The following is a 144179-nucleotide window of genomic DNA, read 5'->3' as shown; positions in this document are numbered from 1 at the left end:
TTTCAGTCTAGTTTCAGAGATGTGGGCTGATCTGGGGATTTTCAACGCTGCTTTGATGGCATTGTTTTGAAGGATCTGGAGTTCATGTATGTTGTAAGCCGAGGTGCCGGTGTAGAGGGCGTTGCAATAGTCTAGCCGGGTTAGGACTAGGGCTCTGGCCAGAGTGATGCAGCTGTCTGGAGAAAGGGTCTGCAGAAGTTGATAAGTTTGCATGTGTAGGAGGTGGCTGAGGTGGTGGCATTCACTTGTTTAGCTAAGCTGAGGGAGGAATCTAAGTAGAATCCCAATGTTTTAACTTGGTTGGAGACTGTGATAGTGTTGCCAACGATGTTAAAGGCTTGAAATGCAGTGCTGAGTTTGGCAAGGCTGTGTTGAGAGCCTATGAGGAGCAGCTCAATCTTGTTGTCGTTGAGGCACAACCCGTGGTGTGCCATCCATGCCTGTATTGTTAGATAAATGGTGTTGAGTGTGAGGTTGTCAGAGGCATCATCTCCTGTGATGGGTATGAGAACCTGGGTGTCATCTGCATAGTTGGTATAGGTGACACCCAGGCCATCAAGACGGTCAAACAGGGGCTTTGTAAATATGTTATACAAAGCGGTACTCCACAGGTGAGAAGAGTGGGTGGTGCTTCTGCCTTAGGTGAGAAGACCCTCATAGTTCTGTTAGAGAGGAATAACTTTATCCATAGGGTGGCCTTGGATGAGGATTGTGCGGCTGTTTTCAAGTGGCTGCATAGGATACTATGGTCCATCAAATCGAAGGCAGCTGGGAGGTCCAGTAGGAGGAGCAGGGCAAACTCTTTATCTTTCATATCGTCCATTTGGACTTTTAGATCTAAAAGGGCCCTTTCTGTCCGTGTCTCGGGTGGAAGCCGGACTTACCTGCAATGCTACCACCAAAGGTTCGAACTTTTGGTGTTCGAACCTTTGGTGGTAGCATTTTTCGGTCGTTTTGTACGGTCGGACCTTTTTTTTCAGTCCAATTGTACAAAACTGTTTCTGAACGAGGCATTTATCAGATTAGTGATGAAAGGGGCAACTTGGGGTGTGCAATCCTTGATGACTGCTGTTGGGCATGGACCGCCTTGGCATTTGGATGGTTTTAATCTTGAGATGATTTGGAGAACATCCGTGTTGGTGACCATCGAGAATTCGAAAGGAGGAGTTTCTGAGTTGTTGATGGGTTTCAGTTGGTGACTGACTGTCGCAGAGGGGTATGCTAGTGTTTTCTTTTTAGCAGATATTATATCCTACAGTTGCGTGATTTTGCCCAAGAGTGTGTTCTGGATGTCCAGGCACCAGCTAGCATTTTTATTGCAGTTTTCAACAGGGGGTATGGGGGTTTCTAACTCTCTAAGGATCGAGAACAATTCCTTGGATTTTGAATTGGCTTTAGGGATTCTGTCGTTGTACAGTGCCCTTTTGGTTTGGTGGACTTGTAGTTTATAATCTCTAGCGGTCTTGAGGAAGGCAGTTTTATTTAGTTGGGTGGGCAATTTCTTCCATTGGGCTTCAACCTTTCTCTTAGTTTTTCTTATGGTGTTTAGTGTGAAGGTGAACCAACCGTTGAGAGACACGGGTTGTTTGGCTTTGCGAAGTGCAAGGGGGCCCAGTTGGTCTATGGCTGCCAGTATGGTGTCATTATATTGTTTGGTCATAATGGAAGGTTCTTGGTTGTACTTGATTTGGGTTGCTATGAATGGTTGCAGTAATGGCAGTAGGTAGTCGGCTATTATGTTTAGTTTATTTCTGGTTGTGGCTGCTGGAGTTAGTTTCGAGTTGAGGGTTCTAATGGTCAGTGTCTCAATTTTAAAAGTTATAAGATGGAGATCTGACCATGGACATGGAGAGTTGGATGAGATGGTGGATTTGCAGTTGATGTCTGCGAGCCAATCAAGTGTGCAGCCTTTCACATGAGTAGGATTATGGATCCTATGTGATAGCCCGAGGGCTGAAATGGTGTTGGCTAGGGCTAGGGCATTTTTGTCCGATGGGTCACGGTAACTTAGGTTAAAATCACCCAATATGATGGTTTGTGATTTAGGTTTGGAGTTTGAGGATAGAATTTGAGTAACATCATTTTTGAATGATAGTACGGGCCCTGGTGGTCTGTAGATGAGATGGAGGTTAAGAGTGGCCGTTGCATTCAGAGGCAATCTTATTGAGAGATGTTCCCCACAGGTAAAGGGGGTAGTTGGTGCCTCTCTCATGTTTAGGGAGGTTTTGGCTGTGATGGTCACTCCTCCACCTTTGGCTGTGGGTCTGTCCTTTCTGCAGATAGAGTAGCTATCTGGAACGACGATAGAGCAGGGCCAGTTGCTGCGTGCAGCCAAGAATCAGTTTTCGCAAGGAAGTCGAGTTTGTGAGAAGTGATGATATCTGCAATGTCTAGTGCGTGTGCTGGTAGGAATCTGGCGTTAATGAGGGCTCCTAGAATGTTATGGGTGGGCGCTGGTTAGTGGGTGTGAGGGTCATTGAGATGGTGGGCAATGAGGCATGCGGTTTTCAGTGTGAGGAGTGAGTTTCTTTTTGGGATGGAAGTGGTGGTGGTAGATGTATTATCTCTAATGACCTTAGTTCTGGATGCAAGGTGTAGTTTCTGAGTGCCATTGGTTGTGGGATATTGGTGCATGGGATGGTGTTCTGAGGGGAGATAGGGAGTACTAAGTAGGGTGGTATGGCGTTGGCTGATCTGAGACCATACATGGTCGAGGACCTGCTGAGAAGATTATGTAATGAGGTGGACATGTTGTGAGGCAAGGGTGAGTGACTCTGTGGGGGTGCTAGTGTAGTTGTGAAGTTACGTCGCGCTCATGGGCAGGAATGTTCAGGTGCACAGGGGCAAAGGAAGGTGCTAAGTAGTTATGAGTTAGACACAAGGCAGTAAAATGGCAAGTTCACACAGGCAAATGATGGCAAGGCACTATGTAAATTATGAGTTAGACACAGGCAGTACAATTAAAAGTGCACACAGGCAAATGAAGGCAAGGCATTATGTAACTATGAGTTAGACACAAGGCAGTACAATGGAAACTGCACACTGGCCAATGAAGGCAGGCACTATGTAATTATGAGTTAGACACAAGGCAGTACAATGAAAAGTTCACACAGGCAAATGAAGGCAAGGCACTATGTAAATTATGAGTTAGACACAAGGCAGTACAATGGCAAGTGCACACGGGCAAATGAAGGCAAGGCACTATATAACTATGAGTTAGACACAAAGCAGTACAATGGCAAGTGCACAAAGGCAAATGAGGGCAAGGCACTATGTAACTTGAGGTTGAGTGTTATGTTTAAGCATGAGCCTCCGTTTTCCAGGATCTGTAGAACATCATACATAACCTGGTTGCTGAGGGATTCTTATGAGCAACTGGATGGTGGCTGTCTTCCTAATCCATTTGCTGAGGAAGGTTAGATGCTTTATGGGGGAGGAAGGGTAGCTGTCCACTTTATGCTGGTCAAGAGTGGGTTTCTTCAGCAGGGATAGGATCTGTCTAGCTTTCAGTGCATCTGGAAATGTGCTTTGCTTGAGGAAATGCATTTATGACATTGGGAAATTGGGTAAGGGCCTCACCTGTAATGATCTTCAAAGTGGAGGAAGGAGCTGTGTTGTCTTTGTAAATGTTCAGTTTGAGAGCTGTGAGGGTGTTAGTCAGGTCTTCTGCAGTAATTTCACTGAATGAAGGGCATCTTGATAGATTGTGGGCTGGCATGGGTGTGACATCTGTGCAGTGTTCGAAGCTGTCTATGTGTTGCCTTATCTTGTTTATGTTGTCTATGAAGAAGTTGTTGAGGGCCTTGCAGTTGTCAGTGGAATGTTGTTTTGCAGGGTGTGGCTGGGGGTTGACGGCATTGTTCTCCTTATCATCCAGTGATCGGCAATTTCCCTGCCCGCAAGAGAGATCATACATACCAACCTATTTGTAACGTTATTTTCATTCCTGAGATGGAAGAGGTAAAAGACTTAGCCCAGACACAGAAGGGTAGAAAAGTCTTCAGCTTCATACACATGTCAAAGCCCCCATTGCCAACAGCAGGAGGAGAGATCTACATTTCCCCTGAGTGTCCATCCACCCATCATAATAACCCACATTTCAGAATTCCTTTGAGTAAGTAGCCCCTTTGAAATCAGTTGGATGGAAGGAAGGTCTCTTCTTTATAGAAAGTAAAGGATTGTTGTACGGATTAGAGAAAAATGTGCAGTGCGATGGAACCACACAGTACCAACTCCTGAACCTCACCCCTTTCCGACAGACAGTGTAAGAAGTGGCATATTCCCATGTAATAGTCACATATCAGGCGATATGCAAAACACAAGAACTTGTCCTGGGTCTGTTCTTTGAGCCATGAATCTTTCAGCAATAGAAGAGTACTGTGAAACTTGTCAGATATGTCAAAAACCCTCTAGGCTGGGTGCGGGAGGATAGCTCAGGGGCAACGCATTTGTTTTGGAAGCAAGACAATGCAGAGCAACACAGGTTGTAATCCCAATCATGTGCTTAGAGACATGTCTCCTCATTAAGCACGTTATAAAAGATGAATTAATTAATTAATTGGGCCATATAGGTGATGTCCCTCTTTAAATTCTCCCAACATTGGATGGACAGTATGGGTCCTTTAGCACTTTAACTTCCAGGAAACCATCATATAATGCCCTTAGTTGATTAGACCACACAGTACCTGGATATCGCTTGTCTCAATAACCATACGATAATAACTAAAGGGAAGCCCCTACTGTTGGAGGCTGGGGAATCTACATATTGCACAGGAAAAGATTGCTTCTAACAGGCTTTCATTTTAATAAAACAACATTTGTTCTTGCTTTTATATCTATTGGCATGTAGATGCAGTATTATTTGGGAGTCTTCGGCCCATGGGCTAACTTCAATTATTTTTGCCTTGTACAAAAAATCCTTCCACTTGTAAATTCTTTTATTCAATATTAATCTTTTGCTTTTTCATCTCACTCATAATTTCATTGCTTTTTATTGTTTCTTGCACCACGATCCCATACACTTCTAGACATAATTAAATATCAAATTCATGTGTCATATACAAAGAGACTAAATTCCTAAATCTACACATAAAACATACATCTTACAAATAAATAACATTAATATATCAGAAAGTAGTGCAAAGTACAATGTAATTAGAATGTACTGTTGAGATGTGTCTTATTGCTTTCTGCCACCTCACATTGGCCGATTCCATTCTACATACATTAAATTGCTTTAGTGCTATTCGAACTTGGGTAAATAAGAGACAAACACATTCAAAATATCTAAGTTGTCACACTTTCTACGCTAGTTTTTACATAATTGCCTTATCTCATAAGGGTCTAACAGCCCCTCGGGCATCTCCACTGACAGTATCCCATGGGTCCTTGGGAGAAATATTGGGAGAAATATTGATCTTGCAAAATTGTTCCCTCTCCCTAAAAAAGGTCTCCAGGGTCCCCTTTGTGGTCAAGAATCATGCAAAGCAGCAAAACCGTAAAGTCATAATTCCTGATCAAGCATCCTTATTCATGTCTCAGTTGATGGGGAAGTTAAGACCCCATTACATATACAGACACTATGAAGTTGTATCTGCCATTCCCACGCAGATGGTCTACTGGAGCAACTCAAACAAACCTTAAAGTACCTTCTGAGGAAGTTGGTAGATAAAAGTGTGAAAGATTAGGATGACCTGATTGCTTGGGCCTTGTTTGCATGCCAGAAGAATCTGCAATCCTCTACAGGGGTCTCCCCACTTGACCTCATGTATGGGAAATAACTTCATGATTGTCTGGATTTGTTGAAAGAAAGCTGGGAAAGCCAATTGGAGGATGTCTTTAGTCTTTGATTTTGTGAACCAACATATGCATCAGATCCAGGACAGGCAGACATGTCTCTATGATCAGCAGACCCAACTAAGAAGGTTCATGGAAAAAAATAAAGTCATCATCCTTCTCCCGATCCCTGAAAAGAAGCTATTAGCTCAATGGCATGGACCCTACCATGTTACAGGGGTATTTGGTAATTTAAAATAGTGTTTAACATATGTTTTCTTCCACTACCTGCATTCTCCCCCAGAGAGCTCCTACGTTTCACTTTATTGAAGCATGGTGACAGATTGTCAAAGATTCTTAAACTACTTGTCATTGAATAGTCCAAAAGCCACTGGTCTATTTGCCGCCCTACCGCATTGAAATCGACTGTCGCACACCTGATTAAGTTGATTGCTGCCCATACTGAACTCAATCTAATGCCCACTCTTGCTATAAATTGATTCCGTCCATTTCTGCTTACATCTAATTGCCACATACACTGTCTGCTTGAATGCCACTCATCTGTGATTCTTATCGCTGTATGCAATGTTTGCCTGCTGCCCTGGTTTGTAATCTAGTTGCAGTCCACCTTTGTCAAAAACGTGTTGCCGCTCACGCCGTTCAAACCTAATTGCTGCCAATAATGTTCAGTTGATTGCCGGCCATCTATGTATGCCACTCAACTGTGATTCCTAACGCGTCTGCGAAGTTTGCCTGCCGCCCTGATTTGTAATATAATTGCAGTCCACATTGTTAAAAACTTGTTGCCACCCACTCCGTTGAAACCTAATTTGCCTCCAATACATCTGAGTTTGATTGCCGCCCATCTATGGATTCAAATTGCTGCAAACCCTGTTTTTGATTCAACTGCCACCCTTGGGATTTCAATTAGGCATCTTTGCACTTCCCTTAATTGGACTTCATATGCCGTTTGCATTGGCGCTTCCCACTTGAACTAAGTTGATTTGCCCACTTGCCAAGTTCATATCTCACTATTTACATGCCTTAACTATTTTTCTGCATACTTCTGCTACACGACTATGTAATTGGCCTGGTCATCCCCCAACATCAAAGTGCGATATCAATCCAGCCCACCAGCACTGCGAAATTTAGGCTCACTATGTTGTTCTCAGCACACACCACTAGTTGTAGTCCGCCATCGCCAGTGAGCACTCCCCCTCCACCTTCCTGCACTCTTGCCCTCAGTTTATCAGCACCATGCCCACATCCACTGTATTAACCCCTAACCCATACCTGAAATCTCCTGCCTTATGGCTGGAACATTTTGCAGCCAAACCTACCCCCAATCAACCCTGCGCTTTACATCTTAGGAACCTCAAACTCGGCTCCAGATTTTCTTGCACAGCCCGTCGATCACACTTTCTCACTACTACTACAAAATCGCTCAATACTCCTGGCAATCAAACACAAAGACCAAAGTTATTAGGTATCAAGAACACCCCTCCTAAAGTCTCTTTGTACATCAACAATAGTAATTCTACCACTGCCAACGACACCTTGATTAAGGGTGCCCTTGTCAATGCCAGGTCCCTCCCTGATCACGCACTGGATACTGCAGATTTCATCGCAGGCCAAGACCTAGATTTCCTTGCCATTACGAAGACTTGGCTACATGCAGCAGCTGGACCAATACCTCCCTGTCCAACCCTAATGGTTATTCCATCATTAGATGTGACCGAAACACTAACCAATCCAAAAGCGCAGGCGTCGCCTTCATTTATAGAAGTTCCCTTGGTCTTAGACTCATCCCTAATCAGCATATTACTTCAGCAGAGTTACTGTCAGTCAAATTGCCTATTTCACCTAACCAAACCAACACCCTGCACCTCATCTATAGGCCTTCAGGATCTGTCTCCACCGTTGCAGATGACATCACACCCTCCTAGCAGCAAGCCCAATTCACAAATCAACTTACTCAGGGATTTCACTCTTGGTTTCCAAGATCCCAACGACCTTAAAGCTCTGGACATTGCCAGTACATTAACTTATATGGGTTTTTCCCCATCGCATCCAGGAACCCACTCACAACAAACAGAGAACCCTTGATTTGCTAGTCGATCTGAACAGCAGCATCAACATAGTGTCAAACACACCCTGCGCCTGGTCAGACCATCACCAATAACCAATGTTCTAAACAGAACATTTCGCCATCCATCAGCACGAGAAACAAAAGAGACATAATAAGGGAGAAACTGCTCCCTATAATCCTACCTATACTAAACAATGCCTCAGTGTCGTGTGCAGATCCCACAGTCCTAGTCGATACCTTAAATCAAACTATATTTAAAGCCATGAATACCATCGCCCCAATTAAACTTCAGAAACCCAAACCACGCGCACACCTCAACACGTGGTTCATACCACACCTGAGAGCACTACGCAAGGAAAAGAGAAACGCTGAGGCCCGCTGGAAAAGCCATCTCTGAGATGCGAATAAGAACAGCCTTATCATAGCATCCCTCAATTACAAAGAGGCGATTTTCCAAGCCAAAAAAGACACTTATAACAACCGTATTCTGCAAGCAGAATCAAACACCAAAGAGCTCTTTAAGATACATAAAGAACTAGAATCACCATCAGCCCCACCTGACACCTGCCTCCAATATACAAAAAGCCCCCCTCGACAAAATCTCCACACTACAAATCAAAACCAATTAAAAAAAAAATAGCAGCTTATTGACTGACTCGCAGTACAGTACTCCCTCTGGTAAAACCGTCCTGCCTCCTCACACCCATAAACCTTTTAGCTCTACGCCACTGTCCATTAGAGAGGTAGAAAATATCATCAGTAAACTTAAGCCATCCAATTGCCAGGGTGACACGTGCCCAGCCCCTTCATTAAAGAGGCTACCCACGAACTAGCACCTTTCATCACTACCCTCATAAACTCGTCATTCACCACAGGCATCGTCCCGGATAACCTTAAGGATGCATGGTTCATACCCTACTCAAAAATCCGTCCTTAGATGCGAGCACCCCCGACCAATTACAGGCCCATCACCACCATTCCCTTCTTACTTAAAATCCTGGACCGAGCTGCTTATCTGCAGATTCAGGAATATCTAGAATCCAATAAACTCCTCGGCCTCAGACAAACTTGTTTCCGACCGAGACACCGAACAGAAACTGCCCTTATCGATCTAAAAACTCAAATCGAAGACCTTAAAGATAACAGTAAGCTGGCCCTCTTACTATTGTTAGACTTATCGGCAGCATTTGATCTGGTTAACCATCAAATTCTCTGCCATCATCTTAAATCTGCAGCCCATTTCTCTGACTGAGCCACTACTTGGATTAGATCCTTTCTGGCAAATAGATCCATGAGGGTCTTCTTCCCTTTGGCCTACGCTGAACCCTCTACAATCCTGTGCGGGGTCCCTCAAGGATCTTGCGTTTCACCTACACTCTATAACATGTTCACAAAGCTGCTCTTTGATATTCTTGACTATTTGGGCGTCCTCTACACTACCTATGCAGATGACACCCTAATACTCATCCCCATCACTGGTGACCACACAGCTGGCATCAAACCCTTAAATAATGTCTATCAGGTCATCCAGGCATGGATGGCACAACAAAGTCTCTGTCTCAACGACGAGAAGACAGAGCTACTCATCCTTGGTTCCCAACACAGACTCAAAAGATTAGATCCAGCATTCAAATCCTTCATCATTGATGGCAACACCATCAAGGTATTCAATGACACGAAAACCCTGGGTATTTATCTTGATTTAACCCTATCTCTTACTAGACAAACCAATGCTGTAATCTCATCATCAGCCTACACATGTAAACTCATTACAGCATGTCGACCATTCCTTACCACGGCCAACTGCACCATCCTTGCCAGGACCCTCATCATGTCGAAACCAACTATTGCAATGCCCTTTATCTATGGACTAGTCAATGGAACCTGAGCAAGTTACAGGTAACCCAGAACAACACTTTCAGGGCAGCACTAAATATTCTGAGGAACCAGCACATCTCTGACACCAGACATAGCCTACACTGGCTCTCGGTCTCCCAAAGAAACTCCTTCAAAACTCTCGCACTCATGCACAAATGCCTTGCCAAATAGGCTCCAGAATACCTGGTGAACCGCCTCACACCCTACAACTCCATCCGCCCACATAGAGCAGCCCGAGCACACTGCCTTTCACTACCGAGGTTCCAGCTTCAGAAAGCAGGAGGGCCAGTTTCCCGGTTCTCGACACTAAATTGTGGAACGCGCTTCCCAATCCTCTCAGATCTGAATCCTCCTTCCATTAATGATATTTAGATAGTTTATTTATATAGCGCCTATACACAATGTGTTTCAAAGCACTTCAAGGCAAGGGAGGGAACAAGGGAAAATACAACGACATTCTTACAGGCCATGAACAGTATGGATGTAAAATTAACTATCATACTCGGCCTGACTACATTTCCGATAGTGCAAGTGCTAAGACATATATAAGGAAGAGAGGAGGGAGTGGGAAGGAAATGGAAACAGACAGGCGACTACCGTACTAGGCCTGACGACATTTCTGGTAGAACTGGAGAAAACAAAAGGTGAGGAAGAGGGGTGCAGAAAGGGAGGGGAGGAACAAAACAAGCGACTATCGTACTAAGCCTGACAAAGTTTCAGATAGTGCTGGGAGGGGGGGACAGTAAGGGTATGGGGGAGCGATAGACGAGGTTGCTATCATGCTAGGTCCAGGGACAATTCTGATGGAGTAAGTGCATAGAAGAAAGTAAGGGGAGGAGGGGAGGAAGGGAGGAGATAGGAAAAGGGAGAGGGAATGGGAGGAGAGAACAGAGAGTAAGTAGTCAAAAAGAGAGGTTATGTTATGTTATGTTATTTGAATTTGTAAGGCGCCAAAGCCCGTGGGCATCCAGGCGCCGAAAGACAGAGGAAGATGCAGATGCTAAAACAGTCTTAGCTAAACAGGATGGTTTTTAGCTGTTTGCGAAAAAGATGATGATCCTCGGTTTTACGTAACCTGATTGGCAAGATATTCCAGGCTTGGGCGCCCTGCAGATGAAACGCCCGCCCTAGTCCACGGGCCCTGTGAGTACGTGGTATTACCAACAGGGAGCCCTCCTTAGATCTTAAGCATCTATTTGGTTGGTGGATTTTAATCCTCTCCTTCAAGTATGCAGGGGCATTGCCAAAGATACATTTTGTGACACATGGTGAGCAGTTTAAATTGAATACGAGCAGCCACCGGGAACCAATGGAGTCTCCTTCTGGCAGTGCGGGTAGGTTCAGAGTTTTTCATCTGAAAGATGATTCGTACCGCTGCATTTTGTATTTTCTGCAACTGCTGAATGTTTGCCTTACTGGTTCCTCCTAGTAGGGCGTTACAGTAGTCGACACGTGGCAGAATCACTGCTCTTACTAGTTTTATACGATTTTCCACCGATATAAGCTGGGCTCCTTGTCTCAATACTTTAAGATGGTAGTTAGTATTAGTGGAGACGGCGGTGACATGTGCCTCACTATCAAGACTTTCCTCCATATAGGTGCCCAAGGTCTTGACTTTCTGTACAATCTTAATTTGATTGCCTTCCATGGAAAAGCTGTTATATTTTTGGTTCAATTTTGATTGTGCATATTTAGAACCAAAGAGCATCAACTGCATTTTAGCGGCATTTAAACAAAGCCAATTCGTTGACATCCATTGTTTAATAACGAGGAATGCTGCAGTCAATGTTTCTTGATCTACTTCGTAGTCCCCTGTTAAGCAAGAGCGAATACAATTGCAGAAGTCAGTAATAACACATAATGTTACAAGCCAGGATACAAGATGAGGATGGGAAAAGCATGATTCAGGGCCACCATGAGTACAAGATGCAGAGGAAGTCCAGCATGAGAGTTTAAAAAGGGTGACGCACCATGAATCAATGAAATCAATAAAAGTAAAATCCAGCATTGGCCACAAGAGGGTGATGGTGAAATCAGAATGTATCAGGACAGACTCCTGTGTGCAGGAAAGGGGGTGGGGCACAAGGGAACAACACGGGGGACCAGAGAGGGTGGGGATGGCCTGTGGGGACAGCGGGTGTAAACACATGTTGGTGCATGCTTACCTGCTGTTTTAGACGGGGGTCGAACCCTGGATCCTCCTGGTCCGAACAGGTCCAAACAAGAATAGCCCTTTTCTTTGACTGCCCTTCACTTTGAAGGCCCGAGCGAGAGATGCCCTTGATCCAAGAATTAAGAGCTGGAAGGAAGAGGCAGGGCTAAGAAGGTGGGTGGTGCTTAGGCCAGTTGACCTAGATCCACTTACACCTGCTCCCCAGCTGCAAAGGAAAAGAGGCTGGAGGGCTCCTTAATTAGGGAAAAGAGCAGCAAGCAGGAAGACACCAGGTGGGCGGGGCTTGCTAAGTGGTGAAAAAGAGCAGCAACCAGGAAGACACCAGGTGGGCGGGGCTTAGGCCAGGTGACCTAGATCCACTTACACCTGCTCCCCAGCTGCAAAGGAAAAGAGGCTGGAGGGCTCCTTAAGTAGGGAAAAGAGCAGCAAGCAGGGAGGCACCAGGTGGGCGGGGCTTGCTAAGTGGTGAAAAAGAGCAGCAACCAGTGGCAACCTTCATTCAAGAGTAAAGCCAAAATGTGGCTCATAGCGCAGGACCCTCAAAGCCCCCACCTGTCACTTTGACCTTAACAACCTACAAAGCTTTACTGCTGCTTTGCTCTGCTAGGCTGTGCCGTTTTGACCATCACCTTATAATTACCTTGTCAATATCTTGTAAGTATTGTGTAATATATTTTTAATTTTTCTATTTATTTTGCATTTTTAAAGCTCTCACACAGCTCGCGGGCATCGAGGTGCTGTTAAAGGAATTGTTTGTTTTTTAGTTGCATAATTGTTTTTTTTGTTTTAGTTGCATATTTATAACGTGCCTAAATACCCAGAGGTTTCTAAGCATGGACCCGATGATCGAACCTGTGTTGGTTCATGTCATCTTTCTTCCAAGGCGAACACGTTGCCACTGAGCTATCCTCCCGGGACAATATGTTATTATATCTGTGCTGCATACTATGTCTTTCAAACCTCAAGAAATGCACCCAGATGCCTTTGGGCCAGGCGGGCTACATAAATAAATAAAATACACATAAAAATACAAATACAAATGGCATCAATGTATGGATGTTGTGACAGGATTAGGGAGTGGGAGGCTTACCATGGCCTTAACCAGAGCCTGACCTGTCTGTGGGAGTTGGGAGGGCCCCAGGCTGTGTCCCTTCTTCTTATGCATTCATATCCGAACTAAGTACCACCTTATCTTGCCCCATACCAGTGGAAGAAATCCCAGGCCACTCTTTTTCCACAGAACTACATCTCTCAGAGTACGTTGTGATGGAGGAAGCGGTGGGAGGCCCGACAGCGAGAGAGCCAGCAAAGAACTACGTAAACCTTGGAGCAATAAGGACAGGTAGACATTTTTTCTTTAATTAAAATAAACACCCTTGAAATGTTAATCTCTAGTCCAACTACTTCTTCTGGTTCACCACACAATCCAATCAATAACCATACCCAAGCACAGAGAAAGGATTTGCTTTTGGAACAAGCACATAAGAAGTAAGCCTTCGAAGGTGAGATACAAACTTTGAAGACCCCATTTCATCAACAGGATGGGGCTCCTGTACCAAGTGGAAGTAAATCCAAGAGGGAAAGGTACCAACCATTGCTAACTGCTAATCCCAAAACAATTCCAGAAGGTGTTAATGGAGTTAGCTCATTCCATTAGGGTCGGGCAACTGGGCCAAGAGAAGATGCTGCAAACCATCCTCAAAGATACTACTGGCCTAGTGTGTATTCCGAGGCCAAACCATTCTGACCGACTTGCGCCATTTACCAGAAAACCTTGCTGCATGAGATACCCAAGGCCGCGCTCCTACCACTGGCAATCATTGATATCCCATTCTACAAGATCAACATGGACATTGGAAAGCTGCTGGAGTATTCCAGGACAGGAAACAAGTACATCCTTGTGATTCTGGATTGCGCTACCAGATAGCTAGATGCCTTTCCCTTGAGGAGCAACAACGCCAAAGCTATTCCTCAAGGTTCTCATAGCATTCTTCAGCTGAGTTAGCTTCTCCTATGAAATACCTACTGAAGAATGCAGCAGTTTCATGTCTAAGCTGTTGGGTGAGATGAAAGACCTCATGAAAATGAAGACCTTTCAGGCATCAGTGTACCACCCCCATACCAACAGTATGGTGTAGAGATTTAACCAGACTCTGAAGTGCATCCAGTGAGGTTGATCACTGAAGGTGGGAAGAACCTGGACTACTCAGTACTGTAGGCACGTTTTGCTCTGAGGCACATTCCCCAGTCCTCCACAGGGTTCTCTTCTTTTGAGCTGGTGCATGGCAAAACTGCAGAGATGTGTTGAATATTATGCCAAAGAGTGGGAAGAGCCTGGGAGTCAACAGACCAGCAAACACCTGGTGGTACAGAACAGCAGAGAATACATGTACAAAGTACAAAGCCTGGTCAAGGCTCAGCATCAAGCAGCCCTGGTTCACCAAGGGAAAAGAAACAATAAAGACACTAAGATATGCACCTTTCGAGTGAGGGGTAATGTTATGATCCTACACCCCACGAACCAGAGAAAGCTATTGGCCATGCGGTATGGGGCATGTGTCATCATAGAAGTTGTAGCTCACCTCACCTACAAAGTACAGCAGGCAGAGTGAAGGAAGCCATCACAGCTGTACATATGCTGAAAGTGTAGAGAGAGAACAGCAATTTACAGCTGCTAGTTCATTACCCGACACGCTCCCTTACCAACTCAAGTTCATGGTGTCACCGTGCTTTAGGCCCTACCCACATACATCCATCAAGAATTGGCAGAGTTGCTCAATAGATAGCTGGATGTGTTCTCACCGAAGACATGAGGAGTGCAAGGGGTAGTACACAAGATCTAAACACCACCTGGAAGAGTCATTACAATAAATCCATACTGACGGCCACATGCCAGAAAGACATTTTGTAATGAAGAGCCGAAGAAGAAGCTGGACCTAGTTGTAATTGGAAGGTCCTACATTGAGTGGTTCTCCCAATCATCCAAGTCCCCAAGCCTGACAACACCTGGAGATTTTGTATCAGAAGTTAAAAGAGATACAGAAGTTTGGCGCATACCCCATGCCAAGATAGATGAATTGGTGTAAGCCCAGTTCATCTCAATGCTGGACCTTAGCTAAGGGTACTGGCATATATCCCTGGATGAAGAAGACAAATGGAAGACCGCCTTTTCTACTGATGAAGGACTCTTTCAATTCACCATACTCCCATTTGTTCTCCATGGGGCACCTGCTACATTCCAACAATTGATGGACCTCATCTAGACCACCTGTCAAAGCTTCACCATGGCCTATCTTGATGGCATTTTCTTGTATAGAATGACATGAGACAATCACTTGAGAAATCTTACAGTAGTTTTATTTTCATGTGATACTTTTTAGAGTTTGTAGAATACTGCTGGAGGTTCATTCCTAGCATTCATTTTCTGTTTCTTATTCATTCCAACCTAGAATTGGCTGCCCCTTTGACTGACAAACTGACCAAGATACATCTCTACCCCATACAGTGGGAATGCAATGCCCAAATGGTGTTTGAGGACCAAAACAACACCTTCCATAACAGTCAAGCAAGATATCTCAAAGCAATATGTGCTTCAGGCCGATGCCTCCTCAGCAGGGCTGGGAGCAGTCTTGTCAAAGATCCATGATGGGGAAGAGAAGCCAGTCTGATATATCAGCAGAAAACTCTTCTCTAGAGAGAAAGACTGCCCTGTGGTGGAGTTAGAATGCCAGGCAATAAAGTGGCCCATACATAGTTTGATAAAGTATCTAACAGGCTGTCAATTTAAACTTGTTGCAGAACATGCCCCATTGCTGGGAATAGCTTGGTCCTTCAGCTATATTCATTCAAAGTCAAACTCCAATCAGTTCAATGTAGATTGTCTTTCCCATTGTCTTTCCCTGTACCCCAAGGTAGTTAGCTGCCCAGGGAAGGAAGAGCATTTGGGAGAAAGGGTGGAGTTGAGGGTGTGAGACTGTGAAAGAAATCTGACTCTGTCTTGAGGGGATGTGGACCTCTCTCAACCTGGGGAGGAAGCTTATGAGGGACTTTACCAGTCCTGCTTCAAAGTTGGGGTGTGTGAGTTGAGCGGGCCCCAGTCTCTGTCCAATCTACCTGTGCCTACATGTCTTAACTAAGTGCCACCTTTTGTTGCCCCATAACTGTTGAGCACATTGCTGGCCATTCATTTTCTGTTTCTTATACAGAACCACACTTCCTGGAGGACCTGTCAATGGAGGAAGAGGTGAGCTGAGAGAAAGCTGGAAAAGAACTACAAAACTGCTTAAAATTCCACACATCAGACAAACCGCCCAAAAGATTTATGCAAAATGAATTGTAAACTTAGGCAACATATCAAACCACCAAACCCAATACTCTGAATAACCTTGACACAACTGTTTCTTGCACAAACCACTACCATTCAAAACCGGTGAACAAACAAACTGTAAAATGAACCAGGCCCGAATCCCCAAGTGCCTGTGGACTCACACACAAGAAAAGGGCTTGGTCTAAAGCCTATCATATGCGCTTGGATATCTGTAACCAAGCCCTGGGGAGAAAGAAGTCAGTGGTTGGCCTGGGGAACCAGCAGAGGCTGAGAGCCAATGGACAGGGTAGAAAAGGATAAAAAGAGGCATAGGAACCAGGGATGTGCGTGTTGTTTGAAAGAAGTCAAGGAAGCAGAAGGAAGACCAAAAGCCGAGCGTGGAGAAGGATTGCTGAAAGAGTGTGCAAGGTGAGGTATTGCTTGGTGGAAGAAACTGGTGCTTGGGTATGAAAGTGCATGCTAGGTGTGGAAGTATGTAAATAGGGTGTGTGTAGGGGGTGTATGAAAGTGACTCAGAAGGTGAGTGAGAGATAGTGAAAAGCAAGTGGCTGAGAGAGAAGGTGGTAGTTGCAGTGGAGTGAAGAGTTGTGTGGAGATGGGAGAGTAGTCATGAGCTGAGGGGAGAGTAGTAGTGTGTAGAAGTGGACATTAGTGTGGAAAGGCAGAGAGTAGTAGTGGGGAGAGTGGGAAACATAATAGTATGGAGAGAAGAGAGTAGTAGAGGATAGTGAAGCTGGTGAGTAGTCGTGCATAGTATGGTGGTGAAGCTCCTGAGTCACAGCAGAGTCCCATAAGGTTTCATTCTTTATTTGTTCCAGATAGAAAACTAACACCAGACACAAATGTAAGGTGGGAAGGAGAGGTTAGTTTCTCTCCTCTTCTGCTGCACTAGGTAATATGGAATTGAATATGGCATCTGCTTTCAGGTTTTTGATGCCTAAAATGTGTGTGATGGCAAAGTCAAAATGGAAGAAGAAGAACACCCATCTGGCTTTCCAGCTTTCATTGTGTGTAGGTACTACAAAATAGGGTGATTTTTACATACTTGTACTAGATATGAACCCTCTTGGAGGTGATTTCTCCATTCCTAAAGGGCCTCTTTGATGGTCAGGTGTTCCTTTCCTATGATCACATAGATCTTTTCTTGAACTGTACACTATTGTATGTTCCAAGCCTAAACCTTTGGTGAATTGTAGTAGAACTGCTCCATTGGCAATATCTGATGTGTCAGACTCAGCAATAAATGGTTGAGTACCATCTGGACGCTATAGAATAGGTGCTACCATAAATTCCGCCTTGAGGGCCTGAAATGCTCTTTGTGCCAAATAATCCCAGCAGAATCTGTTTTTAAGAGATGGTATACCTCAGCTGGCAAAAGGGTAAAGTTGGTGAGGAATTGCCAGCAATAAATTCAGAGTCCAATTAGTGCTGTGTGTATTTCAAGACATATGGACTGGTCCACTAGAGTATGGCTTGCACCTTTCATGGATCCATGTGAATTCCTTTGCTGATGACCACATATCACAGGAACTCTTGTTGTGGTTTATGGGAACACATGTTCCTGCTAAGGCATACAAATGTAGACTGGAAAGGCGGGAAAACACTTCAGACACATGTTGTATATGTTCATGGATGTATGGCAAAAATGCAAGGTAGTATGGCGAAAGTGACAGGAATTGCCATACAGAAAAATCCAAGTCTCGATTAGCACAGGGAGATCATTATTGACCACCTCTCAGCCAATCAGAATGTTCAGAAAGCAGTAAATAACTACTGGCATTGAGTGCATTCTGAACATTCTCACTTCCCAAAGCAGACAGTGAAACAACAATGTAAATTTGGGTCAAGTTACTTTTCAAAGGTTCAGTCCCTCTATGGGAAGATATTTATTCCACTGGAATGTTCAAGTTAACACACCAAAGAGAAAGCCAGAACATGAACATTTACGTTACTCCTAATGCATGCTCACGTTAACCCGTTTACCAGTTAAACCACGTTTTCAATTAAAAGGCTTAAATTATGAAGACAACATGCTCACATATACCAAGAAGCCACTTAAACATGGTAAGATGATTCAAGCTATAGATAAACTTGTTTCAGAAAGAGACCTGATCATCCATTAGAGGAAAATACGTGGTCATTTGAAAACACCAGGTGAGGATAAAGAAGGAAATGACAAGGCAGATCAATTAGCCAACATTGGAGCTGTAATGGGGGAGCTATTTCCTATTGAACACCTACTTGGTGAAATATGGGTGGATGCGATTACATGCTCCAAAACTCAGAAAGCAGTTGAACAGCCCATGGCACAGTGGAGTGTTGATACTCCTGATCAAGATTTGATTAAGGCATAAAAGAAGGATCTTATTTTAGGCCCATTTTACAATGATTTGCTAGGTGCAGAACAAAATCCTCTGAATGAAGAGGACTACAAAGGAAAAGAGGAATTGAGGGTGTTATTAAAAAACAAAAGGAGAATTAGGTTGCAGGATGGACTGATGATTAGGGAATCCGTAATAGGCCAAATCTAATGGGTAGTGCCTTTGTCATTTCTGGGATTTATGTTACATCATGCCCACAATGCCATAATTGCAGGCCACAGAGATTCCCAGAAAATCTTGTACATTTGAAAAAATTAAGCCTATTGGCCACACATGTCCCAGGATGTTGAACTCTGCACCAGAGGGTGTTTAGTGTGTGTGCAGTTTCAGCCTATGTCACTGGCTCACAGAGCACCATTAATGAAAAGGGGTTTGACACTCCCATCGTCTGATCTAGAAGTTGATTTTGTAGTGCCTGTGCGAAGATCGGCAAGGGGAAACAGATACATGTTAACAGTCATTTGTTTAATGTCTAAATGGATGAGTCCATTCTAGCTCCAGACTGCAGTGTGCAAACAGCAGTCATGTTACTTGTGAATCATATCTTTTCAAGAATAGAATCAGACAGTGGAAGTCGTTTCACAAGTGCAGTAATGACAAACATGTGGCAAATCTTGGGTGTGAAGAGGAAGCTACATATTTCTTACCATCCCTCCTCTTCAGGGGGACTGAAACGGTGTAACAGATCAATAGTTGAAATATTAAAGAAGTTTGTACTTAAAGAAAGATCTAGCTGGAATCTGCGACTTCCTTTGGTACTAATGGCTCTCAGGTCGACGCCATCTAGATCGACAAATATCAGCCCCCACACAATTTTGACAGGTAGGGAAATGGTTTTGCCACAACACCTATGGTTTTGCCACAACACTTAGTTTACAGGACAAATAAACAGGATCTTGTAAATGCATCCACAATCCATGAATATGTGGACGAATTGAGAAAGCACTTGCAAAATGCTTTCACATCTGTGCAGCAAAATTTGGAAAAAGCTGCTTGTAGTGCAAAGTCCTATTACAATAGGAAGACATCTGTGAGAGAATATGAGGTAGGCGACTAGGTCTATAAGTTTAATTTTGGGAAAGGTAACATAAAAACTCCAAACTGATTGGACCATATAGAATTGTAGATAAAGTTCTGCTTGTGGTCTATAGAATTGATAAAAATTAGGGAGAATTAACAGTGGAACAATTTGTCCATGTTAATCAGGCTAAGCCCATTCACCAAAACCGTGGGGTGAAAAGGATAAAGCAAATTGAGCAGGGAGTGAAACATGTGATGGTGTTCTGAAAATAAAGCACATACATATTAAATAGACTTACCATAGCAAGTAAATAGGTGTAAATATTTAGAAAAATGTCAAATTGGGTTAATGGGGTGAGAAGGGAGAGATATGTCAGGTGAGTACATGAATGAAAATATGAGCCCAATGTGTTCACGAAGTAAGCAAATATATAAATAAATAATTAAGAGAAGGGGTATTGTAAATAGGTACATGCTTAGATAAGTAGCATTATTTTTTCATTAGATGCTGGGTTGAGATTGGTTGTCTTTGAAATATATGCGTGGAAGAGTGCTGTGTTATGTTTGCATGCTTAATTTATGATATTTTCAGATCGTCCTGAAGAGATGTCCTTGCTACATTATATTGTATTTTGTGCATAATGTGCATTTGTGTGTATAATACATTTCTGATTTTAGATATCCAAATGACAAGGGAAAGTGAATAGTTTGATGTACTTGGTTCTAATTATTTCGTTTTTTCTCTTTGTCTTAGAAATTAACTGATTATCCTGCTAGCGCTCTGGGAGTTGGAGTGCGCCAAATTCCTGGAAACCCCGGATCCATGGAGTCCCCTGGAAAACCCCTGGACCGAAAAATAGGATGGAGATGATGACCCCCAGATGGAAACCCTGATTACAGAGGAAATATGGACTGGCTGTGTTTCCTGTATGGCAGAACAAAAGAGCACATTGTTTGGCCCTTTTTGGTGTTAGTAATTGTGAACACTGCATGTGCCGTTTTTGTGGAAGGACAAGTTCTGATAGAACCGGGACCGGTCTCAGGAATTGCAGTAGAAGAAGCACAGGGTTTTATATTAGGGAATAGGAGGTTGTTGTACCAGAATATGTACATTAGCCTAAATCCTGATTTGGTTATTTTAAGATTTCTTATTGGATCAAAAATAAAAGCAGAGCAAGTGGAGGAATGGGTGTGGTCCTGTGAAGAGGAAGCTCGGAGGGCAACCAAGGAAATAATGTCGCAGTTAGAAAATACCTTTATGAGTTCATCTAGCATCAAGAAAAGGATGGGAAAAGGGTGGCTGGTCTTTTGGTGGCGACAATAGTGAGGAATATAATTGGAGCTTTGATGTACACGATAATATCTATATCCAATGAAGTATCTGTAAATACATTGGGCAACATGGCGCATGAATTGAGTTATGATTTGAAAGAATGTCAACAAACTTTAGATGGACTCAGGGGTGGACAGAGGGAAGTGGTCCATTATGTGAATCAAACAATTTTGGCTCTTAATGAACAAGCCACAATTTTAGAGCATAGTACCAATATCATTGTCAAACATGATAAATTGCTGCATGACATTTTCAATATTGTAACTCCATTAGAAAGCATTATGACAAAGTATTTACGAAAAATTCAAAATGCAGTATCTCAATTAATTCAAGGCCATATACCTCTGCATTTTGTATCATCTAATGTCATTTGTCAAATGATGGAACGGATTACACAAAGAAAGGTGGAGATAATCCAAACAAAAATTCATATTAAAAAAATGGAAATAGGTTTTTTTACTGTGAATTCCTTTTGTCACTCCAGAATTGATTTATCAAACTAAGCTGGTACATTATGTAGGCTTTTGGCAAGATGACAAATATTTCCAGATTGTGACTCCGGAGATGGTAGCATTTGAAGCATGGAAACCTGAGTTGTATCTGATCTCAACATTAGATACCTGTGTAAAATACAAGGATCAGAAATATATATGTCAAGGCAAGTCATTTATACCTGATGCAACAGGTACTATTTGTGGGTTGAGGGCAGACCATAGGGTCTCTGAAGGATGTAAGGTAGTTATAAGTAATACAAAGATTGAGGAGTTGGCCCATTCTACATTGATTGAGCACAGGTGGTTAGTGAGTACTTCATGACAAATTACACAATTACTCACCTTAATCACGGTTCTTTTATTGTCAAGCAATTGCAGCATAGCGTGTTCTACATATCTATCCCTAAAGATAGAGTAGTGTCGGTGGGCAGATTGAATCTGTTTCATGTGGATTGGGATTTGTGGGAAGGGAAAGTGGAGAATATTGATTATTTCAGAAAAATAAGTTTCCCATTGATCCAGATATTCAATTCTTACTAAAACATAAAAGCAAATACGCGATTAGAATTAATCTGAAGAAAGATAACATTACTGTGGGCCTCATCACGACTTTGGCGGTAACCCTTAAATCCGGCGGTCGCGCTATTACCGCCGGATTTAAGGGTCCGCCAAATCTGGACTTCAGCGGATTTCACCCCAGCTCTTGGCTGGGGGGAAATCCGCCGAAAATTCATGCTATTACCGCCGGCGGGAAGGGAAAGTGGAGAATATTGATTATTTTAGAAAAATAAGTTTCCCATTGATCCAGATATTCAATTCTTACTAAAACATAAAAGCAAATACGCGATTAGAATGAATCTGAAGAAAGATAACATTACTGTGGGCCTCATCACGACTTTGGCGGTAACCCTTGAATCCGGCGGTCGCGCTATTACCGCCAGATTTAAGGGTCCGCCAAATCTGGACATCGGTGGATTTCACCCCAGCTCTTGGCTGGGGGGAAATCCACCGACATTTCGCACTATTACCGCCAGCATGAAATCCGCCAGTGGTAAGAGTGTGAATTTTCCCCATTGAGCCCAACGGGGAATGGTGCATTCCCGAATGGGCTCAATGGGGAATGGGGAATTACATTACCACCAAGCTCGTGATCCAGCGCTATTAGCGCCGGGGAGTTCGGCGGTAGGGCTAATACCGCTGGCGGTAATACCGCCGGCGTTACCGCCGAAGTCGTGATCAGGCCCTGTGAGTAGTTTAGGTCTGACAGAGATAGATAGGTTCACTTGGGGGACCTGGATGGAAAGAGGTTTAGTGATTTCAGCGATTCCAATGATGATTATGTTGATATGGTTGATTGTACTTACAATTAAGATAAAGATGATGATGTTTGTTTTAATGGCAATGGGAAAAGAAAAGATCCAATTGGGAGAAGCACATGTATTTTAGAACATATATTTTTTCCTGCAGTGATTCTTGGGTTTAGCTAGCAGAAAAAATGGAGGGTGTGCAGGGAGATGTAGGCTGAATTTCAACTAGGACCCTGCATTTTAACAGGAGTAAACATTTGGCCCCAGTTCGAGTGAGCATGAGTGTGATAGTCATGTGTGAGACTGAGGCTGAAACTAGTAGATGTCAATATTGGGAATGCACAGAACACATGCTAAAAAAATAAGGTTTTAAATTGGGCATTGCACAACAAGGTGTTATCACTTTGCACCATGACACCACAGTTTTGGCCTGAGTTGCATTAAAATAAAAACATAAGACAAACATATACGAATTTACCTTATCCACCTAACATATAACATATTCCATACTAACAATCAGTGCAAATCAGTACATGCATTTTAAGCTTGGTGCAGATTGATAAATCCAGTGTGCAGTGCGTTTGGGCTATGCAGGGTTAGCTTGGAAATGCAATTAAAAACAAATATGTGCATAATTAAGGCTGTGCTGTGTTTCAATGAAGACGTGCCAAACCAGAAGTGTGGAAAGTGAGATGTGTTCTGCAAAAGACAATTTATTGTTTAAAAGACTTTCAGAGCAGGAAAATAGTGCTGAGATGTAGCTATTTGCTTCCATTCCTACCATTGTAAGCAATCAGGATGAACACTGTGAGGGCTTTCGAGAGGGCTTGCTGATTAACAAAAAGGGAGGTGGTTTTCAATGGCACATGAGGTCACAGAAAGGGGCAGGCATTTCTACAGTTTATGTAGGTAGGATCTATATTCCTGGTAGATCTCATAAAAAGGCTTAAAATGGCTGATCAGGAAAGGGCTGGGACTTCAACTGTCTCTCACTGGCTCGCGAGCTGGCAGCTGTCTCAGGAGAGGTTGCAGGCCCAGGCACTATTATCCTGTGGCAGAAAGGCTGACAAAGGATTGGTTGCAGGGAAAAAGGGATTGGACCAGATAAAGGGCCTCATTATAAGGCTGGCGCTCCCGTAATGAAGGAGGCCGGTACGGGGCTGTCCCCCTTCATTCCGGGAGCGCCGATTACGAGCTTCCCATCGCAGGATCCGGATCGCACGCCTGGTAAACCAGGCGTGCTTTCCGGGTCCCGCAAGAGGAAGAGGGAGGCAATAACGGGCCAGATGTAATCTGCCCGTTATTACCTCCCTCCCATTCCCATTGAGCCCTATGGGGGCTCAAATGGGAATGGGGATGGGTTCCTGCAAGGAGTAATTACCGGGTCCTCCTATGTCGGAGTAACCTGGTAAGTCCCCATTGTAGGAACCCAGTAATGGAGCCCGAAACGGAGGCAGCCATGGAGCTAATAGCTCCATGGCTACCTCCATTCTCGTAATGAGGCCCAAAGAGTTCTTCTGTCCGACAACTAAACTGGGGTCGCGAGTAGTGCAGGACACACACACGGTTAAAGATTATTATCATGCCAATGAGTAAATGCTTAATATTAGATAGTGTACAGTGGGTAAATCATTTCATTTTTAGGTACATTTTTTAACATGCATACATGTGTTCATGTTTCTCCATTAATGCAATACAACTCAGATGTGACAGAAGCCTGTGCTTTGCCAAGTTTTGTTGCGAAGTTCAAGGCCAATGTTGCCAGAACACTGGGCATTATCACAAATAGAATGTTTTGAAACCAATTGCACAAAAGGCTTAGTTTATATTTTAAATACAAGGTGGATGTTGTGTATTGTACATGTAATTCTGTGTCACTTACATATTTCTAACTTCTGGTAAAGAATAACAATTTGAAAAAGGTGATTTTGCCCCAGTGTACTTATTCTGTGCTTAGTTCTCTTGGGTTGGCATACAGACAGATGCAGAACATGTGGTAAAATGTAAATCAAAGTCAGTCACTGTAAATTGTGGTCTTCTGAGAGGCTCTGAATGAATGTTCATGTTTCATTTACATGGTAAATTTATTCTGAGATGCAAGCCAAAAGGGCATAGTGTGGTTTTGTAAATAAGATACCACAAAGGGGATATGTTCATTGTTTTGCATGTACTAAGTCCAGTATTTGCATACTGCTAGTGATCCCGGCATTAGAACAATTATCAGGCGGTACTCTAAAGTTAGGCTCACCACTATACCATGAAATACCAAAAACACCACCAACCAAGAATGATGCCCAAAAATATTCCTTACAGAGGTGTGGGATGTTTTACCCATGCATCCAAGCCCTATCATAAAACTGTACATTACTGGCATTGAAAACATCATGATGGCCAGAACCCCCCAGAGAGTGCACAGGGAAAACATGAAGAATAGGCTGCCACCCATTTTTGCCTATGTTGTGAGCACAGGAGGGCACTGCCTAAAACCACCATTGGGCTACACACACAGTAGCCTGAAACCATTGGGAATGGCAATTCTGATTGCCAACACAACCCAGAACTGTAGGGAATTAATTTTATTAATGTCAAAAGGGATGCAATACTGGTGCTCACCACCATCAGAAAGCCGGCGTTTTAAAACCACCAGAATTTTGTGTAAACCTGAACAAATGAACCCAAGCCAGGCCAAGGAAAGACTTGCTAAGAGGTGGATACAATGTAAAACTATATTCTGAAATGACTTGAAGGAAGTAATTATTTAATGTATATAAAAAAATAGCTGGGGATGGCAGCAGTTTAAGTGAATTTGGGGGTAAAGCCACTAAAATCGAAATGTTTAGAATAAAAGAGTGACCTACTTGTGAGTGTCACATAGGTTGCAATTGTTTAAATGTCATAGTTTTGAACTTAGAATCAGTGTTCTAGCTGCATGTGTACAAATTGTAAGTTTGGGTTGAATGCAGAAAAATGGGAACTAAAGTGACATTTAGCTGAAGCCTGGCTTAAAGAGATTAAACTCTGACCACCAGCTACCCCCGACAGGAGTTGAGACTTGCACAACTGCATTCCCAGGCCTGGCTGCCTCCTGCTGCCCCTGCCAAAAGGAGATCACATGGCCCTGTTGATTGAAAGGGGAGTGGCACCTGGGGACTGCAGGGAACTGAACAATGGGCCTTCTTTGGCTCAGGCAATTGTTAAATTAGGGGGGTCGTAAAATGGCTTCCTCTTGGAAGGAAATGGGAGGGGCAGTGCCTCTGCTAGCAAGCTGAGCTTAGGGGAAGTGGACAAACCAGAAACTCCACCATGTGCTTGGGGGAACCCACACCCCTTTGGGCCAGAGCAACATTTTAAAAAAAGATGGATAATTCATATTACAGACTTGTCAGAATTATATAAGTAATATCATTATTCTTGTGATTTTTCTGTGCACGTTTTAAGAGGTGTTAGGACCCTGTGGTGTATTCTGGGGGGTTGCTAGCAGAAAATAGGGTTTTACTCCAAATGTCTGCATGTTAAAAGTCTGACACTTCATCAATTAATGTCCATACTCCTTGCGCACATTTGTGTAATTTTTGGTAAATGTCCGATATTGGTAAACCAACCAAAAATTGCAAAATGTTGTCATTTCTGAATCCCAGCTCGCAGGAACATGGGGCTTGAACAGAGACCTGTCTTAATTCATCTGTAATATGTACATGTAATGTCAACCACTTGTGTATCTGGGAAATATGTATTTGAATCAAATATAGATTTGTGGGCAAATTGACCAGGGGAGGATCCTGTCAGGAATTGGAGGCTGTGGAAGCGCTGGAAGCTTTGATCACGCTCCAGTCCTCACCCAAGATGGCCGCCGATCGATCACTCTCCAGTCCTCACCCAAGATGGCCGCCGATCTCACCCAAGATGGCCGCCGATCGATCACGCTCCAGTCCTCACCCAAGATGGCCGCCGACCCTTTATAGGCTGACTCCTCCCACAAACCGACGCGTTGTATCTGTTTACCAGCGCTCGGTTCGTGTGGAGATTCTCTCGTGAAATTCATCCGTTCCGGCTTCCTATTTTCGCCTACTGAGTGATTCCCTTCTGTATTCCTCAGCCCAAATTCTACTGCACTATACGCGGTATCGGCTTGCTTTGGGCCGTGCCGTGCTTACTTACTCTTGCCTTTATTCTTTGAGCACTTTTGATCTTTTCATTTCTTGTAGGTACCGGGGGTATATTGCTACCGGTGCCGTCACTCTGTTTTTGTGAGCTAGCCTTGCTCACTGGGACCTTAAGGAGCATTTCTAAACTGGTGAGTGGGTTTCTTTCTATACTTCTTCCTTCTTCCTAATGGTTCGTCTTCGCGGTCTGCTTTGTATGGGTTCTTTCATTCTTTACCTACTTATCCTTTCTAATACTTTTCTCTGTCATTCTGTTTAGTCTTAACCACTGGTTCTAGTAGCTTCTTATATCTCCTGTTCTATTATTCCACTTCTCCTGGATACACTGAGCATTCATCAGCGGGGGAGTTTGTTCTCAAGTCTAACGGACTTCCTTGCCTGCTGCAAATGGAACTTTCATAATTGGAAGAGAGGAGTTCTAATTGCCACCCAGCAGAACCCAATTGGGAACAGGGTTTTTTCTGCCTTAGTGCTTTTTCCCTGAATCTAGGACTGGCCCCCTGGGGATCCCTGCGGTCAGGGATTATCTCTGCCAAGGTGGCCTCCGGAGGGGACAGACCCTATCTGTACGATAAAAAGGCCCGAGCACCAAAGGACAAGACTCCCACAAGGAAGAGGGATCAGAAGAGATCAGAGGCTACTCTTACAGAACCCATTCCGGAAGAAACAGGTGAGGAGTTGGGGGAGGAAGCCTCGGTATCTGACAGAATACAACGCCCAAGATCCTTCATGGCGTCACTCGAGCAGTATCAGGAGTTGGTGGCTGCTCTGCAGAACCTTACTATGGAGGTGCAGGCCCTGCGAACAGAGAACGTAGCCCTCCGACAGCAAGTGGTGTTACATCGGGATGATCGCGGGGACCTGCCTACGATGCCCTTTTCCTTTGGCAAATACAACGGACATCCAGGAGATCTGAAGGAATTCCTTGACGCTTGCAGGGTGTATTTCGCCTTCCGACCTCACGCCTTTGAGACAGCCAGATCAAAGGTTGGGTTCATTATAGCCAATCTTACCGGAAATGCTCTTTCATGGGCTACACCCATTGTCACCCGAAACGATCCCCTTCTGAGTGATTATGACCGTTTTACGGAACTTTTCAGTGAAAGGTTTGATAGGCCAGAAATATTCTATTCATCCTTGGAAGCAATCCTAGACATCAAACAAGGAAATACAGACGTCCAAACCTATCTAACTCGCTTCCAGAGGCTAGCAGCCAAGGCAGATTGGCCTGATTCCGCCCAGCAAACCATCTACAGAAGAGGTCTCCAGGACGAGATCAAAGATGAACTAGCCAGAGTAGCCCGTCCTGCATCTTTTCAGGAGCTAGTGACATTGTCCCTTCAGATTGAATCTCGTCTGCAAGAAAGAAGATCTGAGAGAAGAAGAAACCAAAGCTTCTCACAACCTAACCCTACTCCTCCACCTAGAGCCAACCCTGCTACAGATGAGCCTATGCAGATTGGAGCTGCCCGTGGTCCTCTGACGCCAGAAGAAAGAAGAAGGAGGAGAGAGGCAGGTCTATGCATGTACTGTGGCTCTTCGACACATTTGTTGAGAGAATGCACTGAAGTCCCTCCTCGTCGACAGGGAAACTTCCGCCCCCGATCTATAGCAAGGGAAGTCTCGGGGGAGGTAACAAGCACCCTTGCAGCTACACAAGAGCAGTGAATACCCCGGAAGATAACAGTTTAATGGTGTTCAGAGTGGACCTATGGTTAACAGAAGAAGCTCCCACAGAGGTGTTCGCCATGTTGGATTGTGGAGCAGCGGGAAACTTCATCGACTCCAAGTGGGCTACAGAGCACTTGGTACCCGCCAAAACCAAGATCACCCCGATTCCGGTAGAAGGGGTTGATGGTAGACCCTTGTCTTCCGGACCCATCACATTGGAAACTGTTCCATTAAGGGTGAGGTTAGGTCAACATGAAGAGTTCCTGGTGTTTGATCAGATCCGAGCTGCTCATTTTCCATTGGTATTAGGGATTCCTTGGTTAAGAAGACACAACCCTCACATAGATTGGACTGCAAACCGAGTTTCTTTCAATTCTAAGTTCTGTGAAAAACACTGTATGACCTTGTGTAACGCTCCCCACACCATAGACCGCAGGAGAAGTATCCAGAAGCCAGTCACAGTGGCCTCAGTACCCTTACATTACCAGGACTTTTCAGAGGTATTCATGGACATAATTCCTAGACAACTACCACCCCATAGAACAGAGGATTGGTGTATCGATCTAATACCGGAAGCAGTAGTACCGTTCGGAAGAATGTACCCTTTGTCACTACCGGAAAGGAAGGCGTTAAGAGAGTATCTAGATGCAAATTTGCAGAACGGACTCATTCAAGAATCCAAATCTTCATGTGGGGCCTCCCTTTTCTTCATTCCAAAAAAGGACTCGACAGAACTTCGTCCTTGTATAGACTACAGGGGTCTCAACAAGGTCACTGTCCGGGATAGATATCCCATGCCCTTGATTCGGGACGTCTTGGAGGCTGTACAAGGGGCTGAGTACTTCACGAAGCTTGACCTGAGAGGCGCCTATCACCTCTTGCGAATCAGACAAGGAGACGAGTGGAAGACGGCTTTTCGCACCCCATTCGGGCTCTATGAATATTGTGTGATGCCCTTTGGCCTAGTAAACGCACCAGCCGTCTTCCAAAGGTACATGGACAAGGTTTTCGCTGACATGCTGTTTGTGTCGGTAGTGGTGTACCTGGACGACATCCTGATCTACTCCAAGTCCTTGTCTGAGCACAGATCATTGGTCCGACTAGTTTTACAACGTTTGCAGTCTCACTATCTGCTAGTAAAACCAGAGAAGTGTTCATTTGAATCCAAGAGGGTGTCCTACTTGGGTTTCGTATTGTCCAAGGAAGGCGTTGAAATGGATGCTAATAAGGTAAAGGCCATAAGAAACTGGAAAGATCCTACCAACATCAAGGAACTGCAAGGGTTTCTAGGATTGGCAAATTTTTATAGGAGGTTCATTCCCAATTATTCCAAAAAAGTACTCCCTCTGACCTCCTTGTTGAAGAAGGGTGTTAGATTTGCTTTTGACGGTGAACCTCGAAAAGCATTCGACTTTTTAAAGGATTGCTTTTCTACAGCACCCATCTTGGTTCAACCAGATCAGACTAAGCCCTTTATTCTGGAAACTGATGCTTCTACGGGGGCAGTAGGGGCAGTATTACTTCAAGAGGCAGAAGACAGCTATGAACATCCGATCGCATACTATTCCAAGACTTTAACTAGTAGTGAGCGAAACTACTCGGTTATCGAAAAGGAACTTTTGGCAATAAAGCTGGCCTGCCAAGAATGGAGACACCTCCTGCAAGGAGCCACACATCCTTTCACTATTCGAACTGACCACCGCAACCTACGGGTCTTACAACAATTGGAATGTTCCAACGCCAGACATGCCAGATGGGCGTATTTTTTCCTACAATACGACTTCATGATGACTTACATACCAGGCACAGAAAACAAGAAGGCAGACGCCTTATCTAGAAGCCTAGGAGATCCATCCGGATCCTATATAGGACATGAACTGGTTTTACCACATCTCACTGTGTTGGCTTCTACGGTTTCGTTTCTTCAAGATCTAATCCCTCATTATCAGACGTGTGCGGAATTTCCGCTATCTACTAAACAGGAAAAGGACGGGTTGTTTTATCATGAAGGAGCCCTCTATATCCCCACAAAGAAGCTGCAAGAACAGATACTTTCTTGGTGTCATGACACCCCCCTGACAGGGCATTCTGGTATTAGGAAGACTTTTGATTTGGTCCGGAGAGGATTCTGGTGGCCTACCCTACGAAGGGACGTAGGTCAGTATGTCTCTACTTGTTCAATATGTGCTTCCAACAAACATCAAACAGGAAAACCTCTGGGGTTATTACACCAACACTCCTTACCGGATCGCCCATGGGAACACTTATCCACTGACTTTATTGTGGATCTGCCTCCTTCATACGGAATGACCACGATCATGGTGACGGTCGATTCCTTTAGCAAGCTGGCACATTTCTCCGCCTTCAAGCAAGTGCCTTCGGCCTCAGAGATGGCTGCAACATTTCTCCAAGACATAGTCCGTCTACATGGTCTACCTAAGACCATAGTTTCGGACAGAGGACCACAATTTACCTCAAAATTTTGGTCTTCCCTCTGCCAGGTTCTCGGGATTCATAAGGCTCTTTCCTCAGGATACCATCCTCAAAGCAACGGCCAAACTGAGAGACTCAATGCCAATCTAGAGCAGTATCTCAGGTGTTTTTGTAGTCCCCAGCAGGAAGAATGGTATCGCTTTCTCCCGCAAGCGGAATTCGCCTACAACAACTCACTTCACACCTCGATCCAGATGAGTCCTTTCTATTGTACCTATGGCTACCATCCTCAACACCTGCCCGGGCTCAGTCCGCCTTCAACCAAGATTCCAACTCTGGATACGATTCTACAGGACTTGCAAGAAGCTCACAAACTCGCTAAGGAGGCACACCAAGCAAGTCAACTTTCACAAAAGAGATGGGCCGACAAAGGTCGGAGAGCCCATCCCAGCTGGAAGGTGGGACAATTAGTCTGGTTATCCACCAGATTCCTACCCAAGTGGGTTCATAGGGGGAAGTTCTCCTCTCGTTTCCTTGGGCCATTTTCCATCCTACAACAAATCAATCCAGTTGCTTATAAACTCAGGATGCCAGAATACCTCAGAAGGATACATCCTGTCTTTCATGTCTCCCTTCTCAAAGAACATAAGGAGGATCCTTTCAAGAGACCTGTAATCCGTACACGAGCCCGAGTGAAACCAACACCTGAAGAATACGAGGTGTCTCATCTGGTGGATTCTAAGTACCGCAAAGGGCGGTTGTACTATCTGGTCCATTGGAAGAACTATCCAGTAGCAGAGAGGACGTGGGAACCTGTAGGTCATTTACACGCCCCGCGTCTGGTGCAGAAGTTCCATCAACTCCATCCGGGCAAACCCGGGGGCGCCCCGAGAAAGAGGGGGTATACTGTCAGGAATTGGAGGCTGTGGAAGCGCTGGAAGCTTTGATCACGCTCCAGTCCTCACCCAAGATGGCCGCCGATCGATCACTCTCCAGTCCTCACCCAAGATGGCCGCCGATCTCACCCAAGATGGCCGCCGATCGATCACGCTCCAGTCCTCACCCAAGATGGCCGCCGACCCTTTATAGGCTGACTCCTCCCACAAACCGACGCGTTGTATCTGTTTACCAGCGCTCGGTTCGTGTGGAGATTCTCTCGTGAAATTCATCCGTTCCGGCTTCCTATTTTCGCCTACTGAGTGATTCCCTTCTGTATTCCTCAGCCCAAATTCTACTGCACTATACGCGGTATCGGCTTGCTTTGGGCCGTGCCGTGCTTACTTACTCTTGCCTTTATTCTTTGAGCACTTTTGGTCTTTTCATTTCTTGTAGGTACCGGGGGTATATTGCTACCGGTGCCGTCACTCTGTTTTTGTGAGCTAGCCCTGCTCACTGGGACCTTAAGGAGCATTTCTAAACTGGTGAGTGGGTTTCTTTCTATACTTCTTCCTTCTTCCTAATGGTTCGTCTTCGCGGTCTGCTTTGTATGGGTTCTTTCATTCTTTACCTACTTATCCTTTCTAATACTTTTCTCTGTCATTCTGTTTAGTCTTAACCACTGGTTCTAGTAGCTTCTTATATCTCCTGTTCTATTATTCCACTTCTCCTGGATACACTGAGCATTCATCAGCGGGGGAGTTTGTTCTCAAGTCTAACGGACTTCCTTGCCTGCTGCAAATGGAACTTTCATAATTGGAAGAGAGGAGTTCTAATTGCCACCCAGCAGAACCCAATTGGGAACAGGGTTTTTTCTGCCTTAGTGCTTTTTCCCTGAATCTAGGACTGGCCCCCTGGGGATCCCCGCGGTCAGGGATTATCTCTGCCAAGGTGGCCTCCGGAGGGGACAGACCCTATCTGTACGATAAAAAGGCCCGAGCACCAAAGGACAAGACTCCCACAAGGAAGAGGGATCAGAAGAGATCAGAGGCTACTCTTACAGAACCCATTCCGGAAGAAACAGGTGAGGAGTTGGGGGAGGAAGCCTCGGTATCTGACAGATCCTCTGACCATAAAACCTACAACATCACTCTGACACTCCATTTCTTTCCCCCAATCAAGGGAGAGAGGAAAGCTTGGCCAATGATGAGTGAGAGGGGCAGGCTTAGCTAGGCCCAGGCACACACCCATTTTCAAAACACATAAAAGGAACATTGAAACCCAGGTAGAGACATTCACTTTCCACTTTCTTGCGGGACGCTTTGCCGGGAGACTTCAGACTTCACATCCAGAGATCCAGATTTCAAATCCATCAATCTCTAGAACCTGTAGCAGAAATTAACTCCAGAATTTGTAGCAGAGAGGCCTGAATCCACAAGCTGAATCCTCTTCAGCAGGCCTCAAAACCACCCCAACTATTCAACAGCCGGGCGAGCTCTTTGAATTTTTTGCCAAGAACTTTTGCAAGAACCTGTAGCAGTATACAGAAAGGAGTGCTGTATCCGGAACCAGAGAGAACCACAAACCAGACCGCTGTGAGCAGAACCAGTGCTTGACAGACCCAGAGAGCAGAGCTGACCCAGATAGCCGGGACTTCAGAACCACCCCCTGGAAGTCCCGTCCAACCTGACCAGACCTTGACGGCTTATTTCAAAAATATAGTGTGAGTACTCACTGTGCAAAACCAATCTCTTAGTTTAAAATAATCTAATCCAAACTATTTTAGCCTATTAGAACTGCCTCCTAGAATCGTGTCATTCTGTCATCTTTAAAACTGAAAACTGTCATCTGTCATTCTGAGCTTTAAAATTTCAAATCCGAAAAACTACCTTTATTAAATAGGCCGTATCTCCGGAACCGTTTGTTTTAACTGTCATCTTAAAGCTAAGATCCTAAGCTTTCCAGCGAGCCTAGAACCGACTTCCTACTCCTTATGGTGCCTCCGTAATCCCGCTCGACGCACGCGACTAAATTTGCCACGATTTGACATTTTGCACAATTTCAGCCACGTGTAAAAATCAGCAGCTCCTTGCTTTCCTTTGCTAAAATTCGTTTTAACCTGCTAGTTACTCATAGAGCATTGCTAAAGTGAGCCTGAACTAATATAAACTAGATATCACCCACCCTGAACCCCCTATAGAGAATTAAAAGCCTTTTTAGCATATTTTTCACTTAATTGCAACCACATCAAGTATCTTGCCTGTGTTAAAACTCATACCTGTTTTCCTCTAAGCTTGCTAGGGGGGAACTGAATTATATTTGATTGCATTCCTGAGAACTGTTTGTTTTCCTTCCATCGCTTTACCTTGCATAAGGGGGGGGGGTGAATTGTCAAAGAAAAGTGATTACATTGTCTTTTGTTGAAGTCACATCAAGTTTATTTTCTGTACTGCATTTTATTCATCATTCCATTGTCCTTGAAGCCATAAAAGCATTCTCAGCTACTTCATCCTCTCTATATCACTTCTAAGCCATCAAAAAGAGTGTACCACTGTAACATTATCCATTGTTGATCACTATCATCCTCACAAGTGTGCTATCAAATATTAATTTACTATAAAAGTGTGATAGATATATATTGTTTAATTTTCAAATAAACCTTTTAAATTTGCAAAACAAACCTACTTCTTGGCTCAGTGGGGTCGGGGGGATTCAGAGAGAGGAGTGTGATATAAGGGTTGTCATCCAGAGTACAAGAACTGGACATAAAATATATCAATAAGGGTTTCCATCAGCATCCCAGACTAGGCATTGACTTAGCTGTAGTGTTGAATTGAATCCGCTTACAGGGGGTAGCCTTCAACCCCTGGGTCTAGCCATTTTATACCTAGCATGGTATGAAGAAACTTGTGTGTTCGCTGGTGTGAACCCCTTCCGACAAGATCAAGATCAAGAAATGGAAGCGGTACATAGACAACATTATTTTTATTTGGCAAGGTGACCAGAACAGTTTAGAAGAATTCCGCACCTGCTCAATGGTAGGACAATGCACATACAGTTCACCACCACGTGTAGCAGTTCATCGCCCATCACATTTCTGGACTTACCCATGGTGAACAATGAGGGCAGTCTATACTGCATTCTATACAAAAAGGGCACTGATGGAAACATGCTACTGCATTTTTAAAGCTACCATCCCACAAATTTGAAAGAAAATCTTCCATACAGACAGTACTTAAGCATTCGCATAAACTGCACTCAAATGACTGACTACCAGCACCATGCTGAAGACTTAGAGAGAAGACTGTGATCTAGTGGCTACCGCAAAACACGTTTGAAGAACTCCACGAAAAGAACCAGATTTACGGGCAGAGAAAACGTACACAAAACCCCCAAAAGAAATATATCAGGAGTACAGACCCAAATGAAAATATGGGTCACAATTAGACTTTATTTGTAAAGGTCATACTATAGACTGAAGGACCAAACACATGCCAATGGTTACAGAAATGTATATGCAATGAACAATTGTTAGTGTATGTCTATTTATTTATTTATTTATGTATTGTACTTGTGTATATATTTTGAGATATAACACTGTTTTGTACAATATATCCAAATGTCTCACCATGTTTCTATACACACAGTGTAGCTCAGTACTTTTCTCTATATGCCACCACTTATGAACTCTCAAGCATATGATTGTTTACAGGAATGAGAGTTAGTTGATGCTCTTGTTATGTTCATTGTTGTCTTTTGTCATAGTACGTTGAAAGACTTTGAGAAAAATAATTATTATTAACCTTGAAAAATAGAGAATAAAAGAAAAGAACAGAGGTGGAGAAGCTATAGACCCACGACAAAAATGATTACATTAGTTCAAGGTGTTTTTTGTAAATTTGTTGCTGTGGGAAATGTTGGGAAGCACTAGACAATCATTGTCATTTTTGGTTGATAAATGAATGCACATACTTGTGCATAAGGAATTGAACTATTAGGATGCCCCATCTTATATAGTACTGGTTCAGTTGGCACCTTTTTCTTTCAACGTCTGACAAGGGTGCTATACTATCCCAACTGCCTTTGCCAGGGAAAGGTATCAATGTCCATCGGTTATGCAGGAGTGGGAGGTACTTGACAAGGTTGATGGCTTTGTTCCCGCCTTCTGCATTTGCCACGTCTTTCAGAAAGATGTCGGTTAATACGCACCACCTGGTCCATGAGTGCCTAAACAGGCTTCACCTCTGGAACATGTACCCACGTGTACTAGTAAAGGAGCAAGCTGTCATAGGTCTGCCTACAGGAAGTCAGCTGCCAACTGGCGAAAATAAATAATGTAGCACATCAAATCCCATTGTCCTTGTTTAATACCTATGAATTGGTTCTGGGCACTGGGTGCTTAGTTTTACAACTGGAACACCTTCAAATAATGCCTTCACAAATTCTCTGAAGGTATCCAAAAGCAGGCTTCTGGCTCAAACTTATGGAGGTGCCCATGCCAAGGTGTTTCTGATTCAGCTTATTTTACTAAGTACCCTATTTTAGCATTATCCCTCAGAAAGTGAAGGGCTGAAACAGGAATTGTATCTTAAAATGATTGCAACTTTCTAGGATCCACATCATGTTTAACTGAACTGAAATGGGGCAATGTGGTCTCCACCAGGGTTGAAGCTACATCGCAGATGAGTGTTTTCTTGTTGTGTTTTCTTGCTTCACGGCTGCCAAGCCTAGGCAAGCAGCTGTGAAGATCCTCCAGTAACCCTTATAGGGAGCCATCTCAGTGTATGAACTAGGTGAGAGAAGTTTCAAGCTGTTAAATTGTGCTTCACAGTGGTGCTAGTTACCTGTACTCTTGTGGTTGGTCTGTTCTATTGTATCCACATTTGTAGTTGATTCAGACTATCCTGTAGAAGAGATGGAGTGCAGAACCCACTCCAACATGACCCAGTGAGGAAACTCAGCGGTCTAGGTAGGGGCAACCCTCTTCACCACGAGACAACCACTCCCTATTGACATAGTATTTGGACGCTGCGAACACAGACTGATGGTTGTGATGGTATTGTAGGACTAGACTGATAAAAAACGGCCTCGAAACAAGTGAAATGAGAAGAATAGTAAAGAAGGCATGACATGACTTTGAAAACTCAAACAGGAACAGGCAGTCAGTGATAGCAGGGAGGAAACCTGGGGGATGGCAACGAAAAGGAAGGAATCCCAGAGGGCAAAGAAGGACACGGCATGAAGAGGAGGCAGGAAGCAGAGCACGTTCCAAGGGAACTAGCATCAGTGCTTATGACAACTTTGAAACACACTAGGCCTTATTACGAGGCGGGTGGTAAGGGATTACCGGCACCGGTAAGGGCACCGGTGCCGGTAATCCCTTACCGCCCTACTACGAGTTCCCTTTGCGGGTCCTCCCTTAACGCCTGGTTTTTCCAGGCATTAAGGACGGGACCCGCAAAGGGACTCTGGAGCTAATAACGGTACCACAATTTGCGGTACCGTTATTAGCGCCTTCCCCATTCCCGTTGAGCCCTATGGGGGTGTCAAATTGGAATGGGGAAGGGCCCTGGTGAATGGGGAATTACCGGTCCCGCCAACCTTGGAATGGACCGGTAATTGCTCCATTCACCAGGGCGGAGTCGTTAGGGTTTTGGAGGCAGCCATGGAGCTAATAGCTCCATGGCTCCCTCCAACCTCGTAATGAGGCCCACTGAGTCAGAGTTCTGCATCATAATACATACTCTCGGTGATCTCTGGGTTACATTGAATGTACAGAACTTTGTGCATAACTGGACAGAAGACAAAGACCTATCGTGCTTTTACAATGTGGACACGATGGATTTGCCCATTGTCGCTGGGAGGCGACTTACCTGCCATTCATAGATCACGGGCGATGCCGCTGACCCAGGTGCCCACTTGAATACTTCTACCAGGGCCCTGACTAGAGGAAGCACAGATGCCATTATCTCCATGATGGATAAAGCTGAGTAAAAGCTCCAAATTAACCACCATCTACTTGCACTGCCACGAGTTCCAGATTCTCACATTGTCTACCAGTGTGCATCAAATCTGTCAGGCCATAGATGGCTTCATACACCAGGCCAATTTATTGCTTATAATCTACTGTTTTTTTCTCCAGGAATTGTGTGGGGCAAAATTGGAACCAGTGATACAGTGGATATGGGTAAACGAATGTAATGACTAAAGGGCGACATAGGAAGACATATGCTAATTGAGAGGGCCCAGAAGGAGTAGGCATCATCTGATGTACTTCAATGAAACTATTTCAAGATGTGGCAGCCTGCAAGACAGACATTCATTCTGTGGTACCTCTGGGCCTCCATATTTGCTAAGCATGTGATACATCGGAGTCTACTCCAAGACTTGCTCGCAATAGATGACAATGTGATGCCTTGCCTTAGTACCTGAAGCTTATACATGGCAATGTGAAACCACACTCCATTTTGATGGCTAGCGCTGTCAATGGTGAATCACGTTTATCTATGATGGCAGTGCATGTGACCCAATCCTACCATGCCCCTTTACGTTTTAGTCTTATGACTGTGCCCCTTCTTCGTGTGCCCTTCTCTACTGTACTCTGCTCCCTCTCATACCCTTTCTTTCCATTTCAGATGTTGCCTTCCACTCTGCCACTTCTTTCTGTTTCATCACACACTTTAGAAATAACTCTTTCAATAATGGAAGGTGCAATCAGTCAATATATGTTTCCCTATAGAAAAAAATTCAACGTTCCCTGTTGTATAATAATAGTAATAATAATAATAATACAAATAATAAAAATAATAATAATAATAATAATAATAATAATAATAATAATAATGTAGAAGCTTGGTTGCGCCTTTCGCTCTGTGCCATTCTCCATGATTTCTTTGCTCTGGTGCCTCCCCTTTTGTTCTCTCCTCTTCTCTCTGTGATCCACACCGCATTCTCCTTCTCTCCCATGCCCCTTGTTTACTATCCCCCTTCTCTCTTGTTTTCCTCCTTCTCTGGCCTTACCTGTGATACTCCAACACTGTACACCCTCCCCCCACCCCCAACACTACTCCTATACTGTTGTTTCCCATTCCACTCCTTTTCCTCGTACCCCATTAAAGAAAACATAATCACTGTTAAAAAGTGTTGATTTTGTCAATGCTTGTTTGTCGTTTTATCGCTGCCCCAAAACAGGCTAAAAGGTTCCTCGTCGCTTTACTTTTGCTTTTGGTTTGTGTACCCGAGTGGACCTTCTGAAAAGCCGCCCAGCTGAAGCAGACAGAGCTGGAAAGGTGCAGTGGAGTGCATCGAAAGGACTGCCTCGCTGGAGTCAACCTCCTTGATTGTGTCTCTCCCTCTCTATCACATTCAGATGCTGGCGCTCGTGAGATTCCAATATATGTAAGATTTACAGATCCAAGAGGTTAATTTCGTCTAGCCTGGTAGTCTTAGTCACAGCCCATATGTTTCGGGTTTGAGTCTGTAATGAGCTCACTCTGCAAAAAGCAAAAAAGTCCTTCTGTCTTTCATTCCCGAGACATTTCGCTTTAATCAGTGTAACTGGGTTATTACGGTGGCCTGGGCTCTAGTAATTCTTCATTCCCGCTACCATCACACTGTGACAACCCTACTCCACTGAACTATGCAAACAGCCCTATGATTGCCTACACATATGACATGTATGCTCAAACTGCTGACACGCTGTTACGTAATTTAGGAGATGACTTTGTTAAAGAACATTGATAAATAGAACTCACGCAGCTTGCGTGTGATCTGAAACGCAGGCCTGGCAAAAGATGTGCACTGGGGCGCCATGTGTTCTGTAGTCGCTTAAATAGTTGCCAATGGACACGCTGTGCCCACTTCATAAAGCGTGACTGGCTTGATCCACGCAGTTCCTATGCCATCTGCATGAAGGCACGTTGGGGATTTCATCGCACCTCTATTGCAACCTTCAGCTCTCCAGATGTTTTGAACTATGACTCCCATGATCCCTCACCATTGACTGTGCTGGAAGGATCCATGTGATTTGCAGTCCAAAACATCTGTACAACCAAAGGATGCAAACCCCTGCTCTACTGTATACCCCACTTTGGTGGTGATCTACAGATCCAACATACCCACAGAGTCACTGCTGCCCTGGACTGGACTCTGCCATTAATTAATGTTTTATTTCATGCATTATATCTATTTTATTTCTTCAGGTACACATTACCCAATACGGACACCAGCCTGCTCAGCAAAAGGCCTCATAACGAGTTGGGCGGTGACGCCGGCGGTATTACGGTATTAGCCCTACTGCCAAACCCCCGGCACTATTAGCGCCGGATCACGGGTTTGGCGGTAATGGAATTCCTCATTCCCCTCTGAGCCCATTTGGGAATGACCCATTCCCCATTGGTCTCAATGGGGAATTTTCGCGCTGTTACCGCCGGCAGATTTCCCGCCGGCGGTAATAACGCTAATTTTCGGCGGATTTCCCCCCAGCTCAGAGCTCAGAAGCCCTGGTTTGGCGGACCCTTAAATAAGGCGGTAATAGCGCGACCGCCGGATTTAAGGGTTACCGCCAACTCGTGATGAGGCCCAAAAACACTTGAATATACATCAGCACATTGCACAGGGTGGCCAGTAACATGGATGGGGAAAGCAGGACATGGTGGCGCCTTGGAGCAGGGAGATGTGCTGGCAAAATATTACATTTAAGAGGTAATAAGTTCTCACTTTTTACTCAGAAGTCAATAGAAGTGCCCTTCGGCTATTAATTGGCTGTCTAAGTATCCAGCAGAAAGGCCAGATCTAGACTGGGTATGGCCATTATTTATTTATTTATTTTGGATGGTAGGTAGGGTATTTTATTTCACTTTGGGGGTCCAAAAGAGGATGGCTTTGAAGCCTATGAAATTCAGTTTCAATAGAGCTCCAGCTGGAGCAAGTTCCACTCCTTTGGAACATGCACTTGTGGAATGCATTTGCACGCATTTGCAAGAGCCCAGTATCAGCCTGACCGCTGCACTGCTCCCCTCTCAGAGTGGCATACATAAAGTAGGCAGGCTGCGTGAGTAAGTCATTCCAATAGTAAATGTACGGCAACTTGCACCCAGTCCCTGGGAATGTGTTTTTGTTACGCCCTGCTGGTTGACAGTGCACTATCCAGCAGGATCAATGAAGCCCTCGTTTCTCACTCCAAGGTAACATGGGACATATGTCTGCCCAATGCCCAAGCTCCCACTTTGAGACAGTTAGTTAGGTCACCAAACACCTCTATCTATTATTCAGATCTCTGGGTAACCTTAAGGTCCCAGGTTCAAGATCTGTTGGGTCCATTCAGCCTTCAAATCATCCAGGGGTCGACTGAACGAATACCATTGAGTTGGGCAATGGTAGCAGCTACCATAAGCGCCTACAGGCAAGTCAAATTGTAAAGTATGCTATATAGGTATGGTTATTTGCATTGGATGGCATTACTTTCAAGGTGTTTCAGCTCATCCAAAATGTTATGTTATTGAAGCATGACTTGCAATTTACAGGAGCGGACTGGGACGTACAACGGCCAGAGTGCCCTAAAAACGAGGCACACATTAGTGAATAGATATACTGCACACCTAATGACCCTGGAGGATGGCACAAGCTTAAGATGGGTTGCACATGTAAAGAATACACTATCTGCCCTGGATGAAGATGAAAACTGGGCTAACACTAGATGGCAAAGCTCTTACTAAGATTTAAAAAAAAAAAGGGCATTATCCGATCCAATGACATGCTGGTAGAGAAGGCAACTCGATTGAAACTAGGTCCAGAATACCTCTGTTATAAAATGTGATCTGGTTTTGACACATACCTTTCAGGGGTGTGCGGGAAGTTTCACATGCGAATTCAGCAATTCAGCAGGGTACGTGTATTTCAGGGGTGCGTGGGAAGTTCCACACGCGATTGTCCTGGGCACGTGTATTTCAGGGGTGCGCGTGAAGTATCACACGCAAATTCAGCAGGGTACGTGTCTTTCAGGGGTGCTCGGGAAGTTCCACACGCGATCGTCCTGGGTACGTGTATTCCAGGGGTGTGCGGGAAGTTTCACACACAAATTCAGCAGGGTACGTGTATTTCAAGGGTGCGCGGGAAGTTTCACACGCAAATTCAGCAGGGTACGTGTATTTCAGGGGTGCGCAGGAAGTTCCACACGCGATTGTCCTGGGTACGTGTATTCCAGGGGTGCGCGGGAAGTATCACACGCAAATTCAGCAGGGTACGTGTATTTCAGGGGTGCGCAGGAAGTTTCACATGCGATTCCATCAGGGCACGTGTATTTCAGCGGTGCGCGTGAAGTTTCACATGCAAATTCAGCAGGGTACGTATCTTTCAGGGGTGCGCGGGAAGTTTCACACGCGATCGTCCTGGGTACATGTATTCCAGGGGTGCGCGGGAAGTATCACACGCAAATCCAGCAGGGTACGTGTATTTCAGGGGTGCGCGGGGAGTACTACATGTGAATTGGCCGTGTGGGTCCTCTCAGGTGTTCCCTCTACACCCTCCATGACCCCTGCAGGCAGCCCACACCACAGGGGACTACCCTGCACCCCTGCTCATGTCCCGCAGGCAGCCCTTCCACCATGGGCATGCCCCCATCCCAGCCACATGTCACCTTGCACTACTGATCAACAACGCATGTCTCCCAGCACCCTCACCCCCCAGCACTGTGGGGCACCTGCCAGCAGGCCCTCACTCATGTCCAACTCATGTCCCCCTGCACCCCCCCAGCATCCAGGGGCACCCTCCACCATGCCCCCACTCATGTCTCCCAGCATCCCCACCCCCCCAGCAGTGCAGGGGCACACACCACCAGGCCCCCACTCATGTCCAACTCATGTCCCCCTGCACCCCCGCCCCCCAGCATCCAGGGGCACCCTCCACCAGGCCCTCACTCATGTCTCCCAGCACCCCAACCCCCCTGCAGTGCAGGGCACCCTCCACCATGCCCCCACTCATGTCTTTCAGCACCCCACCCCCCAGCACTGTGGGGCACCTGCCAGCAGGCCCCCACTCATGTCCAACTCATGTCCCTCTGCACCCCCACCCCCCAGCATCCAGGGGCACCCTTCACCAGGCCCCCACTCATGTCCAACTCATGTCCCCCTGCACCCCCCCAGCATCCAGGGGCACCCTCCACCAGGCCCCCACTCATGTCTCCCAGCACCCTCACCCCCCAGCACTGTGGGGCACCTGCCAGCAGGCCTCCACTCATGTCCAAATCATGTCCCCCTGCACCCCCCAGCATCCAGGGGCACCCTCCAACATTCCCCCTCTCATGTCTCCCAGCACCCCCACCCCCCAGCACTGTGGGGCACCTGCCAGCAGGCCCCCACTCATGTCCAACTCATGTCCCCCTGCACCCCCCCCAGCATCCAGGGGCACCCTACACCATGCCCCCACTCATGTCTCCCAGCACCCCCACCCCCCAGCAGTGCAGGGGCACACTCCACCAGGCCCCCACTCATGTCCAACTCATGTCCCCCTGCACCCCCACCCCCAGCATCCAGGGGCACCCTCCACCAGGCCCCCACTCATGTCTCCCAGCACCCCCACCCCACAGCAGTGCAGGGCACCCTCCACCATGCCCCCACTCATGTCTCCCAGCACCCCCACCCCCCAGCAGTGCAGGGGCACACTCCACCAGGCCCCCACTCATGTCCAACTCATGTCCCCCTGCACCCCCACCCCCCAGCATCCAGGGGCACACTCCACCAGGCCCCCACTCATGTCCAACTCATGTCCCCCTGCACCCCCCAGCATCCAGGGGTACCCTCCACCAGGCCCCCACTCAGGTCCAACTCATGTCCCCCTGCACCCCCCCCAGCATCCAGGGGCACCCTCCACCAGGCCCCCATTCATGTCCAACTCATGTGCCCCTGCACCCCCCCCAGCATCCAGGGGCACCCTCCACCAGGCCCCGACTCATGTCCCCCAGCCAACACATCATCAGAATCTAGATCCCTGGCCCTTATGAGCTGCCTCCACATGCCAAACACCCACCCAAGTATTGCATCCACCCACTTCGAAATGCCAATTACATGATACAACCCCAATGGCAAGTATGTAAATGAACACATGTCCCTCACATACACACAATGGGTGTCAGTGAATGTCAAAACCCATATCATGACATGCATGGAACCAATGAGATGCTATTACACATTGAAGTTTGATGAAGAAAATGTATTAAAAGCAACATAAATGGAATCAAAAATAAACAAACGACAATGGGAATTAAAAACAAAAAGCAGCATGTTCGTAAATTAATGTAAAACCACAAATCATAATCCAAAGGAAAGTTGTCCAAAGTCACAGTTCAAAAAAGTAAATCCAATGGAAAATCAAAACCGAAAACCATTGCTCCATGGGTAAATTAAAAAAAAAAAAAAATCCAACAGTCAACTATATACAGCTTCACCAATCCAGGGTCCATGATCCCAACAGAAGAAATTAAACCTATCTAATAATACTACCTAATAAAAAAAATATATACAAAAATGTGGTCCATTTTCCAAAAGGTCCAAAAAAAAAACAAAAAAACAAAGGAAACCTAACACTAACTACATAACTATTTACAAGGGCAGCGGGCTAGTCCAACGGCTCACTTCGGGATGTTCCGGGCCAGGGCATCATCGAACTCCTGCTCAATGTTCCGGAGGCGGTCCTCCTCCATGGCCCCGAGGGTCCGCAGGGCCGACGACATGTTCTCCTCCAACACCCTGCGGATTGTCTCGAGGCACTTGGCCCGCCTCAGGGCCCTCTGCATGGAGTTCTCCGCCCTGACCATCGTGAGCCGTGGCTCTTCCGCCCGCTGCCGCTCCGCATCTATGGCGTGGCCCAACCGCTGCCACACGGAAGACACTTCCCGTCCTGGGTCCTCCTGCCCTCTGGCCGATGCCTGCCCCTCCGATGTCGAATGCCCCGAGCCATCATGGCTCCCACCTCGTTGCTGCTGCTGCTGTGCCTGTGCCCGTGCCCTGGCTCCTGCTGCCTGCACATCCTCCACCGGCTGGGGTGCAGTCGTTGATGTGGCCACCCCTGCTGGACGTCCGACTCCCAACTGTGGCAGGGATGTGTCCTCCACCAGCCTGGCCGCACCGTCAGAGGCAGCTCCATAGGGCACCCAGGTGACAAATGGGTGGAAAGATGGCACATAGGACGACTGGCGCATAGGGTGTTCAGTTGAGGAGGGGGTTGGAACAAGCTCCAGCAAACGGAGGAATCCGGCCTGGGTGACCTGTCCCAGTAGGCCGACGCGGTCAACGAGCCATTCGAGATGACGTGCAGTCTCCTCATGAAAAGACTGCAGGTCACCTCGCATGGCCCGTTGACGCAACGCCACACCAGTCAGGACAGGCTCAACCCGTACCTGGATAGCCACGTCCGCAGGCAGAGGAAGGCCAGTTGTTGTAAGCTCATCCCATGCCTGAAAACGGGTCTGGACGTAGGCATCCCTGCTGGTGCAAGATGATGCAGTGACAGGATCAGGGACAGGATTGCACACAGGCACCTCCACGGCGGCCTGTGTTGCCTCCTGTCCCTGGTCCTGCACTGCACCACTAGCACCAGTGGAATCCCCACCTCCAGACCTCGTCTCTGTCGCTTGCACGGCCTCCTCCTCCACCAAACCCCCCACCAACCTGGATGACTCTGTGCCATCTTCCCCCGTTGGGCCCTGTGGGGTCTCAGCTGCCCCTTCTGCTGCCGAGGAGTCCAACTCCGACCTCCACCTCTTGGACCTCCCCCCGGCAGCTGCGGCCTGGGATGCGGCACCGGACTCCTCACTCCCCGACGAGATGACAACCTGGGAGGGGAGCCGGGCCTTGCGTCTCCGGCTAGCGGTGCGATCCCCGCCGCTGTGCTCCACAGCACCTTCTCCGCCCTCTTCATCAGTTGACACTGCAGACAGGGAGAAATAAAACACAGGCATCAGGGCACTGTACAATGGACACATACACACATGACAGTTGTACATGAGTGGCATTGGCAAACCTCAGACATGGCATCACAATCGCCAACACACATGTCATTTCAACTCGCACACGTGAGCCATACCACAGCCATATCGCAACAGCCAGCACCATCCATACACATACAACAGCATGAGCAGGCAGGGGTGAGCCAGACATCACATGCAACACAGGGAGTGCACTACACATGCACACACACCACCATACTTGCATGCATGTGTACACCTCTGTCAACTGTCGCAGTGTTCAGATTGGCATCCATGTCACATCTGCCAATCAGGCTTCCACATCCTGCTGTCACATGCATCTATGCTGCATCAATGTTGCACCCTTGTCAAATACACACACATGCACATGTACACAGTGCTGATACATGCAGCTGAAACCAACATCCATGTGTGACATCACGAACATGCCTACTTACATACACATTCATCCAAACATGTGGGCCCACACAACTGCATTTGGCATGCAAGCCTACACACACAAGCACCATCCATGTCTCACACATGAGAGCCCTCGCATGTGTTAGCCTCACGGCCCTGTACACCCCACCCCATGTTTGGCCCCATAAAAACACATGTGCAACCTGCACACTACTGGCACATCACCACACGCACAGCTTACAATCATGATGCATGAACACTTACCGCTCGAATCCAGACGGGTCTGCCTCTCAAGGACCTGGACGTGGAGCGCTGGGGATATGCGTTCCAGGACCCTCACCTGATCGTCCGACAAGTGGCCCCGGGCCTTGTTGAGGGCCCTGGACCTGAAGTCCTCCCAGCGCTTCTTGACATGATGGAATAGTCAGACTGCCACCCCCTCCGCGTTGATGGCAGTCACGATGTCCGTCCAGATCCGAGTCCGTCCTTCCTTGTCGGCGCGCAAACTTCCGAAGAGGGCATCATACTGCCCCAGGACTTGCTCCACCAGGACACCAACTTCGGTAGCAGTGAAGCTGGTGCCCCTCTGCCTCTCTGGCCGGGGGTTGCCAGTGGTGCTAGATGTTGCAGTGCCTGACATGACAACCCCAGAGGCAGGAGTGGGTGGAAAACTGGGTCCTGGGGCTGGTCTGTGGAGCGATGGAATCCCAGTCAGGAGTCTTCGGTTCCAGCAGGGGTGGTTACAGCAACAGCACCCCTGGCTGATGTGCAGGCAGCAAATGGCAGGGCACGTAGGCAGCAGGCAATCAGGCAGCAGCAGATGGCAGGTGGGAGCGTGCTCGGGGCTCTGGGGGGCAGCAATTCGGCCTTCTGGGCAGGAGCGTGGTCTTCCGTGTGCTTACGCGTGTCCAGCTTGATACGGAATGATTTGGCACGTGAAAATCAAGCACGTCAGCATGTAATTCGAGGAAAGGGTCTTAGCGCGTAAGCGCATCAGCACACGTACGTGAATTCATTGGCCCAAAGGCCCCCAGCGTGTAGGCACGTCTATGACGTTACACGCACGTGCGTTTTCCATGGCGCGTAGAAAAAATAAGCACGTCATAGTGTCATAGCGTGCAATTGGTGGAAAGGGCCTCAGCGCGTATGTGCATCTGTGACGTGCGTGCGCGGGCGTTTCCCTATGACTGCACGTCAGAGTGTCAGCTCATGTAATTGGAGGATAGGGCCTTAGCGCGTACACGCGGAAGTGACGCTGGACGTGTGGGCATGTTTAAAAGGTACGTGTAGAACGCCATTTCCTTGTACGTGCTTTTCGTGGAGAGCGAGTGGGTGAAATCTGTACTTCTTGTCGGTTCACACGCGATTTACTTCACAGCGTTCCAAGTTCGTACTCCCTGTTACCTCTGACAGCTTTTTCTCTTTTTGTCTTTTTCCTGGGCCTGTTTCCTCAAACAGCGTTCACTTCTTCTGTTGTCCTGTCTCCTCAGACATCGTACAATTCTTCTTTTGGTGGGGGTGTTGCCAACGCGCATTTTTCACACGATTTTTCCTGGCAGACGGTGAGTCGCGCACGTATTTAACATCTGTGCTTACCCCGTGTGTTGCGGACCCCTTCAGAGGTCAGTCTAGGCTGCGTGTGACACGCATACGTTCATTTTTGTGTTTCTGGGTGCCACAGCGTAGTGCAGGTTTATTTTTCCACACACGTGGTCTAGGAGGGTTTGCGTGCACATTATCTCCCTTGTTTGGGGTGCCTGTGCGTTGCGTGACCCGTCATCCTCCCCCATGGGTCACATACAGCCTTGCTAGAGCACTAGGGTACGAATTCCATCTAGTACACTACCCCTTTCACGCCCAATTGCCCAGGGCAATAGTTTACTGCAACTCCCATACGCACAACAACATCAGTGCCATGGTTGGGAGGCGAGCACGTGGTAAGGGTGGCAAAGGCGGCCGGGCCTCAAGAGGTGGCCGTGGTGGATACGGTAGGGGACGAGGCCAGGACTTGCAGGGTGTCCCTAGCCCCCCATGTGTGGGTGACCAGTCAGGGACACCCATGCCCCCCCCCCTGGTTGAGGGTAACATGACTAACACCATCCTTGCTCAGCCCTTGTTGGACCAGCCCATTGTGGCACCAGACCTGGCACAGGATGACTCCATGGCTGACTTCCAGGTCAGCAGGTCTAGGCCATGTGTGGCGGTGCACATTGGTGTCACCAGGCCACGTGGATCAGGGGCAGCTATGTCATCTGCTGCCCCAAGTAGGCAGGGTGGGGAGGCTGCAGGGGCAGCTGCGGCTCCATCCACCCCAGCTCTGAGTCTCCCAGCCAGGACAGTGTCGGTCCCAGTCCATCCTGCTGACGTTCCCCCTGACTACATCACACTTCAGCTAATGCCTGCACCAAGTCCTATGTGTATTGGACATGCCAGTCACAGGCCAATGTGTGATGGCACTGCTAGCCAGCATGCAGCAAATGTGTTGGTCTTCCATCTTGGTGTCATCAATGGGTGCCATTTGCCTCCCCTTCATACGCAGTGACGGTGCATGCATGGGAGGGTTATAGTCATGTGGGACATGTGTCAATGAAGTACTGTTTGTTGCTTCTCAGCCCTAATTGTGTGCCATGGTGCTAATGCCTGTTCCCATTTCTTTTCTTTCATGTCTTTGCAGGGGATGACGCACTTGATACTGCTGGGGTTGTGGAGATGAGGGATGTGGTGTGGTGGTGGGTGAGAACCCACACTTGCTGCAGACCATTATCTCAAGGGGTGTCTCTAGTTGCACCTCCCCCGAGCTCTATTCAGGTGTCGATTCGGATGATGAGACCTATGTGCGGTCGCAGGTAAGTGTTTCTGGGAGGGATTCTGTACTGTCCAACCCACCTGCACCAGGGGTAGAACCCTCAATGGGGATGTCAGTGTTGGTAGTTCTGCCTTTCGTGGTTACGGATGCAGGGTCACACTCCGCAACATCTGATCCTGTTCCTGGGTCAGCAGATCAGAGGGGGAATGCAGTCCTGCAGCCTCAGGCAGTGCCGGCACAGCAAGGCGCAGTTCGCCTTGCCCCAGACAGGTGTGGTGCCCGCCGATGCGGTGGCCGTACGCCACCTGGCAATACCGCATGGGAGCAAACCATATACGGTATGGCAAACCAACAGGCAGCATCATCTGAGATGATGGCTCAGGCCATGGATAGGGTGGCCACTTCCATTGTCCCCCAAGAAAGGCTGATGGAACAACTACAGCAGGCAACAGACTCCATTTGCCAGTCACACAGGGAGGACATGTTGGCGTCCAACAGGGACAGGCGGGCGGCACTGGAGACTCTGCGGGAAGCCATTTCTATTGAGTCCCAGGGCCACAGGGAAGCCCTGAGGGTGGAACTCCGTCAGCTCAGGGTGACTCTTGTTGAGCTTGAGGCTTCAACTAACACGAGGACAGAACAGCAGCTGGACCGGCTCACACGCATGCTCTCAGCTGAGATGCAGGCAACTAGGGAGGAGGTCCGGGCATCCCGTGAGTTGTTGCATGGGGACCTCCGCACGATTATCCTCCAGAACCAGACCTTACACACTTGCATGCTTGCTGCCATGGAGGACCAGACTAGGGCTTTGCGTGGGCTGCCTCCCATAGTGCCACCACCTCCTGATGCAGCTGCAGAGGGTGAGGAGAGCGACAGCAGCAAATCTCTCACAATAGGGTAGCCGTGCAGGCCATGAGCCCATGGAGGTGTTTTTTTTCCGCAAGATCCACACAGGTGGGTTTTGGTGTGCACCCTGTCCTCGGACCTCCTGGGTGCCCCCCCCACCCCCCCTCGCCCATTAATGGCCATTTTTGATTTGTGATTTTTGATTTTTGATTTTTTATTTTTTGGACAGTGTGTTGCCTTGTGTGGCTCCCATGGGCATACGCTGTATTGTGGCTGGGCACATGCAGGCTTATCCTGAATTTGGGTTAGATGCTTGGGTTTGTGTGACACACACCCCTCCTGCTTCCTGTTTCCATGGGCTTGCAAAGGGTGTGCCCAAGTGACATTGACTTACACAGTGACGTTGGACTCCCATTTGATGTGTGGGTAGTCTGTAGTCAATACTGTGTTACATTCCTAGTGCATATTGTTGTTGTATTGTACACTGCATGGTGTATTGATATGTGCCTCTGCATCCATCTCATCCTCCTAATTTGCAGGTCCATTTCTCATGCCTTCACAAGGCGGTCTACATTGGAAATGGAGTCCATGTCGTAAGCAGTGCACCTACATTTTTGCGTGGCGCTAACACTGTACAGTTGGAAGTGTTCGAAGTGCTGGCATTATCAGGTAGTGAGACTACCAATTTTTGAAATCCGTACTGTCATGTTTATGGTAGGTTGGAGGTTGTGTAGGTGATTAGTATTATTGGTAAATATTTGGTAATGTGTGTTGTTGGTCCTGCATTACTGTGAGCATTTCATGTGTGGCCAGTTTCCATTAGGGACACTGTAGTTTGTGACACTTGGGTCATGTTGTGGGGATTCATTTGTTTGCTCTCACATAGCATGACATGCCATGGTGTGTTGTGTGGCGGTGCCGGGGAGGGGTTGGGTGACATGGCACTGTTCTCATGTTGTATTTAGCAATGGGTATTCATTTTTGCTGCATAGAAGTGTGTCTTTTGATGACACTGCATTGGTGGTGTTTGTGTAGGTAGGGATGCACACATTGTGACACTTCCAGGTGAAAAATCTCAGGCTGCTATGTTTCTGACAGTTGATTGTCCCTTAATTCATCAGAATTGTCAGATTGAGTCATCATTGATTGTCAGATGGTATGTGCCAGGGCTGTGTGCACTCCACAGGGGTGTGATTTCTATGTGAAGTAATTAGCCACCAGCTGCGTTCGGGCTGCCTCACCCCGTGCCCTTTCCCCTCCAATGCGCAGCGGGCGTGCATGTGGTTGGGGATGTGGGGGCACCACCATGTCCACAGCCAGGCCCCGACGTGTTGCAACATTGTGCAGGACACATGCTGCCACTATGATCTTGCACACTACTGGGGGAGCGTATAACAGCTGCCCGCCAGAACGGTCAAGGGAGCGAAAGCGTGACTTGAGCACTCCGAATGTGCGCTCCACTATGCCCCGGGTTGCAATATGGGCTGCGTTGTATCTTACCTCAGGAGGCATGATGGGGTTCCGAATTAGCGTCATCATGTGGGTGCTCAGAGGTTAGACACTGTCCCCTGGGGAGGTGGTGATGGGGATCATTAGTGGGGTAGTGAAATTACTCTGTATCTGTCATGCATGCGTGTGCTGTGGCATTTATACTCACCAAGCAGCCATGCATCGCCATGCCGCCCAGCTTCCATGTCCCGGTTTAGGGTTGACATCCTGTAAATGAAGCTGTCGTGGGTGGACCCTAGATAGTTGGCATATACTGAGGTGATGATTCCCTTGGCATCACATACTACCTGGACGTTGATGGAATGCCAGTGCTTGCGGTTTCGATAGATGTGCTCAGATGCCTTGTGGGGACGTAGAGCCACATGGGTGCAATCAATGGCACCTAGCACTTTGGGGAATTGGGCCACCCTGTAGAAATCCTGGCTGACAGCCTGCCGTTCTGCAGGTGTTCTGGCAGGTATATGTGCCTGCAGACTGATGGCCATGCAGTGATGATGGCCAACACCTGGTGTAGGCACTGTGACTGCGTGGCCTGTGACACCCCCCCACTATGGCACTTGTCCGCTGAAATGATCCGGTAGCCAAGAAGTGCAGTACATTGAGGACCTTCTCCAGGGGGCTCAGTGCTTGGGAGCACAGGGTGGGTGATGTGAGGTAATCCTCCCACTCACTGACCAGGTTGAGTATTATGTGAGGTGGAAACCTGTACCTCCCATACACCTGGTCATCAGGCATACCAAAAAGGATGGTTCTGGGTGTCTTAAGATTCTGGCGCTGACTATCCTCCTCCTCCTCCTGCGGTATCCCACGGCCACGGCTGCTAGGAACGGTATATTCATCCTGGCGTCTGAGCTTGTTTGTTGTTTGCACACACTTTTATGCTGCGCGGGACGTGCGCCTGGTCATGCTGGCGTACGTGTTTCCGGATTGGTCCTTTTTTTTTGGCGCGTTGTAGGCGACTGTGTAAATCTTCCCGCCCACCCCAGGAATACACGTAACACGCTCTCCCAGGCCCAGTCGCGAGTGAATACTCCCGCCCACCCCAGGAATACACGTAACACGCTCTCCCAGGCCCAGTCGCGTGTGGAATTTCACGCGAACCCGTATTACACGTACCCTGCTGATATCGCGTGTGGAAGTTAACGCGAACCCCGTAATACAGGTACCCCGCTGATATCACGTGTGGAAGTTCACGCGGACCCATAATACACGTACCCTGATGAAATCGCGTGTAAGACTACCCACGCACCCCTGAAATACACGTACCCAGGCGAATCGCACTGCTGGGGGCTGGGGGTGCAGGGAGACATGAGTGGGGGCCTTGTGGACGGTGCCCCTGACTGCTGGGGTGTGGGGGTGCAGGGGGACATGAGTTGGACATGAGTGGGGCCTGGTGGTGGGTGCCCCTGGATGCTGGGGGGTGGGGGTGCAGGGAGACATGAGTGGGGGCCTGGTGGAGGGTGCCCCTGACTGCTGGGGGGTGGGGTGCTGGGAGACATGAGTGGGGGCCTGGTGGAGGGTGCCCCTGGATGCTGGGGGGATGGGGTGCTGGGAGACATGAGTGGGGGCCTGGTGGAGGGTGCCCCTGGATGCTGGGGGTGGGGGTGCCGGGAGACATGAGTGGGGGCCTGGTGGAGGGTGCCCCTGGATGCTGGGGGGATGGGGTGCTGGGAGACATGAGTGGGGGCCTGGTGGAGGGTGCCCCTGGATGCTGGGGGGTAGGAGTGCTGGGAGACATAAGTGTGGGCCTGGTGGAAGGTGCCCCTGGATGCTGGGGGGTGGGGGTGCTGGGAGACATGAGTGGGGGACTGGTGGAGGGTGCCCCTGAATGCTGGGGGGTGGGGGTGCTGGGAGACATGAGTTGGACATGAGTGGGGCCTGGTGGAGGGTGCCCCTGGATGCTGGTGGGTGGGGGTGCAGGGGGACATGAGTTGGACATGAGTGGGGCCTGGTGGAGGGTGCCCCTGGATGCTGGGGTGTGGGGGTGCTGGGAGACATGGGTGGGGGCCTGGTGGAGGGTGCCCCTGGATGCTGGGGGGTAGGAGTGCTGGGAGACATAAGTGTGGGCCTGGTGGAAGGTGCCCCTGGATGCTGGGGGGTGTGGGTGCTGGGAGACATGAGTGGGGGACTGGTGGAGGGTGCCCCTGAATGCTGGGGGGTGGGGGTGCTGGGAGACATGAGTTGGACATGAGTGGGGCCTGGTGGAGGGTGCCCCTGGATGCTGGTGGGTGGGGGTGCAGGGGGACATGAGTTGGACATGAGTGGGGCCTCGTGGAGGGTGTCCCTGGATGCTGGGGGGTGGGGGTGCAGAGAGACATGAGTGGGGGCCTGGTGGAGGGTGCCCCTGACTGCTGGGGGGTGGGGGTGCTGGGAGACATGAGTGGGGGCCTGGTGGAGGGTGCCCCTGACTGCTGGGGGGTGGGGGTGCTGGGAGACATGAGTGGGAGCCTGGTGGAGGGTGCCCCTGGATGCTGGGGGTTGGGGGTGCTGGGAGACATGAGTGGGGGCCTGGTGGAGGGTGCCCCTGGATTCTGGGGGGTGGGGGTGCAGGGGGAAATGAGTTGGACATGAGTGGGGCCTGGTGGAGGGTACCCCTGACTGCTGGAGGGTGGGGGTGCTGGGAGACATGAGTGGTGGCCTGGTGGAGGGTGCCCCTGGATGCTGGGGGGTGGAGGGGGACATGAGTTGGACATGAGTGGGGCCTGGTGGAGGGTGCCCCTGGATGCTGGGGGGTGGGGGTGCTGGGAGACATGAGTGGGGGCCTGGTGGAGGGTGCCCCTGGATGCTGGGAGGTGGGGGTGCTGGGAGACATGAGTGGGGGCCTGGTGGAGGGTGCCCCTGGATGCTGGGGGGTGGGGGTGCTGGGAGACATGAGTTGGACATGAGTGGGGCCTGGTGGAGGGTGCCCCTGGATGCTGGTGGGTGGAGGTGCAGGGGGACATGAGTTGGACATGAGTGGGACCTGGTGGAGGGTGCCCCTGGATGCTGGGGGGTGGGGGTGCAGGGAGACATGAGTGGGGGCCTGGTGGAGGGTGCCCCTGGATGCTGGGGGGTGGGGGTGCTGCGAGACATGAGTGGGGGCCTGGTGGAGGGTGCCCCTGGATGCTGGGGGGTGGGGGTGCTGGGAGACATGACTGGGGGCCCGGTGGAGGGTGCCCCTGGATGCTGGGGGGTGGGGGTGCTGGGAGACATGAGTGGGGGCCTGGTGGAGGGTGCCCCTGGATGCTGGGGGGTGGGGGTGCTGGGAGACATGAGTTGGACATGAGTAGGGCCTGGTGGAGGGTGCCCCTGGATGCTGGGGGGTGGGGGTGCAGGGGGACATGAGTTGGACATGAGTGGGGCCTGGTGGAGGGTGCCCCTGGATGCTGGGGGGTGGGGGTGCAGGGGGACATGAGTTGGACATGAGTGGGGCCTGGTGGAGGGTGCCCCTGGATGCTGGGGGGTAGGGGTGCTGGGAGACATGAGTGGGGGCCTGGTGGAGGGTGCCCCTGGATGCTGGGAGGTGGGGGTGCTGGGAGACATGAGTGGGAGCCAGGTGGAGGGCGCCCCTGGATGCTGGGGAGTGGGGGTGCAGGGAGACATGAGTGGGGGCCTGGTGGAGGGTACCCCTGGATGCTGCGGGGTGGGGGTGCTGGGAGACATGAGTGGGGGCCTGGTGGAGGGTGCCCCTGACTGCTGGGGGGTGGGGTGCTGGGAGACATGAGTGGGGGCCTGGTGGAGGGTGCCCCTGACTGCTGGGGGGTGGGGGGGAGACATGAGTGGGGGCCTGGTGGAGGGTGCCCCTGACTGCTGGGGGGTGTGGGTGCTGGGAGACATGAGTGAGGGCCTGGTGGAGGTTGCCCCTGGATGCTGGGGGGTGGTGGTGCAGGGAGACATGAGTGGGGGCCTGGTGGAGGGTGCCCCTGGATGCTGGGGGGTGGGGGTGGTGGGAGACATGAGTGGGGGCCTGGTGGAGGGTGCCCCTGACTGCTGGGGGGTGGGGGTGCAGGGGGATATGAGTTGGACATGAGTGAGGCCTGGTGTAGGGTGCCCCTGGATGCTGGGGGGTGGGGGTGCAGGGAGACATGAGTGGGGGACTGGTGGAGTGTGCCCCTGGATGCTGGGGGGTGGGGGTGCAGGGAGACATGAGTGGGGGCCTGGTGGACGGTGCCCCTGACTGCTGGGGGGTGGGGGTGCTGGGAGACATGAGTTGGACATGAGTGGGGCCTGGTGGAGGGTGCCCCTGGATGCTGGTGGGTGGGGGTGCAGGGGGACATGAGTTGGACATGAGTGGGGCCTGGTGGAGGGTGCCCCTGGATGCTGGGGTGTGGGGGTGCTGGGAGACATGGGTGGGGGCCTGGTGGAGGGTGCCCCTGGATGCTGGGGGGTAGGAGTGCTGGGAGACATAAGTGTGGGCCTGGTGGAAGGTGCCCCTGGATGCTGGGGGGTGTGGGTGCTGGGAGACATGAGTGGGGGACTGGTGGAGGGTGCCCCTGAATGCTGGGGGGTGGGGGTGCTGGGAGACATGAGTTGGACATGAGTGGGGCCTGGTGGAGGGTGCCCCTGGATGCTGGTGGGTGGGGGTGCAGGGGGACATGAGTTGGACATGAGTGGGGCCTCGTGGAGGGTGTCCCTGGATGCTGGGGGGTGGGGGTGCAGAGAGACATGAGTGGGGGCCTGGTGGAGGGTGCCCCTGACTGCTGGGGGGTGGGGGTGCTGGGAGACATGAGTGGGGGCCTGGTGGAGGGTGCCCCTGACTGCTGGGGGGTGGGGGTGCTGGGAGACATGAGTGGGAGCCTGGTGGAGGGTGCCCCTGGATGCTGGGGGTTGGGGGTGCTGGGAGACATGAGTGGGGGCCTGGTGGAGGGTGCCCCTGGATTCTGGGGGGTGGGGGTGCAGGGGGAAATGAGTTGGACATGAGTGGGGCCTGGTGGAGGGTACCCCTGACTGCTGGAGGGTGGGGGTGCTGGGAGACATGAGTGGTGGCCTGGTGGAGGGTGCCCCTGGATGCTGGGGGGTGGGGGTGGAGGGGGACATGAGTTGGACATGAGTGGGGCCTGGTGGAGGGTGCCCCTGGATGCTGGGGGGTGGGGGTGCTGGGAGACATGAGTGGGGGCCTGGTGGAGGGTGCCCCTGGATGCTGGGAGGTGGGGGTGCTGGGAGACATGAGTGGGGGCCTGGTGGAGGGTGCCCCTGGATGCTGGGGGGTGGGGGTGCTGGGAGACATGAGTTGGACATGAGTGGGGCCTGGTGGAGGGTGCCCCTGGATGCTGGTGGGTGGAGGTGCAGGGGGACATGAGTTGGACATGAGTGGGACCTGGTGGAGGGTGCCCCTGGATGCTGGGGGGTGGGGGTGCAGGGAGACATGAGTGGGGGCCTGGTGGAGGGTGCCCCTGGATGCTGGGGGGTGGGGGTGCTGCGAGACATGAGTGGGGGCCTGGTGGAGGGTGCCCCTGGATGCTGGGGGGTGGGGGTGCTGGGAGACATGACTGGGGGCCTGGTGGAGGGTGCCCCTGGATGCTGGGGGGTGGGGGTGCTGGGAGACATGAGTGGGGGCCTGGTGGAGGGTGCCCCTGGATGCTGGGGGGTGGGGGTGCTGGGAGACATGAGTTGGACATGAGTAGGGCCTGGTGGAGGGTGCCCCTGGATGCTGGGGGGTGGGGGTGCAGGGGGACATGAGTTGGACATGAGTGGGGCCTGGTGGAGGGTGCCCCTGGATGCTGGGGGGTGGGGGTGCAGGGGGACATGAGTTGGACATGAGTGGGGCCTGGTGGAGGGTGCCCCTGGATGCTGGGGGGTAGGGGTGCTGGGAGACATGAGTGGGGGCCTGGTGGAGGGTGCCCCTGGATGCTGGGAGGTGGGGGTGCTGGGAGACATGAGTGGGAGCCAGGTGGAGGGCGCCCCTGGATGCTGGGGAGTGGGGGTGCAGGGAGACATGAGTGGGGGCCTGGTGGAGGGTACCCCTGGATGCTGCGGGGTGGGGGTGCTGGGAGACATGAGTGGGGGCCTGGTGGAGGGTGCCCCTGACTGCTGGGGGGTGGGGTGCTGGGAGACATGAGTGGGGGCCTGGTGGAGGGTGCCCCTGACTGCTGGGGGGTGGGGGGGAGACATGAGTGGGGGCCTGGTGGAGGGTGCCCCTGACTGCTGGGGGGTGTGGGTGCTGGGAGACATGAGTGAGGGCCTGGTGGAGGTTGCCCCTGGATGCTGGGGGGTGGTGGTGCAGGGAGACATGAGTGGGGGCCTGGTGGAGGGTGCCCCTGGATGCTGGGGGGTGGGGGTGGTGGGAGACATGAGTGGGGGCCTGGTGGAGGGTGCCCCTGACTGCTGGGGGGTGGGGGTGCAGGGGGATATGAGTTGGACATGAGTGAGGCCTGGTGTAGGGTGCCCCTGGATGCTGGGGGGTGGGGGTGCAGGGAGACATGAGTGGGGGACTGGTGGAGTGTGCCCCTGGATGCTGGGGGGTGGGGGTGCAGGGAGACATGAGTGGGGGCCTGGTGGACGGTGCCCCTGACTGCTGGCGGGTGGGGGTGGTGGGAGACATGAGTGGGGGCCTGGTGGAGGGTGCCCCTGACTGCTGGGGGGTGGGGGTGCAGGGGGATATGAGTTGGACATGAGTGGGGCCTAGTGGAAAGGGTGCCCCTGGATGCTGGGGGGTGGGGGTGCTTGGAGACATGTGTGGGGGCATGGTGGAGGGTGCCCTGCACTGCTGGGGGGTGGGGTTGCTGGGAGACATGAGTGGGGGCCTGGTGGACGGTGCCCCTGACTGCTGGGGTGTGGGTGTGCAGGGGGACATGAGTTGGACATGAGTGGGGCCTGGCGGAGGGTGCCCCTGACTGCTGGGGGTGGAGGTGCTGGGAGACATGAGTGGGGGCCTGGTGGAGGGTGCCCCTGGATGCTGGGGGGTGGGGGTGCTGGGAGACATGCGTTGCTGGGCAGTAGTGCAAGGTGACCTGTGGGTTGGCTGGGGGGCATGGCCAAGGTGGATGGGCTGCCTGCGGGACATGTGCAGGCGTGCAGGGTAGTCCCCTGTGGTGTGGGCCGCCTGCAGGGACTGTGGAGGGTGTAGAGGGAACAGCTGGGAGGACCTACATGGCCAATTCACGTGTAGGACCCCCCACAGCCCCTGAAATTCACGTAGGCTGCTGGATTCGCATGTGGAATTTCCCGTGCACCCGGAGTACAGGTACCCTGCTGGAATCGTGTGTGGAACTTCACGGGCACACCGAAATACACGTTCCCTGCAAATTCACGTGTGAAACTTCCCGCGCCCCTTGGAATACACGTACCTTGCTGAAATCGCATGTGAAACTTCACACGCACCCCGAAATACACGTACCACGGACAATCACGTGTGGAACTTCCCGCGCACCCCGAAATACACGTACCCAGGCCAATCGCGTGTGGAACTTCCCGCGCACCCTGAAATACACGCACACGCTATTTTTCACACAGCGGGTGTCCGTGTTTGTCGGTACCCCTTTGCACCTCATTTGTCCTAGAGGGCCACAATATGGATCATTCATCATAGCTGTATATAGGTGCTTTTTGTAAGCGCACATTTTGGCACACATTTATTTCAGGCGCAGGGATGCTACCGCCTGCTTTCTTGTGGTGGACTTGTTTGGCCATGTGCGCGTCTTTGACCGTGCGCTGGTTTGCCCTATTCGATTCCATGAATACGAGTTGTAAGCGAGCTTGTGGGTGTTCTGCGCACTTGCCTCCTGTACTTCCCCTGTGACGCCCATATTTTCACGCGTTGTTCCCCATTCTGAGTGTTACGCCCCGTGTTCTGCCTACTTTTGTTATGTGCGCCACGCTATGTGCGATTTCGCTGTGGCGATGGCGGACGCCGTTGGATGACCTGTGCGCCGGCGTGCAATGCACACTTTTTCAGCGCACATCCAATATTTTTCTCGTGCACGGACTTCCATGAATCGATGGTGGCTGGTTTCCCTGCGATTTTCGCACTTGCACTGCGATTCGCACGTTTTGGCACCTCTGCGTCGGAATTTTCAGCGCACATTAATTCCATGAATCGGCCTGTGTGTCTATATCATATGCCTAATCGAATAGGATTTGAAAACTGGAACCTCCCCCAGGGACATTATTGGCAAAGTGCAGTGGCAAAGTGCACTTTGAAACGCACTGTGTGGGTACCAATGGTAAAAAATGAATAGGGTTCAAGAACAATTATATGGCGGGGTTGTGGGATCTGGCAAAGGAATGTTTAGGCAAGGTTGATGAATGGCGCTTCCTCTGAGGAATGGTGTCTGTTATATGTAGAGGCGAGATTTAGAATCCCCAGAACCTCCTGGTGTTGCAGATGGTGGGGTGAAACGATGGGATCTATTGCTGGCCTTTTATTGGTATGCCCCTCAGGGCCTAGATCCGGTTAATCCAACGCTTTTTCAGGGATCAAAGCATCCAAAGATCTGTAAAAGCTCTTTTATATTAACTGATTGTCTCTCGAATTTGGTTTGCTCCAATTTGGCTACATTTACCCACCAATTCAGGACTATGTTGAGTAGCTTTTTTGTGGAGTGCCGGAAGCGACCTATATGGGTTGAAGGGTCTGTTCAAGCGGCATACTGCACTAGTTACTCTTTTGCTATTATATGGAATGGGTTTATTGTTTGTAATGCTTGATTGTATGTGAAATATAAGTGTATTTCCTTTCTTGCATTATTATATGAAACTCTTTTTAATATGAAATATTATTGTACTTGTTCTTATTTTCATTCGTAAGTATATTTGATTTATATTTCAAATTATATTGGGGTAGTAACATTTGTCTAAAGTTAAAGGGATGTAAAGAAAATTAATCAGTCGAAGTGTGTTTGCTCGCTGAGTATTTATTTTAAAAAGTTTCTAGCAAAGTCTAAATTTTAATTTAAAGCACAGTGGGCCATTAAAATGAGCCAGCTATAGTGGAATTTGGACAAATTGCTCAGAGTTTAAAATAGCTTTACAGGGATATTATCTAGTTCATGCTTTAATTATGTCGTTTTTGAAAAAAATGAGAAATCAGGCATTTAGAAGCACATTTCTCATACGAACATTAATGATATTTGCATGGGACTACATTGGGAACAGAAATTTGATAGTAACATGTTTCCAATCGGTAAACTTGAAAGCCAGCTCCATTCAGAGGTAACCAGTGCTAGTCACTTCTCATAGATCTGACAGTCTCACACTGGTCAATCAACGCCAGTAACTTAGTGACCCCAAATGTCATGATATCTCCCCGATGTTGTGTAGGCATAACATAGACCCAGCCATGTAAATTCATAGCAAATAAGAGCGACCATGCAGAATCATGATATCCTCACATCAGGAAACTACTGCCCATTCTACACACTGTTCCTTAACATGCATTATCAATTTTATAATGTCATAGGTTACATGCATTTCTCATTTCCCCAAAGTTGTGGCAATGCCATATGTCCCCAGTATGCAGAATGCCGAAGTAATGCATATGTTTGCATATAGTTCACAATGTTGCAGCATGCGCATGTCTGCAGGAGTGCACCATGCCACACAGTGCTGCTGCGTGCACATATGTTGCCCAATCGGGAGATGCTCCAATAATGCACATAATGGGCAAGAATCTCAAAAATAAAGTGGGTAAATCTGAGATGCACCACCAATGTGCCATAAATAGATGCTCCACTTTTACAGAAGTGGGTATCTCAAAGATGCACCACTTTTGAAATAAAGTGCAAAATGTGGGCAAAAGATGCACAAAGTGGGAGGAAAGCATGTAAATACATCTGTAGAGGAGGAGCCAAATGCCTTTACAGGAAGTTCCGCCCCTATTTTGCCTATATGTTAGAAGCTGGAAATTGCGACATGCACAACGCTAATAACGTTACCTATCCCACAAAGAATCCTCCAGATCAGGTATCCATTGAGAAAGCCCTACATGATGTATCCTTTGAGAAATGACAGTCTTTTAAAGAAGGTTCCTGAAGAAGTGTGAAATGACAAACACAAGAGACTGGTGATGTAACATAAAGCAGAGATGACGCACCAAGAAGAGATGCCAAGGAAGAAAGTATGTGGACCTTGTAGAATCTGAGGATAAAGTGAAGAATCGAATAACATTTCATGTGCAGAATGAAGAGTGCATGTGCAAAGAGCACTAACGAGAATGCAAATTGCTTTATAAATGTACAGATGCAGTAACGCAAGTAGACTAAGTAATCATGAACGCTGGCTATATGTAGTGAATAGACTGCACGCGGTGCCGCCAATATGTATGTGTATAGAATCTGGATATTCCACATCATATTTTAGCAAACTAGGACCCCGTGAGCAAAAAGGGCTGAAAGTGTGGTGCAGCAAAGAAAGAGGGCTGACGATGGAGAAAGAATAAAGAGGGCTTGTCTGGCCCAGTGTCAAGGGTTGAGGCAGCCAAGAAACTGGTGATCTATTTGAGAAGATACAATGAATGTGAGAAGAGAGGAAAGCTCCTGTTGAGGTGCGATGCAAAAACACTATGAGTGCCAAGTTTTATTCATTTAATAGCATTAAATGCGAGGAAGGAGCTAAAACACAGTCTCCTGTCACATGGTGTAGCTGAAAATAGACTTTGGGCAAGTTACATCGAGAATAAAGATAAGACTGTGCTCACGCTCTCTTTCATTCTCAGGCACAGTGATACTTTGCAAGGTCGAGTTGAAAGACAATTTGAATGGCAGACAGCAGGAGTGATAATGGATGATGGGCTACTTGGGTGGGAAGGCATGGTCAAGTCCACCCACAAGCACCTGTGGTACCAGCTTGCATGCTGCTAGCAAGTAAAGCGCTATATAAACCCAATAAACATAAACAATAAACATAAGTGGAATGTTCCAGAAGGGTACAAGCATGGCAACAAATTATAGAGAGCCACGTAGCAAAGAGTCCTTTAGTTTGAGAGCCAATGAAACGTTGTTTATTTGATGACAGCGAAGATGGCTTGCACTAGGAGTGAGCATAGTTGTCCACCTGACTCTAGAGAGCCAATCACAAACCTATCCCCCATTGAAAGTATACCTAGATGTTCCCCGTAGACCAACCACAATCCAACTTACGTTTTCTTATTTTGCCATGTAGTATGACGTCAATGATGATGAGTTTTTGCTATAAATGTTTTTTTCATCTGAAACTTTGAGACACTTGAGCGAACGTCCATTGATGTCCGTTGTGCTCCCTGTTTTAGATAATTGCAAATAAAACAGCTAAGTTTTGCCAACTTCAAGAGTCGATCTTATTATTGGCGTAAGAGTAAATTCTGCATCCCCATCCATCCATTATAACGCTACCTCGCTTAAATGGCCTACGGGGTCACGTGGTAGCAGAGGATGGTCAAAGTACCAATCGACCAGTAGGTTTCCAATGTTTCAGATGATCGGACACCCTCTGCCATCTAGCTGGAAGATGGCAAAGTTTCCTGTGGCGAGCGGCTGATATAGAAAACTTGCAAGAAGATCAAAATAGGTGGGACGGGTCCCTCTTTGACGAAATCCCTCCTGGTTTCCACATTCGTTGAGCGGACGGAAGGCTACGGTGGTCAATTGAAGGAGGGGAGATGATACTGAAGGCCTTGAGCTGAAAAGCGAATGGTAAGTAGATTGAGGGGAATGGCAAAATAAGGGGATGGGATTGTGGTAAAAGTAACGGGGGGTTGTTTATAGACAATGAGGAGCATTCATAGAAAAAGAGAAGTGCTTTGAGAGCCCAGTTTCCTACTTCAAGGTAGGTCTAAAAGGAGTCATTTCAAACCCAATCGTAGTATAAATAGGCAGCACACAAACGGGTTTATGATAGGGAATGTCTCAAACACCAATCAGAGTATTTTAGGGTCTAGGAGAAAAGGAGTACCCTGGTTTATATGTGAAATGTCGATTAATCAGTCTGTCTGTATGTAATGTATTTTGTAAATGAAAAAAGGTGTCAAAGACCGACAAGAGTAAGCTGTGTAAAGTTGAAGTAGAAATAAAAAGTTATTTACCTATTTTTAGTTATTGTCAGCGCCAACCGAAAAGTAGGTTGAGATAATTGAGAAATAGAGACCTTGAGCGCCGAAGGTTGGAGCACGGTCATATTTGTTGTTTTTCTGAAACATATCTCCATAATCGACGGTAAGTATTGACAGTCAATTGAGACTTGTCACCATGGGAGATATTACTCCACTGATGCACCTGTGTAAGACGCTGGCAGAACACACTCCTAAGCTCAAACAGTGTAGTGCGGATTGGGTAAAAGGCACAGCAGATCAAATGTTCATGCCATAGCCACAAGGGGGTTCACTGTCGAAGGCAGTATTGCAACACATGACCACAAATTGACAAGGGGGGTCCTGGGAGCCCCAGGGCAGGACAAAGACTGATATGTTTGGGATATTTCTTCTCTGTGAAAGATAGAGAGCTAAAGACTCTGGGTAAGGCTCTTGTAACCAAGACTCATGTCTGGCAGAGAGTCTCACAGGACCCCCCTTGTTATTTCCATATTTCAAGTAACTTTTGGTCTCACCCTAAGTTACTAGGGGAATCCAGACGTGGACCCCTTGCTCACTATTCTTAGGGAGGCACAGCTACACCCTACTGATGAGGTTCAACCAGACCGAAACAAGTGTCTGAAGTTGCTGTTGGTACTCTTGTTCAGAGGAGAATTGCCTAGCATTTCGGTGCTGCGCTGCCCCAGGGCAGGACAAAGACTGATATGTTTGGGATATTTCTTCTCTATGAAAGATAGTGAGCTAAAGACTCTGGGTAAGGCTCTTGTAACCAGGACTCATGTCTGGCAGGGAGTCTCCCAGGACCCCCCTTGTTATTTCCATATTTCAAGTAACTTTTGGTCTCACCCTAAGTTACTAGGGGAATCCAGATGTGGACACCTTGCTCACTATTCTTAGAGAGGCACAGCTACACCCTACTGATGAGGTTCAACCAGACCGAAACGCGTGTCTGGGGTTGTTGTTGGTACTCTTGTTCAGAGGAGAATTGCCTAGCATTTCGGTGCTGGACTGCCCCAGGGCAGGACAAAGACTGATATGTTTGGGATATTTCTTCTCTGTGAAAGATAGTGAGCTAAAGACTCTGGGTAAGGCTCTTGTAACCAGGACTCATGTCTGGCAGAGAGTCTCCGAGGACCCCCCTTGTTATTTCCATATTTCAAGTAACTTTTGGTCTCACCCTAAGTTACTAGGGGAATCCAGACGTGGACACCTTGCTCACTGTTCTTAGAGAGGCACAGCTACACCCTACTGATGAGGTTCAACCAGACCGAAACACGTGTCTGGGGTTGCTGTTGGTACTCTTGTTCAGTGGAGAATTGCCGACCATTTTGGTGCTGGACTGCCCCAGGGCAGGACAAAGACTGATATGTTTGGGATATTTCTTCTCTGTGAAAGATAGTGAGCTAAAGACTCTGGGTAAGGCTCTTGTAACCAGGACTCATGTCTGGCAGAGAGTCTCCCAGGACCCCCCCTTGTTATTTCCATATTTCAAGTAACTTTTGGTCTCACCCTAAGTTACTAGGGGAATCCAGACGTGGACACCTTGCTCACTATTCTTAGAGAGGCACAGCTACACCCTACTGATGAGGTTCAACCAGACCGAAACACGTGTCTGGGGTTGCTGTTGGTACTCTTGTTCAGTGGAGAATTGCCGACCATTTTAGTGCTGGACTGCCCCAGGGCAGGACAAAGACTGATATGTTTGGGATATTTCTTCTCTGTGAAAGATAGTGAGCTAAAGACTCTGGGTAAGGCTCTTGTAACCAGGACTCATGTCTGGCAGAGAGTCTCTCAGGACCCCCCTTGTTATTTCCATATTTCAAGTAACTTTTGGTCTCACCCTAAGTTACTAGGGGAATCCAGATGTGGACCCCTTGCTCACTATTCTTAGAGAGGCACAGCTACACCCTACTGATGAGGTTCAACCAGACCGAAACACGTGTCTGGGGTTGCTGTTGGTACTCTTGTTCAGTGGAGAATTGCCTAGCATTTTGGTACTGGACTGCCCCAGGGCAGGACAAAGACTGATATGTTTAGGATATTTCTTCTCTGTGAAAGATAGTGAGCTAAAGACTCTGGGTAAGGCTCTTGTAACCAGGACTCATGTCTGGCAGAGAGTCTCCCAGGGCCCCCCCTTGTTATTTCCATATTTCAAGTAACTTTTGGTCTCACCCTAAGTTACTAGGGGAATCCAGACGTGGACACCTTGCTCACTATTCTTAGAGAGGCACAGCTACACCCTACTGATGAGGTTCAACCAGACCGAAACACGTGTCTGGGGTTGCTGTTGGTACTCTTGTTCAGTGGAGAATTGCCTACCATTTTGGTGCTGGACTGCCCCAGGGCAGGACAAAGACTGATATGTTTGGAATATTTCTTCTCTGTGAAAGATAGTGAGCTAAAGACTCTGGGTAAGGCTCTTGTAACCAGGACTCATGTCTGGCAGAGAGTCTCTCAGGACCCCCCTTGTTATTTCCATATTTCAAGTAACTTTTGGTCTCACCCTAAGTTACTAGGGGAATCCAGATGTGGACCCCTTGCTCACTATTCTTAGAGAGGCACAGCTACACCCTACTGATGAGGTTCAACCAGACCGAAACACGTGTCTGGGGTTGCTGTTGGTACTCTTGTGCAGAGGAGAATTGCCTAGCATTTCGGTGCTGGACTGCCCCAGGGCAGGACAAAGACTGATATGTTTGGGATATTTCTTCTCTGTGAAAGATAGTGAGCTAAAGACTATGGGTAAGGCTCTTGTAACCGGGACTCATGTCTGGCAGAGAGTCTCCCAGGACCCCCCTTGTTATTTCCATATTTCAAGTAACTTTTGGTCTCACCATAAGTTACTAGGGGAATCCAGACGTGGACCCCTTGCTCACTATTCTTAGAGAGGCACAGCTACACCCTACTGATGAGGTTCAACCAGACCGAAACACGTGTCTGGGGTTGCTGTTGGTACTCTTGTTCAGAGGAGAATTGCCTAGCATTTCGGTGCTGGACTGCCCAAGGGCAGGACAAAGACTGATATGTTTGGGATATTTCTTCTCTGTGAAAGATAGTGAGCTAAAGACTCTGGGTAAGGCTCTTGTAACCAGGACTCATGTCTGGCAGAGAGTCTCCCAGGACCCCCCTTGTTATTTCCATATTTCAAGTAACTTTTGGTCTCACCCTAAGTTACTAGGGGAATCCAGATGTGGACCCCTTGCTCACTATTCTTAGAGAGACACAGCTACACCCTACTGATGAGGTTCAACCAGACCGAAACACGTGTCTGGGGTTGCTGTTGGTACTCTTGTTCAGAGGAGAATTGCCTAGCATTTCGGTGCTGGACTGCCCCAGGGCAGGACAAAGACTGATATGTTTGGGATATTTCTTCTCTGTGAAAGATAGTGAGCTAAAGACTCTGGGTAAGGCTCTTGTAACCAGGACTCATGTCTGGCAGAGGGTCTCCCAGGACCCCCCTTGTTATTTCCATATTTCAAGTAACTTTTGGTCTCACCCTAAATTACTAGGGGAATCCAGACGTGGACACCTTGCTCACTATTCTTAGAGAGGCACAGCTACACCCTACTGATGAGGTTCAACCAGATCAAAACGCGTGTCTGGGGTTGTTGTTGGTACTCTTGTTCAGAGGAGAATTGCCTAGCATTTCGGTGCTGGACTGCCCCAGGGCAGGACAAAGACTGATATGTTTGGGATATTTCTTCTCTGTGAAAGATAGTGAGCTAAAGACTCTTGGTAAGGCTCTTGTAACCAGGACTCATGTCTGGCAGAGAGTCTCCCAGGACCCCCCTTGTTATTTCCATATTTCAAGTAACTTTTGGTCTCACCCTAAGTTACTAGGGGAATCCAGATGTGGACCCCTTGCTCACTATTCTTAGAGAGGCACAGCTACACCCTACTGATGAGGTTCAACCAGACCGAAACACGTGTCTGGGGTTGCTGTTGGTACTCTTGTTCAGAGGAGAATTGCCTAGCATTTCGGTGCTGGACTGCCCCAGGGCAGGACAAAGACTGATATGTTTGGGATATTTCTTCTCTGTGAAAGATAGTGAGCTAAAGACTCTTGGTAAGGCTCTTGTAACCGGGACTCATGTCTGGCAGAGAGTCTCCCAGGACCCCCCTTGTTATTTCCATATTTCAAGTAACTTTTGGTCTCACCCTAAGTTACTAGGGGAATCCAGACGTGGACCCCTTGCTCACTATTCTTAGAGATACACAGCTACACCCTACTGATGAGGTTCAACCAGACCGAAACACGTGTCTGGGGTTGCTGTTGGTACTCTTGTTCAGAGGAGAATTGCCTAGCATTTCGGTGCTGGACTGCCCAAGGGCAGGACAAAGACTGATATGTTTGGGATATTTCTTCTCTGTGAAAGATAGTGAGCTAAAGACTCTGGGTAAGGCTCTTGTAACCAGGACTCATGTCTGGCAGAGAGTCTCCCAGGACCCCCCTTGTTATTTCCATATTTCAAGTAACTTTTGGTCTCACCCTAAGTTACTAGGGGAATCCAGATGTGGACCCCTTGCTCACTATTCTTAGAGAGACACAGCTACACCCTACTGATGAGGTTCAACCAGACTGAAACACGTGTCTGGGGTTGCTGTTGGTACTCTTGTTCAGAGGAGAATTGCCTAGCATTTCGGTGCTGGACTGCCCCAGGGCAGGACAAAGACTGATATGTTTGGGATATTTCTTCTCTGTGAAAGATAGTGAGCTAAAGACTCTGGGTAAGGCTTTTGTAACCAGGACTCATGTCTGGCAGAGAGTCTCCCAGGACCCCTCTTGTTATTTCCATATTTCAAGTAACTTTTGGTCTCACCCTAAGTTACTAGGGGAATCCAGACGTGGACCTCTTGCTCACTATTCTTAGAGAGACACAGCTACACCCTACTGATGAGGTTCAACCAGACCAAAACACGTGTCTGGGGTTGCTGTTGGTACTCTTGTTCAGAGGAGAATTGCCTAGCATTTCGGTGCTGGACTGCCCCAGGGCAGGACAAAGACTGATATGTTTGGGATATTTCTTCTCTGTGAAAGATAGTGAGCTAAAGACTCTGTGTAAGGTTCTTGTAACCAGGACTCATGTCTGGCCGAGAGTCTCCCAGGACCCCCCTTGTTATTTCCATATTTCAAGTAACTTTTGGTCTCACCCTAAGTTAGTAGGGGAATCCAGACGTGGACCCCTTGCTCACTATTCTTAGAGTTGCACAGCTACACCCTACTGATGAGGTTCAACCAGACCGAAACACGTGTCTGGGGTTGTTGTTGGTACTCTTGTTCAGAGGAGAATCGCCTAGCATTTCGGTGCTGGACTGCCCCAGGGCAGGACAAAGACTGATATGTTTGGGATATTTCTTCTCTGTGAAAGATAGTGAGCTAAAGACTCTGTGTAAGGTTCTTGTAACCAGGACTCATGTCTGGCAGAGAGTCTCCCAGGACCCCCCCTTGTTATTTCCATATTTCAAGTAACTTTTGGTCTCACCCTAAGTTACTAGGGGAATCCAGACGTGGACCCCTTGCTCACTATTCTTAGAGTTGCACAGCTACACCCTACTGATGAGGTTCAACCAGACTGAAACACGTGTCTGAGGTTGCTTTTGGTACTCTTGTTCAGAGGAGAATTGCCTAGCATTTCGGTGCTGGACTGCCCCAGGGCAGGACAAAGACTGATATGTTTGGGATATTTCTTCTCTGTGAAAGATAGTGAGCTAAAGACTCTGGGTAAGGCTCTTGTAACCAGGACTCATGTCTGGCAGAGAGTCTCCCAGGGCCCCCTTGTTATTTCCATATTTCAAGTAACTTTTGGTCTCACCCTAACTTACTAGGGGAATCCAGACGTGGACCCCTTGCTCACTATTCTTAGAGAGGCACAGCTACACCCTACTGATGATGTTCAACCAGACCGAAACACGTGTCTGGAGTTTCTGTTGGTACTCTTGTTCAGAGGTGAATTGCCTAGCATTTCGGTGCTGGACTGCCCCAGGGCAGGACAAAGACTGATATGTTTAGGATATTTCTTCTCTGTGAAAGATAGTGAGCTAAAGACTCTGGGTAAGGCTCTTGTAACCAGGACTCATGTCTGACAGAGAGTCTCCCAGGACCCCCCCTTGTTATTTCCATATTTCAAGTAACTTTTGGTCTCACCCTAAGTTACTAGGGGAATCCAGACGTGGACCCCTTGCTCACTATTCTTAGAGGGGCAAAGCTACACCCTTCTGATGAGGTTCAACCAGACCGAAACACGTGTCTGGGGTTGCTTTTGGTACTCTTGTTCAGAGGTGAATTGCCTAGCATTTCGGTGCTGGACTGCCCCAGGGCAGGACAAAGACTGATATGTTTGGAATATTTCTTCGCTGTGAAAGATAGTGAGCTAAAGACTCTGGGTAAGGCTCTTGTAACCAGGACTCACGTCTGGCAGAGAGTCTCCCAGGACCCCCCTTGTTATTTCCATATTTCAAGTAACTTTTGGCCTCACCCTAAATTACTAGGGGAATCCAGACGTGGACACCTTGCTCACTATTCTTAGAGAGGCACAGCTACACCCTACTGATGAGGTTCAACCAGATCAAAACGCGTGTCTGGGGTTGTTGTTGGTACTCTTGTTCAGAGGAGAATTGCCTAGCATTTCGGTGCTGGACTGCCCCAGGGCAGGACAAAGACTGATATGTTTGGGATATTTCTTCTCTGTGAAAGATAGTGAGCTAAAGACTCTTGGTAAGGCTCTTGTAACCAGGACTCATGTCTGGCAGAGAGTCTCCCAGGACCCCCCTTGTTATTTCCATATTTCAAGTAACTTTTGGTCTCACCCTAAGTTACTAGGGGAATCCAGATGTGGACCCCTTGCTCACTATTCTTAGAGAGGCACAGCTACACCCTACTGATGAGGTTCAACCAGACCGAAACACGTGTCTGGGGTTGCTGTTGGTACTCTTGTTCAGAGGAGAATTGCCTAGCATTTCGGTGCTGGACTGCCCCAGGGCAGGACAAAGACTGATATGTTTGGGATATTTCTTCTCTGTGAAAGATAGTGAGCTAAAGACTCTTGGTAAGGCTCTTGTAACCGGGACTCATGTCTGGCAGAGAGTCTCCCAGGACCCCCCTTGTTATTTCCATATTTCAAGTAACTTTTGGTCTCACCCTAAGTTACTAGGGGAATCCAGACGTGGACCCCTTGCTCACTATTCTTAGAGAGACACAGCTACACCCTACTGATGAGGTTCAACCAGACCGAAACACGTGTCTGGGGTTGCTGTTGGTACTCTTGTTCAGAGGAGAATTGCCTAGCATTTCGGTGCTGGACTGCCCAAGGGCAGGACAAAGACTGATATGTTTGGGATATTTCTTCTCTGTGAAAGATAGTGAGCTAAAGACTCTGGGTAAGGCTCTTGTAACCAGGACTCATGTCTGGCAGAGAGTCTCCCAGGACCCCCCTTGTTATTTCCATATTTCAAGTAACTTTTGGTCTCACCCTAAGTTACTAGGGGAATCCAGATGTGGACCCCTTGCTCACTATTCTTAGAGAGACACAGCTACACCCTACTGATGAGGTTCAACCAGACTGAAACACGTGTCTGGGGTTGCTGTTGGTACTCTTGTTCAGAGGAGAATTGCCTAGCATTTCGGTGCTGGACTGCCCCAGGGCAGGACAAAGACTGATATGTTTGGGATATTTCTTCTCTGTGAAAGATAGTGAGCTAAAGACTCTGGGTAAGGCTTTTGTAACCAGGACTCATGTCTGGCAGAGAGTCTCCCAGGACCCCTCTTGTTATTTCCATATTTCAAGTAACTTTTGGTCTCACCCTAAGTTACTAGGGGAATCCAGACGTGGACCTCTTGCTCACTATTCTTAGAGAGACACAGCTACACCCTACTGATGAGGTTCAACCAGACCAAAACACGTGTCTGGGGTTGCTGTTGGTACTCTTGTTCAGAGGAGAATTGCCTAGCATTTCGGTGCTGGACTGCCCCAGGGCAGGACAAAGACTGATATGTTTGGGATATTTCTTCTCTGTGAAAGATAGTGAGCTAAAGACTCTGTGTAAGGTTCTTGTAACCAGGACTCATGTCTGGCCGAGAGTCTCCCAGGACCCCCCTTGTTATTTCCATATTTCAAGTAACTTTTGGTCTCACCCTAAGTTAGTAGGGGAATCCAGACGTGGACCCCTTGCTCACTATTCTTAGAGTTGCACAGCTACACCCTACTGATGAGGTTCAACCAGACCGAAACACGTGTCTGGGGTTGTTGTTGGTACTCTTGTTCAGAGGAGAATCGCCTAGCATTTCGGTGCTGGACTGCCCCAGGGCAGGACAAAGACTGATATGTTTGGGATATTTCTTCTCTGTGAAAGATAGTGAGCTAAAGACTCTGTGTAAGGTTCTTGTAACCAGGACTCATGTCTGGCAGAGAGTCTCCCAGGACCCCCCCTTGTTATTTCCATATTTCAAGTAACTTTTGGTCTCACCCTAAGTTACTAGGGGAATCCAGACGTGGACCCCTTGCTCACTATTCTTAGAGTTGCACAGCTACACCCTACTGATGAGGTTCAACCAGACTGAAACACGTGTCTGAGGTTGCTTTTGGTACTCTTGTTCAGAGGAGAATTGCCTAGCATTTCGGTGCTGGACTGCCCCAGGGCAGGACAAAGACTGATATGTTTGGGATATTTCTTCTCTGTGAAAGATAGTGAGCTAAAGACTCTGGGTAAGGCTCTTGTAACCAGGACTCATGTCTGGCAGAGAGTCTCCCAGGGCCCCCTTGTTATTTCCATATTTCAAGTAACTTTTGGTCTCACCCTAACTTACTAGGGGAATCCAGACGTGGACCCCTTGCTCACTATTCTTAGAGAGGCACAGCTACACCCTACTGATGATGTTCAACCAGACCGAAACACGTGTCTGGAGTTTCTGTTGGTACTCTTGTTCAGAGGTGAATTGCCTAGCATTTCGGTGCTGGACTGCCCCAGGGCAGGACAAAGACTGATATGTTTAGGATATTTCTTCTCTGTGAAAGATAGTGAGCTAAAGACTCTGGGTAAGGCTCTTGTAACCAGGACTCATGTCTGACAGAGAGTCTCCCAGGACCCCCCCTTGTTATTTCCATATTTCAAGTAACTTTTGGTCTCACCCTAAGTTACTAGGGGAATCCAGACGTGGACCCCTTGCTCACTATTCTTAGAGGGGCAAAGCTACACCCTTCTGATGAGGTTCAACCAGACCGAAACACGTGTCTGGGGTTGCTTTTGGTACTCTTGTTCAGAGGTGAATTGCCTAGCATTTCGGTGCTGGACTGCCCCAGGGCAGGACAAAGACTGATATGTTTGGAATATTTCTTCGCTGTGAAAGATAGTGAGCTAAAGACTCTGGGTAAGGCTCTTGTAACCAGGACTCACGTCTGGCAGAGAGTCTCCCAGGACCCCCCTTGTTATTTCCATATTTCAAGTAACTTTTGGCCTCACCCTAAATTACTAGGTGAATCCAGACGTGGACCCCTTGCTCACTATTCTTAGAGAAGCACAGCTACACCCTACTGATGAGGTTCAACCAGACCGAAACACGTGTTTGGGGTTGCTGTTGGTAGTCTTGTTCAGAGTAGAATTGCCTAGCATTTCGGTGCTGGACTGCCCCAGGGCAGGACAAAGACTGATATGTTTGGGATATTTCTTCTCTGTGAAATATAGTGAGCTAAAGACTCTGGGTAAGGCTCTTGTAACCAGGACTCATGTCTGGCAGAGAGTCTCCCAGGACCCCCTTGTTATTTCCATATTTCAAGTAACTTTTGGTCTCACCCTAAGTTACTAGGGGAATCCAGACGTTGACCCCTTGCTCACTATTCTTAGAGAGGCACAGCTACACCCTACTGATGAGGTTCAACCAGACTGAAACACGTGTCTGGGGTTGCTGTTGGTACTCTTGTTCAGAGGAGAATTGCCTAGCATTTCGGTGCTGGACTGCCCCAGGGCAGGACAAAGACTGATATGTTTGGGATATTTCTTCTCTGTGAAAGATAGTGAGCTAAAGACTGTGGGTAAGGCTCTTGTAACCAGGACTCATGTCTGGCAGAGAGTCTCCCAGGACCCCCCTTGTTATTTCCATATTTCAAGTAACTTTTGGTCTCACCCTAAGTTACTAGGGGAATCCAGACGTGGACCCCTTGCTCACTATTCTTAGAGAGGCACAGCTACACCCTACTGATGAGTTTCAACCAGACCGAAACACGTGTCTAGGATTGCTGTTGGTACTCTTGTTCAGAGGAGAATTGCCCAGCATTTCGGTGCTGGACTGCCCCAGGGCAGGACAAAGACTGATATGTTTGGGATATTTCTTCTCTGTGATAGATCGTGAGTTAAAGACTCTGGGTAAGGCTCTTGTAGCCAGGACTCATGTCTGGCAGAGAGTCTCCCAGGACCCCCCTTGTTATTAACACATGACCACATACTTGCACGCTGCATACATAGGGAAGAAATTGCAAAAGAGGTTAGCTTTTTTAGAGCTCTGGAAGATGTATCAGAAGAGAGAGAGGATCCACCACCTGAGGTTTGGATGCTTAATCAGTGTAAGGAGGAAGGTGTTGAGCCTTCTGCTCCCCTTGCCTCGCTTGAAGTAAAAAGCATTAATATACAAAGCACAGGATTGTATCTGTTAAAGGAACTGAAAGTGGCGACAGGGTATAGCAGGGTATCCCGATATATGAACCACCTGCGGTAGTAGTGACGATAGTCCAGAAGAGGCTAGAAGAAAGGAGGAGATTTTTAAGATCTTACAGGCCAAGGAGGAGAAGAAAGAAGGATCGAATGTAACCACAGACATAGAACGAGATATTAAGAGATGGAAAGGAGAAAAGGATAACACTGAAAATGCTCATACACAACAAATGGATGGGAGGACAGATATTGCTCAAGCTTGACGGGAAAAGTATCAAGGAAGTTAGGCAAAGGGAAGATCAAGACGAGCAGGACAGAAAAGACAAGGAATGAGACAAGCAATTGAAAGAGGATGAACATCAGAGAAATAGTAAACAGAGAAGAGAAGAGATGTATCAGGAAGAACAGCAAAAGAAAGAAGAAAGGACAGAGGATCAAAGGAAATATAACAACAGACAGAGAGCAATCAAAGAACGAGACAGGAAAGAAAGGAAGAAAAAAGAGGAGGAAGCACTGAAATTAAGGGATAAAAGAATGCAAAGACGAAGGGAAGACGAAGAACGTAGAGCGAATGAAAGAAGGGAAGAGAAAAGACAAGAAGAGGAAAGAGTTAGATGGGAAGTGAGAAAGCGAAGAGAGTTAGGTGAAAATATTGAGCAAAACGTAGACAAATGGAGCACGATATTGACCACATTCAGAAAGAGTTAATGGAACCTAGTCCAGTAATATCATGGGGCAATACAGAGGAGCTCTTCCCATCAAAGGGAGCAACATCAGGGTCGTCTAGGGCAACCCTAGAGGAGAATTTTGACATAGGGAGCATCGGAGATAGGATCGATAAAGCCTATTAAGACTTGAGAGAAGGAAGCAAATCGGGAAGCCGAGGGAAGGAAGAACAGTCCCTGGTCTTCCAATCATGAAGCGAAGAAAGAGACCTGTTCGGTCTCGAGCCTAGACCCTTGTTCTTAGACAGGCTGACTTTAGATAAGGGTGAAAGAGAAGAGAGCCATACTAGATGGGGGCTAGATATGTCAGACGAAGAACGAGAAACCATCTGTGGGGAAGAGAGAGGAGGTGCATGCTGTCCCAAGGGATGTCTGCAGACAGACAAGGAAGTGAGATGGTCTGATCTAGATCAGTCAAAGGATAAGATTCCAGATCCTATTGTGTATCCAGAGTGACCTAAAGTGCGATCGAATAGCGAGAAGGAAGAGTCACCAACATATGTGAGCAGGCTGAGGTTGTTGCCAGGTAGAAGGCGATCAGGAACCATTGTCCCCACTATAGATAGGCAGATGATGGGAGCCAATTGTGGCTTTGGGTTCACACAGTTCCCTTTATTGGAGAACCGAGGAGCCAGACCATAGAATATTCCTTGGCCACAAACAGATAAGGATATTTTAAGGTGTAAACATCCCAGTTTAATGGCGGGTGTAGGAAAATGGATCTATGAGTTAGAGAAAATAACAGGGGGAAATATGTTAGCAATAGGGGACATTAAGGGTCTCCTAACAGCCATTCTTGGGGAAAGGGCTGATGACATTTGGACGAGAGCAGGATACTCAAGTGTCACAGCACAGAACACAGCACACGATGAAGCACCATTTAATAATTGCAGAGCAGATGTTTGGAGAGCGCTCAGGGTACAGTATCCTGATACGTCAGATATGGGTGCAATTATGGCACGTAAGATGAAAGAAGATGAAATCTGCTTGCTTACATTCAAAGTATTCAGGAACAGTGGACTTGTGAAATGCGGGAACCGTGGGGAAAATCAGTGGCAGTATTTTACCACATTTTATGTCAGGGATTGCCAGTACAGATGCAAAGGCAACTCAAGAAATGAGTGGGAATGGAAGCGAAGCCATGGCAGAATTATAGTTGATTATAGTGCATCACTGTCGACTGTTGCAAGATTAAAATAGGAAGACGGAAGATACTAGAAAACATGAGGAAGCCAAGTTAGTTCAAAAGAAATTGTCAAAGTGCGCCATATAAGGGGCGGTATTGACAAGCAGAGAAGGATTGTCAATACCGGATTGGGAATGCAACAGGATTTAATCAAGGGGAACAAATTAGAAGAGTTCCTTCTATATGTTGGACATGCGGGATGACAGGGCACATTGCACACACATATGGAAGCCAAGGGTATGTACAGAATTGGCAATTCTCAAGAGGGGGGACAGCTTATCCTCCAGCATGTAGCTCGCAAGCTAGGGATGGGTTTGCCCAAGATCAGACAGTGTATCAAGCAAAAGTGCCACAAATACAACAGGCATTGCAGCCACAGCAAGCAGCATTAAATCCCCAACAAGGGCAGTCACAGCACCCATCCATGCAGATACAGCAGAATGCAAACACAGAACACCTAGAATAGGGGGTGTCACTGTGTTAGGAGGATGTCTGTTCACAGGTACAGGGATAGGTATGTATCCACAATAGGACAGCTCACAGGGCGACTTGATGTTTTCAGTACTATCAATGACACCAAACCCCCAAGAGGAACCAAGGGTTGATGTGACGATAGGAGGTAAATCTTTTTCTTTTTTGTAGACACTGGGCCTACTTGTTCATTTATACTGGAGGAAAAATACCCAATGTCCGGAAATACCATGAATGACCAAGGATTCTCTGGAGCTACAAGTCGAGTTCCTTTTAGTGATGAATTATCAGTCTATGTAGGAGAGAGTGATGTGTCTGTTCCATTATTGTATTCAAGACAGACATTGGTTAACATTCTAGGACAAGGTTTAATGACAAAGTTTAATATGATGATTTCTTTTCCTGATGAAAGCTTAGTGTGTTCTACTCCAGGGATACATTATATGAATTTGGGTGAATTTATACGAGCATTTACAGGACAAATGTCTGTGAGGAATGCCATTCGAGCCAGAAGGCTTTCTTTATTGGGTACGCATTTTGTTGACATGGCTACCCGGCTTAGAGGGAAAGATTATGAGAATACCTGAATAGTTTTTGTTCATACCACAGATACCAATGGACAAAGAGTTAAATGCAGCCATAGTGTGAGGGAAGATGGCCATACTTGAAGGAACCAATGACGAGGGCTGGCCATGGAGAACAATGATTGCCATTGGGGAAGGGTATCGATTGACTGACATCACTGACACGGATATACCCACTGCAAATGGCGATAGTACGGAAGTGCCCAGCATTTTTTTATGAAGATTTGGAAAAAGTGCCAAACTCTTTATGGACTACAGGCCCTTATGACTTAGGCCCATTGAAGGTGTTAGGGGAGGTTAAGATTAATCTGAAGCCAGGAGCAATTTTACCTTGAGCAAGACTGTGCCCAATGTCTCGAGAGGCGGATGAGGGTATTTTTAAGACTGCTTTAGCCGTGATGGAACAATGTATTTTAGTGACGTCAGTCACTGTGTAATACCGCTGTGTATCCAATAAAGAAATCAAAGGGAGGGTCGTGGAGAATCACACAAGACATGGAACCAATTAACCAGATTGTAGAGGCAGAGTTTCATTTAGTTCAGAATCCAGCAACAATTTTGTGTAGTATCTAAGCAGAACCACAATATTCTACAGTGATTTACTTGAAAAAAGCATTTTTCTCAATCCCATTGCATAAGGACTCCCAAGATCTTGCATCATTTATGTTTTGCAAACTAAACTGAAAAGCACTTGTTTGCCCTAAGGGTATTGGAGGTCATTACGACCCATTACGACCCAGGTGGTAAGTACACCAACTTTACCACCATGGTGTAAACTACGTTTACACCATGGTGGATGGCGGATTTACCGCCCCATTCCAAGGTGAGTGGGGCGGTAAATCCCCATTTCCCATTTACCCTTCCCCATTCCCATTTTTGCCCCATAGGGCATAATGGGAGTGGGGAAGGCGCTAATTACGGCACCGTAAATTACGGTGCCGTAATTAACACCAAGGCGGTTTAGCGCCATGGATTTTTACGCCTGCTAAAAGCAGCCTTTAAAATTGGAATCGGGCGTTAAGGGTTAACGACGGCGTTAACCCTTAACGCCTGGGTCGTAATGACCTCCATTGTGAGTCGCCATCGATCTTTAATAAGCTCCTTCAGATAGACCTAAGCAATATTGATTTGAAAAGCGTTGTGATGCAGTACGTAGAAGATATCTTGGTTTACAGCACAACAGAACATGTGTAGACAATACTCAATTCAGTTAATGACTATCCTGGCAGACAAGGGGTATAAGGTAGATAAAGAGAAGTTGCAGTATTGTTAGGAAGAAGTGTTGTATATATGCCAGTTGATCTCACATGAGGGAAAAAGTGTTACGCTAGAAAGAGGTGAGGCGATCATGAAAACAGCAAATCCACACACAGTAAAACACATTTTTGGGATTATGCAATTATGTTAGACCGTGGGTGTTTGATTATAGTTCATATACAAGACCCCTTTTGCAGGCTCTGAAGAAAGCACAAGCACAAGTGAATAAGGAAAAAATAGAATGGACTGAGGAAATGGAGGAAGGGTTTGAAGAACTGAAGAAAGCAATTTGTACAGCTGCAGTTTTAGGAATTCCCAACTATGACGAGGAGTTCTTTTTATTTTTCCAAACGAATTGGACAGTCATGACAACAGTGCTTACAGAGAGAACTACATTAGGGTATAAACCTCCGGCATATTTTAGTGGGATTCTGGATCCATTTATGAAATGGCACTTTCCTTATGAACAGTCGCTGGCAGCAGCTGCATGCACAATAGAGAAGTCGACCAGTATTGTGATGGGGTCCTACATGATACTTTTTGTAGAGCATGCTTTGTTTGCCATTTTGGATAAACCTAAGGGTACACTGACATCTCAGAGAGCTTCCGCATATGAGGTAGTTATATCAAATCCAGCAATCAAAATAGTCAGGTGTAAAATAGTGAACCTTGCCACGTTTGTAGCTGAGCCTGTTGCAGAGGGTGAGCATGTGCATGATTGCGCTATGTGGAATTCTATGATGACATCCCGCACGTAAAGGAAAATGCGCTAGCAAGGGGGGAGGTTCTTCGGAAATGGATCAAACTAGTGGGGGAAGGCATTCAGGTGCAGCTGTGGTAAGACACAGAGCCAATGGTGAATTCGAAGTGGTAGCAAGTGCAAGCAGCAGAATTGGTGGCGCTTATTGTCAGGCTCGAGAAACATGCAGGGCAGGAAGTAACGGTGTACAGTGACTCCGCCTATGTGACATCAACTGTGAATGCAGGGCTAGCACATTGGAAAAGGAGGGGCTACCACCAAGCGGATGGCACTCTAGTGCAAAACGCAGCATTATTGGACAGGCTTATTAAGCCACTACACCTCCCAGTAGCTATTATAATAGTTAAATGTGCAGCACATACTAAGCAGACTGACTTTATCTCTCATGGGAATTAAGCTGCAGACGAAGAGGCCAAGAGGGTTGCATTTTCTCCAGATATTTCAACTTTTGATACTAGATATAAAGGAGAAAGTAGTCATGATTATGACAGTAAATGAAGGGTTTAATCATGTGTCAAGAACACAGTTGATGGAAGTTCAAGTTCAAGGCAGTGTGTCACAGGAAGAGTAGGAATTGTGGAAACGGAGGGGGTATTCTTTGTTCCCCTCTTAAGCATTATGGTGACAGGACAGCACTGGAAAGCCGGTGATGCCAGCAGCATTGTTAAAGGTAGTACATGTATGACCGCTAGTATCTCTGTCATTTCAGATCAACTCAAGCATAAGGGGGATCAGTCTCAGCACACAGATAAAGACCATTCAGCAACCAGAATTCAAGAACTACTTCCTGTACCTAGACTTTTTATTGGAGATCCAGTTCTAGTGCATAACTTCACCCGGAAGTGGCACGAGCCACGCTTTAGTGTTCCTTATAATGTAAAAATGTTAATCCATCAGCGGTAAAAGTCCAAGGGAGATGTGCCTGGATCAACTTGAATGAAGTAAAGCCATATGCTGGTGAGACTGACGCACCCCCAATGATCGATTCAGAAGCAAGCAAGAAGAAGATGTTCAGCATGTGCAGACCCGATCGAAGGAGAGGAAGAAGGACGCTAAGGTTGCTGATAAAATAAATCCAAGTGTGCATTTGGATTGTGGCTTACCCCAGACACTCTTTATAGATGTTATAGCAGGAGTGGAAACTCAGTTCTTGAGTGACAGGAATCTTTTGAATTGGACTTTAGAAAGTGTTGACGTACTAAATATGCCAAACCTGTTGGAATTTGATGACTGGAAATGTGAGGAGTTTCTAGACTCGTTCCTTACTGAGTTTCTGTTTGGTTAATCCAATGGTCCTAACAGATGCAATGCCCATAGGCTACTTCTCGCTGTTTTTGTTTACATACTTCAAGATTATCATGCTCTTGTTGGGCGTAGCACTAATATACGTGTTTTTATGCAATATCCTAAAAATGGCCCTGCAATCAGGAGGCTGCTTATGGCGATAATTGAACAAATCCTACAGTTACCTGACCATTTAACATGGTTGCTGATTAACAAGGTTTTTTTCTTTCCTTAAAAGCAGTACACGGGCACAATGAGGAATGTTGAGAATAGTACAATTTTGGAAAGTGAGCAAACTCAACAACGTGTGGATAATCGTAAATGGTGGGGATTGATCTATTGGTGCATGATATATACGTGCTCAGCATTTATCATTGTTTTCCTGACTTTGTTGACCCACACCATTTATTTTATTGGCCCAAGCAAGGTAGAGGTCAATTTGAGTGTGCCTACTCCAGTGGCTCTCACAGGGTTGTCTGTTACTGAAAGACTAAGACCATTTGTGATTGTCCCCACACTAGTGGCTCATGTAAGGTTGCCTATTGCCAAAGCAAATGTACAGATGATCTCCCCTGTAGGAAGAACCCTTACTGATATACTTCTTGAAGGATTATGCAAGTACTCACCTTGCGAGTGGAAGACACAAGAGAAGCACAAGGGAAGACGATTATGAATTAAATAATTATCTGGATAGCACAGCACACTTGGGTTATAACATATGGTATCAGCACATGAAAAAGGTGAGATAGAGAACATCCAAAGAGAGTTGCTATGTTTGTGCTCTCATACCTTATGCCATGGGAATTATAAGATATTTATAGCTATAGAACTAGCAGTCCAGAAAGCTCACTGCCTGACGCACCTTGCACTCTGCCATATGAAAGGTCAGTTCCATGGTCGAACAGCATCCTTGGTATGGGTGGCTGAAAAGACAGCTCAAGAAGAAGATGACTATGTGCAAGATTTAAAGACAAGAGAGAGACCTCATAGCAGAGATCACGTGATAAGATATGAACAGCCTGGAATAAATGGAGCAGGAATCAGATAGAAAGTAAACAAAACGCTCAATCGATGATAAAGGAGGACCTTTGCAGATACTACCTCTAGTGAATGCATCCTTGTGTTTCAGAAACAATGGCACGAGAACATTTGGAAAGAATCGGCAGTCACATCTTCGATGTACCAGGCATGAAGGATGGAACAGTAGTGATAATGGACCACTACTGTGCCTGTGGATCCAGAGCAAATACAAAGCTGCCCATGGAATGGGGAGGGCCGTGTTCCATAGTTCTCATTCATGTTCCAGCATTGGTGATTCCGAAGAGTGACCTGAACATTGAAGAGTTCCCAAAAGCAGACGGTCACGTGAAGAAGAGGAGATCAGTTGGATTTCTTAATCGTACTAAAAACGGGAGAACTATTATTCGTGAAGTCCATGGAAGCCTTTGATTCAAATCCGTATGAACACAGGTTGTTCAGTCAAACTGATTAGTAGGTGGGAACTTCTACAGACGATCACCACTACCATAAAGGGTTTCAATGCTATCAAAGAAGAATTGAGAGCAATAAGACTGATGACTCTCCAGAACATATATGTCCTGGACATAATTACAGCTATAGATGGAGGTGTTTGTGCCAAATTCAGAGAAGCATGTTGCGCATTCATACCTTCTCACGATGATGAGAATGGGAACTTGACAGAGGCCATAACAATGCTGGTGAACTTGCACATCAAGATGGAAGATAAGACTGAATATATTGCAGATGAAAACTGGTTTGCATCAATCTTCTCATGTGTTCCACATGGATGACTAATATCTTCAAGTTCCTCTGAGCACTATTGATGATGAACATGTTTGGATTCTGTGTGATCAGAATAATAATCACACAGTGCAAGAAGACAGCTAAGAAAGCTGTAGGAATGAAAATCATGATCAATGTCAAGTCTGGGACTGGACCCAAAGAGCTGACAGATGAAGAAATCAGAAAATATATAGAAGCAATTATTCTAGCACCTGAGGGAATGAAGTTCCTGTATCCAAGAAACCACAAGAAGTATGTGGGAAGATGGATCTACTGCAGTCCGAATGGACAATGAAGTCACATGACCTGGTGTGTTGATGAACATGTAAAATCTGCAGGATCTCTCAAAGGGTTAATGAAGATATGGACTTCAAAGCTTTTTTCAGACAAGGATGTCTAGACGTGAAGACTGATGGAAGAGTGGTGAATGAATCAACCAGAGGGGGGAGTGTAGAGGAAGAGCCAAATGCCTCTACCGGGCCTCCCGCCCTTATTTTGCGGATTTGTTGGAAGCAGGAAATTGCAACATGCACAACATCAATAATGGTACGTATACCCACAAAGAATCCTTGAGATCTGGTATTCATTGAGAAAGCTCTACATGATGTATCTACGGAGATATGACAGTCTTTTAAAGGAGGTTCCTGAAGAAGTTTGAAGTGACAAACGCAAGAGACTGGTGACGTCACATAAAGCAGAGATATGATATGATAGGTTATTTATAACACGCTTAATACCCAGAGGTTTCTAAGTGCAGACCCGGGGATCAAACCTGTGCGGCTCTGTGCCTTCTTGCTTCCAAGGCAGGCACGTTGCCGCTGAGCTATCTTCCTGAGACTCCCGAGATGACGCACCAATAAGAGATGCCAAGGAAGAAAGTATATGGACCTTATATATTTTGAAGACTAAGTGAAGAGTCCAGTAACATTTCATGTGCTGAATGAAGAGTGCACGTGCGAAGAGCACTGAAGAGAATGCAAATTGCTTTATAACTGTACATATGCTGTAACAAAAGTAATCATGAAGGCTGGCTATACGTAGTGAATAGCCTCAGGTGGTGCCGCTAATATATATATGTGTGTAGAATCTGGATTTTCTATGTCATATTTTAGAAAACTAGGACCCTGTGAGCAAAAAGGGCTGAAAGTGTGGTGCAGCAAAGAAAGAGGGCTGGCGATGGAGAAAGAATAGAGATGGCTTGACTGGCCAAGTGCCAAGGGTTGAGCCAGCCAAGAAACTGGTTATCTATTCGAGAAGATACAATGAACGTGAGAAGCGAGGTGAGCTCCTGTTGAGGTGTGATGGGGAAACACTATGAGGGCCTAGTTTTATTAATTTAATAGTATTAAATGTGAGGAAGGATCTAAAACGCGATCTCCTGTCACATGGTGTAGATGAAAATAGACTTTGGACAAGTTACATTGAGACTAAAGATAAGACTGTGCTCACACTCCCTTTTATTTTCAGGCACAGCAATACCTTGCAAGGCCGTGTTCAAAGACAATCGAATAGCAGACTTCAGGAGTTAAGATGGATTATGGGCTAATTGGGTGGGAAGGCATGGTCAAGTCCACCCACAAGCACCTGGGGTACCAGCGTGCATGCTGCTAGCGAGTGGAGTGTTCCAGAAGGGTACAAGCATGCTAACCAATTATAGAGGGCCACGTAGCAAAGAGCCCTATAGTTTGAGAGCCAATGAAACATTGTGTATTTGATGACAGCGAAGAACACCTGCACTGGGAGTGGGCATAGTTGTTCACCTGACACTAGAGATCCAGTCACAATCTTATCGCCCATAGAAAGTATAACTAGATGTTCCCCGTTGACCAACCACAATCCAACTTAGGTTTTCTTTATTTGCCACGTAGTATGACATCAATGATGATGAGTTTTTGATGTAAATGTGTATTTCTTCATGTGAAACATTGAGATACTCGAGCAAACGTCTGTTGGTGTCCCTGTTTTAGATAATTGCAAATAAAACATCTAATTTTTGCCAACTTCCTGAGTCGGTCTTATTGTTAATGTAAGAGTAAATTCTGCATCCCCACACATCCATTATAGTGCTACGTCGCGTAAAGGGCGTACATGGTTCACATCAAATTAAGCATGTAAAGGAGGAGTGACCACAGAAAGTGTACAAAGATTCACCAAAATCCTGATTCACAAAACCAGACCACAGGAGTTGCTCCAAAAATGCCCTTCAACATTTGCTTCATTTAAAGGCAGAGCAAGTGGCCCAGAAAAGAGTTAAAGTGACCTATCTAAAGAACAACCACACAGTGCACCCCAATCTTAATCACCAACACAGTATGAAAGAAAAGCAAAGAGAGATAGGTTAACATTCCCAAAATAGCCAATACAGAAGGCATCATGCTGCTGCACCCACTGATGAGGCGGAAAGTAATATATGGGAGGGTCCCATATTTCAACTGGCTGATGAAGAGTTCACCCAGAGGCTCTGCCTCCCACCACATCTCATACTGGAGAAGGTGAGTCAGTGAAAGGGGGCCATTACTGAACTAATGGTAGCCCATGCCAGGCCAACAATAATCAATACACTGTCAGAACAGTGTTTCTTTTCAAAAGGCTTCTTCCAGATAACCATTGGGATTATGGTGGTGTTTTCATAATCCTCACAGTTACAGCCCCTACCCAAGGTCTTCAAAATGATCCTTATATATGCCAGGGCATATATAGGCATACCTCAGGGCAGGATTAGTAAGGCCATTTTAAGACATAGGTGGGTATTGTGCATTTATGCTGCCATTGATTCCACTCATGTGGCCCTCTTAGCCCCTTCTGCTGCCACAGTATACTTGTACATTGAGGCCATTAGGAAGTAGAATACTTTCCATGTGGCTGTATAGTAATCACTCTGCCCGTTTTTACACAATTGTATTAATTAAATTCATAATTGTACTCTACATCAACATAATGGTAGATATCACTCTACGACGTTCCTGAATGACATGGCAAAACTACACCCTGAGACAGTTAATCAGTATTATTTACTCCCATGGTAAGTGATCCACTTAACAAAATAAACTCACCACAAAGATGAAGTTAACAAATATGCATTATCTTATTCTCAGAACTATTATGCACATAAGAAGAAAATACAGAATGGACATTAAACACATATTCGAAAATTCTTTTTAGGGCAGATGGTTTCTTTTGGGGCATCCAATCAGATGCATACATTAGCATGAAGTGATGCTCATGTCAGAATTTCCACATAAACAAAATGGCCATCTGACAGATGCACCAAAAACATAAGCATCTCATCAGCTGCACCATTACATGCCCAATTATTTGCACCTCTTTTGAGACACAATTTGCACACCTTTGCACACTGGGCATTTTCTGGGTGTTGAAGGCAAGTCCCTGCACCAGAGAAAATACAACCCGCTATGGAAGAAAGGCCCAAGTCAATCTTGTAAGAATAACAACTTTTAATCTCACACAAAGATGAGAGCAATATCAAAGAACTCTTCTGCCAAGAACATTCTGCTCGAAAAGGGTAAAAGCAGAGATTAAAAGGAGATACATTGGCATCATGAAATAATACTATACAGTAAAAACCAGCACGACTGCTTGATGTGCGCCTTTGCAGGGTCTGCCTGCTCCATAAGGGATGCCAGTTCATTAGTTCCATTCCAGTCGATCCTTCTTCCATCATGTGGGTGCCACTGAGATCACCTTCTTCTCATCGATGAAGGTCAAAGAACAAATTAACTTCACTCCTAACACAATGCTGTTTCATAATTAAACTGTGCATCTGGCAGGCTTAAAGACTGGCGCAAAGGAGGTTCTGGGGCACTCTGACCTCCAAATACACATGTCACTCACTCCCCTTCGTGCAATCCAGCTCCAAGTTCACCACCCACGTTTTAACTATTATGTATCCCTCCAAGAACCTCGCAATACAAATCACATGATTGCAGCTCACAGACGTGCAATGTTCGTTCTCTTTGGCGATAAGGAACGTCATTGCGCCCTATCATAAGAACGCTAAGTATCATGTCTGGGAGCACTTAGAGCTCTTTGAGCAGATGATGGAAACTTTCCATTTGAAGGACAGCCAAAGCTGTATTCAATATGTGAAATGGACCTTCTCACCGAAATACTCCAGCTTCTTAGCAGGGCTGGAGGACCAAAATCCTTCTAGGTGGTCCACTTATAGGGCGGCCATCTTGAAGCATTTTTCTGTGCATAGAAATCCCCAGGAGGCTCGCAAAGCAGCCTACAACTTGCAATGTGGGGAGGATCAGGCCCCACAAGAATTTGTGCAGGAATTAAAGCATGCCTTTGCGCAGACCACCAGAAGCTTGCGCACGGACAGCAAATAATTTGTAAATACTTTATTCCACGCTCTACCAAAGTACATCATGACCCAGCTAGTGAGAGATTTTCATGAGAAAAGATCACTAGACAGGGACATTGAACAGGCCACCCGAATTTATGAGGTGCAAAAGCCCATAGAAAACAAGAATAATGCTAGAAGCCCCAAAACAACCAACACCCCTGCTGCTGCTAAGGTGGCAGAGGTGAAGGTTGCCCCCATTTTAGATTTGGAGATAGGGGGCCTAAAAACCCGCCTGCACAAAATCAGAGCAATCCCAAGGCCAGAAGGCTCTCGACCAGTTACAGACAGGGAGCCAAGGAGGTCCTCCCACAAATGGGATCCCTCACTCCCCTGACTACATAAATCCAAGATACAAGGAGAACAGACCAATCCTGGGTTATGTGCGGACTCCTCCAGCCCAAGGGGTGGGGGGGATCCAACCAAGCACCAGCTAACCAGGGGACTTCCCTCCTCACTTCCCCCAGGAGGGCAGAAATTCCCCGAATCCTGGACAGAACTTTTTTCCCAGGTGCCCACAAAACTTTCAACCCCAGAACAATCCATCCTTCTTTCCCCACTTTCCTGAGCCCAGACAACCCAATCCAGGAGAGGGGAGAGCAAGGGCGGAGGGGCACCCAAATTTTCCAAACCCGGGGTATATTCAAAGAAGGTATAGCTACCCTTCCCGGGATCAGCCCAGGGGAGACAACAGAACCCCATACCAGCCTGAGCGGGTGTCACAGCTAGAGCGCCAGGTCCAAAACATGCCACAGGATCTGGGTCGCATGCTGAGGGCTCAACAGAACCCTCAGATAAGCAGGCTGGCGCAGAGTGCCTCAAACTCTGGACCTGGTGCTCCAGAGCAATGACGGGGGCAGAACCCCGACAACCCACTGGTTCCTAGGGAGGAGGCACAAGGGGAAGGGGGGTGTAAAGCCTTGGAGGAAGTTTCCTTCCCCACTTGTAAAAAGCCCCTGGAAACCCAGGAACTGGAACCAAAATCGCCTGCCCCTGAAAGTCTGCCACCCAAGGAGCAGAGGGAGGGGGTAGGAGAAACAAAGAACCCAAACAGGCCCATTTTTAGGAGGAGGTACAAATCTTCCAATTTAAAGGAGAGGGATCCACAGAGGATTTTGGGAAAAGGACCTTCTCCTTCATGGATGGGGGAACTCCTCCCAAAGAGAAATGGGTCCCAAAGCTTTCAAATCCAGACTGGGTTGATGTGGGGACTGAGCTAGCACCGCCCATCAACCAATCCAAGAAACAACAACATGAAAATCCCTTGGTTCAAGCCCATCCTGGGGACTGCCTCCAAAAAGGGGAGGTGTGGGGGGGGACAGCCCAGCACCAGAACCAGGGGAACCCAAAACTTCTCTCATATCTAGTTGTAACCTTTTCTTTTCAGATTCCCTAGACTCCAAACAGAATTCTGCCCAAATCTCTTCTCTATCAGTGTCCAAAACTAGAAAACTAACCCGCCAGTTGTCCAAAAATGTACATTATCTGTGCCCCCTTGCGGAGAAGGAGGGAGGATTCTATGCCCTGGTCCAGAAACGGGGGCAGAGTACAATTTTGGCACTGGTCGACACTGGATCCCAAGCTACCCTTCTGTCCAAAAAGGCCTTTGATAAACTGAATTCAGGAAGGGGGGAGAATTACCAAATCCTCTCACCCTTCTTCCTAGACAACTTCAGAACTTTGACCGGAAGGAAATTCCCGTCGAGGGGACTGCGGATTTGGATATTAAAATCAGGCGACACAAGGTGAAGCACCCTGTCATAGTTGTAACTCCAGAGGGCACCCCTTGTTTACTAGGGAATTACCATGTGCGAAGGTTGTCACCCCTAATAGATTGCGTAAACAAGGTCATCTGGACCCCGACTAGCTGACCAATAAAATTAAACAGAGTGTCAACCATGTTAGTTTAAACGGCACCTGCCACATGGTTAAAAATAAATCCGACCAAGTAGAATTTCACTTCCAGAACAACCAAATCCCAGACGTGACAGTAATAGAGTAAGGACAACAAACTGGTGAGGGGGGTCCTCTCTATTTCTGAAAATCAACCTTCCTTCCAGTGTAAGGTGGCACTCCACACTTGAAGGAAACACTCTGAAATGATTTACCAATCCACAATCAGACATTCCCACTCCTATAGTCCAGAAAGATGAGAAATCAGCTCAGAGCCTGGCTGATATTCAGCAAAATGGAGAGCAGTTGTTCATCCCTGTTCAGTTAAATGAAGGGAAGGACTCTGTTCTCACCCGAGTGTGTGTGAACAAAGGTAAGAGCTTCATCAGCGAAGCCATGTTCTGCAAACTCCCAAAAGATCCAGCCATTCCCACATTTAAACTGATAGACAAATGGGAAATGGATCTGGAAACACCCGATTCCAAACATCTCCTGCCAAGCAGATGTATGCTCAAAATCTCCATAGGCAACAAGAGCATAGTCCATAATTGTTGGGTCGTGCGAGACATCACTGCCGCCTTTTACTTAGGCAGTGACATTCTCAATCGCTTTGCCATTAGTTTGGACCTAATAAACTTCAAAGCTTGGTCCCGATTAGCGGATAATCCCATGGGCTTTGATGAGCCAGAGAAAGTATTTAGGTCAGCTCAACTGCTGCCTTATGCAGTTGAAATTCATATTGGAGAGGAAGTCACCATCCCAGAAAGGACCTGACAATTCTCCCTGGAAGTGAAAGTTAAAAGAGGGCGGAAATTGAAAAACCCTGATGCCTATATTCATCTAAATGCTTCTCTCCAACAGCAAGGGTTGGGGGTAAACCCAACACCACTAGTCAACATAGAACATGACACCATTCCGATAGAGGTGGATAACAGCGACTTAAAGAGTATCACTCTAGCCGCAGGCACCATTATTGGAATGGCGTTGGATGACTGACATTTTTCCATAGATTTAGGCAATGAACTGTTAGGACCAATCCCCAAGGACTGTTTTGACAGTGACAGTGATGATAACACAACACCAGACAGGATCTTTACCCGGCATGGGGGGAACTTCCTGGTGTACACTTCCTGCCCTTATGGTAAGGAAGATGAGACGTGTGACTTCAGGAGGGATGAGGTGATTGTCCAAGTCTGCAAGGACTGTCTTCCCCACCTGAAGCCACCAGTCCAAATCAGCACTTTCACCAGGGACTTCTCCGCCCAACAGGTAGAGGCCGCTGTGATAGCAAAATCAGAAGTCTTTCCAGGCTTCAGGCAGATGGTTGAAGAGAGCGTCAACCTAGTTGATGCCTGTGAGACTCTGGAGCAGAAGAAAAAATTGAAACAAGTTTTGTTGGATTTTCAAGATCTCTTTGCGGTGGATTCATATGACTGTGGTTGCACTGACATCCACACAACAATTCCCACGGAACCTGTTATGACGTGTTTGTGAAGCAATATTGCTTGCCTCTCGCATCAATGGAGTCCCTTACTGAAATAATAAAGAACCTTGAGTCCCGTGGGATAATCCGTCCAGCCCACAGCACCTTCAATAATCCGGTGCTGGGGATATTGAAGCCAAATGGCCAGTGGAGACTCTGCACCGACCTTAGGGAGCTCAACAAATGGGTCCATACTTCCCGATGGCCTCTTCCCTACATTGACCAAGGGCTGGCCCAGATCCAAGGGTCACAGGTATTCACTGCAATAGACCTGACCAATAAGTACTGGACTGTACCTGTCAGTAGGGAGGACCAGTACAAGCTGGCCTTCACCTTTGGGGGGCAGCAGTACACGTGGACCCAGACTCCCTTTTACATCAACTCCAGCAATGAATTCAACATTTTTCTACACAAGGCCATGCCCGAACTGGGTGAGAGGGGTAACCTGGCCTAGGTAGATGATGTTCTCATCAAAAACTCAACTGTGGAGGAACACATAGGGGAGATCAGTTATGTTCTGACACAGTTGAGGGCTGCCGGAGCAAAACTTTCCTTTCAAAATGCACAGTGGTGTAGAACCCGTGTAAATTTCTTGGGGCATGAGATTACTCCTCAGGGTCTCTGTCACCAGGAAAAGAAAGTGGAAGCACTCCAGAAATTGAAAGACCCCACAACTCTGCGGGAACTAAGGAGCCTACTTGGACTGACTAATTCCAGCAGAAAGTTCATTGAGGACTACGCAGAGATCACAAGTCCCCTGATCCATCTTTTGAAGGGGGGGTCGAGTGGGAGTGGTGTCCAGAACAAACCAAGACAGTAAGACAACTCAAAAGAAGCCTCTCACAAGCGCCTTGCCTAGCTTACCCTGCCAAAAACAAGGAGTTCTTCTTGGAGACAGGGTTCTCTAATACATGCTTGACTGCAGTATTTTACCAAAAGCATGACAAGGTCAATAAAGTAATCTTCTATGCGAGTAAATCTGTATCTTCTGTGGAGGAGCAATTCAACGATTGTGAGAAGGCACTCCTGGCAACGGTGTGGGCATTGAAGAATTACCACCCGTTTATCCAGGGGGAACACACCATAGGGGAGACTCCACACCAGCCTCTGCAATATCTCCAAAGTGACAGAATCTGGGCCAGAAATGTGAGTAATTCCCAAATTACTTCCTGGATTCTGTCAATGCAAGGCTTTCCTGTGGAGGTCAGATATGGCCTAAACAAGAAGAGTCCCCTCGCGCAAGGTCTGGCTGACTTGCATGATTGTGACAGAGAAAACTGTCTCAAGGACGAGAGTCTAAAAATCAAGGACAACATGGAGGCATACCTCAATTCCCCACACAAAGTCTTTGAAGAAGACAAGTGTGAGGGAATGCCCACTGTCTATGTGGATGGATGCTCCTATCATGTTGACAACAACGGGGAACAAGAACTTGTGGCCGGCGTAGGGAATGCATGGGTGAATGAGACCCCAGAACCCTCCGCTGGGTACAAGATTGGTCCCCGAAGTAGTCAAGTGGCAGAGTTGATGGCTGTGCATCAAGCCACCCTCACTGCTGTCCAACATCAACTCCACAAACTAGTCATTGTTAAGATGGATTTCTTAACTCTGTCCTGGAGGGGCAGAGGTTCAGAAGGCCAGCCTAGTTTTTTGGAACAGAGTAACCTCTGGACAAGCCAGACCAATCAGGGTAGCGATGGCGGCGGTCAAGACTAGGTCTCAAGAGGGGTGAGGGTGACTGAAAGCCCGCAATGAGCACACAAAGCAAGGACACTTACAAATTACTCCAAGCAGGTGTTATATTAAAAATATAGACACATTTATTACAAGGCCTTTGTAACATTGACCATAGTAAAGAATCACGGTAAAACTCAAGTAAACCAACACACCACAATCAAATACAATATACATACAATTACCGAAGGGTCTAAAGAGTTAGAAGCACGAAATATGCAGACCACCTAGATCAGGAGGAAAACAGGCAGTGCAAGTAATCGTTAGACCCAGTTCCCCTTCAGAGGACACCTAACTAGAAGGAAGTCCGAGCCCTACGAAGAGTGGAGCCTTGTGCTCAAAAGTACCTGCACACGCTGGTGCCAACGGGCCAAGGGGAGTCTCTTCAAGGAAATCAGGCAGTTCAGAGCGGTGAACAAATGAGGACGAACAGATCTCCGCTACTCAAGCGCGGCCTCCACTTGTGGGCAGAAGCAGAGCGCGAGTGCGAAAAAGGCATGCTGTTTACCACAGCGAGGAAAAGCTACAGGCTACTGCAGGAGGGCGACCAGTTCCTAGCGCTGCAACTCACCGGTCCCCGATGCAGGCAGACCCAGGCTTCTCCGCGTCAGTTTCCGTGCTCGCAGGTTTAGATATGAGCAGGGGATGTCTCGGCGTCGTGTAGATTCCGCGGCAGAAGAAATTAGAGTTGAGGATGTCATAAACGCAGTGAACCCACACAGATTGTTACCACAGCAGGGCAATGCAGCGGCCGTGTGTATTTCAGCCTAATGCACACTTCTCACTTCAGACCTGGGAATGCAAGTATACGAATTGTGTGAGAGTGCCGAGGACTCGGAATACAACAGCAACCTGATGGCGGTGAAAGAGCAAGGCTCCTGGGTAGGCTGGTCAGTCCACTGGATGGCCCAGGGACGCTTCCGAAGGCTTACGTGCAGGAGATGATGAAGATGCCGAGAATACTTGCTCCGAATATTCCAAAAGGGTGGAAGTACCAGTACAGGCCTTCTCGTTCGATCAGAGGTAGAATGGTCTCACAGGGCAACAGCAGTGCAGAGGAGCAGTCCTTCAGCGGGTCATAAGCAATTCCCCGGTTCAGCCTCTTAGTTGCAGGATACTTGGCTCCTTTATCCATCGTTCGTGAGAACTCAGGAGATCGACATGGTAGTGGTGTTTCCAGCCTCTTCTTATCCAGAGTTCCCTTCACGCCAAAACGGAGAGGACTCAATGGGAGATCTGCTAACAAAATTCTCACACCATATGTGGACCTATCATGGACCACGGTGGTCCCAGGCATTCAAGACACACTAGACTCTCTGGCACCCAGGATGTGTATTGGGACCAGACATCCCAGCCCACATCCTGGAGGCACACACAAGGCATGCAGAAGCCCGCGAAAGCATCTGTGTTTCGCGGGAAAGTACATGCCCAAATAAGGATGGCCCCGGGTCGGCTCGACCTGGGGAAGGTGAAGGGGCAAGATGGTCAGCGGACAGGACAAAGAACCGCATGGCATGGCCATTTTGGAAGCCAGGCCACCCATTTCGGCCAAACGCGAGAAGCACGGTTAACAGGGCAAAAGCTAGTTCAAAACACAAAGAAACGATCGCTGCCACCAGTCCCGTCCGTGACATACTTGCACAGTTCATTATAAATCCATCGAGAGTTTCTAGGGCCTGTAGAATGACTAGAGACCCAAGACCGGGGTAATGTAAGTTACGGTGCACTTTTGTGCCATGTTGCGCGAAAGCTGCAACATGAGAAAAGAACTACGGAAAACAACGTTTCCCGGTACTGACTGTCTTAAGGGCATGTCAGTTTCCCCATAAGAATGGAGTGAAAGCCCAGAGGAGTGCGGCAGAAGGCTGCGCTTCTGTGGCAAAATCTAGATCACGGTGTAAAACAACAGCAAAAAGTTTGGGGTTGCCACATGGAAGGAAAATTACCTACAATATGAAATCTTTCCTAACAGTCATAATCACGTATTCAGATTATGTACGGAACGGGTTCGTGGAGCACCTGGTTAACTGGAAAACCAGAGGCATGCTATGCGCTAACAACAAACCATTGAAACATGGAAAATTAATTCAGATCTGGTCACCTCGAATGGGATGACCATCTACTGGAAAAAGATCAAGGGTCATTCCAAAGTAGAGGGACCAGACAAAACTGTAAATGACCTAGCTGATCAGCTGGCCAAAACCAGAGCCATCCAAGGGGATCTACTTGAGATCGAGTCCCTGTTGGGGGAAATCCAGGTCGCTTGCTTCACTAGGTCCCAGACAAATGCTCACAATGAACTCTCAACTGCACAATGGAGTAAGGAGACCCCAGACGCTGATTTGATTATGGCTCAAAAAGGTGATCCAATAATTGGTAAGTTTTATCAACACATTGAGGACCCTGAGAACTTTCCCCTGACGGATACCGATTACATAGGGAAAGAGGACGTCAGAGTGTTGATGAAATGTCCAGAAATGTTCAGAATCCAAGACGGTTTGTTGGTAAGGAGATCCCTAGTGGGCCATGATCAGTGGGTGGTCCCTACCTCTTTCCGAAGCCTGATGTTAAGTCACGCCCATGATGCGGCCACAGCCGGTCATAGGGGGTTTCATACAACACATGAAATCTTAACAGAGGTTACATACTGGCCACACATGGGGCAGGACCTCGACCAATATTTGAAGGGGTGTCTTGTGTGTACACAATTTCAGCCAACATCTGTCACACACCGTGCGCCTCTCCAAAAGAGGGGGATGACACTGCCTTGCTCAGATTTACAAGTCGACTATATCGGGCCCTTGATTCGCTCCTCTAAGGGGAACAAGTACATGTTGACCTTAACATGCTTGTTTACTAAATGGGTGGACGGTCTCCCGGCCCCAAACTGCAAGGCAGAAACAACAGCTGCCCTGATGATCAACCACATCTTTTCGCAGTTTGCACTACCCCAAAGGATCGAGTCAGACCGAGGTAGCCACTTCACTAGCAAAGTAATGACAAAGATGTTGGAGATACTTGGGGTCAAAAGGAAGCTACACATTGCTTACCTGCTAGCCTCTAGTGGTGCAATAGAGCGATATAACATAACAATTGTGAGCATATTAAAAAAGTTTGTGGCAGATTCTGGGCCAAGTTGGTATATTCGATTACCTCTTGTCCTAATGGCCATCAGATCTACCCCTTCATCTGCAACTAAAATGTCACTGTTTGATCTGATGACTGGACGCAGGATGGTGCTTCCCCAGCATCTGCTCTGCAGAACCCAAGAGCAGACATTGATCAATGCCTCCACAACTCATGAGTATGATGAAAATCTAAGAAAACACCTTCAACATGCTTTTGCCTATGCTCATCGAAATCTAGAAAGATCTGCCGACAGCATGAAGACCCACTATGACTTAAAGACTACTAGAAAAGAATACAATGTAGAAGACTGGGTCTACTTATACAATTTGCAAAGGAACCAGGCCAAACAGTGCAAATGTTTGCCTAGCTGGAGTGGTCCTTTTGAAATTGTGGACAAAATCTCACCAGTCGCCTACAAAATCTGCATCCCCAATGGCAGTTTGGCAGAGGGGGAAGATAAGTGGGTCCATATTAACCAACTAAAGTGTTGCCATCCTAGGCACACTCTGCAGCAACTGGAGGAGTCTTCTGGAACCCCAGAAGGGGGTCACTCCAGTTCCCTGGAATTCCAACTATAAAATGTTCCATATGTAGTCCATAAATTACAATAGAAAAATGTGTCCTGATTTGTCAAAATGCATGTGTCCGCCCCACTACATTAGTGGTGGGGAAATGTCTACAAATATGTTTTCGCTTCGTCATCCTAGAATTGGAAACCATAGTTTTAATTGGAAACCCTGGAGACTAAGACCAACGAGGACCACCCAGGGACCGGGAGAAAAGATCCGAGGGGCCCGCAGTATCGCTCCATACTCACATCAGGACTGGGTGAGGAGAACTGGTCGATCCACCCCTGATGGAGGAAAAGATGATGAACTTTGCCATTTTTGGAACCAAAAGAAAATAGACTAACCATCCCAATCTTGCGACTTCCCATTGATGGACGATCAATGCCAAATCGCAAGGGGGGGGGCTTGTGGGATGTTCTGACCCACTGGCTCTGCCCTGCAACATCACTGTGCGCTGCTTTCATCAAAAACAACAGAAAAGCCTTATGCGTGCTAGAAATTGCTGAGAAGTGTGCAGGGAAACCTGAAAAATAGGCCGCCAATCCATTTTGCCTGGAAAAAATAGGTTGTTATAAAACAGGAGACCACACTGCCAAAACATATCATTGGGCTTCCCACAGAGTAAAATAAAACTGCTTGAAAAGGCAGTGCTACATTCCAAGGAAAACCCAGAAGTGTTTTAAAATCCGTTTTTCCTTGGCTCTTGAAAGTGCAAAATCATGGCTTCCAAACAGAAGAGACGATCCAACATCCTTGTGGGGTGTTCACCATCACCTTATTTAAGGAATCCCCATAAGTACAATGTCAGGAGAAACACCTTTCATCATAAAAAATCCACATTCAAAAGGTGCTTGCCTTTGAAAAATATGTCAGATATGGGCGCAGTACTGCCGCTTGCCTGTTTCAGAATCTCTCATTACTTATACTGTCAGTTTAAAACTTGTGTCTTAAAATCAAATTGTAGAAAAGAAGAGACATGCCATCAATAGCAATATGGCTTGCTACAATTCAATTTCTATGTTTTAAAAAGACTGGAATGAAGAGATTTATGTGTATATTTGTGGAAAATATAAATTTTATTTTAGAAAGGACCATTTGAAACTGTGTTTTAAAAGTGGACTAATGTCAGCTACAAAGGAGTTCAAAGACATTCCACAGATTCTCCCCAAACAAAGGAATCTTCCTCCTGCTCTCTGCTCAGGAACCAGCATTGAGATGTTAATGGAAGTTGGAGGAGATTTTGGCCTGTTGCTCTGAGTGGAGACAAAAGACTCCCTTGACTGAAAGGAAATGCAAATTCGGTCATCAACAGAAACCAACTGCTAAGGAAGAGAGGCTCAGGTTGCTCTTGGCCCAGCCAAACCTTGGAGGCGGAAATAGACTGATATGGTTATCTGAAATTTCAAGGAAATATCTTTTTGGAAAAAGACTCATAGAAGACTGTGTAAAATTTGGAATAATCTGTGTTTTATAGGTTGTTAATATAAAAATGCTGCTCACAGTTTGAAACTACTCTGAACCCTGTGCGATATTCAGAGACCGGACTACTAAAATGTTGATATTGTAGCAATTGTGATCATGCTAGGAATATGAAAATTTACAGGATTATGCCCAGATGTCATGCGCATGTATGTGGAAAAATGTGTACAGATCTGACACTGGGTAACCAACAAAAAGCGCGTAAAATTTTCAGTTTTGAACCAAAACTCTCAAGAAGATGGGACTCAATCCGATACGTGCTTTATTAAATATGTGATGTGAATATGTATTATTAGCAAATTTGTGATATTGTAAATATGCTGTATATGAAAAATAGGTTTTCTAGGTAGAAACAAAGGGGAGGTTTTTTGGTGGATTGTAAATTGCAGCCTCACTATGACACTTGATTTCCTTCTCAAATCAGGAGAGGGAAAACACTCTGACCAATCGGATTCCTAGAGGGTAGGCTTAGTATAATCAGCCTATCCACCCCTTTGGGAAATAGATAAATAGCGACTGTTTAGAACCTAGACAGACACACTCTTTCACCCATCAACTGATTTACTGGTGAAGCGCTCTGCAGGAGGAACTCATACCCAAGACTCCAGAACTCTGACAGCGGAAGGCCCAATTCCAAAGCTGAACCCTTCTCAGCTTGGCCTTTAAAATCTTGCAACCTGATTTTAACCCGAGACTTCCAAGGGGCACATCAAAAAAAACTAACAGCCTGGCTGTGCTGTTTTCTGCTTCTTGCCAAGAACTCTTGCTAGAACCCAGAGATCCAAACCAGTAGAGCAGAGCTGAAACCAGATAGCTGTAAACTCCAGAACCAACCCATCAGATCCAGTCCAGAGTGCTGTGCAGAGACCAGAGTGCCGTGCTGAGTGCAGAACCGGGTGCCTGAATCCTGTCTGGTGGACTAGCCGAATTCTAGTCCGAAACCTTTGACCAGATCCTGACGGGCCTATTCCAAAACCATAGTTGTGAGTATCTACAGCATAGAATTGCCCATAGCCAATCTCTTATCCTTAAGTAATCCCCTCCAACCCATTCCAACATATCCAGACTGCATTGTAGAATCTCTTTTGTCTGTTCTGAATCTTTCCCTCATCCATATAGTCCTTTGTTAATTGTAGTGATGATATCATCTTTGTGCTAATATATTTACTGAAGAAAGACAAGTGTCTCGGCGGGCAAAAGTCAGAGAGGAGGCGCCCTGTTCTGGTGGCTGTACTGTTGGGTATCTTACAACTTCATAGCCTCCATTAGTGCCAAGAAAATTATTGTTTGTAATATTCCAAAGCACATCTTTCATTTGAAAACCTTGACTCTTTCTGAAAAAAATCAACCTCTACTAAAACCTCTGTTACTTTTGAACCGTACATGCTAGAAATGATTTTAATTGTCAAATTGAAGCTAACACCCTCAGCTTTCAAACAAATCTAAAACCGCATTCCAACTCCTTGTAGTTTTTCTGTAATCGCGTTTCTCGCGCGCTGAAAAGTTTGCCGCAAATCTGCATTTGGCTCAATTCCATCACATGTAAAATAGCTATTTCTTGCACTCATCTTCTGAATTCCGTTTCCTATCTACCAGTCTTTCAATCCTCATTGCTAGTGTTTACCTGGAACCATCCAAAGCGGCTCCCGCTAGTTGTGAATCCCATTTAGAGAATTAAATCAATTTTTAGCATTTTTCCCATTCATTTAAAATCACATTCAAAAGCAATTGACCTGTTTTGAAATCATTCCTGTTTCTCTCTTAGCTTGCTGGGGGAATTGGGATTGAAACTGCATGTGTAGAGTGTTTAATCCTGGAACCTGTTTTCTCTCCTTCCATCTCTATATTGCATATTTGGGGGGATTGAGTAGTATCAGGGGGAAAGAGTGATTACATTGCATTTGATTGAACACACACAAGGATTATTTCTGTGCTGCATTAATTTCCTATCATTGCATTTCATTGAACCCACACAGTTATTCTATGCTCCATTATTCTTCTCATCCGTACTCCTACTGATTAAAGAGATTGTTGATTGTAATACCATCCAACGCTGATCATTGTATAAATATTAATAGTGTGATATCTATATATTGTTCAAATTCATAAAAGTGTGATATATATCTTGTTCAAATCCATCAAATACATCTTTTTATCTTTGCAAAACAACGTACTTCTTGGTTCAATGAGACCGGGGCGGATTCAAAGAGAGGGGCGTGATATAAGGGTACATAACTTTAGACATAAAAATATATAATTAAGGGTTCCAGCTCGGCATCTCGCGCTAGGCATTGACTTAGGTGGAGTCCTGGGTTCAAACCACTTACAAAGCGTTGTAACTGGCTGAAGGCAGCAGGAGGTTGAGAGCAAGGACCTTGGTAGTCAAGGGAGGGGGGCAGCAGACAGGGAACAAAGGTAGAATGTAGGCAGTGAACAAAGTCCAGGCGCAGGGGGTCGGGAGCAGGTCTAGGAGGAGGAGGAGGTGAGCAAGGTCCAGGAGCAGGAGGTGAATGAGGTCCAGGCAGCAGGGGGCAGAGGGCAATGCCCTGGGCAGTCGAGGGAGGGGGGGCAGCGGCCTACAGGGATGGAGAACAAAAGTGGTAAGTAGGCAGAGAGCAAGGACCAAGGCAGTCAATGGAGGGGGCAACAGCAGAGACGATTGAGGCACAAACGTAGAATGTAAGCAGTGAGCAGGAACCAGGAGCATGAGGTCCAGGAGGAAGAGGCGAGCAATGTCCAGGATTAGGAGGTGAGCAAGGACCAGGCAGCAGGAGGCAGAGTAGGTAGGCAGTGAGCAGGGCCCAGGAGCAGGAGGTCCAGGAGCAGGTCCAGAAGCAAGAGGTGAGCAAGGACCAGGAGTAGGGGGAGAACAAGGACCAGGCAGCAGGAGGACCTGGACAGTCAATGGAGGGGGGCAGCAGCAGGCATGGACGGAGCACAATAAGGTTGACAGTCCAGCTGGTGGAGGCGCCGTAGTAGACTGAAGGCAGCAGAATGCAGAGAGAGGCTTCCTGTCCGCAGGGTAGAGTCTAACAGAAGGAGGGGCGGCTGTAGAAAATAATGGCACCCAGACCCTCAGATCCGTAGGAGGAGTCACCGTAGTAGGCAGATGGCTGGGGCAGTCAGGAGTATAGTGTACCGCTGAAACTGGTCAACTTTTCTCATATAAACATTAAGGATATTCCCAAGGTCTAAGGGGAAATCCTGGTTCACTAATAGTTACAGAAAAAGATGGTTTAATTATCTGAATGGTTTTAGTTTTTTTACCGTTCCCAGATGAGGGGAAGAAATAAAAGCAATTAACTTCCCACATTGGGAAATCTTGCAGGTTATGCATGATTTTTTAAACAAATGTATAAAAGCAGTTTGTGACTGTGGTTGGATGAACAAGCAATACCTGAATAATACTTCCAAAGAAATTATCCTACCTCAGAGATATGGATGAGGGACATATTTGGGCATACTATAGATGACTCAAGTATTTGCAGTATTAGGGATAGCCCTTCTTTTCTATCCCCTGTTTAGATAGGCGGACCACCATCGCTTTCTAGGGACATAGGGTAAAGGTTGGGCAATTTAGCCTTTCATGAGGGAAATGTAGCCATTAATAGGAATTAGGCATTTGAAGAATAAAATGGTTGAGTTAAAAACATTATGTGGGTCATACCACTCGGTAGTGCTTACAGTACAGTAATGACTTGCTCAACCTCTGCTGAATTTTTTTTATAAACTTCATAATAGGGTAACCAAGGTACCTAGACTCTTCCTAGGGCATCAAACGGGGAAGGGGTGAAACTCAGTGGTGCCAAAGAGCTGGGAACAAAGCAAGGAGCCAGTGGGAGAGGGGAAGGTGGTGTGCATGGGTAGGCATTTGTGAGGAAGAGGTGGGGTGCTTTGGTGGGGTGGGCGATTGGTGGGGGTGGGCGAGGATAAGGTGGGGATCCTGTGTGGTAGTTATTGAGAAAAAGGCAGATGTTTTATTGGGATCATGTAAAGAGAAGACAGTTGTGCATGCTTGGGGGCAAATCAGAAAAAGACAGGAGAGTTTCTCCTGGGTAGGTATGGGTGAGGAGAATGTGGGGGTCAAGGTGTGTGCTGGTGACATGGTATCATGACTGGTACAGTAACTGCTCCAAAGTCACTTTCCTGATGTTTTTCACCTCATCAAATTTAAGTTCAAAGGTAGGACTTGGCAACTTACTTTCCACAAGCATGCCCAAAGTGTGACTGATCAGTGCAGTTTTTGGGCGAGATGAGGAAAAAGACCCCTGTGATCTGACAGTTTGGTGAACATCTGCCATTTACTGAATTCTGAATCTTGGTGCGATGGATGCAAAGACGTGGCTATGGTCCACTCAGTGGTGCTGCCTCCTCTGGCAATTCCTGGCTGACTATTTCTTGGCTTTCTGAAAGACTGTGACCATCCTAGTCTGGAAAGTGCCCATGCTCATATGGTGCAGTCTAGGGCCTCCTTCTATCATTTGAGGTCAACCAACTCTGGGGATTCTGTAAAGTGCAATTATATAAGTATAACAATATGTAACCATGAGAGCGAGAGCGAGATACATACAAAGAGAAAGAAAGACACCTCTCTTTCCCCCAGAAGCTAACTGTCTCAGAGTTCTGGTCCTCTCTAGGCTGGACTATTTCAACAACCTCTTTCTAAATCTTCCTGCCACTACTCTTCGGCCTTCACAACATATCCAGAACAGGACCGCAAGACTTGTCCTTATCTCAAGCCCAGGGATCATATCGCTCCTGCTCTGAAATTTCTTCACTGGCTCCCCATGGCTGCACGGATCAAGTTCTCGACCCTCTGCATCGTCCACAAGAATTTCTGGGGACCTGGGATTGCTCTACCTCCAGATTTCTCTTCCAAAAAATCTTCCTTCTCGGGCTCTACCCTCATCCACCTCCATTCTCTGAGGGTCAGCCGCTTCTCCAAGCGGAAAGTTGGGGGAAGATCTCCTTGGCTGGGCCTCCCTCTGGAACAGCCTCCCTGCCTCTCTCAAACTTGAGCAGAACCACCTCTGGTTCCGGAATCAATGCAAGACCTTCCTTTTCAATTCTGCTTTCTTTCTTCCTCTCCCCTACTAATGCACCTGACTGATCCACGCACTGGTCACGTGGTGACCCTCTGAACTCGGCCCCAGGCTCTTGCATGTTCAGTTGCCCTTGCACTGCCTCCGGGCTCCCAAGCACGTAAGGGTCTGTGTCTGCAACCCTACAGTCCCTTCTCTCTGCCCTTATGAGCCACCCGCTGGCTGTACTTGTGAGTTAACTGCACACACAAGTACAAGCTCCCCAGCAAGAAAAAGAGCTATGGATAAAGAAAGGGTGCTCTTTGTCCCCCACTGATGTAATATGGGGGCAGAACATCTCAGGGAAACCAGTTAAGCCCCAAGCACTACTTATGTTTGCCCTCGAACAGTTGCACTTCCCTACACACACATCCAAACAATGCATTGTAGCAGATTTACAGGAAGAGTGGTTCATTCCAAGCCTCGAAGACAAATTCATATCAAACTGCATCATATGCAAAATATACACCACTGGTCACACACTGAGGATCCTGAACGTGACATTGCCCTACCCCTCGGGACCTTTTCAACATTTGCACATGGATTACATGAACATGGTTAACAGGTGCAGTAACATCTGTTATCTAATTGTTTCTGTGTGCCCATTCTCCAGATGGCTTGAAGCAGGTCCCTGTGTTCACCCTGATGATAAATCGGCCGGCAGCAACATTTCTAGTATATGAATTATTCCCTCAGTGGGGAATATGTGATGTCCTGAGATCAGATAATGTGACTCACTTTTTCAATTAGTTTTTTAAAGAAATATCCTCTTTATTGGGCATAAAGCACAAACTCTGCTCAATTTACCACGCTAGCCCAACAGGATTGTGTAGCGCCTCAGTGGTTTATTAAAAAAAAAACTGGCAAAGCTTTGTGATGCCTTGAAAAAGAGCTGGCTGCATTGTCTGCCATTCATTATGTTTGCGCACAGAAATCAACCAGGCTCGGATCATCACCTTACAAGCATGTGATTGTCTCTGGCTGGTGGCTGCATACAGCCCTCACACCCGCATGCACAGCCTCCGATGAGCTGGTGTGAATTTCCCAGTCTGCCATTGAAGTAAGTTGAGCAGGGGCTTGCCATTAACTTTCTTGCATTTACTGGCCATCCAGCCATCTTCATTTGTAATTTGCACACCTCTACGGTGTTTCAACCTTCCCAGCCACCCCTTCCTGTTTATCCACCAGCCCACCTCCCTTCCCGCCCAGCGCCTCTCTGATTGGGCCTCTCGACCCATGGTATCCGCACATTAGGTGCAGAACTTGCCGGCACTTCTGAATGTGCTTTTCCCAGCAGCCTGTCATTGGGGTGAGTTGAGCAGGGGCTATCCCTTAACTTTATTGCATTTACTGGCCCTCCGGCCATCTTAATTTGTAATTTGCGCACCTCAGCACCATTTAAACCTTCCCAGCCACCCCTTCCTGTTTCTCCACCAGCCTGCTTCCCTTCCCACCCACCGCTTCTCTGATTGGGACTCACGACCTGTGGTATCCATATGTTAGGTGCAAACCTCGCTGGCACTGCTGTGTGTGCTTTTCCCAGCAGCCTGCCATTGGGGTAAGTTGAGCAGGGCCTAGCCCTTACCTTTCTTGAATTTACTGGCCAGCCAACTATCTTTATTTGTAATTTGCACACCCCAGCACCATTTAAACCTTCCCAGCCACCCCTTCCTGATTATCCAAAAGTCTGCCTCCTTTTGCACCCACTGTTTCTCTGATTGGGCATCTTGACCCATGGTATCCGTACGATACCTCCATCGCGTGGGTACAGGTAGCAGTGGTGTTTCCAGGCATCACCCTTAGCCACCCGTGGTGTAGCCTGTGGTTTTTGTGTTTCTTTTTGCTTTTTGGGCCCTGACTGCACTCAGAGCACTCCTGTGGTTGCAGAAACATAATCCCACCCCACAGGCTCTGATTGGCCCAGAAGCCCTATATCACTGACCGTGCTAGAGCAGCCCCATGCCCATTGCAGCCCCTGCAGCGAAGGACCCTGAGGCAAGGGACAGCTCATGCCAAAGCAGCTCCAGACCGTGTCTTCAGGTGTCAGCAGGAGGAGCAGGAACCAGGCGGCCGTCAACCTGCACCAACTAACAAGGTGGGCACTGTGCAAACAGTGAAAACATCTGTCTCAGTTCATCCCTAAATCCACCCTAACACTCACACTCGCCAAAAAATACTATCTCCTTCTCATCGTGAGAACCCTAGACATCTTTCAGGGAAATATTCTCGATCTATCTTCATTTCATTGACTGCTGTGCTGTGAGACCTAGGCCGTTTTGCCACTATACAGGAGACCCAAATCTAGGTGTGTTCATTGACTACTACACCATGAAACCTAGGCCTTTTTCCCACTATCCAGGAAACTCAAATCTAGGTGTGTTTCATTGACTGCTATACTGTGAAACCTAGGCCTTTTTCTCAATATCCAGGAAACTCAAATCTAGGTGTGCTTCATTGACTGCTATACTGTGAAACCTAAACCTTTCTCTCACTGTCCAGGAAATTCAAATCTAGGTGTGCTTCATTGACTGCCACACCGTGAAACCTAGGACTTTTTCACACTATACATGAAACTCAAATCTGGGTGTGCTTCATTGACTGCTGTGCTGGGAAACGTGGGCCCTTGACCCACTATCAGGACATCTCAAATCTAGGTGTGCTCATTGGCTGCTACGTTGTGAAACGTAGGCATTTCCCACCACCGAGGAAACTCAAATCTAAGTGTGGTCCTTCAGTTGCTGTTACTTCTCCCTTATACCCACCTTACACAGGAAAGATGAACACCAAAAACTCTAACCTGCTACATGGGAAGCTCCCTTGACAACCCCCAGTTGTTTTCTAATTCTTCCTGGAGCCTGTGAGCCCCATGCTCCCCACGGGCTCCAACTGAAACAAGATCAGCTGTTTTCTCATTCTTCTTGCGGCCTGTGAGCCTGCGCTCCTCGCGGTCTCCAACTGAAACAAGATCAGCTGTTTTCTCATTCTTCCTACGGCCTGTGAGCCTCGCACTCCACATCCGCTCCAACTGAAACCAAGATCAGCTGTTTGCTAATGAAGCCTCATACAACATTCCTACATGGGCACCTGTTCTACTTAGGTAAGCCTTTGTGGCCATCACTGTCCGGCATGGGCCCTCCTAATTTTTGGTTGTATTTAAAGAGACAATAACAGGAAAAAGGGATCATTTTTGTGGCTTAAATTTAAAAAAAAAACCAAAAAAAGAAAATTTGGTGTGAAATCGTGTTTTTTGCACGTGTAAATTGCAGCTGCCTGTTTTTGAAAACCACATGGAGAAGCATGTGTTTTCCGCCCACATCTAGCTGTACTCTTGTTTTTTTACCCAACTTGTAAGTTTCTGTCCACAATGCTGAGTATCCTGAATCAATTTCCAAGATGGGTGACTGATTCTGCTTCCGCCTGTGTGGCCTGCCATAGCCTCTTGTCCATTGGCTACCTCTCCTTGATCCACCTATAACAGTGTCTGGGAGGTGGGAGCCAGCCTGTTGTTCAAAGGCCCACTTCTAAGGCCCCTGGCTGCTCCCTGTCCGCTACCAGGATGCTACATGATCCTACTACCACATACGGACCCTCCCTGGGGCTGCCAACTTCCATTACTCCCTTTGTGGGTAAGTTCCAGGAAAAGTTGGCCTTCTCTCAGCTTAATCTTCATCTCGATTCTGTTGGCTCTCTCCATGACCACCAATCTGGCTTCAGAGCTGCCAGAAGCATGGAAACTGCTATCCTGAACATCTGTGAAGACCTGCTCTCCAACCTTGACTTTAACATTCCCTCTGTCCTCATCCTACTTGATCTCTCCTCTGCTTTCGACACAGTCAACATTTCCACCCTACTCAATCATCTCTGTGACAACCTGGGTATCAGAAATCGGTCTCTGGCCTGGCTGACCTCTTTCCTCTCTGATCATCCCTCCCAGGTACAACTTGGGTCCTTCCTATCTTCTATCTCCCTCTCTACCTGTGGTGTTCCCAAGGGGTCTAACCTCTCGCCTTGGCTTTTCAACCAATACCTGGCAACACCCGCCTACTGCATTTCCATTTTCTGCTCAAATTTCCAGTGCTATGCTGATGACACCCAACTCATTTTCAGGCTTCCTTCAGCCACCTCCTCTCCTTCCCTCATCTCTGATTGCCTAATAGCCATTCAAAATTGGTGTGCCGCAAACCATCTTTGTATAATGCCAACAAGACTGTGATCCTCCTCATTGGTACACCTTCACCATCCTTTCCCCTCACTCTCTGGCCGGCCTCCCTTGGCCCTCCTATGACCCCTACCTGTGAGGCTAAGAACCTCAGGGTCATCTTTGACTCCACACTTTCCTTCTCCGCACACATCTCTGACGTCTCTAAAAAGTCAAACTTCGTACTGCCTCTACTTAGAGGTACTCAGCCTTTCCTTTCCTTCCCCCAGAAGCTCACTGTGTCTCAAGCTCTGGTTCTCTCTAGGTTGGACTACTGTAACAGCCTCTTTCTAAATCTACCTGCCTCCACTCTCTGCCTGTTACAACTAATCCAGAACAGAACTGCGAGACTTGTCCTTGGCCTCAAGCCCTGGGATTGTTCTCTCCAGCTCTGAAATCCCTTCATTGGCTCGCAGTGGATGCAAGGATTACATTTAAAATCCTCTGTATCTTTCTGGGGCAAGGAGTCCAAAATACCTTCAACTATCCCTCCGTAAATACCTCCCCTTTCGAGCCCTTCACTCCTCTTCTTCTAACTCCCTCAGGGTCAGTCGTTTTTCAAAGAAACAAGCTTGGGGTAGATATCTGTCTTCAGCTGGGGCCTCCCTTTGGAACAGCCTCCCTGCAACCTTGAAACTTGAGGAGAACCATCTCCGGTTTGAAAAGTAGCTCAAGACCTTCCACTTCGCTTCTCCCTTTGCCCCTATTCTCCCCTGTTGATCTGCTTTCTCTCTCAGCACTGTGCACCTGGCCACCCTTTGTTCTTCGGGCCCAGGTACTTGCTCACCCTGCCTCCTCCTGCACTGCCTCCGGGCCACCCCTTGCACTGGGGTCTTTATATGTACCCATGCAGTCCCCCACCCACTTTTTTTCTGCACTTATCAGATACACTGTATCTGACAAACCTAGCACTTTGCCACTTGCTGGCTGCACTATCACTGTTTAACGCCTTTATCTATTTATTTATTTTACTTAATTTTCTTTATTCTGTTCTCTCTTCTGTTCCGCACTTTCCACTTCTCCCCACTTCCATGCACTTTCCCCCTTTTCCCTTTCCCATGAACTTGCATGCTCTTAATGTCACTGGGCCTAGTAAGATTGTTGTTTTTGTTCTCCCCTGTTCACCCTCTCTTTGCCTGGTCACGCTCTGAAACAGTTGTATATGAGCGCGATATAAATATAATATAATTTCATTTCATTTTGATTTCAAATAATACACCCCTTTTGAAAAATGCTCAAAGCCAGACAGAACAATGGACGCGCTAGGATAAACGTTGTATGGTTAGGATAGAGCACCCAATCTGTGCCCCAGGAACATTGTCCAAGGGCCCTAATGACCCCGATAATTATTTTGAATGTTATGGTGACTCTGCTGGGGGTGGGACTGTTTTTCTAACATGTACTCCAGAAGAAGATACCGGAGATCGCAAACACATTTTTAAAGTGTGGGCACCAAAAATTCCTTTTGACAAAATAAAAGTGCGACCAGATGTAGTTAATAAATTAACTAGAAGAGGGGAATGTTCTATGTGAGTTCAATGTCCAAAACATAAAGGAAAATATAAGTTAAGGGAATATGAAGAACGTGAAGGTTTTCACCATTTTAATGGTCGTAGTGGCGCCATGGTGTTTTAAAAACTCTGCCACTTTCAATTCTGCACCAGGCCTCATTTCTCAGCTTCTGACATTTCATTTATTTAGCCTTTATTTCTGCTTTTTTTCCAGAAAGTTTTATGATTGCCATGCTTCACAGCGGAAGGGTGCAGAGCAAACATGAGTCATCATTGCAAGACATATATGTCTGCTATCCTTTCTCATGTAGATTTTCCCAGAGCATGTGAGCACAGTGAATAATATAATTTTATGTTCTTAGCGTTAGGACGAACTTAATACAATAGTTACAGAAGCCATGTTTTGGTGTGAACCAGGCCTCGGGTTGAGACATTGCCAAAGTGTTGAATTGGGCTATGACTATATTGCTTTCTAAAGGATTCTAGGATTACTGAGGTCATGCTTCAAGAATAGAGCCTCTGCCACATCTTCTAAGAGGCCATGCAAACAAACAGGGACAGTTCTTGGCTCAGCTAGAAGGACGAGTAATGGGGATGGCAACATGATTCAATATGGTAGTTGCAAAATATATGGTTCAAACATGAGGAAGCTGCAAGGTCTGAGCATCGTTTGGGTTACCAGAGTTCCGTGGGACCGGATCTCACTGTGTCTAGTTCTGTTGCCATGGGGTGTTGACATCAATCTTCTCACTGACAACACACATAGTTAGGCCATCTTCAGGGAGTTGCCCTCACAACATCACTAGAACTGTATTAACCAATAAAGTAGGATGGCATATTTTGTTCTTTAGATTCTTATATAGGTAGGAGCCAACAGACAGGAAATTCAGCAACGGCCTTAAAACCGTATTAGAATACATTACAAAATGTCAGGCGTATGTTAATACCCTAAGGCACAAGGGAATTATCATACACCTGACATCTTGTAATCTATTATAATGTATTAAAAGTTTGAGGTTTTTAAATATTGTAAACCATGTGGGTGGGTTGAGAGTTTTTCAGCTTTGGGCCTCCTGAGACTTGAACCTTGTGGCCGTTAATTGAATGCATTAACACTGTTTTAATTACAATTGGTGCCTCTCATTATTGTTTCCTGGATTGATTTTTGGGTCTACTTTTACACTTCCTTTTTCCTAATTTGGCAAATACGCCACTATCTATGGTGAATTTCGCTATCCATTTTGCAGTTCGGGGAAAACGTTTAGCGCTGCGTTAGTCCAGTTTTAAAATCACAGAAAATCCAGGCTTTGATATGTTTTATTGGACTAACTGAAAATATTATGCAGAAAAAGCTGCGAACACGTTTGTGTTATTCCCTGCTTCCAACATTGTATTTTGCTTTAAATAAGACAGGCATTGCAGACCTTCAGTCCATGGATAATATTCCTTCACCCAGTGGAGACTAAACTGCAAATGCTCTTTTTTGCTTTGAGAGTGAACTGACGATTAGGGGGTCCTTTTCCAAACGTTTTACTTTGCACCATATTAAGAAGTCTATGCGATGTTGTATCCTAATTCATTGTTCTATCTCTGCATGGTATTTCCAGTTAGATCAATAAAAGATTGCAAATCCTGCATTTTGTGGGATTTTACAACTGGACCAACATGGCACCAGACCTTTTTTTGTACAATATAATGTTTAATAATGTTAATTTGGTGACCCTATTACTATACATTTTTGATGACAGGCATACAATGTCCCACCATTATTGATAATGTTGCTATGATCTTTTACTGATCTAAGGGCATGCCAGCAATCTATGTCAAGGTTGACGTGATACCAGATAGAAATACGAGAGATAGGCTGAATGTATCAAAAAGCATACAAAAGACCACAGTCACAACTAATCATGTCAACAAGTGGAGCAAGTTATACTTGACATTCAGCAATGGCCTTAAAACCGTAATTTCAAGATCCCAAACAACAAGACCTACTTACCCAACATTAAAATAGTGTTCTATAAGATGTTGCAATGTCCCAACCAGCCTATTGTGACAGCTGCATCTGAGCACTCCCATGAAAAAAGAACTAAAAGACTTCAATTGCAAAATCTAAGTGGCAAACTGATCATTTGAATGAAATGAAAAGATCAAGTAACACCAATAGTATGTTTGCTAAAATTGCTTCCCTTTAAAAGGAAGGTGCAGTTTACGTTCTCTGTGTCAGACACAGACATCCATGAAAGCTGGTCTGTATATTTTCAATAAACACCTAAAAAATGTGATCAAGCAAGAAAGTTATGTTCAACCTTTACAATATTTCTACGTGAGCAAAGATGTTCTTCAGCGTGTTAAACTTTAATGTATTCTTTCACCATTTGTGTTTTACTACCGAGGCCTTAAAAACAGAGAAAGGCACCAACATTCTGAAAAAAGGTCAAGCATGGATTGTTCACCCACGCCTCTCCAATGGTTTAACAGACCATTAATACACATTCTAAATTGCTCTATCATGAGATCATTGATGCCCAGCAAGCTAAATGTGCAGAGTCAAAGTGGGCGAAGGACGGGGATACCATTTAGGGGTCTCCAGGGGTAGCAACTGCGACCCCTGAGGTCTCCCTTGCTACCCCTGTGGTCTCTCTTGCGACCCCTAACAAAAGATTATTATTATTATTTTTAATTTGAAGTTCCTGGGGCTGTGGCCAGCGTCATGTACTCTTTGTTTCTGGAGTGGCCGGATTTCTTGTTCAGGCCTCTAAAAAAAATCAGGTCTTTCCACACCTGAGCCGTGACCCTGAATACGATAGAATAGGAATACAACATAATTTGTCTTTCTGGAATTACAATAATTGCTAGAATCTTTAAAGGTTTAATCCTAGGCACACTTCCGGGGGTGAGTCACTGATTTTGTCTGTTCTTAAACACCTCAAATTCACAATGCAGACAAAAACTTCCAAAAAGCATTTAGAGTACAATAAGCATCAATTTCGGACTATGGGCTGCATTACGAGGTTGGACCGGCAAGGCTACCTCCATACTGGCAAGAAAATCCGGCACCCGTGATTGGGCAATTACCAGGGTATTCTGGCCCTGCTTGACCCACTAATTGCCCTTTCGCGGGTGCCAGTATATCCCCATTCCCATTTGAGCCCCTTAGGGCTCAATGGGGATGCCTGTAGCACCGGCACTGTGCCGGTGCTACAGGCTTGCTGTGCTCGCGGGTGCCTTTCATTCCGCCAGGCTAGGCCTGGCGGAATGAAAGTCACTTGCGAGCACAACTAAGATTTTATCAGTCCGGTAACAACGGTACCGGCAAGCAAACCGGTACTGTTGTTACCAGACACCTCATAATGAGGCCCAATGGGCCTCATTACAACTCCGGCAGTAGCCGTGCCGGAAAAACCACCACGGCTGCCGTCGAGTTGAATTTTTACTGGCACCCACAAATGGGCAAGAACTGGGTCATGCCGAGTTCGGCGGACCCGGTAATTGCCCATTTGCGTGTGCCGGCAATAAGGGACTCCCCATTCCCATTCGGCCCCATGCGGTAATGGGGAGCTCGGATGCACCGGCACTATTCAGGATGGTGCCGGTGAATGCAACGTGCTGTACTCCCGGGTACCGCTCTGCCTGCCAAGACAGACCTGGCGGGCTGACAGGCGCCTGCTAGCACAGCTCGTAGTATGCCGGTCTGGGAGCTACGGTACCGGTATGCATACCGGTACCGTAGTTCCCGGACTGGCATGCTTATAATGAGGCCCAATGTCTTTTATGGTGTGTCTTAAGCATTAAAGGTACAGCCGGGGGTAAATAGATTTGTCAGGTTTGCATGCCCATGCATTATTATAGTTTACCATTCAGGATGTGAACATTAAAACCACAGTGATTTTCCTCTGCCTTAACACTTTGCAATAAGGTTTTACATGTTATGTGGATTTGATATAGAATTTTTTGGTGTTTTGTCAGTAAACTCTAAAAGATAGTATTATTGTGAGTCTTCAAATACAAAACTTGGATATTAAAGCCTGGAAAGTATGAGGTCAAATTTTTAGAGGAGTTAATATCCCGGCAGCACAGTGCATCCAAAGTGTGGATCCTGGTCAATTATTTAACCCTACTCTGATTTAAGTGTAAATAAAATGGGGTTCCTATTTCAGATCTTTGCAAAATTCATGCCTTCCAAGCCTTTGCACTCAATTCGTTTATATTTAACTTTTTAGAGCAAAATGTAATCCCTGTAGGGGTTCAAAACCTGCCCAAATGTAGGGGGTAAGATTATGCATCGCACACACCTACACATAAATGCAAGCACACAAGCACACAAAACACACACACATATATGTTTACAAACACACACACAGACACACACATATGTTTGCACACACACATTCATACAAGCTCACTAACACACACACATGTTTGTACACATGCACACATACACCATATAGCCACAACTCTTTTCCCTCCATGCTTCATCTTACTGTTGTGGTGCTAATTACAGTAAAATATTTGAAGTGTGCTAATATTTAATGTGGCAGCTGCTTTTGGGCAGCCATATTTAGTGAAGAAACTTTGAAGGATAAATGGGACTTGTGGTATGCTTATCACCACTAAAAACGCTTTGTGTATCAGGTCCAATACATTATCAGAGGGCCAAGTGCTGGGGTGTTACATTGGATTTAAGATGCTGACACTTACTTTGTAATATGTTGTGTATTGATGTGGATGGACAATTGTATTTCAATATTTCAAAGAGGTGATTGGCACTATGTAAAAGCTGTCTTATTTCAAGTTCTAATTACAAAAGGTTTCTACTGGATCCGGTTGTATTTTGATGTCTCCTAAGGTTCTTTGTAGAACATTCTAGTTGCTTTTCAGAATGTTTTGGCTAGTGTCGAAAGTGTTCTACTGGACTTATTTTGTATTTTCAAGTATGCATTAAAATGAAGATTCCCCCTGCTAATACCGCAGGGAGCTCTTCATTCTATTAAAGACAAGGAGGCGAGCATTATGCTTCATCTTCTCATTTATTTGCTCTCCAGCAGTTTCAACAAAGTCAATAAAAGAAACATTTATTTTTTTTTTCAAACTTCCTTTAAAAACTTAATTTCCCATCAACCCTAGGTCCCTGTTCCCAGTGTCCTGGTCATGTGACCTAGTCCTTCCTCTTCCTGTAACCTCCTCTTCTTTGACTGCTTTTCAACTGCAATCATAACCAATACTGAACTGTCAACTTGTTCCGGAAAGCCTCTGAACTGAAGACCTCAGCGGAAAACGATCCCTCGCCTCCTAACTTGCGATCTTGATCAACTTGTCTCGTTCTTCTCTTGAACTTCTTCAGTTGTTCTTCGAATCGTCTCCTAAAGCGGAAACAACAATACATGTTAGGGCGGCGGATACACACCCTATTCTGAGAGGAAAATCTCGCTATACATTCAGATACATAACACAGTACATTACTTTGTCCCCCCCTCGGTCTCTCCTTTGTATCTAGGGCGGGAAAGTAATGCTCACCTCCTTGTCTTTAATAGAATCAAGAGCTCCCTGTGCTATTAGCAGGGGGAATCTTCATTCTATGTCAAGACGGAGGCGAGCATTATGCTTGTTCAAAGCTTCTTACCATAGCTTCTACTAGTGTGCTTATAGGTTTAAAGTAAAACATTCTGAACATATTATCACTAGCCCAATCAGCTGCTTTCAGTATATCCTGTAACGTTGCGCCCTGCTTCAGCGCTTTGGATGCTCCTGCTCCTCGCACTGAGTGTGCTCCAAATTTCGCCATGTCTATACCTGCTAGCCTCATAACTTCTCTAACCAACCTCGCTATGGTGGCTGTCGCTACGATTTTATGCGGCTTCCTGCGCGCTATCAGCAATTGCGTCGTCCCCATCGGCCTTAGCTCAGCTGTCTTATGCACGTACTCTCTTATACATGCAGCCACGCACCATTTAGGATGCTCTTGCATATACGGGTACAGTATTGATGCGGAATCTGTCTTCGTCCTCCTGGCCAGATGAAAAGTCACTCCATCTGGGCCGTATACCATTCTGTCTATATCAAGGGCTCTGACATCTGCTACTCTTCTACAGGAAATCATGCACAAAAGCATTGCTAGCTTTTCTGACAGTCTGCCTAATGACAAGTATTTATTACTGTGCCAGTCTGCTAGTAGCCGTAATACTACTGTAACGTCCCATAGGGACTTGTATCTTGGCTGCGGCGGCTTCCTAAATCTAATCCCTTTTAGAAGCCTAATCACCGCTACATTCTCCCCTACTGGGGTTCCCTCTATAGGAGTATGACCTGCTGATATTGCGGATCTATACACTCCAATCGTTCTATAGGCTTTGCCATCCTGCAAAAGCTCTGCTAGAAAATTCAGAATCTCTACTAAAGGGGCAGAAACGGGATGAAAACCTCTCCTCCTGCACCACCTTGACCATCTGCTCCATGCTGCGTCGTAGCTCCTTCTAGTCGACGGAGCCCATGACTCTGCGATGAGACTCGCAGCCTCTGCCGAAATTCCTGGGAGATTCCAGCGTCTCCTGCTATCCTGCACGCCATCAGCGGCAGCGTCCCCTTCATTCTCAGAGGGTGATACAACCCAACTGGGTCCGTTAGAAGGTCTTCTCTTTGTGGCAATATTCTCGGATAGTCTGCTATTAGTTCCATCCGCGCTGGAAACCATACTTGCGACTTCCATATCGGGACTACTATTATCAGACTCGCTGCCTCCCTGTGGACTTTCGTCAAAGCTCTGCTTATCATTACGAATGGTGGAAACGCATAGAGTATCTCCTCCGTCCAGTCTTGGAGGAAGGCATCTGTCCCTGCTGCTGCTGGGTCTAACCTCCAGCTGAAAAATCTGCTCTTCTGAGCGTTCAGTCTGGACGCAAACAGATCTGTGTGAATCGGTCCCCAGAGCTTTTCTTTCTGTAGAAAGACTGTCCCGTCTAGTCTCCAGTCGCTGGAGTCTGTAAGATGTCTGGAGTTCCAGTCCGCCACTACATTCTGGGTGCCTGGTAAATATTCTACTATCACTGCCGTCCCGGACTCCAGACAGGAGTGCCAAAAGTCCTTGGCTATCTCTGCTAACAATCTGGACTTCGTGCCACATAAGTGATTTATGTATCTGACTGCCGAGATGTTGTCCATCTTCAGCAGTATGCAAGAATTCACTTTGTCTTTCGTGAAGGCTCTGATTGCAAAAGAGCCTGCCAATAGCTCCAGGCAGTTTATGTGCAGCTTGAGTTCCTCCGAACTCCATCTGCCTCCCTTTTTCGAGATCCCCACATCGGGCCCCCCAGCCTGCTCTGCTGGCGTCCGATTCTATCACTATGTCTGGGCGATTGCCGAAAATGGCTCTGCCGTTCCATGCTTCCATGTTCTGGAGCCACCACTCTAGCTCTGTTCTGGACTCTTGGTCCAGCGGTACCTGCTGGTGATAATCAAGCCCCTGCTGCAGGTGTCTTATCTTCAGCCTCTGTAGGGCTCGATAATGCAGGGGTCCTGGAAAGATCGCTTGGATCGATGCTGCTAACAGGCCCACAATGCGTGCTATCGTTCGCAGAGATGTGGTCGGGCTGCCGAGACAGTTCCATATCTCCCTTTTTATGTCTCTGATCTTCCTGCTCGGCAGCTCCAGGGTCGCTGTCCTGCTATCTATGATAAAACCTAGGAATTCTATCCTTCTTGTTGGCGCCATTTCCGACTTCTCTATATTCACGAGGAAGCCCAGGGAAGCTAAGAGGTTCGCTACCCAGCTGGTCTGGTAACGGAGAATATCTTCGCTGCTCGCCATTATTAGGATATCGTCTAGGTAGATGATAATCCGTATTCCTTTCTCCCTGATCGCCGCTGCTACTGGCTTCATCAGTTTCGTAAACGCCCAGGGAGCGGACGCCAACCCGAACGGCATCGTGGTAAACTGCCATAATCGCCCATCCCAGTCGAAGGCCAGGAAAGATCGGTATTCTTTTTCTACTGGAATCGTGAGATATGCATCCTTCAGGTCTATTCTGGCCAGCCAGTCGCCCTGTCTGAGTGAGTCTCTCAGCTGGTGCATCCCTTCCATTTTGAAATGGTTGCAGACTACCCACTTGTTCATGTCCTTTAAATTTATGACTGGTCTCACTTTTTCTTTTCTGTGAACCAGGAACATATTGCTGATGAACTTCGGAGCCCTGCACGGCTCGATAGCTCCCTTCTTTGCTAGGCTCTGCAGTTCTGCGTGTAACAACTCTCTTTCTACTCTTGCTGTCACTATAGGTCTGGGTGCATTGCACTGGGTCGGGGTCTGGATAAAATGTATGTGTAAACCTCTGACTGACTGCAGCACCCAAGCGTCGTTGGAAAGCACACGCCAGTTTTCCCAGTACTTCGCTGTCCTCCCCCCTACTGCAGGATATACGGATGCTCTCACCTGAGGGGACGTACTGTCCTCTTCCTTGACCTCTTCCTCTCTTTCCTCTGGGGAAACGGCCTCTGGGTTGGAAGAAGGTGTCTGGTTTCTTATCCTCCCAGTATTGTGCTCTGTTTGAATGAGGCCTTCTGGACGTTTGATAGCGACCGGCCGCTCGGCCTCTGTATCGACCGGTCCCTCCAAAAACCCTTCCGGGGAAAATCTTTCTTATTGAGGCCTGTGCTTTTTCTAACGAGGTGTAGGTCCCTACGAACCTCCCCATCTCCTTTCCGAATGTTTCACCAAAAAGCAGGCCCTGAGCCGCTTTGCCCGCCTCGTAAGAGGATAGGTCTCCTAATTTCTGGTCTATTTTCAGGAGTAGGCCTCTTCTGCGCTCTGAAGATATCGCACAGTTTGCGTTCCCTAACAGACATATGGCTCTTTGAGCCCAGTTTGCCAATACTTCCGGGTCGATCTCTTCCCCTGTATCCTTCGCTCGTTCTGCCAGGTCCATAATCTTTGCCAGAGGCCCAGCTAGATCCAGGACCTTCTCCTGGCAACTCCGCCAGGAGCGGTCTATCCCTTTTCTCGGATCTTTATTTGACTTAGCTACAAAGGCTAGCATTTTGGGGTCTAATTCCGGTGCTTCTGCCACCTTTCCTGGGAGTTCCGGTCTGGGGCATTCCGCCCTCATCCTTTGCCTCACCTCCTTTTCCAGTGCTTTTCGAAGCCTCTGTGTCATATATCGCGCCACTCTCGGAGAGGGCACCCATTCTGAAGATTTCGGGTTTCTGATCTCCTCTGGCTGAAACATGTCAGAGGTTTCTTCCTCAATATTGTTCAACTTTCTCAGCCTCTTTTTTGGAGGTGGCAAGCTCCCGTCATCTCCTTCTTTCTCACCTTCTTCCTGCAAGGATGTCAGAGATTCGGCGGGTTCCTCTTCTAGAGGGACCTCTTCTTCTGTATCTCCCATATTATCTTCCCCTGGGTTGGGGGTCATGAGGCATGGCACCCCCGACTTGGACATAAAAGCTTCTTTCAGGCTAAGGAAAGCATCGGATGCCTCTGGGGCCTTAAGATCTACCCCGTCAAGGTGGCCCGGGGAGTCAGAAGAGTTTGCGCTCTTCCGGGCCTTACTACACCCCTGAGGGCCCTCTGGCGCGGCCATTGTGGACGTGCTAGGTTGTGGTGAGGTGCTTTTATCTCTTTGGCTCAGGAAGGATTCGATTGTGTACAGGCGCTCCTGCAGGGGTCTAACCCCAAGAGCCACTGCCTCTATGAGTGATTCGCCTAGCACATCTTTGAAGCTTTGAGCTAAGTCCTCTGAATATGTGGCTTCTTGCTCCTCCTCACTCCATTCATATTCAGCTATGATGTGTGTGCTGGCTGGTGCCCTGTAATACCTGTGTAGGTGTCTTGGCACGTCCACTAGTCACTCTCTCCTGAGGCTGCACCTGTGCTGCAAGGCAGTTTCTATGATAGTGAGTGCAGGGCACTGTAGTAATGAGAAAAGCTCTCACTGAGCAGTAACGCTGCAATATTTTGCTTTGAATTATTTTCTTTAAAGGCTCCGTGCCTCCAGGTAAAACTATTCGCGAGTGTCACAGACGGGAGACCGGAGCGCAATGCCCGCGAAACGCTCCGGAGCATTTACGGCTCCTCCTTCCCAAGGGAGGGGGCCGAACGCTCCTCCAATCCTAACGCCGGTCTATCGGTGTTAGGCTCCACCCACACGAAGGTGGGGGCTGCGAGCGGAGCTCTGTTCGAGCTCTCGCTCCGCCCCCCCCAAAGGTGGGGGCCGCTGCCGGGCTCGCGTGCGCACGGGCCGCGGCGCTGACAGGCTCGGAGCCTCTGTCCTCCTCCATCCGAAGGGTGGGGGTCAATCCTTCGCTCGCGGTCTGACCCTCACAGGCTCCTCACAGGCTCCTCAGTGTCCGCTCACGGTTCCTTCGCGCTGCAGGCGCTGTGAAACCAGAACGTTCTGGCGCCACCCCTGATGTGCTGGAAATGCAGCACGAGGCCGCCGCGTTAACAAAACTACTTACTCCGAACTCGGAATGATACGCTGCGCGGTCCCTGCCTTCACAGCTCATATGCTCATATACAGTTCTAAAATATAAACTAAAATACTATCAAACCCTCATACAAAGGCTGTAGTGTTCCGCAGCTAGATGAAAAGGGTACTTATCTCTGGAGAGCAGGAAAAGAAGAGGAGGTTACAGGAAGAGGAAGGACTAGGTCACATGACCAGGACACTGGGAACAGGGACCTAGGGTTGATGGTAAATGAAGTTTTTAAAGGAAGTTCGAAAAAAAAAATGTTTATTTTATTGACTTTGTTGAAACTGCTGGAGAGCAAATAAATGAGAAGATGAAGCATAATGCTCGCCTCCGTCTTGACATAGAATTTGCATTATTTGTTCTGTGTGAGCAAAGCGGCTAAAAGCTTATGCCACTTTGAGTCCTATTTTCTGTGTGCAAAGGAATCTCAAAGTGTCAGGACTCATCTTTTACATGTGGAAGAGGGTGCTTGGTCCTAATGCGCACCATGTTGTGTCTGTTAACTGTAGGCTACAATTGAGATACCATGTGAAAGCGATTTAAAATACAGTTTTAACTTCCGCCGTGTCTCACACAATGCTGACACGTCCCTATGGTCATTAGCAAACACAACTACATTAGCAAGCACACTGATCAAGAGAACTCTGTTTGACCCCAGACAGATTTGCTGGCTGTAGAGGTGGTGCTCGAAAAAATAAGAATATCCATATAAGTTGAGACTTTTTTCACATGTCCTATAATGGTGATATCATGGGGGTTTATGGTTACTGCTCACTTTCATTGTATAATAATAAAGAATGTGGAAGGGAACAGGAACTTTGTGAGGCTTTTCGGTACAAAACATTCCAACCTGCTGCAACACATCAGCGTTTCCAAACAAAATCTTGGTATAACGGCAACCTGTTAATTTATCACCTTTAAATTGGATTCTGTTAGCCTAATGCAGATGTCTCTTAAGCATGCTCATTAATCACAGATTGATTCTGAACCAATTTTACACCTGGGGGTTGTTATTTAGGAAAGATGCAGGGCTTTGTGAACTCCAAATGTTGGCAAGCTGACCACAATGGGATTCATGTATTTGTCAAAGATCACACATTTTGATTAAGCTGTGTAGCTGGGAATCTTTCACATAAACTGATCGAATTATCATTTTTTTTTAAACTGCATTTACTCTGTTTACCAATGGTACAAGGAAAACGTATCACAGCATCCATCAATATTTGAAAATAAAACAAATTTTAAAAATGTATTTGAATATCACAGTGTGTTGATTGGCGCTCTGTAAAAGAGGTCATATTCTGATTCTATATTCTCTTGGTATTTTTTTAGACACACTTTGTTTGTTTGTTTGTTTATTTATTTATAATACGCGTCAAACCCTAAGGTAACCGGGCGCAGCAGAACAAGAATATGCGAAACTTACAGTGTTACAACAATCTGGGCATTACAGTGTTACAAATTTACAATAGTACATAGATATCCACTTTACATATGTACTCTAACAGTGGGACTGCGCAACCAGCATACATTCTGGATGGGGAATTTGCCACCCGGCAACCATCAGATGCAGGATTTATGGAGCATTCTGCATCTGATTCAACACACCCTGGCTGTTTTGGGGGACCACCCAGTGCCAACTGTTTTGGGGTGCAAACAAGACCAAAGGACGATGGGGGTCAGCTGCAGTTTCAGAATGGCTTTTGGCGTGCCTAAAAAGGGTGAACGGATGGGGAATCCCAACAATGGAGGGTGGCTTTTCTGGTTCTTCAATGGACATCAGCAACCGGTACCTTGGGAATGGACTGGGATTTTGGACACCCCAACTATCTGCAAGCCAGAGGAACCGCGATGGAGCCCACTGTTTTGTCATCGGAAGGGGTCATGCATCTGAGGCACCATCGCTATCAGGGTGCCATTCCTGGAATGCTGTAAGTACTGGTGTTGACCCCCCTCAGCCGGCACGACAGAATGTGATGGTGGACACTACAGCTTTTTAATTGTGGAACCGTGTTTTGCGAGGTCCGGGGCCACCATATGCCGGATGATTCATTACAGCATTTAAATGTATGTCGTGTGTGATACACGATGGCTGGGGGTTTTTATACATCCTTTAAAGGCATATTTTCGAAGCAAATGTACAAAGCAGTCACATGTTTTATTCACTGCTTCTAGGTAAGATAGTGCAGACCATGCATTTCAATTGTATGTTTCCACGCAGCGTTTAAACGTTGAATAAGGAAGCACAAGCACAGCAGCATTTGCTTTAGCAGCCCCAGAAGACTGAAAGGCTGAGTCTGCGGTGAGTTAAACCCAGCGTGAAGTGCGCCCATAGATATCTGTAGGTGATGTGTTATTGAATATTGAATATTAAGATAACCAGGCTACAGCATCCATTTGTGTCTGTGCTGGCAAGGCCTCCCAGCTGCAGCAAGAGTTATTTTGTCAGAAAACTTCTAGAAAATTCCCACACAGCAATGAGTCACATCCACAATAATACTGCATATTTGTATAGCTGCTGGAAGCCACTTTAAACAACCTTGCAACAACAGTTTAAGCACCTTTGATTTGTAAAAGGTATGCTGGACAGTCTTAATGACAATCATTTACTGCTGCTGAGCCTGGTGAATATGATAATTATCAACGATTTAAGGACTGGTGGGCTTGGGGGTCAGAGCACGAAATAGAAAAAGCCTTCTTTACTCAATATTGTCATCACTGCAATCTACGCATTTGTTATATAATGCAGAACCTGTTCAACAAGTGCAAAGGACACAGGCTTATAGAGCTAAAAGCTATCTATATAGTGCTATTTAGAAACTCCTGCAATAAACAACAATTAGCCATGATTGCTCGACAGATGTATCCGTCTAAAATGCGTTTCTTCATGGAGGCTTTTGAAGATGCAACCATTAAACCTTATGGATGTCTGTTGGTGGATTCGTAGGATCTCTCAAAGGCATAGCCCTACCACTAATCACCTGATTGCTCGTGGTCAGTGATTGAACACGCTCATAAAATGTATCTGGTGGACAAGCCCCAATTAGAAAGTCTAGCGGTCCCCACCCGCCTAGCAGATTGGGATATACGGAAGGTTGCCACCAGGTGTCTTAACTTGGAAATGAAGGATGTTTTAAACAGACCTGATTTAGCAGTGCATGATAAAGCGGCCTTATATGAGGGTATTTCGCATAAATACTTAAATCACGCCAAGCACGGCTATACAGAAAAATAAACTGAACCGTATAAATGCTTCCTGAAGAACCTACCCATGTGAAGGCTCGAGCCATGGTCAACCCGGTTATGGCGGATGTGGTGAGCACACTTAGCCGAGGCTATAAACCTAATGTGGAAAAATTCCTACATAAAATGGCACTTGAAAAGCATGTGGCTGTGTGGACCGATAGGGGAAGTTTATCTACAGAGGTAGGGTTGTAAGAGGCTCAAACCTGCACAACCTCCTATGTGGTATTAGGAGTCAACAGCCCACTTCTAAAATAAATGCCCCCATCGGCTGGAATGGGTTTGTGCACGCAGTCGCTGATTTAAATATTTCGACATCCATTGTGGGTAACGTCGTCCAATGCTCCCTTCTGAAGTGAGTAAAAACTGGTGCCCAGCTACCCTGCAACAACACCACATCCCTCTAGATACACCTGGAATAATCACCCCTATAAACAGATCCATTTGCCGAGCACTCTGCGGGGTGGAGTACCCTGTGGTTTGAGAATTCTTTACGCACCCCCTCCAAACTCTACACTGCCCCAGTGTCTATACATTTGAACCAGCTGTGTGAGTTATCTGCTGTCAGTGCATATGATTTCTTTCTGCATTGAATTGCTTTTACACTTATAACCTTTTTCCTTCCTGCTTTGAACTGCTTGTTGCCGTATAACCTTCATCCTTTCTGTATTGTATATTTTTTATTTTTTTATTTTTTATAAATAAATGTTTGTATTCAATTTGTAAAATGGACTGGTTCTTTATTATGTTGTCCCATTTGATATGTATAATAACACACAATGCTTGTTGTTTTTTAAAGATATTTATTGATCCCAATAGATAGATGACCCACATTTACATTGTTGACACACTGTAAACATTTTGCAAGATCTAAACGCCTTAGCTACCATCTGGTTAACAAATCTGGTCTCCATTTGATCGTTTGAACATTTGACTGATAAAGAATATACAGTGTTGTCCGCAGTTAATGGCTTTAGAGTCTTGGATTGGCATGGTTGTGTAACGTAAATACTTTGCAAGGCTTTTCACATAAGCCATTAAAACTCTGGCATACATGGGGTGTTGCACGAAGTGTGCCAAGCTGTCAAACACAGTAAGCATGACCCCCCTCCAATCACAAAGCTATCCAGTGTGTTCCGCCACAGGCCTGCATCCAGGATAACCATGCAATTCCTTGGTAGGTACCTGGGGCATGTATTGATGGCATAAACACCTTGAAATGTTCTCAGAGCATGTCTGTGCTTACGCAGGAATCCTTTTATCTGTAGAACATCAGTTAAATATCAAAGAGCATGTTTCTCTGCAAGTTGATCTCGAGGACGCAATCGGAAATGCTCCACACTAACAGCGAGTGCATAGTGGTTACATTTTTTTCAAACTTTATCTCGGTGCGAATGTTCCTAGTCCTCAAGATGTTGAAATGGCCCGCCGATGCGTTGTCGGGTCTTAGATCAAAGGCCAATATGGTATAGCCATCTATACCATCTATACTCTTGCATGTAATTGAAACTGGGGCATCACACATGTGCTTCCCTGTGATAGCCACCAAGCCTATGTATTCCCTGATTATGTTCAGAACTCCAAAGTTAGGTGCGTATGCTTTGGCGGTGGTCAGAATCCGATCTGTATGCAGTGCTGCATAGTCTATGTTACAGTGTTTGAAGTCGAAGGGATTTCGATCGTTCGATCGTATGCGCTAGTGATAGACACTGTTTCAGCAATTCACATGATGATTATTTTTGAGAGCTGCCCCAGGAACAGGTTTTCTTGACTGTTATCCAAGCTGCTGGTAGGAATGCTGAAGACTTTAAGAGCGACCATCTCCAACCGATACTTTACATTACATATTTGCACCGCCTTTGCATGGGCCAGTCTAACGGTAGGAGAGATGCTCACACGTTTAACTAATAAACTCGCCGATATGATCACTAGCTTGTAGGCTCGGGTCCCTGCTCATGAGGCAGAAAGTGTCAGTGTTTCTGGAGAATTTCACTTTAAGGTCAATGCCTTTGATCAATAGTTTATCCTGGAAGAAAAGGTCAGTGTGTAGATGGCTTAGTAAATCGAATACTCTACTGGTCCTGGCGAGACCGGCTATCTTTTTGAACCCTGTAGTTTTGCCATCCAGAGTGGTGGTGTCGAAATGCCCTGAGGTAAAAGAGGTCTGCCAAGAGCTGCCTTTCCAAGGTATCAGTGGCCATAATTTAATAGACTCTTAATATAGGCCCTTGGCGGGTGTATATTATCACTCTGCAATATCATTTAATCGCCCAACGTCATGTCCACCTGGTTGAAATGGATGGATATGGGATATGCGGTTGTGGCCACACGTGAGGTAGCCGCAATGTTAGTCCAGACCGCCTTTGTTCTATTACAGGTTAGATGCAGCAGGGTATCGTTCAAAGCAGATACATGTCTGTCGACCCCGATACAACAGATTATATGAGGGCTAGCGGCGAGAGAGCCTCCAGCAGCGAGACCTCCATGGCAAAACTGTTATCGATGCTATTCTGGGTTGGGGAGCAGTGAAGAGGTTGAGCTCTGATGTCATACTCTCCCCTGAAGCTCCGTGTAAGAAGGCCTTTGTTCTTTAAAAGATATCACACCCTTGTGTCTTTTAGGGATAACTTGCTTCTTCTTCTTCCTACTCAGCTCTCTGCATCTGGTCATCAATCTGCATTTTCTTGGTGGGTTTGGGGGGGCCACGCAGATGGGACACGGACCCCTTTCTCTTAACGCTCCTACATGGTCTATAAATGAAGCCTGCTCTGTTCTGGCTCACCTTTATCTATTTGGGGGTATGCTCGAAAACCACATTTGTCACACTCACCTATGATGTCTTTTTCAATATTGGTGGCTGCTATTTTCACATGCAGTTTAGCTAATTCGAAGCTGCGACATAGGAAGGGCATTGTGCATCTGAAGAAACTACAGCTGAACCCTACTCTATACAATACAGGGATTCTGCTGAAATACCTCTGATCACCATACCTGGCCTGGTTCATGTCATATTCCATATAGGCTACAGTTCTCCATAGTTCTTCACCACAGCCATTATAACGCTGTTTTATTTGTCTTTAATCCAGAGCAGTCTGAAGTGCAGCCACGGTCATATTTTCCAGTATTTTAATGATACAAACTGGCCTTGATCGTCTCTTATCTGTATGTTGACTGTCAAAATGGTTTTTACACACAGAGAGGTAGAGTTGTGTTTTAAACGTGCCTATAAAACGTTCCACATTAGAGGCTTTGACTTCAGAGTGTGCTATAAAGTGATGTACCCTGTGTAGTTTTAGCAGACTCTGTAGCGGTTTATTTAAAAACTCCTTACCGGCATCCATCTGTAGTTTAACATGTACTTGCCCGTTGTAAAATATGCATTTAAAAACCATTGCTACGCCGGGACACAACTTGTTTTTTAAAGCCTCAACAAAGGTGTATTTGATATGATGTCGATGATGGCGAGAATATAGCAAAAAACCTTTTGTTTCCCCCCTTGAACCGGCTCATATACATAATATCTGTCTGCTATTGTTGATTGATGTCAGATACTACAATCATTCGCCAGCTTGTGTAGTGCATATGCCTCATGCCCCGCAAGCCATGTTTCGACAGCACCCCTTGACATATTTTCACTGTCAGTTCGCAGTTTATGGTACACGCTTTCAACCTCTCCATAACTACCAACACCCCCTGCATCATAATATATTATTGACAGCTTCACTCCTGGACATGTTTCCCACATAACCACCGAACATAAACTAGGTTTCATCAACAGAAGATTTTGTATTCACAATTAAATAGCAATTTTGATTCAGATTTGTATTAACATTACGCATAGGGTGTTCAGATGCTGTACGCTTATCAGTCGGGGTACAGATTCCATAGTACACACAATTAATTCATAGACACACTTAATTTCACAGCGTAGATAAGCAACACGTTGAGATTCCAGTAGGCAATCATTTTTTTATTTCCTGCAAGTAAGCATAAATACATATGAAAACATCTACATTCACAATCTTCCTAGGTCCTTTTTCTCTATACTGAATTAGATATACTTTGTCACCTCCCACTCGCCAACTGTTTTTTCAATGCTGCTTCTATCACACCGGCCACTGCTGACTAAACTGCTTCATTTAAAAAAAGGGGTTACTTGCTGATTCTATAGCCCACAATGTTTTAGACACACATTGCTCAGTCCCTTTCCCAACCCTTAGCTGTGTTAGCGACTGTATCAACCACATCATTTCTGAAAGGCGCATAGGGCTCAACACATAACATATTTTGTGTAGAAAATTACCTGCGTAAGATATTTCCAAACATTCGTGAGCATCCTAGTGGGGATCTTGAATTTTATGCCTTTAGCACCATCTGTAAAAGTCGTGTTTTAAACACGCTCCCGCTACTATGGCTGTAAAACCTGTGAATAGTGATGATATCAATGCAGGGGAGAGCCTCTGGGTCCATATCATCTTTAATGTTATTGGCCTCCATTAGCGAAATACATTCTTTACACAGGCTGTTATCGTGACCCCGGGTTTTCAATTTGGTTTGAACAGCAAATACAATAAATAATGACATTGGGCTTCATTACGACCCTGCCGGTCCGGAAAGAAGGGTGGCGGTAAAACCGCTGTCACCGTTGTTTCCGGACTGGCTGATTAAGAGTCCTGCCGGTGGGAGGTGTCACTCCTGCCAGGTCTGACCTGGCGGGATTTACACCAGCCGCCTACAGACGCAAATGGAAACACCGGCTCTGTCATAGACGGAACCAGTGTTTCCATTTTCCCCATCCCCATGGAGTCTTATTGGACTCCATGGGAATGGGGACTTACAAAGTCCTGCCACCTTTGGCGCCAGGCTCATGAACAAAAGTAAGCAAGAACATCCATTTAACACCAAAAAGCTTTTATTATGGACATAGCACTTCAGATGCATTAACCTTGAACATTCCAGACATTAAGCAGGATGCATTAACCTTGAACATTCTTGGGTGAGGCTGCTAATGGATTGCCTTTGCACGTGCTCACTCTCTAGGAGTGGCAGGGTGTGGCTGGTAAGCCAGCCCTAATGGGCGTGCCCACGAGCTCAGCTATATAAGCTGCCCCGATCCTGAAGACAGACACTTCGCGTTATTCTGCACTTGCAAGCAGCGTAACGCTCACCGTCACCTGAAGTCAGACTTACCTTTGAAGATCCTGCTTCCTGGACATCCTGCTTCCTGCCAGCATACTTACCAACTGGGGGAAGCTGTTCTTACCTGTACATCTCTTTGGCGAACCAAGTATTCATCTTTACACTTTCCGGAACACCGAAATCTTCATCTTGGCACCGCAGCACGACGCGCTTCATCGTCGACAGCAGTGGCTGCAAGGAAAAACAGAAGACAAGGTTAGACGTTGAAAAAACAGTCAGTTTAAGGTTGCGCTTTGTCATACTTTGCACTTTTCCTTAAACCATCACTTACATGCTGTTGAACGTTGCGGTAGCATCCATCTTCCATCCAGCCGTGTCTCACGTCTCACAGCTGCATTGAGGCCGCATTTCCATCTAAGGGAAGAAAACAGAAGAGAGACATTATTGTGGGCATAAATAGGAGCAACATATAAAGACATTAAACAGAACAAACAGCATCACAAGAGCTCAAGAAAGACTTACCAATCATAAGGAGAAGCATTATCGCAGCTGGACTGGACTAATCCTTATCAGGGATCAGTGAAGGAACTAGATCCCATTTGACGCGCCCCTGCCAGAAGTAGCAGAACGTAGAGCTTATCTTCCATAATTCACAGGTGAGCTTTATGGGCCGGCGTATGGTCACGGAAACCGTACTTTGGGGTGAAGGGTTCGAGAGGTACAACAATACAGAATGGCACACTCACACACTCTTATCTCCACGCAGGAGCAGTATCACCATGTAACACCCGTCACAGCTTTTCTACTGAGGGAAAGGCCTGAAGGGGGTGATTCAAGTTCAGGGAGGGCTGCAACCATGCCCCAACGCCTTCACAGAGACCAGGTGAGCGTAACAGAACGCAAAGCCTCTAATACTCTCTGCCTGGGCGTTATGGAAACTTCAGAAACAGATCAATTAGCCCTCTTACTAGGGGAATTACGGGCTGAAGTACATGCTTCAAGACAGGCAACCAATGCATTACGGAGGGATCTTATTGTAACTCGAGAAAGAACTGACCAATTGGCAAGACAAATGCTACAAGCACAAGCAGAACAGGTTCCACTGCCTGGAGTGACCCATTCTTCTCATTCTTCCACACCACAACAATCAATACCGGTTTAGGTGGTTCTTCCAGGAGCAGTGCCTCTAGCCCCTCCCAAACTCTTCATTGGCAACCCAAACAAGTTTGATGTATTTATGAACCAATGTCGCCTTCATTTCTTGTGCAGACTAGGAGTCTTTCCTAATGACCAAGCCAAAGTGGCGTTTGTACTCTCGTATTTAGGAGGTAGTGCGGCGGACTGGTCTATACCTTTGGTAAATCAAGATGACCCTTTACTCTGGAACTTTGGGAATTTCCAACATGAGCTGGAGAAATTGTTTGCCCGTCATACTCAAGGACAAGCTCTGGACAACGAGTTGTCACTCAGACAAGGGAGTTAAGATCTATTAACCCATATTGCAACCTTCAATTGTCTCATAGCCCAGACCAACTGGCCAGAAGAGAAGAGGACTACACTCTTATACCGAGGGTTATGTGGAGAACTTAGGGATGTGTTGGTGCAAGTGGTGAATCCCCCTGAGAGGTGTGCGGACTACATAGACCTGACGATGCAACTCGATCATAGGTTGCAGAATTGGAAAATGGATTGAGCTAGATCAGAGGGATGGTCAGTTTACATACAACCTTGTGAGAATCAGACTACACCACATGAACAATCTGAGCCAATGCAAATTGGTGGATTACTAAGTCCCCTTACCAAAGCAGAAAGGGAAAAAAGAAGACAACAACAGCTTTGCTTATATTGTGGACAAGCTGGTCACTTCCTCCGTGACTGCCCGGTAAAACCACACAAGAAAACTGTTGGGGAAACAGACAAAACTGATGAAGAAGAAGAACAGAACTCGGGAAACGCCAATGCCCAGGCAAATGAAAGGGTCCGCTTGTCGAGCATGAAAAAGGAATCCGTACAGACCTCACATCTAGTCCTTCCAGTGCTTTTGGTGAATCACAAGCAACCATCAAAAACACATGCCTTGGAGGCATATATTGTTTTGGAGCTGAGGGTAACTACATTGACCAAGATTTTACTCTCTGAATAGGCCTTCCTCTCTGACAGAAGTAGAAATCGGAAAACGTCACTGCTGTGGATGGTTCTCAGCTATCATCTGCCTGGTGACACAATACACTGAGAAAGTCAAGCTTCTGTGTCATGACGGGCATCAAGAGGACATTACTTTCGATTTCATCAGTGCTCCTCAGTTCCAGATGATATTGTGAATGCTCTGGTTGGAGACCCACAATCCTAGGATCGACTGGCAAAAACGAGTTCTGACATTTCTCATGATTGTGCCGACACATGTTACAAAAAAGATGACACCAATCTGAAACCGAAGAAAGGAATCGTCTTGGGCCTCATCAGCTCCTTACCGCTTGAATACCAAGATTACCAGGATGTCTTCAAAAAAGAGCAAGCCAGCGTTCTGCCCCCGCATAGACCCTACGATTGTCAAATAGATCTTGTACCTGGAGACCAGAACCCTTGCAGCCGAATTTACGCTCTGACAGAACAGGAAAATCAGCATCTTAGAACTTACCTGGATCAGTACCTGGCAAACGGTTTCATTCACCCGTCCAAGTCACCTGCCTCCTCGACCTTATTCTTCATGCCTAAAAAGGAGGGGGACTTAAGAACTTGCATCGACTATAGAGCTATCAATCAGCTCAGAGTAAAAAATCGATATCCTTTACCACTTATACCAGAGCTCCTGGACCAATTGAAACATGCTCAAATCTACACAAAACTGGATTTAAGAGGAGCATACCATCTTGTAAGAGTAAAAGAGGGCGACGAGTGGAAAACGGCCTTCCGCACAAAGTACGGCCTCTTTGTGTGCCAGGTCATGCCCTTCGGGCTATGCAATGCCCCCACGGCGTTCCAATTCTTTATGAATGATGTACTCCGTGACTACTGGACGTTTGCACTCTTGTTTACATTGACGACATTCTTATCTACTCAAATTCCATGGAAGAACATTTAGGCCATGTCCGGGCAGTCTTAGAGAAGCTTCGAAAACACCAATTGTATGCCAAGTTGGAAAAATGTTTTTTCCATGTAACTGAGGTCGAGTTTCTCGGTTTCATGCTCACACCACAAGGCGTACATATGGATACACGAAAGGTGGATGCAATCCTCCAATGGTCCTCACCAACATCCATGAAAGGTGAGCAAAGCATGCTCGCATTCGCCAACTTTTACTGTCGGTTTATACCTGGGTTTTCACAAATTGTACATCCAATTATCTCCTTGTTAAAAAAAATCAAAAGTTCCATTGGTCGACAGAAGCTGAAGAAGCCTTCCAGAAGTTGAAACAAGCATTCACTACAGCACCAGTCCTTCCACACCCATGACCAGATTTACCTTACATAGTTGAGACAGATGCTTCAAAAATAGCCGTGGGAGCAGTATTGTCACAACGGGACCTTGAAACAGGACAACTACACCCCATCACATTCTAGTCCCACAAATGTTCAGCCCCCTAGTGGAACTACGCAATCACAGATAAGGAATTACTGGCGATTAAAGCAGCATTCAAGGCATGGCGACATTACCTTCTTGGGGCGAGACATACGGTCACTGTCATCATGGACCACCGTAACTTGCAATACCTGAAAACCGCCAAAGCACAATCCTCGCGTCAACTTCGTTGGGCTCTCTTTTTCGCGGAATACAATTTTATTATCACTTATAGACCTGGAGTACGCAATGGGAAAGCAGACGCTCTACCACGCATGAGTGAAAAAAACGTGGCTTTTACAGCATCCGACCCCGTGAGCATAATTGCTGAGGAAAGGATTCAAACCAGAATAGCTGCCACCACATGTGTGGGTGACCAAAGAACCAGTTTGCAATCTCCGATGGACCAATCAACACAACAGGTTGGCTGTTAAAAGGTGACCAGTACACCATCAAAGACAATCTACCATATTTCCAAAGATGATTATACGTCCAAGACCAAGAACTGCAAAAGCAAATCATCACAAATTACCGCGATTCATTAGTGGAAGGACACCCAGGAAAAGCCAAAACTCAGGCTAAGGCAAAACAAAACTACTGGTGGCCAACCTGGCGAAAGGACATTGCCCAATTTATTGAAATCTGCGGTGTCTGTGCACAACACAAGTCTCAGAAACAGAACCCTGCTGGCTTACTATATCCCTTAACAGTACCGCCAGCACCTTGGCATACCCTGTCGATGGACTTCATCACTGATCTTCCACCCTGCAATGGATACAGCACCATATTAATCATTGTGGATTTATTCTCCAAAATGGCCCATTTCATCCCTCTGAAGGGACTCCAACTGCGTCAACTCTCGCTTCTGTGTTTCTAGAGCAAATTGTTCAATTGCATGGATTTCCATCAATATTAGTATCTGATCGCGGAACTCAGTTTGTTTCTGCCTTTTGGAGAAAGTGTTGTACGTTTGCCAAAATCGATCTCCGGTTCTACACAAGCCATCACCCTCAAACTGATGGGCAAACTGAACAAACCAACCAAACTTTAGAGCAATATCTCAGGTGTATGTTGCAACAGTCCGAGGATTCTTGGAAAAATATACTCTGGATAGCTGAGTATGCATAGAACTCAGTTCACACAAGCACAGGGCAAACTCGATTCTACACTGTGCACGGAAGACATCCACGGACATCAGTATTTGATACACCCGATACCCTGGAAATACCAGCCATAAAGAACTTGCATAAAACCATCACTCAGGTTCTTAAGGAGGCGACAGAGCATCTAACCAAGGCGAAGGAAAGACAAAAACTGTTTGCTGATCGACATCGGAAGGAAGCTCCCGCCTACCAGATTGGAGAAAAGATGTGGTTAGCATCCAAATATATTCCCCTGAAGGGGCCAAGAGTTTTCCACCCAAGATACCTGGGCCCCTATACTATGAAGTCCATAATCAATCCTGTCACCATGAAATTGGAGGCACCATCTCACATGAAAATTCACCCCGTATTTCATGTCTCTCTCCTCAAACCAATGAAATCCAAAACACGGCTTAGTTCTCCGCCAGAGCCCGAAGTAATAGATGTAGAACCAGAATATGAAGTCAAATCCATCCTGGACTTCAAGGTGGGTCGATTAAAATTGTATTACCTAATTGACTGGAAAGGTTAAGAACCTCAAGACTGAAATTGGGAACCCACTGAACACGTCCATGTTCTGCCTTCAATCAGATGGTTCCATCGCAATAATCCCACCAAACCAGGACTGGGAGGAGAACCACCCTTGAGAGGGGCCTTGAGGGGGAGTGCTGTCATGGTCATGAAGTCAGGGGCACAGGCATGCAGGGGTCGCATGCACAGGAGAAAGGCGCCAGGCTCATGAACAAAAGTAAACAAAAACATCCATTTAACACCAAAAAGCTTTTATTATGCACATACCACTTCAGATGCATTAACCTTGAACATTCCATCTAAGCAGCCTCAAGTGTATTCTTGTGTGTGGCTGCTAATGGATTGCCTTTGCACATGCTCACTCTCTATGAGTGGCAGGATGTGGCTGGTAAGTCGGCCCTAATGGGCGTGCCCATGATCTCAGCTATATAAGCTGCCCCGATCCTCAAGACAGATGCTTCGCGTTATTCTGCACTTGCAAGCAGCGTAACGCTCACTGTCGCCTGACGACAGATTTACCTTTGTAGATCCTGCTTCATGGACATCCTGATTCCTGCCAGCATACTTACCAACTGGGGGAAGCTGTTCTTCGGCGAACCAAATTTTCATCTTTACACTTTCCGGAACGCCAAAATCTTCATCTTGGCACCACAGCACGACACGCTCCATCGTCGACAGCAGCGCCTGCAAGGAAAAATAGAAGACAGGGTTAGACATCAAAAAAACAGTCACTTTAAGGTTGCTCTTTGCCATACTTCATGCTTTTCCTTAAACCATCACTTACCTTCTGTCGAACATTGCGGTAGCATCCATCTTCCATCCGGCCACATCTCGCGTCTCACAGCTCCATTGAGGCCACATTTCCATCTAAGGGAACAAAACAGAAGTGAGACATTATTGTGGGCATAAATAGGAGCAACTTATAAAGATATTAAACAGAACGAAAAGCATCACAAGAGCTCAAGCGAGACTTATCAATCATAAGGAGAAGCATAGTCGCAGCTGGACTGGACTAATCCTTATCAGGGATCAGTGAACGAACTAAATCCCATTTGACGCGCCCCTGCCAGAAGTGGCAGGACGGAGAGCTTATCTTCCATAATTCACAGGTGAGCTTTATGGGCCGGCGTATGCTCACAGAAACCGTACTTTGGGGTGAAGGGTTTGAGAGGTACAACAATCACAGATTGGCTCACTCACACACTCTTATCTCCACGCAGGAGCAGTATCACCATGTATCACCGCTCACAGCTTTTCTACTGAGGGAGAGGCTTGAAGGCGGTGATTCAAGTTCAGGGAGGGCTGCAACCGTTCCCCAACACCTCCGCAGAGACCAGGTGAGCGTAACAAGCCATTGTTTCCATTTGTGCCTGCAGGTGGGTGGTGTAAATCCCGCCAGGTCAGACCTGAATCAGTCAACAATCAATTATTGTGAGACAATACATTTGTCCGACCATATTTGATTCATTTTTCAGTCATGTTACAGGCATAATAATTCTCTTATTTAACAGTTTCATAATGCTGAATGGACAAGTTTCCAGTGTTGCTTTCTGATTGAATAGGAATGTGATGATTACATTTTGCAATTGTTGTGTAAGCAAATTTGCTCAATTCTTTGTTCAGTATTAGTGGGGTTCAGTATAGCCGAGGATGAGCGCCCTTTGTTGGGTCCTTGTTGGGTTCTTCCTTATTCCTGGTTATATAATACGCTGTGGTTACAGTCATCCCGTCTCGTTTCCTTGGCTCTATGCTGTTAAGTGCCTGACAGTGCTTCCGTCTTCCTATATAAGCAATAGTATGGTTACAATATCACTGTAATGTGATATGCATTTCATGCAGGAATGGACCACCATATGTATCGTTAATATTAGTGTCTGTAGGCCCATATTACCAAATGATTGTGAATGCATGAAGACAGACATCCAAGGCCAAATGATTATGATGTGTTATTATATAGCACTTACTATTACGCACTTTATACAGAACAAATTTGCATACAATATCACCCAACCTATGTTGGCACTCATTTATAAACCTCAGAGGGACAAAACGCTGAAATGGCCTTGCCTGGATTCGAACCTACAATCTGCAAATTACACACACATTGATGCAGCGAGTGCTCAACCCACTGAGCTATCTTTCCAGCTATAGTTATCTTACCGGTTAAAGTAAAATGAGCAATTACATGTCTGAATGTTCTCAAAGTCAGAAAGCAAATTACACTCAGTAGTGGATACCATTAAACTGGTAACTGAGATTTAAAAGCTGGCCATTTCATCTTCAGGTCTGGTGCAAAGTTGGCCACATGTCAAGCGTGCCTGGATCTACTTTTCAGGCTTCAGAGGTTGGCCTCACACAGCATTCTGTACTCTGGGCACTCGTTAACTCGTACATGCAAACACACATCCTGAACAGCATGCCATGGATGTAGGAATGATAGACACATTACAACAGGACATTCATTGTGGCACAATGAAATCAAGGGCCACTTTTTGTGCTATGGCCAAACTTGTCAATGCTGTGCACAAGCTTTTAGGCACAATGATTTTGTGACCGAGCACACTGAGATGGAATATCTTGTGATGATCATTACAGAGACAGCAGAAAAAACATGCTATAGCTACAACTAGCGAAAAGCAAAATACATAGGGGGTCATTCCGAGGTTGGAGGTAAGTAACGGTCCTTAACGGCATGGTGTAAATAGCGTGTCCGTGCAGTCATTAGTACGCTAATAGAGGACTATTACGACTTTGCGGGCACAAGCTTTGCGCCATGCCGGTAAGGGCATTACCACCATGTCGTTAAAGGCACGAAAAATGCCCTTAGCGGCATCATGCATAGCGCAGATAGCACTACCGGCATGAACCAATGCGGGGAATTAGCGATGACCGCTATTAGCTGTCACCGCTAATAATGGTCACCGTAAATAAGCGGAACCGGAAGTAGCATCATCGCACAGGAACGGGAAGGAGCACGGCGGCCATCTTTAAAAACACAATTCATTGCCATCCTCACCACACAGGACCTGTGGGACTCTGCTGTTTGTCAGAAAACCTTCTCCAAACACACCACAATGCCCAAGGCCCTTAAGAAGGGAGCTGCCTGCCAGCGCAAGGAGAGATTCAATGAGGATGAGTTGGAGATGCTAGCCGGGACACAGCAGGAGCATGCTGGGATAGTCTTTGCCAACAGCATGAAGAGGGAGGCCATCTTAAAAAAGAAGGAGATCTGGCACTTGTGGCACAGAAAGTTAGTGCTGTTGGAAACACCCCACGCACCACCAAAGACTGTCGTAAGCACTGGGACGACTTGCGACTCAGAGTAACAAACATACTCTCGGTCAACAGGAGCCAGGCAATGGCAACATGAGGAGGTCCCAGCTCACCCATCAAGCTGACCCCATGGGAGGACATCTGCGCCAGCATGAACGGAATGGAGGGGATAGAAGGTGTCGGCGAGATGGAGTGTGGCGCCACAACATCGGCCGATGGAGGTGAGTGTCCTAAGAAAACACTGTAATGCAGAGTCTGTTGAAAGTCAACCAATATGTTAGTCCAAAGAGGCAAGCCATGGTCCAACACACACACACTCCCAGCAAAGTAGGCGGATGCATCACAGACACATGCAGATGCCTGCAGCAAGGCAATGCCGTACCTGACACATACCACACAAAGATGTAAATGCCATAATCACACAGCATGCTGGCCCCAACAAATGTGCATATCAGATAGCATAGCTCTTGGCCAACATGAGTGACCCTGACGTATGCTTGCATAACCCACCCATGTATCAAACTACGTGCTCATCCAAACTCAAATGTCTATTACCCCCAATTGTGTGGATGATCAATTGTCCAAATGTATGTATGATGCCTATCAAAACATCACTCATGCCGTCCCTCTCTTCGACCCCCACAGGCTCTGACCATGACAGCGATGGGCAGGACGCAACCCCTGTGAAGACCACACCCCGGAAGAGGTCCCGGGATAACGGCAACCACCCTTCAACCTCGAAGAGACAACCCAGGGGCCGCCGTGCACCACCAGGCAAGACACCCCAGGTTGCCAGTACACCGGTGCCGCCAAGGGCCGAAGATGCCGAAGCACCAACACCCATTGCCCAGCCTGAGGAATCAGCCGAGGCACCACACTCTGAGGAGTCTGGTTTTGCTGGGGAGGTGGCAGCCACCGCACCACAGGCTGTGCAAGACCCACAGGATGATGTATGGGTGCCCGTTGAGGATGATGCATCAGAACCGCTCAGCACGCCGAGTCCAGCGGCATCCCCCAAATATCATCCCTTGAAACAGACCACACCACCACCCCGGAGCAGTCTGGGCAGGAGCAAATGGAAGGGCACCTCAGTCCCATAGGGCTGAGTATTGAGGCTGAGCAGGCTGAGCAGGACAGCCAGGAAGCATCAACCTCCACCGGTGCACCCGCAGGGCCGCATAATGCAGAACAGCAGACTGCCCTTGTGCGGCAGTTCATTGAGGACAATACACTGGCTAGGCAGGAGTGGCGGGAGAACATCGCCTCTCTAGGCCGGTCCATTTCTGAAAACACCGCCTCCATGGGCAAAATATTTGCTGAAAACACTAGCTGCCTCTGTGAGGAGGTCTCTGCCCTCCGCCAGGTACTAGGCCGCATAGCCGATGCCATGGAGGCAGGGCGTCCGGCTACCCAATTTGAGCAGGCGGCCACACCATCATCGTCTAGCTCGACCCAGACGAGCCCGCTCCGCAGGTCAGCATGCACCCTGTGCCGGCAAGACATGCTGCCACCTGGTCCAGGGAGTGCGAATTAAAAGTATGGGCAGCCTCATGTAGACCTTGAAGACTTGATGGGACATGTGTGAGGGAGTTGTGGAGGGAGGCGGAGGGGGTGAGGGTGTATGGGGGAGTTGTGGGGGTAGGAGGAGGGGGTTGAGGGTGTGTGGGGGAGTTGTGGGGGGAGAGAGAGGGGGGTGATGGTGGTGGAGGGTTTTTGCACTATCGTTATCATTGTTATATTTAATACACCCGTTGTGTCAAAAGCAAGACCTGAGTGGACATTCATCATTGCACATGTGTCATTTATTCATATACAGTGCATATTGTGCATGTACCCACACCCCCAGTCAGAATATCATGTCACCCTCTGCAGCCATGTCTGTCAGTAATATTGTGCATTCACTGACTGACGCAAAGCACGTCCCTCCTGTGCATCAGCACCGCAATGATGTGCAGCCACTTCTTCTTCATCCCCTTCATCATCACCAGGTGGTTGCAGTTCAATGTCAAGGGTCAGGGGCACGTTGCGTCGGATAAACATTTTGGGCAGCATTACACATGCCATGATGGTCTGGGCCACTTCTCATGCCTGTAGAGGAGTGCCCCACCTGACGGCCTAAGGCAGCAAAACCATGCCTTCAACAGGCCAAAGGTCTGGTCAATGACCACACGGGTAAGGGTGTGGGATCGATTGTAGTCCTCCTCATGCCTGTTCTGTGTGTTTCGGACAGGGGTGATGAGCCACAGCATCAAGGGATAGCCACTGTCACCTGCATGGGAGGCATTAAAAGCTATCTGTCAATCGATTGATGATGGACAGCTGTACTGGTCACTCGCGTTGGCAGATTATCGTTGGTCACCTGCACATGTCCCTAGTTGTATGGACACCATTATCAGGCCCTCAATGTGTCCTGTGCCATGGAATAATGGTGTGGGTTGCATCTTCAAGATGATACACAGTGTGCTCTGCCGTATTGTAGCTCATGCATTGTGTACGGATACAGCTGTGTTTGTGTAAATTTAGTGATGTGTTGTGTTCTGTAGGATTTTCTGATGGGGAGCGTTGGCAGTAGGCTCTGCAATGTTAGGCATTCTGAGCTGATTTTACACATGGTGGCATGCAGCATTCCTGTGGTTGATCTGGGATATTGGGCACAACAATGTGTGATGTTCTTGCTTGCTTCGCCTTCCATCTGCATCTGTTTGTAGTGGTATAGTTTGCGATTGCGGTAAACCACCTCCATGGCATGGAGGCCACCTTTTGTTTCAAGAATTTCCTGGGGAGTCCGTGGTAGGGATATGTATTCCGTTGTGTGCTTGAGGAGGGCATCCAGCACTTACTTCAGGAAGCAGGTGAATGAGGGTGGTGATATGCCATGCATGTACCACACTGTGTGCTGGTAGGTGGCTTTGGTAAGGAAGTGGAGCACTGAAACTACCTTCAGTAGAGGGGGTATGGTGGTGCGTATTTCAATGAGTCTGACAATCGTGTATCACGTCCACAATGGTGCTGATGGTGTCCCAGTTCAGACGGTATAGGGTGTGGTTGTGCTGCGGGGTTGTGACGGAGGGACTGGCTCTGATGTTTGGGATGGGGGCTGCATGCGTGGTTATGCTGCCTACACTGGTGGGGCATGCTGGGCCTGTCTCACCCTCCTTCTCCTGCTGTGTCTCGTGTGTGTTGCCTGCTATTGGTGTTTGTGTTGTTGCTGGTGTTGCAATGCATGCATGTCCTCCAGCTGAAGTGTTTACGCTACTATTGGATTGATCTTGGTGTTGAAAGGGGTGTGGTGTGTGGGTGTGCTCCTTTTGGTCAGGCCCAGACTCCATTACCTCTACCTGTGCTGATGGTGTGCACCTGTGGCAGTTGGGAACACTGCACATGGCATTTTACGGTTGATCAGAGATGTCAGTATTTACAGCATGCGGGAAACCACTTTTAACGCCTTCATGATGTCGGTATTTGCATGTCCCCTTCACTTGTGATCTCCTCCGGTTTACGGCATGTCGCTATTGCCGGTATGATGGCCCGCATGCCCGCTCCCATGCCGCTATTAGAGGCACTGTTATTTACGATGCCGCTAATAGCGGTTTGGCTGGTCGGAATAGCCGGGAGCGGTAAGCGATGCCGGTAATCCTTTACCGGCTTCGTTTATCACTTACCACCAACCTCGGAATGACCCCCTTTGTGTTGAGCCACTGCCAGGGATCCAAGTAACTCTGTAGGATTTCCCCACAGGCCTGCAAACAAATCCAATCACCCAGGAGGAGACTCAAAACGCCAAAGTCATCCATGGTTGGAATTGCCAGAAATGCAGCTCCCTGCTACAGGTACAGAATCCACATGGGTCATGGGTCACATGCAGTCCAACGCCTTTTAAGGGGTAAAAACTGGAGCCCCCAAAGATATTAATTAAGGGGTCCAGATGTCTTGGTCTATGGATGGGCTGCCAGGAAGTATGAGGCCTGTACATTTATCAGCAAACCCCAGACACATACTCTTCAAAAATGCACAAATGGCAACATAGATTTTAAAATAGCTGGGTTACTGTATCAGAAGCTAAAAATAGCAGGACATTCTGGCAACCCCACCAATATTATATATGGGTTCCAGATGTCTAGGTTTGAGGCTGGGCTCCCAGGAAGCATACAACCTGACCATCCACAGGTTCCGCAGTGACATTGACTGAATTTTTTACATAATACAATCCTATCTTATCAGCAAACCCCAGGCATCCTGCTGCTGATGCAGCAAAATGCACACATTTATCACAGATTATGAAATAACTGGCTTCCTGAGTCACAGTATTTTGTCAGAGGAAGTAAATAGTCAATTTAAGAGAGATTACATGTGTATTTACCTGCTATGGTACTTACACAGCTGGTGCTGACCATTCCAGAGCCAGGCAGGCTTTGGCCCAAACTGCCCCCGTCACAGCCTCCCCTGCAGACCAATGCTTCTGAAATCTTTGTCACAATGCAAACACGCGTTGCTAGTTAGCAAGGGCTGAGATTCATCTCTGTGAACCTGGAGGGCAGGATTTTACACATTTTAGCACATTCCTATTTTCAGCGGTATTCACTTCAATTGTATCTTGTCCCCGGAAAACAACATTGGGGTGCATATATATATCTGTATGCCTCCACCCCCGGCTTGATGTAGTGCCTATGGGTCATTTACAGGCTGCTTGTTGGCTCTCTGTGTTTTGAAAGAGGGCAGAATGGTGATCCCTTGGAGATAAGGGGTGTTTGCACAAGATCACACTGTATGTTTAAGTGCAGAAGCTGGGAAGCTGGAAATCTCATACCACTGTGATGATTGCCTGGTCCTGACTCAGGAGGCTTTTGCGGGTAAAACGTGAGAGCACTATTCATTTTTATTTGAAGGGGTTATGGAGGCGGGCGTGGGGAAGTGGACCGCGGCATCCCAGGAGGAGCCAAAGCTGATGGTTTGGGCCTTTGTGTAGGCGTATGCATGACAAAGCTTCATGGCGTGGGCTAATTTAATTAACAATGTTGAAGTGACCAGGTGTTCCTGCCAGGACAAGCATTGCAAAAGCCAACAGTTTGAGCTTTTGAATGGGCGTGAGAAACACACTTTGCGTATAAAGCGAACTCATATATGTATATCAAAATGTATATAACATTGATATAAAAATGTATATTACATGTATATTGAAGGGCTAGGACTAAGGAAAAGGTGCGGGGCTTAGACAAGAAATGGAGGCTGGCCACCTGTCAAATTTAACATTGACATAAAAGGTACCCCGAACAACTACTCACCTTTGTTTCATTGACACGTGTAGCCTGTATTCACTACCTATAACCCTGTGTATCGCCTCTTTTCTTGTCAAGTGTACCCTTACTAATCTATTATTCTATTTGTCACCATATCAGTGTACCCTTATACTGTATCCTCTTGTGTGGACCTTGTGCATTATAAAACAGAGCATATACAGCACATACTGCAGTGTTTGATGTTTTAGCTGCTTGCAGTGCATTTTTACACAGCTAACATACAGTTAGAAATGAAGGGATGTTTTCAGTTCCTCACATACACAGAAGGCATTGGTTTTATCTATGCCTGAGGGACTTTAACAAGCATGCGAAGTGCCTTGTGAAACACACTGCAAACTTACAGTTATCTCAACCCCAAACATCCAAAACTACTCTATCCCTGCATTTAACTTTAAAGATGTAAACACATATCTAAAACTCTGCTGCCTCGGGCTGTATTCCTTCTTTGCAAGTACACACATTGAATATGAACAACCTCAAAAAAAAGGTTTCGGCTACCAAGTGAGAGTTTCTAAACGGCTTTAACAAGATGTGCGATGTGGCGCTAAATGTCCGTAAACAGTTTTGAGAAAATGAAAAATTCCGGCCGCCTCTTTTTACAATAAAACGGGGCAGGGGCAGACAATAACCACAATTCCAAGTCAATCAACACACACTAAGTTGGGCGAGAAGGAACATTCAGCAAAAGGAAAAATGCAGAGGGCGCTAGAGGGCCATCCAAGATGGCCGACCAGGTCTAAAGCTCCCGCTTCGCCCCGTATTAATCCTGCAGAATCCTACAAGTCCCGGCAGATCAGTGCAGCGGCCCACAGATCCTTGTCCTCCCGGTCTCCCCAGCGACCAGTCTGCGAAAATCTGGAGCCGAATCGGTGCCGCCAAGTCGGAGCACGGCCCGCGCGGCTCTGTCCCCGAGCCTCGCGTAGCTGGCTGGCGGGGCACCGACCAGCCAATACCCCGCCTCCTCGCCAGCGGTAACCCCCCCCCCACCAGAAGCCGAGCCGGGACAAGGGCGCCAGGAGGGCAGACGACAACTCCGGGCGGGCACCCGCCAGAAGACTGAGTGTCGACGTGGACACAGGTGCCCCCCCCCTCCCCCCTCCAGCCTCCTTCGCCACCAGTCCCCGGCAGCCGTGCAACAAACGCGGCCACAAGCTACCCCAGCGCCCGGCGTCGGCCTCAGGGGAGTCGAGACAGGAACAGCGGCTCCTTCACGGCGTCACCGCCCACCTCTGCCGCGCCCGCTCCGGCGCCCGGCTCCGGGGCCGAGGGCCGTGGGGCGAGGGCCGCAGCAGCAGTCGGAGGCCGGCACCTTCCCCCACCTCCGGTGCCCGTACAGCCCCTGCTGAGTTCGCAGAGACCATCGCTGCCCAGGCGTCAACACAGAACCAGGAACCACGACCCCCCCCTCTCCCCAAGGCCCGAGTGCGCCCAGCGTGGAACGCGACCGGGACAAAGAAGAGGCTTAGCGGGTGTGGAGGTAAGGAGTCGGGGGGAAGACTTCATCACTCCCCGTAGAGCGCCGGACCAACACGCGGCTGCCCCCTCCCCTCAGACAGCCGGGACCTCCATAGAGCAAGGAAGCAGCCCATCAAGACCCTGCTCCGGCTGTGCCCAGAACATCGCTGCCCGAACACTTTACGCCACCCCGCAGCAAGAGTGTCATATACCCCGAATTGCAGAGCCCTCCCCACAGAAGCTCTCGGAGCCCTTCCCCACTGCCCGTGATCACCGGTTGGTGACGCTTCAACCTGCGCTACCCTCAAGATCACCAGCCACTTCAGCCTGCGACCAGGCCAGCCCCGGGAAGGGTCCCGCTGGTGCCCCTGGTAGAGTCTGGACAGAAGTTGCCGACAACTGCCATCCCCACTCCCGCTACCGTCACCAGTCATTCCCACATCCGTGGTCACGATGGGGAAGGCCGACAAGTACCAGAGGAAGTTAAACTTTGAAAGCGGCTCAACACCCAGAGCACCACTCCCCCAGGATGACCTTGCCTCAATGTCAGTCGACCCGCAACAAGAAGATCCTAGTGGTAAGCCCTCCGAAATCAAAGAAATCCTCCTCGACCTGAAAGCTGGAATCGGCAATTTGAGCAATAAAATGGATGGTCTTGCATCTAAGGTCGACCTACTACAACATCGGATGGACTCGCAAACTGAACGCTTGAACGACATAGAGCAGAGAGTCTCAAATCTCGACGACAGCTCAACGACTCTAACCAACAAAGTCTCCCTACTAGAATCGCAACTCAAAACAACAATTGCTAAGTGTGAAGACTTGGAAGGTCGATCAAGAAGGAACAACCTTCGGATAGTGGGAGTGAGAGAACAGCAAACGCAGGAGAAAATGGAGGTATTCGTCGAGTCCCTCTGCATAAACCTGTTCGGACGAGAGGCTCTATCACATCTCTTTATCGTAGAGAGGGCTCACCGTGTTCCCATGTCTAGACCAGCTCCGGGCTCGACACCCAGACCAATAATAGCAAGACTGTTGAATTACAGAGATCGGGACTCCATACTCCGGCTTGCCAGAGAAAAAGGCGAGCTGCGCCACGAGGGGGACATTATTCATTTTTTCCCCGACTTCTCCCCATCAGTGCAGGTACAACGGAAAACGTTCGCCAGTGTCAAGCAAAGACTCCGAAACAGTCAAATGATGTACTCAATGCTATACCCTGCGCGCCTCAGAATCCAGCACGAAGGGAAGATCCAGTTCTTCCAAACCCCGGAGGAGGCAAACCTATTCCTGGACCGTTTCGGATGTCCGGACCAAAACCAAGCCCGCCCCAGACCGCAGAGAGAAAGGAATCCCAGGAATCCTCCATAAAGTGTAAGGCTGGGTGGCGACCCAGTAACTAGTCCACTGCACGGAGCAAGCCGGAACTTTCAAGCTGAGCTGAAGACGGGGCAGGGACACCTGGAGGGCCCCGCGCGCCCCTAGCTCAGCCACCGTTAAGTTTAGTTTTAGTTGAGTTTGTTCCACGGAGGTGGAGGTTCATTCTTCGGCATGGAGATGCCATGGGCCGTTTGGGTTAACAGTTGGACAATGAAGGGCCTCTCGGTGGGCCAGTTGGGGGTTGCCCACCCTTCGGAGAGGAAAGTTTCGGGCCAGTTGGGGTTTGCCCGGAGTTCGTGCCCTCAGAGGGCATTGGTAATGTTCAGCGCCGCCGGCTCCCGACCGTCCCGCTCCCCGCTTGCTCCTTGCTCAGTGTTAATCTCGCCGCCACAACTGGGCCCTCCACCCCGGAGCCCTAAACCTGGCACTAGACCACTCATTGCCAAATCAGCCCAACAGATCGGAAGGACAACGTGGTCTGATATAACACTCTACTCATCCCATTCAACGTCCTAACGTGGAATATAAGAGGCGGCAATATCCCAGCAAAATCCAGAAAAATCCTGCAGTACCTCAGACGTCATGAGGTGGATGTGGCCCTGATCCAGGAAACGCACTTTAGCCCAGGGACAGATCATCAGTGGGCCAAGAGCTGGGGTTGCCACAGATATTTCTCATCCTATTCCACATACTCGAGAGGAGTCGCTATACTCATACACAGGAGGCTCGGGTTTCGTCTACTCCACTCGACGAAAGACGCTGAAGGAAGAGCCGTACTGGTATGCGGCATCATCGCAGGTCAAAAAATGACCTTCATTAACTCTTATGCGCCAAATGTGGACGGGCCTGACAATTTTGGATGGGTGATGACACAGCTCTCCACCCACGACCACGCAACAATAATCTGGGGCGGAGACATGAACACTGTTTTAGACCCCATGAGAGACAGATCAAGAGCCACTCCGCTGCCACCCTCGAAGGCCAGCCTCCAAATCAAGGAAATCTGCAAAGCATTTAATCTTCATGATGTCTGGAGAATTTCTAACGGAGAGCTGAGGGACTTTACCTTCCACTCCGCGGTCCACAACACGAGCTCCAGGAT

This window comes from Ambystoma mexicanum, chromosome 5q (assembly GCF_040938575.1).
Source record: "Ambystoma mexicanum isolate Mex_15411 chromosome 5q, UKY_AmexF1_1, whole genome shotgun sequence".
NCBI lineage: Eukaryota > Metazoa > Chordata > Amphibia > Caudata > Ambystomatidae > Ambystoma > Ambystoma mexicanum.
Note: the sequence above shows the minus strand (reverse complement) of the source record.